The 144,179-nt window shown below is 41.2% G+C and overlaps 1 protein-coding gene and 1 long non-coding RNA gene across 2 annotated transcripts; both read left to right on the top strand.

Annotated features, from left to right (window-relative positions):
- Positions 1-24,959: 24,959 nt before the first annotated feature.
- Positions 24,960-129,702, top strand: LOC143907078 (uncharacterized). The gene is made up of 2 exons (XR_013259712.1): positions 24,960-25,339; positions 129,046-129,702. It is a non-coding gene; the product is annotated as an uncharacterized LOC143907078 (long non-coding RNA).
- On the top strand, positions 77,908-129,702 carry Toll-6 (Toll-like receptor 6). The gene is made up of 3 exons (XM_077423595.1): positions 77,908-82,581; positions 127,072-127,138; positions 127,570-129,702. Exon 1 carries the CDS (start codon positions 78,894-78,896, stop codon positions 82,563-82,565), a length of 3,672 nt encoding a protein of 1,223 aa, XP_077279721.1. The 5' UTR covers positions 77,908-78,893; the 3' UTR covers positions 82,566-82,581; positions 127,072-127,138; positions 127,570-129,702.
- Positions 129,703-144,179: the final 14,477 nt, after the last annotated feature.

Below are 144,179 nucleotides of genomic sequence, written 5' to 3'. Positions count from 1 at the left end.
TGATTCTTACATTCAACTGTGTCTCGTACCTACCAGATGATTCTCTGAACAATCAATAATATAACTGTTCGGCTTGCGAATAAACGGCCATTTTTAGACTTCGGATACATAATGAGAAAAGATCGATCAACGATTGACAAAAAATTCACGTCAATCACCGTCAGAAAGAAGAATTTTTTTCCGTACGTTGAGATATTTCGTTTAAAGGCAAAAAGAGACATATTGATTGACGATATTAAAAAATCGAATTAATTTTATAAAATTGTGTTAGACCTGTACAAAAAAGAAAATTTTCTTAGAAATGTGTCAATGTTTTTAATAAATTAATTTGTCTTAACAGAGATGTATCAATAAAAATCTCTCTCTCTCTCTCTCTCTCTCTCTCTCTCTCTCTCTCTCTCTCTCGTCTCTTCTAGTTAAGTTAAAAGTTAAGTGGAAAAGGAAACGAGAAATTTTCAAAGGCCTGTCGAACATCAGATTCTGGTAATATTTATTTGGACACTCGCAGATAGTCATTCGAAATTCGACGTGTATCGAATGCGCTTCTCCGCGCTCCGTATCTCACGGATATCGCTTCTGAGAATACTCGTCCGGGTTCGGGCAATTTGTCAGCGTTGACGCGGGTTCTCATAATAATAAAAGAGGCCACGCATAAGGCAACGGAGATATGCTCAGAGAGGTAGAGGCAAGGACGGGAGTGACGATCCTCATCTCGACCTACAGCAGGCCTCATTAAATAAGCCCTAGGTTCTAATCACGAAACGTCGCGGTGAACCCCGGGCCGGGAGATAAATTTACAAGACGCTCAGCCGACGAAGCGGCGGGCTTACGAGAGCAAACGCGAGTTGCAGGCTTCGTCGAAAAAGCGCCGCGCGCTTCGTGAATTCGTCCAATCGGTGTACGCGAGTTCGTCGGTTTTATTTTCGCTGTCGAGAAATCCGACGATCTAGGATCTCCGACAGAGCGATTAGTCTGCTTGACGGTAACTCCCGCGATCAGCTTCTCCAACCTCCACGACAAATGAGTCCGCATTCAGAGAGATCCGCAAGAGAAAGAGAGAGAGAGAGAGAGAGAGAGAGAGAGAGAGAGAGACTGGTAGCATTGATACTGCGTTTCAAATATTAACGACCACCTGTGCTACTTTCTTGACTGTGACGCCTGTTTTATTTACTCGCTCGGAATACCTGCTATTTCTCTGCCGTGTGCCCCGAATGTTGAATTATAGATAGAACGGCGCAGATTTTCAACAGGAAAAACATAAATATTGGAGTATATGTGTAGAAAATAATCTTGAGAATGCAAATAAATTATATTAATGCAAATAGTTATTAAATTCTAAGTAAACGCAATAAAAATTTAGAAAGTTGATTTTTATTATAGTATAATTAAAGCCACAAATTATATAATTAATATTTTGTTGTTATTTTTTTTTGAAGATATGAACATACATAGATTGTATGACAAACTTGATAAAATCATATTGCTTAATAAACTATATTGTGTAAGGTCAATGGCACTGGTAAGAAGATCTATATATCTGCATTTCTAGGTATTTTCAATTAATCTCCCAATGAAATTTTTTCAGAACATTGTATACTGATAAATCAAAAGCTTTCAAAAAGAAATGATTGTATAATAAATATAATAATTATTTTAAATAATTTTTTTTTTCGCTTTATCTTTTTTTTTCTTTCTTTTGCGAATTTAATAGAAAGAGTTATTTATACTGCTTAATAATAGGTACTACTACGAAATTTGAAATATGATATGTAATACTCCACGTGTTACCGTAAAAATATTTATGATATATATTGGATTTGCATTTTTATTTCTTGTAGTTTTGCAGAAAAAAAAATCTTTTTGAGTTGGAAAGAGAAATCACAAAATATATGTGTGTGATCTTAGGATATTACTGAATAAATGCAATAAAAAACTGCTTTTCATTAACTTCTTTTGGCTTTAAAACTTTACAAGATTCTTTTATTTGCAAGAATTTTAATTAACAATTAACTTTAAGAAAAATGCTAAAATCTTTGAACTATTTATTATCTATATAATAAATCAAAAGAAACAAAAAATCCTGCTAAAAATAAAAAACTATTATCTTTTTTTAACTATGCTCCATCCCTCTCCTCTAGATTCTACAGTAAGTCGTGATCGTCATATCCATCGACACCATTCCCGTCGCCGAGAGTACAACTCTATTAAACTTTCAAAACTCCACGCGGGTGTCGCGCACAATGACGCGAAGGAACGCGTCGGCTGTGTCAGCAGGCCGCGAAGAATCAGGGTCTCCCTCTCACCATCCACGCCACTCGTTCCAACTAAACTGTCACATACTTTCCGTATGGGATAAGCTTCAAAAATAGCAAGGAACTAACCCTGCGCGGGCAAAATGCGAGAAAATCGGGAAAGAGGCAGATGAGAATGGGAAATAGTGGGGACGCGGGATAGAAAGAAAGGGTAGGAAATGGGGCAACGAAGTATGCGGGACGGGAAAAGATCCGAAGATGGTCTCGGATACCAAGGGACTTGCATGTGAGCGTTAGATGCGCGTGTATGTATTTATTGGTGGCTGGCGGCTTAGTGTTGGTCTCGCCTTGGCTTTCGGTCGTTTATAGCGGCACAAAACACGCGCGTGTACACTAACACAACTTCGAGAGCGTACAATGAGGGCTCTGCACCACCCTTAGCGAAGGGTTGCGCCGGTGCAGGGGTTGCGCGATTTTATCTTCGGCATTCTTCTGCCAAAGGGGTCCGCGACGAGATCTACCTACGTGGCAGCGCGGTTTTTGTGTTTTTCTTCGGGGCCACATATGCACGTATACGCATGAACGTAAATATGTGTTTGTGCATGCATTCACGTACGCGCGCGCATCGCGCACAATGGCGATTCAGCGTCGTTCCACGACCTTTTAAACAAGCGGAGGAAATCTTGAGACGTACCCTCGTCCCCGTCCGTTCCCTGTACGACACGCCAACGTTGGCGAGTTAAGCCCTAATCCCACCCTTCCACTCTATCTTTCTCTCCTCTCTCATTTTTTTGCCTCGCTGTGCCCTTCCGTCTCGTCGTGAACCTATTAACCGCCCTTTTCAATTCCGTCGGCGACATTCTCCTTACGGAGCACAAATATCACCCAAGCGGATCAACGATTAGATCTCATCTGATTAGTCCTGGGAGTACATTGAGGGCTTAAGGGATGTACGCGCGTTCGTTTCCGTGAGTTCTGTCGTGTTGATCCGCGCGCCGAGTCGATGGAGATAACTGGCCAGGTAGCGAGTAGTGTTTATTGTTTGGAAGCAGCGGACAACGAGAGAGACTGCACCGATGCCTATAGGATTACACCTTTAATCGTTTAGACGATTGTACACGCAAAGTAACAAGATGTTCACCCTTTAACCCAATTTTAATCCTTTTCTTGGAAGGACTTTTATTCTTGAAAAGTATTTCAGGGAGATAAATCTGTCGGATTTTCTATATGACAATTTTTTGTATTAACGTATTTAACTAATTCAGACTTAGTGTTCATGGCAATACCGTTCTTCGTTTGTGATGCATAAACAAAAAGTATGAAAGATTCGATATTTATATTTTTTTGTAGATATATCCCAAGCTACAATATTTATATTGTTAAGCACTTTCTATAAATTTAAATAAAATAATTTACGGTAATTTAAAATTTTTTGTTTATAATATATTATCATGTGATAGTGTGAAATGTGTCATCTGCTAAATTTTATCAGATGTTATTGACGCGCCAGCAGATTGTAACCAGCTGCAACCACTTTGCATTCCGATTCTGTGATACCGGAAAGGTTAATATATACATATATGACGTGATATAATCCATAAGAGAGAAAGAGAGAGGGAAAAAGAATATATATGCGTATTTCTGCTAATGAGTATAACGCGTGCGTAACCGCAGTATCATATAAAAAAGCTTTTTCTCTATACGTATATATAAAAGTGCGTCAATATAATTGAATCGGCTTATAAAAAATATAGATTATTGTTGTAAAGTGAGAAAATATTTTGCTTAAAAATTTCTCGCTTATTATACAATACCTGCTTAAAAATTGTTGCCTCTTTTATAACGTATAATTTAAAATATATATAATTGCAATTAACACTGTTCGAATCGCGGGTTTATTTGTGAAAAATTAATTCCAACTGCAGATATTCGTTGGCATCTTTTAGGCAAATTTTGTCAAAAATAACGTACCGCCAACCAAAATGTCCCAAAACCATCAGCAGCCGCGGTCGTTCGTTCATTATTTTTGTGATATTGCGGCACGCGAGCAAAACGCAATACCTTCGGTCATAAACGATAGAGTACACAACATTCAATTCGCGCGAGGTATCCCAAACGATGTATCCCAATTTCCCTACTTCCGCGCTGTGCATTAACACCAGCAGTGGACTAACTAGATTCGCATATCTCAAAATGCATTGCTTGCATGTGTTGTAATTCGATGTGATTAACAGCGCCATGTGTTGGTAACTGTATGAACAAGTCGGCAATATTACCCACCTGGCCGTTTTAATCTCATTCCCTCCCCTCCTCTCTTTCTATCTTTCTCTCCCCCCCCTCTCTCTCTCTCTCGCCATCTACCTCTCCAGTGTAGATATCGTAGATATTGCGATAGCGTGCATACGAAAATTTAATAACAGTCATGCTGATTTCCGGAGAGCCGGCGTTTAAGGCTACCTCGGTATTTACTAGATAATTTGTGCGAATAGGATGTAGTCCAGAAGACCGTACTATATTCTAAATCGTGTTATTCGCAAGTTTTAGCTTAACTTGCGAGCAGGAGATAATTACAGCGCGTCTACTGATATTTACAGCATCAGATTACGCGAGAGGGAAAGCGGAGAATAAATTATTCCATATCGAGATGCAAGGTTTACAAACTAACAGATATCTTTTCTCTTTATCGAATTATTTTTTTTTCACTTTCTAATTTGTTTTCATATTGATTCCCTTCTAACTGGAACACATTTTAAAGTGTTGTATAAATTACTATATTTTATTTACGTATATTTATACAGGCTTACGGCAATCCCACATAAAACAATTTAAATGAATACGTACAGCAGCGTAGAAAAATAATGACACAGTACAGTTACCGTGATAAAACTTCTGTGCGACTCTATTTTCATGTGCATATCCTTTTCATTATATTAATAAAATTACGTTATTTATGTTTCTTGTGTATATGTGTGTGTGTGTGTGTGTGTGTGTGTGTGTGTGTGTGTGTGTGCGCGCGCGCGCGCGCGCGCGCGTGCGTGCGTGCGTGCGTGCGTGCGTGCGTGCGTGCGTGCGTGCGTGCGTGCGTGCGTGCGTGCGTGCGTGCGTGCGTGTGTGTGTGTGTGTGTGTGTGTGTGTGTGTGTGTGTGTGTGTGTGTGTGTGTGTGTGTGTGTGTGTGTGTGTGTGTGTGTGTGAGAAAGATTAATATAAATATATATATTGTAATAAAAAAGTTAGTTTTTGCAAAAATGTCAAAAAATAAATTATAATTAAACAATTTCTTGCAAGATATTAACATATCTAATCAAAACATATACAGAAATATATAAATTGAAAAATATAAATCTAATTACAAATATATACTGGCGAAGAGAATTCATTATTCTGCTAATTACAAATCTTCGCGTTTAATACGAATGTATCGATACATTCGTATAGCTGTAACATAAAATAATCATTATATCTGCTTTTATGTCGTTACTATATAGATTTATGTATAAAATTCTTTCAAATATATTTTTTGCTGTATTATCATACAGCATACAGATATCTTGAATGACGGATTTTTTTTAACAAACATGGATTTCTTTGATATTACACATGATTAAAAGCAGATAGCAATGTGAATGCACCTACATAATGTATAATATAAAAAAAGAAAAAATATATATATATGCCATAGACATGCCACGACAATAGGCCTCGCCGACAGAATATATAGGATTAGCAAATCGCTCTACTTGTGAATCTCGATGAAATGCCATATACATCTATCGTAGTAGAATCAGGGCGGACAATACCTGCCTGCGATATTCCCGATATTTTTGCAGGTGCTCCTTGCGGCAAAGTAAACACCAGCACGGCTCTTAAGAGTACTTAGATCTCGCTTCTCGCAAGTTTCTGCACGTTTCTCGCCCTAGGTACCTATCTACAGAATACTTTCGGGCCAATGTAGATCCTGTTTAACTTTCTTAAGTCTCAAATTATTGTGAGGATTTTGTAACTATCTACGACCAGAATGTTTCTTCGGCTTTGGAACTCTCAAATATTTTTTAACTTTTCATCGCGCGTTACGGTGCGTGGTATAACCAGCGAAAAAGGAAAAAAGCATTTGCCGAGCCGGAGGAAAATTGCAAGCGGAGTCGTGTTGCGCGGGAAATGGCGATTTCGCGAGGATTTGCCTCTGGTGTATATAAGCGCATGACGTAATTCCAAACATATTTACATTAGCTTAACAGCATTCCCACTCTGACCAAGTAGTTTATAAAGTTGTACGACAAGAGATGATTAAATGAAGAGTTTAGAATTTCGGGTGGAAATGAAACAACAATCTATCGTTAGCAGTCGCGGCGTGCATGACAATATAATATAATCAAATTCGAAAATTGAGAATTTGGATTAAAAAAACGCCGCGCGTGTATAAATGACAATACGGTTGATTTATGTTATACGTCACTTTATATAGCAATGGTAGAACTTTAAAAGAGTGTTAAATGACATTAAAAGAAAAACAAAGAGGTTTTATATAGTTAAAAGTGATCTAAACTTCTCATAAAACTGAGATCGAGACATTTCGATAGCTTTGTGTGTATCTCTGTCTTAAATTAATCCATACTTCTATCTATTATGTAGTTTTTACATATTATTTATTTTAATAATTAAAGACATTAATCTAAAGAAGCGCCGGCCGTTAATAGAAAATAATAATTATTTTGATAAAAAGTATTGTATTCTTGCACATCTTGAGCAATTTTATCTTGATAGTACATAGTAATAGAGAAGATAATAAAATATAATCAAAGTAAACAAATTTTTTTGATTAAAGAAAGAAAGAGAGAAAAGGGAGATGGAAAGAGCTAAAGGATGCTGCTATCGGGTCGCGCCTCGTCAGCAATTAGCAAGCGTAATTAATAAATAGGAGAGCGAAACAAGAAAGAGAAAGTGGGGGCGTCGGGTCGTCAGCCGCGCAATTTTCTCGTTAGCCGCAGGGGAGGAACGAGAAGTTACGACGAAGTTAAGCGGTCGGGATCGATCGGCGATTACGATCGCGATCCGCAAAAGATAGCCCGTCGGCGCAACAACGACGGATGCGACGGCGGCATTATGAGCGCACGTTTTGCAGCTTTACGAGCCCGGGCACTTTGTCATCGACCGCGCAGCATTGACGTTTCGCGAAACAAGCCCGTAATAATTTATAAGGAAGCCACGAAGCGATGCGTGCCGCAATCATCTATTCTATGAGAGAGGGATCGAAGAGAGAGAGAGAGAGAGAAAGAGAAAAAGAGAGAGAGAGAAAGAGAGAGAGAGAGAGAGAGAGAGAGAGAGAGAGAGAGAGACCAACAGAAACGTTTACCAATAGCATGTTCCACGGGGCGGTAATGACACCATGAATATGTATATACGCACCGGGGTGGATGAGAGACGGAGAAAGCGAAACAGAGCGGCGCGGCCGTCGTATACGGGGTGTTCCCTTCGTGTTGCCGCACCGAAGAAAGGCAAATAAGACGGATACATCGATGTATCTGTAATGGTGAAGATATTGAAAATCTTGAGGCACGTTTTGCACAGCCAGTTGTTTCCCCGTTAAAACCTTCGAAGCGTGGAACGCAGTATGAGAAATCTAGTATGCGTATCAGATATAATGAACGCACCATTAATCTCATTACGTCACGAATATAGTTTGCGATAACGCCGATTAATCATGACTTCTACATAGCCGTGATTATACGCAAGTCGACATGGAACGAGCAACGCGGTCGGTGTTTCATATTCTCATTTCGCGTTTCTGCGAGCGATCAATTAACACATGTTGGACGAATGAAATGGGACACCGTTTGTGTGAGGGACGGCGGCGGCAGATCAAGAGAGGGCACCGCTCAGACCTTGGCTCCGAAGGACTTAAGCGAGATGACGAGGAAATGGGCGTGTCCTTTCTACACTGTAAAACAAACAAGACCCGTTAATGATGCGAGCTGCTAGTTAGACGAGATCAACGCGGGCCTTTTCTCCTCGTCCCCGCCCTCTCTTCTACCTTCTGTCCCTCCTCCCGCTTTGCATAGGAATTCGTTTCACGTCATTCACGTTGCATTCTTAATACAACGCCGCGGGCGCGGGGTGGTTTTCATCGAAGCTGCTGCCGTCACCGCCGCCGTTGCCGTCGCTCTGCCGCTGCTGCCGTCGCAACCACCGCCGCCGCCGCCATTTCCCCGCCGCATCCGCAACCGTACCACAAGCCGCCTCCTTCGGACCGAGACTCATTTGTTACAGGATAGGGTTTTGAAATTAGACTAGCATACTAATCGTCTCGTCAGAAATAGCTGCCTGTCGCGCTCATCGTATGCGCCGCGTTATCAGTTCGCAATCCTCGGAATCGTGCCGAAAGCCTGGAGCGCTATTGCGATGATTGAAATTCTGATAGCGCCGATTAGGACGTTTGTACGACTGTCTGTTGTGAATTATAGAGATTGCCGCAAACGCCACGAGCAACAGCGTGTAATATTCAGCATAAATTAGAATGAATTAACGTGGATACATGGTGGGAAGGAGGATTGCTTAAAACTTAAAACCTGTCGGGAGTCGCCGTGATACTTATTATGCTTGAACAGTAAAATCCCCGACGGTTGTTGTCGGACGATAAAAATGTCGATAATAGTTATCAGGAAATAAAACTCTCGAGAACTCATTTCCAGAGCAAATTTCTTTCGAGAAAGTAATCCTGGAGTTGAGATTAAAACCATAATCGTGACAGTTTTATTTTCTGAAAACAAAAATCTGTTCTCTCGAAAGCGAAAATCTTCGATGGTTGCAGTGTTGAACAAAGAGTAATATTTAGAGTTAATTTATTCGCAAGCTGCTATGGCTTAAATGATATATTTTGTCTTTCTCTGATGTTTTAATTTTTTCATCCATTAGTTCGTGCTCTTTCGCGTCTCTTCCTTGTACAAGAGATATTGAGTTAGTTTGGTATGAATACATTTTGACGGTCATTAGACCAGTGACGCGCAATGTCGCATGTAACAGAGCGCGTGAAACGACGAACCATATCAATGAGAGCTAATGGAAGCGACTAACAATTCCGAAATAATAGAAACTGGGATAATACCAAAATAACACAAACCGGAATACCTAACGACAATTCGAATATCATACGCTCCGCCTATTATATATTGAAACACGTACATCGCAGCAAGCTAATCGTCTTATTTGTAACAATTCGGACAAGCGGTGGTTTATAAACACAGACGGAAACTGTCGCTGCCTGCGAAATTCTCGCCAAGCGGAACAATTTTCCGATGCTGCGACCGTGCATGGTCGATCAAGATCTCCACGACTCCGCCAGGGTAACGCGGCGCGCGGAATGAGAAAAGCGCGGCGCATGATTGTTGTTGAATATGTAAAGTGGATAACGCGAAACGAGCACGGATCAAGACTCGTCTGTTACGCGGAATACGGTGGGAGGCCGTGAATTTGCAAATTAATCGTCACGTCAGAAATAGCCCGTCTGGTTAATCCTTCGACCGGACAGCGTATCAGCTCCGATCCTCGGAGCCATCTTGCGTCCAAGTTACGGTCGAATTTGCCGCATTAATTTGCAAACGCGATTATTCCATTAGATCCTCCTCAGTAATTACACATCTGGCAGCGAAACTGCCATGTTCTGCATTAGTAATTAGCACTTGGCTCAATACGTTCTATATAAAGGAGGAACACGAGGCGGTAGAACAATCTCCGTAAACGAAATAGAAAATTAGCCGTATATATTGAATTAGCATGCCGGCGAGCGCTATTACGCGCGAGAGCAAGTTTTATAATAACTACTTTGATCATTCTGATCGTGCGCATGTAATTTTAACGGCGAAAGAGACGCAGTTGGCGAACGCAAAGCAATAATTATCGCCCCAGAAGTTCGATGATATTTTACGCGTCGAAAGAGTTATAAGGCAAATAACGTAATATAATGGGAACATGACTCGAATCGGAACTCGTTAGTTACTGAGATCCGCGAAACCAGATTAGCAAACTAATTGTCTTGGCAGAAATCTCCGGTTTTGCCGCTATATTCGCCGAGAATATGTTGGGGTTTGACCTTTCCGCTGAATTTACGGAACAAAGGCCGTAGAGGTGATCGTAATAATCTAAACTATGCGTTTCATTGGCCCCTGTCTTGTAAATTCACCGTTTCGTGCCGGCTCCACGTCGGTCCTAATTACGAGAACGAACCTGGACCGTATAACCGTAATAGACCCTGTGTAACTTGATAAGAAAAACATCATGGAAAAATATTTTCATATGCTCTGCGCGTTTTCTGAAATTAATTCTATATCTATAACATTAGCAGACCTGAGATGTACAAAATCAGATTTTTTTGCAAATTACACAAAGATTATTTAATATGCAAAAGAAGATGGTTACACACTAAATACAAAATAAAAATAGGAACAATGTTTCTGCAATGTTTCTCAAGTACCTAATGTATGTATATAAAGTTAAGTCATAGAGATACGATATACTTTTACGAATTAGTTCTTGTACTTGAATGACTTTGTTTTCTATTACCTATTGTAGTTTTGACAATTGTAGAAATATTTTTCATTTTGTTTGAAAAGATGAATATAAGTAATGTTTAACATTTGAATATAAACGTTAACATAATTGCACAATCTGTCGAAAGTTTTGCTTTTTTATTTATCTAAATTATGTTAATCACACATAAGCCACATAGTTGCAAAGCAAACACTGCATAATAATTCATTATAATAAATTTGTTATAATGAATATGATAAAACTTCATTTTATCACATTTCTGTTCAAACTGTAAGTAGATAATAATTTACTATGTATCCAGGTATGTAAGTTTTACTTATGCATACACTGTTAAATTTTCGTAACGTCAAATTTTGTACTCAGTTTGAGTAATTTTTAATCATTCCTATAGGTCGCCACTGCTCCTACTCAAAATATCGTTAATTTAATTAAAACAATGGCCGCGTTTTTTCAGCAGACACAACTGTTGAGTGTCGTCTTATCAACAGGCTACGTTGATTTGTTGGGTCTAAAAGTAAGAGCCAATCACGTTCGATTGCTACTGAGCGGTTTGTTCCGCTGAATGCGCCTAATGTTAATTTAACTACGGAACTAAAACCAATGGAGTTAAAATAATACTGTTTTGTGTTAAAAAAATAAATTTCCATACACATGGTGGTTAAAAATAACAAAATGAACTCAAGATATTTTTTTAATTTTATTTTTTAATATTTAACAGTGTGACGCAGTTATTGTAATATAATATCATTAAAAGCGTTGATAATAAAATAGAAAGGAGGGAAATTAGAGTAAATAATAATGCAAGAAACTAATTAATATGAAGTACATTCTGATTTTCTGAGTAATTATTTTCTTGTGTCCTGCAGTTTATCGTAGTTTTTCTAATTGTCCCGTAAATGTTTTGCAAATTACATCGCGCGCTAATTTATATTCCTCCTCTTTCCGTTTTCTCATTTAAATCATATGATTTGAAGTTGTTGGTTGAAGTGTACGCAAATGTTCATTATTTTGCGTTACATCCTACATTTGGCAAGAAATATCGATCCTGCAATTTTTTTATTTAGAAGCGTATATGTTATCATAGGCTGACAACCGAGTGACCAAATTCGATGCTAAATGCAGACTATCAATACAGTTTTTAGAGATATAAAGCTATGCGCATCGCGAAACACACGCGATGACGACTACATTGACTATGTTCCACTATTTTTTTCTACATTGCACGTTATCTTTAACAATTCCAGATTTATACAATGCCTCCAAAAAAATTTGTTGCAACTCTGTGCAAACCTTTATTCGGAAAGAGCGCATAGCGTCACATAAAAAAATACCGTATCCCGGAAATATTCGTATTTTTCGCGAAAAATATGTTTATAAAAAAAAACAAGAAAAAAAATTTTCTCGTTTCGAAGGCGCATCATGCATCCGTTCGTTCTCGTTTCTGTCCGATTCGCCTCGTATCGTGCCGCCATTGCACGCGAGATTCTTATAACAATCACGGCGAACTGATGGGCGAACTTTTCCGCACCATAGTCCTAATATGTGTGGGCGAGTAAAGTTCGTCTCTCCAAGGAGCGAAACGATCGAGTAAAAGTGATACTCTGTCTGTAGATTCTATCCCGCTCGCTTTCTCTCCCTCTCTCTTTCTCTTTTTCTCTCTAGACGGGGCGGATGTATAGTGCGATGCCGGCTCTAAACTTTCGACCGGCTCGACGAAAACTTTTTTATCCACTCCGAGAGTCGCCAGACTCGAATTTTTTTACGAGCGCGATCGTCAGGCTATCGTAAAAGTTGCCGGGCCATCGAACTTCCGTTGCGGTGGAGAAGAAGGAGCCACTTCGGGTGCCGGTCGTCGGTCTACGGGCCGTAGCGTAAATAATTTCTGGCTTTCTGGTCAAAACGCGGGGGACAAATCAGTGAAATCCAGCCGCGTGCTTTCATGGGCCTCAGCCTCGCTACCCTTCTCTTTGCCCGTATTATCTACGGGTACGAGATGGTGGCGGTGGCTGGTAAGAGGATCTGAATAATGTATGAAGTACGTTTCATTTTTCTATACCACCCGGCCGCGCGCGATACAAAGTTCCCGTCCCCAAGGACCCAAAACAAGCTGCAATCTCCGGCAGTCGATGCTTTGTAATCCGTGTGATTTATTGTGTGAGATTTCGACTGAAAAGAGAATCGTGGAGCAACCGTGGGGCAAACGTGTGGGGCAAGGAGCTCGATGATATCGCGGACGATAAGAATCGAATTCGACGCAGCGGAGCGTCCCGTTGTCGCCATAATCGCGCCGATGTATCTGGGAGCGCCTCTTGAACGACGCGACGTCGCGATTAATATCGAAAGTTTCGATGTGTGTGTGTGTGCCGAGCGGCGCTCTTGCGTGCTGCAGCTGGATGACCGAAAGTCCCGACTTCCCGGATGGACGCGCGACTCCGCTCCGACGTTTCCAATTCGGGACGAGTAAATCCTCTTTGGAGAAACAGCGAAACGAATTACGGTGCCGGCCGTAATAATATGGTTACAGATAAACGCTTTCAAGTTAAGCGCATTTAGAATTACGTGACTGCTTTGGTCCGGGAAGGAGTGTATATATGCACCACCGGAGCATACTATGTATGCGCTTAGACCGTGTTGTGAAATATTGCGTGCGGGGATGCGAGCAAAATTTCGCGCCGTGTTAACAGGCGCCCCTGTGTTTTCCTAGGGCTGTTTCGGTTTAATGTTTCGTTAGTCGAAGGGTACCGTACGGTACGTGATGCAAATATGCATCGCAACTCTATGGTGAAGCCTATTAATTAAAAAATAATAATAATGCAAACGTAAGAAAAAACGCATTAGTTTCAAATTTCTCGGATAAGTGAAGAATAAGAACAAGTTTTACAATTTATTTCAGAAAATGTAATAAATTTCAAATAGGTACGTAAAATAAAAATGTGACGATCGACGAGCGAAATATAACGATTAACGCTATATGCAACTTTTATGGAAATTTCAGACAGTTACGGTTTACTATCGAGAATAAAGGGACAGTGAAAAATAAATCCCAATATATATTGGCTGTATAGTAAATATTTCTGCGTATATATATTCAGTTTTATATGTGCGACAAACGTGCACGACATATTGAGGGATCGCAGACAACAATGAACGCCGCGACGAAAGGTAGCCGGTCATCGACTAATTGTAAGTCGTAATAATTCCAAATTGCAATAACGCGCGCGCTTCCAATTACACGGTTCTCCCATCTGGCGCGCCGCACGCGAGTGCAGCGAATTGAAATTACGGCGATGACGTTAATTCGGCGTTTAATAAAAGGAAAGTTTCGCTTTAATCCATCCGCGGATGAAGGCCACTTTGTACAGAGTAAAGTAAAGCCGACAGTAATAAACGGATTAGAGAGTATTCGTATAATAGCGGTGGATAAACGGCAGCAATTAAGTGCATGCCGGTGGAAACCATTAAAAACGTATTATTAGAAAAGTGATATAAATGTGTGACGTCACCGCCAAACCGATGCAAGGGAAACATTTATGTTTTATACCTTATTTATGCTGTTGTGTCAATTGTTACAATTAAATAAGAAATAGCAAACTTTTAGCTGATTTACGTAACAACCATACGTATGATAATAATGCTGTAGTAGATATATGATAACAAATCTATAATTTTATTATTTAACAATTTAAAAAAACTGTTGTAAAATCAGCTTTAAATTAGCATTGCAAAATCAATATTAAAATATTAAAGGTTTAATAAGAAGTATCGTTTGATGCAAACGCATTCTTATATTCAAATTAATATAGCATCTTTTCGCATTTTCGCGTTTTGGAGTGAAAGTGAAAGATCTTTCATCAACATTTTGATGATGAAAGATCGTTTTCGAGTGCGAATTGCCGTAATGAAGAAATGAAGACGTAGTAATAAGAGGATCACGAGACGCGCGATACGTCATTCCTCGTAGCTTTTTTGTTCGTATCTCGATCTTTACTTTTTATCTTCCCGTCAAGTAATAAATTTGGCAACAAATTGCGAGAACACAGCTTGGCCTCGGAGGGTCTTCCAGCCAGCGGTGGGATGAGATGAGCCAGTGTTGCTGCGCTTTAACTGGCTCGTAAGCGGGACTTCAGTTTGCCACGATTAATGGCCGAACCCGCACAGGTGACGGCATTAATGGCGGTAAGTGTTCCAAACTTGCTCGATTTTTGTAATTAAATCCCGACGGGAGCGATACGTAACGAAATGTTCGATACATTAATTTTGGTTGGGGTCGCTCACATATCCGCGACATAGTGGACCGTGAAATACCCTGGTACATATTCGCGCTTGATTTCAAACCTTTGGCCGCACGTTGCGTCAAGGGACGCGTAAACAAACGATGGTAATTAATCATGCGCGTGCATGTACGTTTCGAGTCGAAACATCAAACACAATACGTCCACGAGGAGGCAACGAGATAAAAAGCTGCAGAAAATATTAGTCGATTATGGATTTTGATTTCCAATTTCGAGCGGATTAAGAAAAATTCAATTCGATATATGTATTAAGATTGTATATAGAATTGTGGTTAAAATAAAAATATCTGAGCTAAAACCGAAATAGGCAGATAAAATCTACAAAATCTACGTGTCCTTCGATTAATTGTAGAACTGGTTTTCGACGAGATGATCACACACAAGCACACGTTTACATATGAGTACGCTTTGTTTTGTTTTTAGCAAGTAACTATATCTTAAATTATAAAAAAGATCTAGATTTTCAATTGTTGATATTATAAAAACAATTTTAAATTCTCCGTAAGCAACACTCGGATATAACTAAATAAAAGTTATACATCGACTTGCACTTTAAAAGCGGTCGATATCAAATTAAATTCATCGCTACTGTCAAAATAAACAATGAAAACGTGCGGGCAGGCTTGGGGCGCCATCGCGTCGCTAATTACAACGTAAAATGATATCTGAAAGGTACATACAGTTTGGCGAAGTACAACGGTCAGAGTTTATTGCAATTCGACGCACAGCCCGCCAATGTGCCGCGTGCGATTTCGGGTCTGTAATTGTGTATATACCTGATGGTTGATGCTGTGACGGTAAGTCTTGGCTTTAACGCTATTTGCGATAAATTGATAAATTTGCCGATAATTTAATAAACTCCACGTCAATTAGACAGCGATTCGACTCACGACAATAAGAGGCTTAATTTCAAAATAACCGTAAAAGCGTTATACCGACGTATTCGCCGAATACAATTTGGATTTATTTAATCCGGAAACGCGACCGATGGGAAAAATGAGGTACGCGACCGCGAATCGCGACTGCGATGTACCCCGCGTTTGTGTAATCGCGTTTAAACGCAACTTCGCTCCGCCGCTCTTATACTAATCAGTATTATCGATCTGCCTGTCACGCACGCCGCATTATTTATTGCCAATTAGGTATATAACATTGCGCGGCGCTTCCCATTTTCTTGCCGTCTTACGTAATGGCCGAAACGCAATATCCATGAAGATTGGATTCCTAACTCACAAAAGAAACGAGCGAACGAGATCGATGGGAAGACAGTTCGACAAAATGGAGTATCGTTATAATCTGTGGTACTTCGCTTAATCGTTTAACCAATAAAATTGCCGTCCGTATTTTATTCTAGGCTGTTTATAGTTCTTTACAAGTAAATCCTATTCGAGATAGATTTTTCGGATTTCTTGTGGTCGAATTAAATAAACTTGTATACATGTATTATGAGCGATTTTAAATTCTATATATTTATACCAAATTTTTATTCGTTAAATTACAATTAATTTTAAAAAAGTTTATATATTGTATAAGAGAATGTATCATATTTTGCTGTTTCAATATCTTAAATTATTAGTATTTCGTGCGCAGATGCATAGACATTTGAACTTTTGAATCGTTCGTAAATGAATTAATCATTCGCAAAAGTTGCTCACAACTAATAAATTTCGTTCATATAGACAGTTATTGCAGCTCGCTTACGATCTCGCGTGTTATGAAGGGAGAAATTATATAAAGTTGAGAAGTCGAGCTAAGAATGAGACTGTGAGCGAACTCTCATGTCTTTCATTCTTCTCTCTGTTTTTCTTTCTTTGTCTCGCTCTCTCTCTGTGGAAAACTTCGAAAGTCTATAAAGTGAACGTTCGTAATACGAGCGGGATTTATTGTACGAGATACACACAACGCGCATCAGGCATAGAATACGCGTGAGATAATGCACCGAGCGCAAATAAAGCAAACGGGAAATCGAACGGGTCCTCGGAGGATGGCAAAGCACTTTAATTTTACTTGTGATTGGCAGCAATAACTTTTTCTTTCTCTCTTGTGGGAGTAAATGGAAGCTAGATTGAAAAGAGTAAGTAATAAGATAAAAAAAATCGTGCGTAAAATGATCAAGACGCTGCGATATAACGAGTCACCGCATGATCAGAATGTATTATTCTCGGTATTATTATATTGTAACATTCAACGTAACAGATCTAGACTCGATCGCGATTTCATATTCGCGCTTATTTCCCGATGAATCCTGTTATAATTCGCAACAATTATTAGCTCAAATTTGACAGAAAAAACTGACAGAGAAAAAGAGGAGCGACAACAGCTGGCGCAACTCAGAGCGGCGTTAAAACGTTCACGCGCTCGTACGCAACCGGAATTTGAAAATATGCGGCAATAATCAGAACGGCGAGAGACGCATTTTGCGAACGATGAAAAATCGAAGGGGCGACGATCGGTTCTGGTGACCGCCATTTCGTCGCACATTATTGCCGAGAATGCACGAACGTATAAAAGTGTCGGCGTAACTGGCCGGCTGGCTCCACACGTGTTCCCGAGTACCTCATTTGAACTCGTCGACGCACACACGTGCGCAATCGCATGTACGTGCGAAGCTTATTGTTAGACATTTCTGAACCCTAGAATCGAATGACTTTATAGACCATACTTCTATATTAGGATTTCCTCGAGAAGTGCTTTGTTCCTGTGCTACTTTTAGAAATACCTTCTCCTATATGATCGGCGCTCATTGATCATTAGCTTTCGGTCTTTCCTGATAACGACTGATTCATAAGAAGCCAAACTTTAAGAAAAATTAATCTTAAATTTTAACGCAACATAACATACGCGAATTTATCTGCGTTTTACTATCCCTAAGCTCTCATCGGTACATGGTAATTCTTATTAAAATTCTTCGCTCTTCTTTCTCTACTCTTTGTACTTCCCAACGCACGATAATATATAACCTTCTGTTGAAGCCCCCTTTCGGCTTTGTCCTTCCCTTTTCTTTATACAAATTTAATTAAAAAATATATACGCATCACTTCTTAAGCTCCCTTTATTACTGGCCCCCCTTACGATCAGTTCTAAGTTTACATCATTTACTGTTGAACATTCTTTACAGCTAATTGTGACAAGTAATGGTGCAATCATTGGATTATCTGGATATAGTTCTATAAACAGATTTGTTTGTCAAATGCTATAGTTATATATCTTTTATATAATCTTTTCTCCTTTTCTTTTATTCGATATCGGAGAATTAATTTTTTTTTTTTTATAGATGGTCGCGACGGTGACGGCGACGGCGACGGCATCTCTTAAGTCGGATCTAGACCAAACGAATTAATGAACGCGAACAAACACGAACGAGCAACTTGCTTGTACTCCAATAGAGTGTCGTTCGCACTCCTTGAAGCAAGATATTCGTTCATGTTTGTTCGAGTTTATTTGCTTGGCCTAGATCTGGCTTTACATAAACTGCATGTCGTATACCGCCGGCATGCCCCAGCGAATTCTCGCGCGGCGTTCAGAAAAGTTGGAGTTTCGCCATTTAATATACTCTCCCGTGATAAATTTCACCGGCAAAAAGTCTGCGGCGATATATGTATATGCATTGCCTCCCCGCATTAAGTAACGCGAAATTCGCAACGAGAAGAAGAGCGAAATGATGATCGGGCTTGACAGAAGCGAACGTGCTCTTACTCGCACGTGAGTATTCTCGGTTGTCCACCGAGAATATCTAATTTATCCCTCTAATCGTTGACTAATCGGTGAAGTCCCGCGCAATTAAACACTTTTATTAATGATCCGTACGTCCGACGTAGCCTACCGCGCGCCGTTATGACCAAATGTATCCCCCGAGTCCCGATTAACCCCATTTTCATGGACAGAACAGACCCCGAGGGTAGTGCGGAGCCTGGGACAGAGTAGTCTTTTGGGGCCTCTAATAAAATCTACTAAAATCTAGCCGCGCCGAACTATTGTGGAGGAAATGTACGCGATAAATACAAGTGTCACGATAAGTACGACAGTATATAAATCCGTGATTCTGAACGTGACGCAAGTCCGTAATAACAGAAAACCGAGATAGCCCATGAAATATGTTACAATAAACCTGCAGGGTGTATGCGGAAGTGACGTATAAGATCATATAACGTTTTTAGCGCAAAGTTTCTGTTTGAATTCAAAATCGTGCTTGTACTTCAGAAAGAACGTATTTTTATTGGTATATAATATCCGAACAATTTCAATTTTCGGACTTATATATATCGTTTTCGATATCGTATATTTAACTAGTACGTTGCGAAAATAATTTATTTCTGTACTTTCGAAAAATATTTATATTATTATTACTTTTGATAGAATTACTATACGCGAGCGTTACTTCTGCAGTAACTTACGATACGTCCTTCGCGGGATTTTGTAGTAACTTACGATAATTTACTCCGCGTAAACGAGTGATATATCGTAAGTTACTGCAGAAGTAACGCTCGCGTAAACGTATAGTAAATGACAATTAATATAATAGCAATTTAAGAGATAATGGATCTATATATAAAATATAATATTTATTCGTAATATTCATTCGTGGAACGAGAAAGAGAGAAAGATCCATTATCTCAAATGACAGTGAAAAATATTTAACACTCACCGATACGATGCGCAACAGCGGAATTGTAGGCACAAATCTGTAACATACAAATATATTTAAATTATAGTAGCGTTCAAAACGTAATCAATATTTCAAAAAACAATTATTGCGCATATATTGAATTATTTGTCTCCCAAATAAGTATTTAAAAAAACATGGATTATCTAATATAATTTCCGAAAAAAGTCTTTCTCGAATATAAACATTTATAAAATCTGATACAAATAAAATCAAACGATCACAAATTACAGACAGATTGGGGAGAATAAGTACTATAAATACACCAAAATTATTATTAATATTTCACATATTAAACATTTTAAATATTACAAAATAAAATAAAACAAATATTCGTATTGCACATGAATGTGCAAAATCTGTCATAAAATTCGCATATTCGGGAATAAATAAACAATTAGTCAATTAAACAACAAATAACAGACAAATACAATATATGAATTATACTTACCCACAGTTGCTCCGCCTTTGCCCGACGCCTCCCTGGCCTCCTCCTCCTCTCTTTCCCTTCGCAGCTGGACGTCGCTGCTCCTCGTTTCGTTCCTCTGCGGCTCACTCACACAACCGTTACTCGCGAGACGAGGCTAATTATGATCGGTGGGCACTAATTACGGGATACGACGATCGCGCGGCACTTTTCACGGCACTCCCGGCAATAATATCGTACACGGTACCGCGCACTTGATCATATCGCGACGAGACCGCGATCCGCTCAACATGGCGATGGCGACGTGCCTCGCAAATGACGCAAATTACTTGTACCGACGCGACGGAATATCCGAGAGGAAATTCGACAATCGTCGCGACTCGCGCGGCAACTTCACGCGCCACCCGCCGCGACACGACGCTGCACCTGTTGCACCGACTGCACCTTCGCGCTTTATGTCTTTATGTAGCAAATAAATGTACGCTCGCGCTTTAGGTTATTGGCGATGGCTGTCTAGTATTGCGAATAAATATAAGTGAAGAAATACACGAGTAACGAGAGATGCGGAATATTCGAAGATACGATCGTTGCTCCCGTCAATTGTTCAACGAGATTGCGTTCGAATAAATCTCGCCAACGACACACTTTAACGACGTACGAATGTCGGAATTTATGTTACGCGGTTGACAAATATTAGAATACGCCTGAACGCGGGACTAATTTCAGCGTACTTACTGATTAAACGCGTCGCGAGGCCGCTTAGCTCGACATCGATCCATCCCGTACTGCCGACATTTTGCATCTGATCGAAAAATTCGAATTACTCGAAAGAGGGTGATTGGTGATTGGGTGGAATGCTTCGCACTTTGGCTGCGTTCGGAAACTTCACAAAGATAGAACGACACTGGTGTGTACCCGAGTGAAGTTTTCGACGCAGCCACTACATAGATATCGCGCGAGTAAGTAAGCGAGTCAAATTGATCGCCACTGAGACGCCGCCACTGGTTTGTTCGAAAATATATGCGTATAACCGAAATTTAATACCGCCCACGTAATAATTCGGTTCGGTACGAATAAATCACGAAAAATGTATTAATTATTAATGAACGATCGATATATCACGCCTATTTATCACTTGGATTACACGATTCGCGCGTGTCACTCTGCGTTTCCGATCCGAGAATGTCGCACAAAATCGATGAACGGTTCAAATTTAACGAACTTGCCAAGCGCGAGACACACTCGAATCGAAGGCATATTATTGAAGAAACAACGATCACTATGGATTACACGATTCGCGCGTGTCACTCTGCGTTTCCGATCCGAGAATGTCGCACAAAATCGATGAACGGTTCAAATTTAACGAACTTGCCAAGCGCGAGACACACTCGAATCGAAGGCATATTATTGAAGAAACAACGATCACTATGGTATCGCATGTCTCCGTAATACAACGCACAGTTTAGAGTTTTTTCTTTCTTTCTCCCTTATCTCAAATAAAGAGAACAGCCGTTTCTTCGATACGCTTGTGCAGCGCGAGTCGTGAGAATCGGATAATCACGAGCGTTAATTTTTCATAGAGAGTGATATGCGTTTTCTCTCGGTAGTCTCAATACCTAATATCGCGATCCGTGATTGGCGTGATTACGCATCGTGCTCGAGCGACGATTAAGATGGCAGTGCGAGACACGGGCGACGGGCGCCGCGCCGCGACTCTCGGCAATATATGATAGAGTGGGGATGAGTGGGGGAAGATGACTAGGCGCTAGGCACGGTGCGCGTTCAATGTCCCTAGTGTCGCGGCCTACCCCCACTTTATCCCTACCTACTACTCTTGCTGCCGCGGCGCCACCCGCCACTCGCGCCACGCGCCACCGCCACTCGCCACACCACTCTTGCTCGAACTCGAAGCTCGAATTTCGGCGCATCTCGCGCGAATAACAATGTAACGTACGCCGTATCGTAATCGTCGCGCGCCGTGCTGTGTTTACGCAATTAAGGCATCGCTCGCGCGCGCCGAGACTCGAAGCCGGTATATAGGCCGTGTTATTCTCGCCGCATGCCGATGCCGATGTCAACAACGAGCGTTGAGGGTTGCCACTGTCCAGTGTCCACTGTTGCCGAGAATGCCGAGTCGATTCGACACGCGCTACGGCATAGACGCGCGTACACACGTAGAATATTCTCTCCGCGCTCCTTCCGTTTTCCGTTACAAACCGGCCCATCGGCTATCGCGCGCATTTCGCGTCGCGTCTCGTCGACTCTTATTTAGCTCGGATTGATTTCGTGATTCGTTTGTTAAACCGTCTTTCAAAAAAATATATCGCATTTGAGTCTACATCGCGTGCAAATATTATCACGGATCGTTATTTTCGACGGGCGTGCGTTACACTTTTTCATTCGCGCTTCTGTGCCTTCCGCGATACATATATATATATATATATAATATATTTTTTTTTACGGCCTGACATTGATATTTACTGTCGATCGCGTTATTTATTTATGAATATTGTCCCCCGTAACTTCGCGAACACATAGTATTCGCGTAACGAATCGTAGATTAAACATCGATGGGCTTTTATATTCTCGTTCGCTATAGGTAAATCTGCTAGAATAATTTATAATTTAAACGACGTGCCATTACGATATTCATTCCGCGTTATTATTTTTCCACGAGCATTCGGGGTTTTGATCACTCACGATTGATACATTAATAATAAATAAACCGGACGAGTTGAAATTTCCCGCAGCTTGCTTTCGGTTCGCTATTTTGATTTGTCCGAATCGTCCGAATAAAAAATAATGGTGTCCACGTTACGTAATAACATGAAAACAGATTCGTTATACATCCGCGATTTTATTTTCGCGAATCGTGATGATTGTAAAACCGACATACCGAGCATCGTACGTTATATCCACTGACACACGTTACGTAAAACGTTTAATTTAATTATTTACCTGCCGTCGAACTTCACCTAGTTGATTATACTCTGAAAGACAATGGTTATCCTTTTTCTTTCTTCTCGTCTGGAAAACTTTTATACCTCGACGCGTAATCGGTTTATCTCGGCCCGTCAATCCGCACATCGGCCATCGGCCCCTCGTGTCGTCGATACCGCGTTCGGAGCTCCGATCTTATTTACGGTTATTCTCCGACGCGGTCCGATTATTTTAGATACTCCCGCGGAAATGACGGCCCTGAACATCGATGAAACCGTGAAATCATTTGCCGTACACATGCGCTATCCTCTCTGATCCTGACAGAGTCCTCGCCACGCCGGATCGGACACGGCGCGTTTGTACTCATTACGTCCCGCGAAAACGACTCTTTACGGCCCGCCGCGCCGGCCGCCGTAACGCGCGACTTCCGATGCGTGCCTCGCGATGCGTTGCGGGAGTGCGTATTGTTTATCGGATGTTATTCGTTTTACGACCGGTCGAACGGAATAGAGTCGCCCCGCTTCCACCGTACGCCGTACGCCGTCCGTCCCGTTCCGGACGTTCCCACCCCGTCGCCGTCGTCGACGTCGACGACGGCGGTAACCTCGTAACTAACGCACGCGCGCGTACTCATTGCGCCGCGCGATTAAGCCCGGGAAAGAGTCCGAGGATATACCTCTAAAGTAGCAATAAACCGCGTGTGCGGGGCCGTCGGTTGCGCTTTTACGAGCTCTCGTATAAGTAAGCGTCGTCCTCGTCGATGGCCATCGTGTCGCGCGGAAATCTCGTACCCCGCGAAGTCGCCCTACGAAGTCTCGCCGTACGTTAAATCGTCAAATAGAAGATGATTTTCGAAATGAACATGGACGGGGGGAACAGTCCGATTTACGTTCATTTCCGTCAATGCGAATTAATTTTAGGGGCCTATTCTGTTACCGATACCGTTTACGTGCTTTGAGCAGCTCTTTTCCATGGTATATTATATCTGCACAAAGTACGTAATGATGTCGTTAACGTTTACAGAATAGGCCCCTTATAATCTTGATTTAGCTTACTCTTCTCATCTTTTCTTAATTCTAAGAGTTTGAAGATGATAAAAAGTAAGTTTAATCAAAAGATTAACCCTTAAATGACCAGTGGGGTCCAGCGGACTCCAGACCCTTTAGAATGAAATGTTTTCAAATGTTCTCGCCAAAAATGGAGCTCATGCTTCCCGTGCGATGATAGTTGAGTACGTGACCTACCCGTTTGTACACTTAGCGGTACTCAGTTTACTTAATTTTTTATACTATGTTGAACGTGAAATTTTAACAATATTAGCATTTTACACTTTTCTCTAGACCTTGAACAACGTTGAAAAAAATTGTCATAACTAAACATCAAAAAATCACGGAGTAAGGAGACATTTTTCACGCCGGAGTTTTTTAGACCCCTCTCAGTGAACTTACGAGATTCTTGAGAGGTGTGGCATTTAAGGGTCAAAGTCAATTTATATCGGCAGAAACGGATATTAATCAAGCGATATTTCGCTGTAATCAATAATCTAAACAATATTGATATATTTCCTTCGGTGTGTAGCGAATCACGCGTCGTTAAAACCTTGCGTCCGTATACGACGCGCTAGAAATCGCTCTGAGATTGGCCAATCACCTTTAAACAATTCGGCAATTGACCAATGCGATTGGTTAATCCTTTCTCCGTCCGAGATCTCAGGGCGATTTCTAGCATCGTGGACACGGGGCTTAAGAATATTTTCCCGCGTCGTCTCGCGCGGTCCGCGGTCTCGCGACGTGATTGGATCTTGCGACTGATCGACGCTCAGTTCACGTCGGTTCACGTCGAACGTTGCCGCTCGTCGCCAGTGCGGTCGCGATCGCTCCGCGTTCTCGCGTCTTTTTACCCGTTTCGAGTGAATTTCGCGAACGAACGAATACCGGGAGCGACGGATCTTGCGACGGGCGTTCGCCAGGAAGCGTCGGTCGACCCGCTCGATCGACGCGTCCTCGATATTCGCGATCGAGGTCCGTCGCCTCCGCGTTTCGTCGACCGCCCACCGGCCGAATGGAACATTCCACTCGCATACGCGCGACATCGCGATTGTCCGTTCGCCGTTGGCGAGTATCGCGAGAGTGCCGTGGAAAGACTTCGGTGCCTATGTGGAAACTGGAAACGGAGCATCGAGAGGAAACGTCGAGGGACACCGGCCGTCACCGATCGATCGAGGTAATCATCTCCGGCTTGCCTGCGGTACGAACTTTCGGCATAATTGCCGGTGCCCGTGCGTCCGCCATGTTTACCGACGCCGCGGCGTCGCTGGAGCCCGGAGCGTCACGTATAGTATACCTAACAAGCCCGGGAGTGCCGAATGAATCTACGGGCGCGTTAGTGCGATTTCCTTCGAGTGCTCTGCTCCGAAAGCCATAGAATCGCGATTAAACGCGGTTTATGATCGCGATCGATAAACGTTTCCCGTCGGGAGATTTCGCTGGATTTTGCTTTCTGAGTACTTAAGCGCCTCTCGTATCGTCCGCGAGCGAATCCTCGCAACCATTTTAGTGTATCGATCATCAGATCGCACGTGATTTTCCGAGATTTGCAGTCGATGTTGATTACTGGCCGTCGGATCGATATTTGTCGAAGCGACGGGCGTGTCACGTCCTGCGTTGTTTTTTCGTGTTTTATTTATAAACATTATTCCGCGTTATGCAATTTGCAATATGCAATTCCGCGAGTGTTATTTACCAGTGCATCGAGGAAGACCGTGGAAGGACGAGAAGGATCCAGGAACGAGAAAGATCGAGGATAAGGAATCGCCGATGCGCTGACGACGAGAAAAAGGGTAAGTGTGAGATATATTTTTCTCTTTGTATATAAATATTTTATTTCGAAAATAAAAAAATGCAAAAATTACTTGGAAAGTAATTTTTCGCGAATGAAAGTAAAATAAAGATTCTCGCGACAGTGCCTTTTACATTTTATCACGCTAACTGTCGCATTGTTGTATTCGTATTCGCTCGTACACACGGGTATTGATTTATCCGTTTCGGTTACCGTAACATATTCAAGTACTCACGTAATCGCGTTTATTTGCGCGACACGGCTAAACGCAAAACCGCTATAAACGCCATGCGTGATGTATTGATTCGTATACTAATGTTTTTAGTGACGCAATATGCGTGTATATACGCGTGCATCATATACACAACGTAACGTTTGCATCTTTAGCGCAATTATCTGCTCGTCCTAAATCGAATGCCAGAGTTTTCCTTAACTTTTTATTTCCTTTATTGCAGAGAGAAAGTTTAATTTTTAGAAACGTTTGTTTGGTAAACGCAAATTTTCAATACATGGTACAAAAGTAGCGCAATCGTTAAATGCGACGCGTTATTTCTCTCTCTCCCTCTCTCTCTTTCTCTCTACTTTCGTTGCTTCTATTTTTAATTAATTCTTTGAATTTTCCGCCAACCCAAGGTAATCTTTCTAACGGCGTGATCGAAACGCGACGCGCTTATAAGAATACAGATCGTTAAGGAATAATTAAAAATTTAATTGAAAATGGAGGTTTAACGAATTTCTATGCTTGACCATTTTTCTTATTTTTCATCGATGCATTCTTTTTTGATGTTTAATATTACACAATTCGGATAAATTTGTGTGATCTCTAACACGTGTATTAACTTGAATTTTTTATAATAATAATTTCTGCTAATCGAATATATATAGATGTATGCTATTTTAAACAAAATTATTAGACACATCTCTTATTTATAGTATTAAGAGTGGATTATTTCACTCTTGGTTCATATTATCGTGCACGTTTATCATTTACATTTTGCATACGTCTCATTTAACAATATCTATCGAATATTGCGGTTTTATTGCACCTGTTTGTCGGAAGTTTAACGACGTTTGCTGACGTGTTCTCCGCGTACACACGTGCTCTCTTTCGTCGCACATGCCGCCAGTCAACATCCGTCAGAGATGACGATGTTGACAGGCGTCGGGTCTGAATTTAGCTTAACGCTACGCTTCCTGGGTTTTGCCTCGTGACATCTTGCCCGTCAAAATACACACTTCTGGGTGAGACTCTGTGAGATTCTGTGTAAGGCGAGCGTTACCGTTCGCGCTTTGTCCTTTCGACGATTACCATCGCAAACCACAGTAGCACCGTCTCGCCTTTTAGGTTTTACGGCTGACACATTCGTTGTCTACCGGAAGTTTGTATTTCGACGGTTTACGAGCATCCGCACGAAGCAACGTTATATAAACGAAGCCCCACGTACCGATCGCTCCATTGTTAGCTCCTTTCTCGTCGTAATGCAGTCTTTATCTTCTGTGCTCTTTACGCCAAAATAAACACGTAAAGTTCAACAATTAGTAACTTTGTGGAGTTTTCTAATTAGCATCAGAGAAATACGGTGTTAAAATATTTGGAGCGAGTTGGAACATCTATTACTTTATACATTATTTGTGATATATATAAAGAGAAATTGATTCCAAACTCCGACGAAGCATTGAGATATAAACTCTTTTAGAATTGCGCACGTAGTCCTTGCGAAGATAACTGCGCGAAAACGCGCGATTTCGCTTGTTGAACGAGACATGGTGAAAAGAAAGATTAATAAAAGATTTATCGATGACGTGTTATTTTGTTCATGTCTCTCGTAACAAATTCGTAGCATTCGTAGCATTCGTAGCGTTACGACGGTGTGTTCTATATTGGCATTCGGGAGTGTCGATCTTGCTACGTACGCGTTGTCTTCCCTCGAGAAATTTCGTGATCTACGGTGGCGCGAGTTGTTGCTCGTCGGGAATAACGGCAGAGTAGAAAGACGAATGGCCGTGTACGCGTTGCCATTATATCGCCCAGATCCTCTGCGTAAGGTCCGGGATTTTTTAAATTTCCCAGGGGATTAGGAGGTGGGTGGAATCGCCCTTCCTTCCGGTATTGCTCCCGATTGAAGCATTGCTCCGGCTATTGGATATAACGCCGCGCTTGTGCGTGTCCGGAGCGACCGCCGCTATACCATTCGGATATCACTGACTTTCAACTACGGGAGGAACGTAAAACGAGCTCTAACGCGCGCGGCAATAAAGTAGCGGGTCGGCCTGTTTTATGTTTAGCCTTACTTACGGGTATGTAAAAGCGCGTCGAGAGAGAGAGAGAGGGATCCTCCACTCGCTCGAGAAGAGCGTGGCTCCGCTGTCGACCCACTGTCGCTTTCACAAACACGCGCATGGATTTACTTGGCGTGAAACAGCGACGAGAAAGCGAGAGACAGTTCTTGACATTTTATGGAGTGCTCGAGGTGGTAGCTTCTCGCCAAGTTGGCACTTCATTTTCATAAAATATGGGATGCCAGCTATTTTCATGCTTCTTTCGATAGTTCTCGGCGATCCTTCCATAGCTCAAATTGATATGTTTTAACAATACTTCTGACATCTATTTTGAACGAATGTTTAACCTCGCTGCTATCAGTTTGTTACCGTTGCATACGAGAAAGTTATTTTTGTATCACATAAAAAAGTAAACATCAGATAAGAAGTCCAAACTGCGAATCCTGTTACATTATTTTAGACGTTTAGACCGTCGTTTAATAATCGAACAAATAGAAACGAACGGAAAAGAATGTATTATTATTTGTCTCCTGACATAGATTTCGAGTGACAATTAAAATATCGATTGTGCGCAGGTAGAACGTTATTGAAGCTGGCTCTATTATTGTCGCTGCGCGATTCGAACATTGAATTACATTGCAAAATTGATAATAATCCATCTAACATTTATGAATCATACGCAAATTTAAGCGTACTTCATTATTAAGGTGTTTAACGTGCTCGGAATTGGGTAATCGGATTAACAAAGATTAAAGCGGTCATGCATTCAACGAGATAACACTTATCGTACTTATCGCATATTAGTCAAAGCATCGTTTAGAACGTATAGAGTAAAATTGTTTAAACTATGCAAATATTTCGAGTTGAGGTCATCTTTATTCCCTAAATTAAATAATCGAATCGAAGAAACCAACTGTCAGGAATATCTGAATATCCGAATATATTCAGATATTTTCTTTTATTACGCTATTTTGCTCCGTTCTTTCCGCCATTTGTGCCGATGCTCAACTTCGTTTCTATTCGCAACGGTGGTTCTCGCGTAAGTATTGCAAGCCACGAGACATCCAGGTACATTCAAAGAGTTGATAAGAACCGTCGGGCCGGAACGTAAATACACCGGGAATGTCGGCGATAACGCGAACAACGAGACAATTTTTCCCGCGCGCTCCAACGACCAGGCCCGACCGTAATTCGTTTACGCTTAATTCCTCATTGAGCAGGACGAACGTGTTGTTTCGTCGCACCCTCTCAGGCAGCAGGAACACTCCACGTTTCGCGTTCTTCCCGCCTTACTGCACGCGTTTAGAACGGCACCGTGAGCCACGGTACATTTTACGGCTGGCTAGTCAGTAATGCGGTAATTAACATTTCTTTCGTGCACTCTTTCGTTTTCGCCGCCGCTCTAACCAGCTGTGCTCCCTCGCGTGCGGCTGGTTGTCCGTAAACAGGTACACGCTCACGTGTATGCTCGGAAATACGTATATAAAGTAGTCGTATACTCATATGCGTGCGTCGCGGCGCGGCTCAATTTTCATCCCTGTCGACCGATGGAGACCCCCCTCGGACAATGTACCTCCGTCTCTTCCGCCACGTTTAAAAAATAATTACCTACTACCTACTCTGACAGGTCGGTCCATTTCCACACGGGGGTTCCTCGTCATATAATTTTTCGCGTCTAATAACGCAGCGCATTCACAAAAACGGCCTCCGATTAACGTGTTACTTAGTGCCTAGTCGTATTCAGCTTCCCAGCCCAGCCCTCCTACAGCTCTAAAATCGAATTGTATTTATTTCAATCCCTTTAAATATTGAGCACGATATCCAGCCTATTCAGACTTATAATGTATTGGAAGAATAACGCAGAGATTACACCAGAAAATCTTGAACTCTCTTTAAAAATTTGCTTCTTCAAGTTCATACTTTACATTTGTTCCGTACTCAAAATTATAGACATGTACACCTAACTATTCAGCTACTTCGCACCAAGAAAATATATTTCACTTATGTTTTATATACGCGATATCAAACAGAGGCTATAGAAGTCATTAATCGCATCGCTTTTTAAAATCGCGGATTTTAATTTCTGCATATAGCGTTTGTGCATTCGGCCGCTTTGATAAACAATTTTAAAATCCATTCGGCGCGTCGTAAAATCGATTGCCGGCGAATCGGGAATCGCACACATATACGTCGACGCACGGGATATTAAAAAAATCGTTTACGCTACGCGGGAGTTTATTTCAATATCAACGAATCGACGGGGGCTCTCTCCGTCGCTCGATATGAGACACAACGACATGGTGCGATTACAATTCGCTTCACATTACTTCAAAATACACATTACGCTTCGCTTATTGCGTCAAATATTAATTTTGTTTGGACAGTTTTAGTCCGTGACGTGATGCACTGTAAAACGAAATTTTATTGCGCGCATTTTGCGCCCGTTCGCATAACGTAAAATTTATATTCCTCGCTTGCCTCGTTGTGATAGCGACGATAATGCGTTCACTCAGTGATTAAGCCATTCGTCACGAAATTACATTATCGAAATATATGATATTATCGGCAGTGCTACTGTGGTACTGTGTCATACCTGATATTTTTAGCAATTTACTTTCAAAAGTGTTGGAGAAAGGGAAAAAGTAATTATATAAATATCATATATTAAATGAGACAATTTATTCGTCATATTTTATATGTTTTTAAACACCGAAAAGATTTCCGAAAAATCTATAAAAGTGTTCGTCCGCATTAAACATTATTACATTTTCAAGAAAGACCGAATTCTTATTAAAGCACTGAATTTGTTGGATCGTTAAACGATTATTTATTTCAGCTATTCAATGCTTGTTATTTATAACATTATTTTACAAGATATTTGACGATCTACTTACAGAGACGTTTAATATTTAAACTTATAGACTTAACTTTCAAGAATAAAAGCAGACAACAAGACTTAATTTTTTTTAAGTTATTTTAAATAAATTTTTTACTTAACGGAAATTTTTTCACTTTATATTAGAATTAAAAAGTTTTGACAAGTAATGGTTTTTCTTCGAACTTTAGCTGTAGAAAAAATTGATTTTAATTTCATCAAAGATTAATAACTTTTCTTATGATCAACTTTTTTGAGAATTTAAGTAAAAAACTATAAAGAGCTGTATGAATTGAATATGATAAATGGTACACACATATATATATATACATATATATATATATATATATATATATATATATATATATATATATATATAAATTCTCTGTAATATTAAATAAAAAAAATGTATTGCTTTACAAAAAGAAAAAATAAAGCAAACAGTTTTTAATATATTTTTAAGATGTAGGCAAAAATCCTATATATCCTCGATATTATATAGACATGATAAACCGTCTGGATTAATCGATAGAAATTTACGAATTCAACCACGATATGTATGTTCGCGGTTGTATTGGCGACTGCCTTCGTTTCCAATATACTTGGCCATTCTCCGCATCGCACTGTTTTTTTTTTCTTTTTGTATTGGCATATTTTTATTGCTCGCGCCATCCATGGGCATCGGGAATTGAGACGCGATAGAAACGAAAGCACTTTGCATTCGTTGCCGTTGCCGTTGCCGCGCTTCGTGCACATAAAAAGCGTGTTCGATCGCCAATCGAGTCTCTGGTCTGGAAAGGAGAAGTCTCGTAAAGGCACGGCAATAAAAAAAAAAGAATCGCTCGTTCGCGTCCCGAAGGTGAGACTGGAAACTGGCTGCTGATGAAAAAGGGTTCCCGATGCGTTTGCGTTTTCTTTCGCCGACCTATCTTCGAACTCGTTTTTTTTCCTCCTAATATAGCGAAGCCAACTTACTCACTCTCATATACGTGAGTGGTCTTAGGACGACGACTGTTTTCGTCCGCAGTTTATTTCCACGTGTATGCTGTATTAAACGCACGAAGCAGCGAATTCCGGCAGATCTTGTCGCGAGTTCTCGTAACGATTATGGCCCTCCGACCGTGGTACCGACCCGTGCTTTACTTACGGCACGAATTTGCTCCGCGCGTATTCGCTGCGTGCGCGGCATGCACGTACGATACTGTACGTATTGGCCGGCTGTATGCTCACGTACGAGTCACCATGCCGTGCGAAGGGGTATCGCGTATTCTAGACGCGCGGTGTAATGCACTTTCGCGATGCGGCGGCTGTTTCCCGCGCGGCAATGCACTCGACAAACAGCGGCATCCGAGGCTTTCATGTCTGCGTCCCTGGAAACGTGCGATTGCAAAGAAATGCGAATGTCGCGTCGTATACACCACCGCCATGTTACGATCTAACTACTAGCACGATTACTTCTTCGAAAGCAATGAGAATTTGCAGGAGCGTGGAAGCTCCTCCTTCGCTTAGCTATCGAAATCGCGACTGACTACTTAAAGTGAATTAAAAATTTTGATATTTCTTAATTCTCAAATACAAATTTTCCACGAATTAAAAACTTTTTACGTTTAATTGTTAGAACTCTTTTTGAAACGTATCAAGGATTCTCATTCTCTTTCTTTTCATAGATATCTTTGAGAAAGTGTGAAAGCTCATATAAATATTATGTGAATATACTGAATTATATTGAAATTCTGAAAATGGAGTGCTAATTTTGCTGGGGTCATTAATTCGGATAATCTATTTACTACATCGTGGTGCGGCGGCGACCCTGGCAGTTAGAAATATCTCCTGATTCGCGACGTTCTGATAGATATGCACGAAATATCTTCCGTCGAATAACTTCGAACAACGTCGCCTCCCTTCTGCCCACGTTCTTCCCTTGACACTTCATTACCCTGAAATAATTAATTTCTATCTGGGAGTACACGAGATAACCGGCCGTTAAAGTCCGTGACATTCGTAATACGCTCAGTTAACGATATCCATATCGCACGACTAGATCCACCGCGTTTATACGTATTATAAGCTGACGTGAGATGTACAGATCCTCTCTAAATATTTAATTTACCAGTTTTACTCCCGCCAGATACTCTATTCGATGTCATTAAAAATAGATTGACATTATTCAATATTATCGTGCGTTTTTGATGAATTCAGAAAAGAGGATGGCAGAGTAAGAAGTAAAGGTAAGGAGAATGAGGGAGAGAGAAAAATGAATTTATTATTCTACATAAACGAAATATTTTAATAGATGATTTAGAATAGTTTATGTAATATTATATAAAAAGAGAATTAGGAAACACACCAGCTTTGTTCAGTATATCAACTGTTGACTATACTTTAACATCGACAAATACGGAATCATACGGAATCTGCACGTAACAAGCGCGAAATGGACACAGATGTTCAATGCTTTTCGCAATTTCGATCAATCTTGGATGTAATATCAGAATAAACACGGCAACAATAATCGATGCGTAATACCAAAGTTGAACTTAGTTGTTTGCTTCTTTTGTCGCAGAGAAAATTGAAAGAAAACGCGACTCCGTACTTAATGTCGATTAGCCGACTGTGATTTATCGATACACCGCGGCGCACGAAATTGCCGCAAGTTCAAGAAATTTAACGTACTTATCCCGTTCCGTGCGCGTGAATTGCAAGCAACGGCTATTGGATCCCTAGGTAGAAACGAATCGCTAACGACCGTCGCAGCCAATGTTGAAATATTCTGTATTGAGGTTCGATAAAAATTAGATTATAAGTCTTATACTGCTCACGGTAATCCACTCCCGACCGAACTCAGCCGCATAGCTTGCATTTTTTAATAAGACGTCTTATATTCGCGCGACGTTTAGATTTCGTTTATTCTCGAGTTTATTCTGTTGATGTTGACGTCAATCGTAAAATTTATTATGATTTTACAGCTCTATCACATACATTATTCCGAAAACTCGTAAAATCTCACATCATTATTTATCTAATTGTTGTGTTTCTTCGCGTCCAATCTCAAGAAGAATTGACGTTATTAAAAGTCCTGTCACTATCTAAAATATATTTTATAAGATATTCAATATCTTATATCTTCTTTTATATATATATATATATATATATATATATATATATATATATGTATATAAGATATAAGGGCGGCGGTGTGGTCTAGTGGTAGAGCGCCAGACTCGTAATCTGAGGAACCAGGTTCGAGTCCACTAGAGCCATGTAACATGGAAAAGTTTTTTTCCGAAAAACCGCGCCCCTCCGTGCAAGATGCGGAAAAAACTGGGCTCCGTCTTTCGGAAGAGACGTTAAACCGTTGGTCCAAAGGAGGAAACAGTAAGGTAGTGGATGAATTGGAGGTTAGGGTTGGGTACGTCCCATCAAAACGCCCTTTAAGGCCCCTTGGGGTATATAAAGTAAAATTCTTTATCCTTTTTTTTTTATATATAAGATATAAAAATAAAATAATAATAAAAAAAGATGTTTTAAGAAGATATATCGATATCTTCTTAAAACATCTTTTTTTATTTTGAATGTATCGTAGATTTAAGTCTTATTTTTCAGAATATAAAGTAAAAGCCTATAAAAATACCACAGGCAATTTCAAGTGGTCTAGTTCTGTTAAATTGTCACATATAGCGATACGTAAAAAGTACATGAGAAGTCTTTTTAGTGGATATACCGTGCACGTCGTGCAAAGTGTGAAATATTCGCGCAGAGCTTGACAAGATAATATTCAATTTACGTAACAATTTAGGTGCTTGATTCTGATAGATCATTCACCCCAAAACATGTGCTCCCGTCGTCCATCTGCTTGATGATCTCGCCTTGCGTGCTCAATAACCGCGAACGTCGCTTCTCATCGAAACACGCACTTCCTCGTCCTTACACAGGCCGAATGGATGAACGGAATGGACGGATACCCTGTAAATCGCGCGGTTCGCGCAACGTAGGAAGCTACTTAACCCCCCACCACTTCACGAACGTTTATTATCCGGCATAATGATATGGCACTTACGTGCGTGCGGCAGCTTGCGACCGCGATTCAGTCGCTTCAATAGACGCGAATCGGTCGGTTTAAGGAGCGGCGGGAGGGGAGGGGGATTCATGGAGTTCCAGGAGGAACAGAGACGGTGCCCCTTTTGTTCCTCGACGTCTTTGCGACTGGCGACATGTCAAACGGTCCCTCTCACTCTTTATTCTCAGAATATAAACAAAGAGCCGGGTACACAGAGAGCCAGAAGCAAGTATAATGTCCCCTCTGATCTACCATCCCTCCTCCCGCGATTTACGGCGTTCCTCGATCTACATGATCCATCGAGCGTCCTCTTCCTTCTCACAGAACTTCACTTTTCCTCTCTTGCTCCCATACTTTTCACCTTCTCGTCCTTTCTCACTTTCCGTCTTTCATTTCCTTCCTTCGCGCTGCCTCTTTTTCTTCGTCCCTTTCCCGCTCTTTGGGCAGCTTCTTTGCATTGTCAGAGAGCCTTCGGCGAGATCTTAATTCCTCTTTGCCAGCTCCATTCCGGGACTTCTCGAGCGTGAAATCGGCGCTGTGCCGCGCACCCGCGCCCAGCCTGCTTTTCTCATCGAGAAGCCCGCGACAATTCGTAAGAATAAGACCGTGTCCCATTATCGGATCAAGATATTATCATAATTGCCCGGAGCTTTGAGTAACGTCCGTGAGGGACTCTGGCCGAAGTCTTAAAATTAAAGCAAATACGAAATTAAGATTGCAAGATAACGATCGTCTTTCTTTGCGCATTTGTGATTACCTAAATCGCAAAAATATGTGAGACATAACGCCGAAATATATTATGAGAATGAGTAGAATGAGTGAATCTTATGAATAGGACGATACTTCGTGTCAATTTAAAGCAACTTCTTAACACAAATATCAAGATATTGATAATTTTAAATTTTTTAGTAATTAAATTAACTTTGGATGAATTAGATAGCATGATCTTAGAAGTTCATAAAACAAAAACTTTATTGGTTTGATAATCACCATTGGCTCCAATAGAATTTATAACGTCGAAAAATGCAAGCCCACGTTAATTTTGTACCTACTGAATTTCTGTGCAAAAATAAGATACTCATGCATAATACCTCTAGATTTTAGTTTCGTAAGAGTCTTAGCTTAAGAAGATTTTGAGGAAAAAAGGGATAGCAAGTAATAAAGATAACAGGTTTTTTGCGGTGCCATCGAGGAACATCGAATGAAATACGACAGCTAGAGAAGCTAGTATAGATGGAAGTCTAAAACATTTTTGCGGTGGCGTAGGGAACCAAGTCTCCCCTACTCGTGCACGTTCTCCTGTGGATATCCATGATTCTTGGCTTGGGATGAGGGAATTGCTAGCACGAACGTGCAGGAAGTTTAGCGTGATCTATTGGCTGAGTTTTCGTAGCGCGGAAGCGCCGTCGGAATTTAACGAGCCACTCAGAATGAATATTTTGTTCTCGCGGCGGACACGGGTAATGTATATCCGCGTTCGGCTTTCCTCGAATTTGTTGCCAGGTAATGAAATTGATCTCAATGATCCGCAACCGGCATCACGAGCGTATAAATAATCGAAAAGAGCGGACGTCCAATAAATCGTGCTGCCTGCGTGCCCCCCTGCCCCCCACGCGAGCGTTAAGCACCCGCCGGCGATTTCCGTGATGTAGAGCGACTCGCCTTCTAAAATCGAATGTCCCGTTTGCCGCGACATTCGTGTGATTCACCTCGGCACCTCGTCCGACGTTGAGCTCTTATATCATATTATATATGCCCGAGATGATTAAGTAACCTTGCCAGTGTGCACCGCGGATTATCGTGCACATCAAATTAAATTTTCATATCTCGGAAGTTACCGCGCGAGAGCGAGCCTTTATGAGTAATATCCCCGTGATTACGACCGTAATCGTAGGGGGGTGTCGAAATTGAGATATGTCTTAATTTGCACGCCCGAGTCATCGGATCATATGAATAGAATAATCCTCAAAGCACGGTACCAGTATAATCCTTATGAGTTCGCGGCGAACACCGCAAACGCGATCATCCCTCCCCTTCGTATCGTCCACATCGGACGTAAATATTTTGCGCATCAGCCTCGGCCTCGGCCTCGTGCAACGCCATCCCGGATTAACCGCACCCTTACCGAACCTGGCCGAAATTCGACCAGACTGAATTTAATTATTTACTTTTGGCCGCCGAGCGTAATGGCAGACGTCTGGTCTCGACGGCGCGGGTGATGCGATGCCAGACTGGAACCGTGGATCTTTGTTTAATGAATTACCCTTCTCGACGTGGCATTAGATTAAATCCGAAGCAAGTCGATGGACGTCGGGGTGGCTGGGGTAAATTGATACAAACGACACGCTGCCCACGCTCTTTTCCCATCTCTTCCACCGGGTTTCTCTCTCCTCGCCCCTTTTCCTTCGCCTGGCTCACCCTCCCTTATCCGACCACCTCCGGCTTACCGTGATTGGAGAAAAGCAAAGGTGTTCGAAGTTATTTCGCCGTCGTATCTCGCCGATCAAAATGCTGAGAGGTGCGGGAATTAATCTCGAAAGTACCTCTATTCCGTCAAACGTCACCTACTCCGACGCGTCTCTGATAAGTGTGCGTCTTGCAAATTGAAATTGAAGATCAGGAACCCGAGCTCTCGCCCTTTTTTCTCCCCCGAGACCGGTTAAATAAGGCGCGATAAATAAAATATCCGGATATAATGTGGGGAAACTAACGTGAACGGGCACAGCATATGTAAGTTTATACGTATCGTATACATCGTGAAACATATTTAATGAAATATAAATCTGATTTTTCTAAATTATTATTCAGATAATGGTAGTATTATATTTCCGTTTTTAAACATTCAGTGACGCATGGAATTTACAATATTATAATATTTATGTTATTACGTTATTTATTATAAAGCTTACGTTTATAATATATTCTATGTGCTATCTCGTTTCGCGATAATTGTACAATTATGCTATTATAACAAACTGTCGATAACTATTTGATTATTAAATCCAAATAATCCGATATAAATTGGATTGTTTGAATTTGGTAAAATGTCAAAATCAGATAATTTGATTTATAAAAATAAGGTATTATCAGAATTTATTTTCTGTTCATACTGGTACTCGTGTAAAAAGAGAAAGGGCATGTGATAGAAAAATGATGAGTAATCGAAATTCCCGCTTTTTTGTGGCGTAACGTTTCGTTCGATTAGAATTTGTCCAAACCACATAGGACGAATACTTTGCTTTGAGGTACTTTCTTTCCGTTTGCGAACGGTAGGTTTTATGAGATCGATTTATCACGCGCCAATGCATCCGGGAGTCTATCACGGCGGGTGGCAGCAGCGGTAGGGAAACTCGCGGAGCCCGGTTTTTTCGCCGATTCAAAATACCTAATATAAAGTTTTCGCGATTTACGCCGACCGACTTGTTTTTCAGCGCTGTTTATCGCGGAAAACTCCCCGGTCGAATGACGTGCATTTTTCCTGCATATTTTTTTTCTCCCCCCCTCCCCCCCGCGCCTCGTCCGGATCGCGCCGGCGAGCGCGGCGGGAATTGCAGCGTCGTTGCATCGACGTCGGCACTTATTTATTTGCTTCGCGGCTCGTTGGGTTTCGCCTATTTCGCCACGGCAGCTAGTAAATTAATTTTAGACAGCGGGACCAACAAATTTCTTCCGACAGCCAATGAGATGCGGCGAATTACTATGAAGAGGGACGGAGAGAGAGAGAGAAAGACGGAGAGAGCGAGAGCCCGGCGGGGGCCACCTAAGAGATTATCCTAAGAAAACTTTCACGGGAGTTCCTCGTATCCGGCGTTACCCGGGGTTAAACAATCTACAAAATTGAAATAATATGCAGATGTAATTTCGAGTAACTTTATATTGCCCGCCGCGCTGCCCCGGGTCATACCCCTTTCGAGAGTGTCCCAGGGCGGCGCAACTTCAGGAACGATACTCTCTCCATCTTTCCCCTCCCCCTCTCTCTCTCTTCCCCCTTTCTTCTCCAGGTCGCCGAGCAACTGCGACTGCGAATGCAACCAGCGTTACGACGGGGACAAATATTTTTTCAGCACCAGACCTCGGTTATTATATCCCGTCGTCTGGCGAATTAAATTCCCGGTTCCTTTCGATTGAGACGCCTTCGCAGATAAACAAGTTTACCTTCCGGCTGCCTTCGGGCGTGGCTTAAAAGAACGCAGTAAATAAGATATTGGCAAGAGAAATTGAAACGTTGAAATTTGAAGCACAACATAATTCCATAATATCCCGGACGTATTAAGATAAGTTCTGTAACAGGGACAAAATTGGGAAGTATTTGACAAATTTTCGTACGTTCGAATATTTGTGAAAATCCAAGACGAAAATAACCGACCGGAAAGTCGAATTGGAAATGGCTGAATGTTCCCGAATCCTCCATAGATCTGCCAATGTCATGAGACGTCCGGCGTGGGCGCGGTTTGCCGCTATCGACCATCGATCGACTGACCCGCGTGAATTTCAGATTGCCCCTTTTACTTTAGGGTTCATCGTCGCCCATAAATCTTGGTCGTTTCTTCACGCGAATAAAACGGGCGACGTTCGAAATGCAGCGGCGGGAATTATCGCGGCTCACCAGGCGACCGTCTTGCAGACAATTTCTTACTTTGAAGAGAATTCCATTGCGACACGGCGATGGCGACGGCGGCGACGGCGGCGATCGTTATCCGCGAGAATCGTACTTGCTGCGCGCCCTCTAGTTCACGTCTTGCGGATTCTCGCGGCTCGCAAACCGCTCTCACGGCCACGACGCCACCGCGAATTCTTGCTCGTGGCGTCTCCCGCGTGTAGACGAAATCGCGTAATAACGGAAAGAGAGAACGGCGCGCGTGTGTATATCCGCTGCTGAAAATGTCCGGTATGTGGGACTGTATATCGTGTACGGTCTACCGCGACTTCCAAAATGCCATGAATTACTCGGGCACGTGGCGCGGTAGTTACTAGGTAGGCACTCGGACCGCGAGTGAGAAGAAGTATATCGATCCGACGTCATCCATCATGGCTCAGTCTATTAAACCACCGTACCCTATTTTCCTTCTGACCCCTTTTTCGCAATCACTTTACTCGTCCTGCGTAAACCTTTCTCGCCCCTTCATTTTCCCCTTACGCGGCTCCGAAATGCGGAGAGCACTTCGGCGGCTTTGCTTCTCCGTCGCACTCGTTCTCTCTTATCCCATGTTGATGTATCTTTCTTCCGCTGCTGCTGTAGCTGTCGGTTTTATCCCTCCAACTCAACATCACACAAATTTCCTCTCTCTCTCTCTCTCTCTCTCTCTCTCTCTCTCGCTCTCTTCTTCTCTTCATCATGTCGTCTCCATCGCGTCCGACTTGCTCGGCTCCGAGGTTTTCGTCAGCAACGCCCAAACCAAGACAACTCTGACGGATGTGAGACGGCCCTGCTTGAGTTTACACCGAAGCTAATTACGATCCTCTCCCTCGAAGGGTACGAGGAAAGGGCGTCGTGCCTGCCTGCTTGCCTGCCTGCTTGCTTGCTTGCCTGCTTGCCTGCCTGCTCGCCTGTATAAGTCATTTCATGACGGAGACGAGGCCCGGACGCGCGGCACGCCAAGTGGCTCGTTCGCGTGCTAAGCGGAAATAAGATTTCGGTGTAACGCGATTTAACGCTGCTCCATGAATTTTCTCGTAAGCTTGCAACGTAAGGCTGTATTTGTAGCGCTCGGTATTTGTCGCGTCGCAGCGGCAGCTGACCCGCTTCTCTCGTCGTGGATAATATAATTTAAAGCGGCTTCCATTTTAAACGCGACTTGAGCGCATAGATTATGCCACCAGCGCTCGGGCTACGTGTTAAAGTCAATCCTAAATTTAAAGTGGTTTTAAGTTTTCCGTGAGATCCGCGCCGCATTTGGTCACGTCGTTCACACGTACCCGCGTGAATTCAATGACCGGTAATTGCGCTGGTTCCGAGCCGATGTCGAATAGGAGGTAGCACGTTGAAAAATCTGTGCCAGATGGGTATCTATCTTTCAGTATAATAAGTGTAGTAGCACTTGTTACTTGTGCGGCAAAATCTTTTTCATATAAGAGAAAAATGAGGATAGATTTTTAAGAGCGTGAGATATACATCCGAGAGAAACATAATTATTTATGAAGAAAGTTATTCGCAAATTGTTTTATACATGCATACTAGTATTTTAAATTCGTTTCGATAATTTTTGGATGATATAATATCTATTAATATCTGAAGTTAATAACTAAAATAATGAGAATTTATTTTTGTGTTCTTGTATTTATTTTATTTTTTATATTATAAATTGCATTGAAGTAAGTTAATATATAATAATACGTTTGCAATACGCACAAATTAGATTTTTGCTCTAAGAACTATTTTGTTTTTTGCTTGGTATTTTATTTAAAAAGTATTAATACATATATTAATATTTACAAAAGTAAAAAACAAGAATTTACACAGTCGAATAAATTTTGAGAAATACCACAGACGTTATCCATTGATGAAGCTTTGTATCATGTTAACCGTGTTTGGCGACAATAATTACGTACGGTATTGAATGTAATTAGATTACTGCTGCCTCAGTCAGTTGGAGTTACCTGCGTAATAGCAACGGCAGGCGAGAGAGCGCTGGACTTTATCTAACTTCCTCTCTGCGTTCTAAATTGACTGCTAAAGATTAACCCTTTAAGTCCGCCTAACTCTATTCATGTCGTGTTAGATGAACTTCCGAAAATCAATAATGCGCCCACCCCCCTCCTTTTCCCTCACTAGTTTTGCGAGATTGAGAGCAAAGTTCGACCCTCGCGCGACCAATTTACCTGCGCAATATTTTTGTCACTTATTGTACAAAGGTCGTTTACGTCGTTTATTAAGAATTCAACGTAGTTGTTTCCTGGATTAATCAGACGTATTGGTACTAATGATGAGAACAACGCGAGCGCTCAGATGCGAAGGAAATTGCAATAGCAAAACGCAATCCCAAGTAATCGGCTTTGAAGCTCGCGCTTTGTCTTCGGTTCTTTGATCGCAAGAACACGAAGCCTCGTGACTTCGATAAATTCCCGTCAGTACTTCTGCTCAATGAGAAATTGATTAGCTCTCGATAATCTCAATAGAGAAAACGATCATCTCGTTTCTGTCTCGTATTTGCTAATTGCATCTTGAAACTTTTTGACGAAAACATTTCCAAATGCCAGAGTTTAGAACTTCAAAATTCTTGAAAAGTTGAAATTTTTTAGCTACATGTGTTTCGTAGTTAAAATAATTTTAATTATAACAGTCTCTTTGTGTGTTATTATTATTACTACAGAAAAACGAACTTTGATATTGATACTTATTTATGAATTATGAATAAATTACTATAACAATTTGAGAAATAAGTAGCTATAAATTCATGGAAAACGATTTTCGATACACGGAATTTGGTTGTTTATTCGTACCGTTTATTATCAAAATCATCAGATTTTTCTCGATAAACTGATAAACTGAAATGGTAAACTTGTCTAGTATATTGCATTAAATCAGGTCAAATCCGATCGCTGCAAATACATCGTACGACATAAAGCATTTCGTAGTTCGTGCTGCTCTTTCTCGTGTACGTTCGACGTGCGCGCTTCGAAAATAAGAACCGATTTGCCGGTGAGTTTGCGGAAAACATTTTTCCTAGGATGTATGTGTATATAATAGTATATTACACTACAAGGGCCGAAAGTTGAATTCGGCTTCGCCTCGGGGCATCATGACGCGCAGGACCGAGATTTCAACTTTTGGCCCGCGTAGTGTATACGATTCTTCTTCATAGCCGGTCGAAAGTACGTTATTAATTTTACTTTTTTTAACTTTAAATGCTAATAAGCATGTTTTTGATGCCTGCCCCCGACATTTGCGGCACGAGCGAAGCGAGTGCTGCTGGTCGGGGGGGCAGGCATCAAATACATTCCAAGAGTCAAGTTAAAATACACAACCAAATTATTTTCTTCACAGTTTGACAGTGAAGTTTTGTGTTCTATCTGCCACTTTTTATACGTGTCGTAAACAAGATTGTATCGATCAACAGACTTCTTTGGCAACGTATCTGTATTTATTATCAATCGCGCTTCTGCATCAAAATTTCGTATAACTTCTTCCTCGTCTACGGATTCATCAGATGACATATTGACAGAACAATATTGATGACTATTTTAAGGTTAAAGGGCGTTAAGGTTTAAAGTTATAGAGAGCGCGCGTGTACTTTTCACAGGGAGTAAATGTTAAACTTTCGTCCCTGCTATTAGGGACGAAAGTACGTACTTTCGACCGAGGTATGAAGAAAAATATATGTATATATATTTTTTTTTCGGATTGCTCTTACAGCTATTAATCTTATTATTAAAAAGTTACTATTTCACTTATTCAACAATCTCAATTTCCTCGCTCAACGCTATTCCAATTAGATAGAAAAGAAAAACACTGAAGAACAAACTGAAAATGTGGTCTGCGTAGTTAAAAGCGAACTTTCTTCGATATAAAACGATCCAAGCGCCTATTCGGTAATTACTCTTCTTGTTTTATTAATAAACTTAACACTTGCTCGCCTTTCATCGCCGTAATCCGACGCGACGGCTGACCTCGATATAGAGTTTCATGAACAACAGACACTGTCAGAAAGTCAGTAGATCGCGCTACCTACTAAATATCACCGCGCTAATTGGCTCGAGTTCCCGTGGATCGGCTTCTAATTACGCGATAAATGATTTCATGAGCTTCCGACGGAGACATATCGCGATGCTCGATCGATCTTGCATTCCGTGCTGATGACGTCGACGGCCATGTCGACGACATCGATGGCGTCGGTGTTACGATACAGACTGCTAATTTCGAGACAATGGCCCATCGGGAGCCTTTGTTCCGCCGTGAGGTGGAAAAAAAGAGAAAAAGGAGAGGGAGCAGCAACAGCAGCGGTAGCAGCATCAGCGCGCGCCGGCACTCGGCGTGTTTTCGTCTCGCAGACTAATGAGCGGCGTGTCGCGCGGATAACGCGGGGAGCGACTAATCTAATATCGGAGCGAAATTACGCATAAGGGATGCAAATCCCCGCGCCGGTCCGTCTGCTCCCGTCCGTCGGCGCGCGTCCTAATAAACTCCTTTCATTAGAGCCGCCCCACACCGTGCCATACGCCGAATGAACAAACTGTGCAGTCGTAACACTGCCTTGGCGACAGCTGCGGGACGAAGTGGCTGTGCACCGGTAATCTCTCAGCCTCTCGCGGTTTTCTCTCCCTTCGATGTCCTCGTCCGTTTCACCTTGGTCTCTCGCTCTTTTCATCTTCCTCTTCTCGTCCCTCGCTCTTTCTCTTTCGCGCGCGTCTCGCATCTCATCCCTGCACTGTCTATCAAGGTGTCCCTTTCTCGCAGCCATCGACGCATTGGCGTATCATGTGGCTGAAGCTAGCAGCGGGAGCTAGCAGCGGAACGTCCCGCGGACAGGGCCGAATATCATGTGGGTTCCTCAGGGGGTCCGAACGTATCGTAGGTTAATTAATATTAGCCGCTGGGCTTTTCTTAGATATTATTAATTAATGAAGATTAAATTCATCTATATATAAATATTTTTTACAATATTCAAACTGTTTTTTTATCGGTTTGATATAAAAACATGTTTTAATTATTATAGATTATTCGATAAATAATTGTAGAACATAGCAAAGAACGATTTTCTCCAAATTTTTAGGGAATCACGTTCTTGTAGCAACAAAACGATTTAGAAGGTATTTGCAACAATCCGCGGTTCTCCTTAATTGTTATTAATTTTTTATTGATAAATTATTCAGCGGCGACCAATCGCAAAGAACGATTATCTCCAAATTTTTATGGGATCACGTCCTTGTGATAACAAAACGATTTAGAAAGTATTTGCAACAATCCGCGGTTCCCCTTAATTGTTATTAATTTTTTATTGATAAATTATTCAGCGGCGACCAAACGCAAAGAACGATTCTCTCCAAATTTTTATGGGATCACGTCCTTGTGATAACAAAACGATTTAGAAAGTATTTGCAACAATCCGCGGTTCCCCTTAATTGTTATTAATTTTTTATTGATAAATTATTCAGCGGCGACCAAACGCAAAGAACGATTCTCTCCAAATTTTTATGGGATCACGTCCTTGTGATAACAAAACGATTTAGAAAGTATTTGCAACAATCCGCGGTTCCCCTTAATTGTTATTAATTTTTTATTGATAAATTATTCAGCGGCGACCAAACGCAAAGAACGATTCTCTCCAAATTTTTATGGGATCACGTCCTTGTGATAACAAAACGATTTAGAAAGTATTTGCAACAATCCGCGGTTAGCCCTGAATGTTGTTAATTTTTTATTGATAAATTATTCAGCGGCGACCAAACGCAAAGAACGATTCTCTCCAAATTTTTATGGGATCACGTCCTTGTGATAACAAAACGATTTAGAAAGTATTTGCAACAATCCGCGGTTCCCCTTAATTGTTATTAATTTTTTATTGATAAATTATTCAGCGGCGACCAAACGCAAAGAACGATTCTCTCCAAATTTTTATGGGATCACGTCCTTGTGATAACAAAACGATTTAGAAAGTATTTGCAACAATCCGCGGTTCCCCTTAATTGTTATTAATTTTTTATTGATAAATTATTCAGCGGCGACCAAACGCAAAGAACGATTCTCTCCAAATTTTTATGGGATCACGTCCTTGTGATAACAAAACGATTTAGAAAGTATTTGCAACAATCCGCGGTTCCCCTTAATTGTTATTAATTTTTTATTGATAAATTATTCAGCGGCGACCAAACGCAAAGAACGATTCTCTCCAAATTTTTATGGGATCACGTCCTTGTGATAACAAAATGATTTAGAAAGTATTTGCAACAATCCGCGGTTCCCTTTAATTGTTATTAATTTTTTATTGATAAATTATTCAGCGGCGACCAAACGCAAAGAACGATTCTCTCCAAATTTTTATGGGATCACGTCCTTGTGATAACAAAACGATTTAGAAAGTATTTGCAACAATCCGCGGTTCCCCTTAATTGTTATTAATTTTTTATTGATAAATTATTCAGCGGCGACCAAACGCAAAGAACGATTCTCTCCAAATTTTTATGGGATCACGTCCTTGTGATAACAAAACGATTTAGAAAGTATTTGCAACAATCCGCGGTTCCCCTTAATTGTTATTAATTTTTTATTGATAAATTATTCAGCGGCGACCAAACGCAAAGAACGATTCTCTCCAAATTTTTATGGGATCACGTCCTTGTGATAACAAAACGATTTAGAAAGTATTTGCAACAATCCGCGGTTCCCCTTAATTGTTATTAATTTTTTATTGATAAATTATTCAGCGGCGACCAAACGCAAAGAACGATTCTCTCCAAATTTTTATGGGATCACGTCCTTGTGATAACAAAACGATTTAGAAAGTATTTGCAACAATCCGCGGTTCCCCTTAATTGTTATTAATTTTTTATTGATAAATTATTCAGCGGCGACCAAACGCAAAGAACGATTCTCTCCAAATTTTTATGGGATCACGTCCTTGTGATAACAAAACGATTTAGAAAGTATTTGCAACAATCCGCGGTTCCCCTTAATTGTTATTAATTTTTTATTGATAAATTATTCAGCGGCGACCAAACGCAAAGAACGATTCTCTCCAAATTTTTATGGGATCACGTCCTTGTGATAACAAAACGATTTAGAAAGTATTTGCAACAATCCGCGGTTCCCCTTAATTGTTATTAATTTTTTATTGATAAATTATTCAGCGGCGACCAAACGCAAAGAACGATTCTCTCCAAATTTTTATGGGATCACGTCCTTGTGATAACAAAACGATTTAGAAAGTATTTGCAACAATCCGCGGTTCCCCTTAATTGTTATTAATTTTTTATTGATAAATTATTCAGCGGCGACCAAACGCAAAGAACGATTCTCTCCAAATTTTTATGGGATCACGTCCTTGTGATAACAAAACGATTTAGAAAGTATTTGCAACAATCCGCGGTTCCCCTTAATTGTTATTAATTTTTTATTGATAAATTATTCAGCGGCGACCAAACGCAAAGAACGATTCTCTCCAAATTTTTATGGGATCACGTCCTTGTGATAACAAAACGATTTAGAAAGTATTTGCAACAATCCGCGGTTCCCCTTAATTGTTATTAATTTTTTATTGATAAATTATTCAGCGGCGACCAAACGCAAAGAACGATTCTCTCCAAATTTTTATGGGATCACGTCCTTGTGATAACAAAACGATTTAGAAAGTATTTGCAACAATCCGCGGTTCCCCTTAATTGTTATTAATTTTTTATTGATAAATTATTCAGCGGCGACCAAACGCAAAGAACGATTCTCTCCAAATTTTTATGGGATCACGTCCTTGTGATAACAAAACGATTTAGAAAGTATTTGCAACAATCCGCGGTTCCCCTTAATTGTTATTAATTTTTTATTGATAAATTATTCAGCGGCGACCAAACGCAAAGAACGATTCTCTCCAAATTTTTATGGGATCACGTCCTTGTGATAACAAAACGATTTAGAAAGTATTTGCAACAATCCGCGGTTCCCCTTAATTGTTATTAATTTTTTATTGATAAATTATTCAGCGGCGACCAAACGCAAAGAACGATTCTCTCCAAATTTTTATGGGATCACGTCCTTGTGATAACAAAACGATTTAGAAAGTATTTGCAACAATCCGCGGTTCCCCTTAATTGTTATTAATTTTTTATTGATAAATTATTCAGCGGCGACCAAACGCAAAGAACGATTCTCTCCAAATTTTTATGGGATCACGTCCTTGTGATAACAAAACGATTTAGAAAGTATTTGCAACAATCCGCGGTTCCCCTTAATTGTTATTAATTTTTTATTGATAAATTATTCAGCGGCGACCAAACGCAAAGAACGATTCTCTCCAAATTTTTATGGGATCACGTCCTTGTGATAACAAAACGATTTAGAAAGTATTTGCAACAATCCGCGGTTCCCCTTAATTGTTATTAATTTTTTATTGATAAATTATTCAGCGGCGACCAAACGCAAAGAACGATTCTCTCCAAATTTTTATGGGATCACGTCCTTGTGATAACAAAACGATTTAGAAAGTATTTGCAACAATCCGCGGTTCCCCTTAATTGTTATTAATTTTTTATTGATAAATTATTCAGCGGCGACCAAACGCAAAGAACGATTCTCTCCAAATTTTTATGGGATCACGTCCTTGTGATAACAAAACGATTTAGAAAGTATTTGCAACAATCCGCGGTTCCCCTTAATTGTTATTAATTTTTTATTGATAAATTATTCAGCGGCGACCAAACGCAAAGAACGATTCTCTCCAAATTTTTATGGGATCACGTCCTTGTGATAACAAAACGATTTAGAAAGTATTTGCAACAATCCGCGGTTCCCCTTAATTGTTATTAATTTTTTATTGATAAATTATTCAGCGGCGACCAAACGCAAAGAACGATTCTCTCCAAATTTTTATGGGATCACGTCCTTGTGATAACAAAACGATTTAGAAAGTATTTGCAACAATCCGCGGTTCCCCTTAATTGTTATTAATTTTTTATTGATAAATTATTCAGCGGCGACCAAACGCAAAGAACGATTCTCTCCAAATTTTTATGGGATCACGTCCTTGTGATAACAAAACGATTTAGAAAGTATTTGCAACAATCCGCGGTTCCCCTTAATTGTTATTAATTTTTTATTGATAAATTATTCAGCGGCGACCAAACGCAAAGAACGATTCTCTCCAAATTTTTATGGGATCACGTCCTTGTGATAACAAAACGATTTAGAAAGTATTTGCAACAATCCGCGGTTCCCCTTAATTGTTATTAATTTTTTATTGATAAATTATTCAGCGGCGACCAAACGCAAAGAACGATTCTCTCCAAATTTTTATGGGATCACGTCCTTGTGATAACAAAACGATTTAGAAAGTATTTGCAACAATCCGCGGTTCCCCTTAATTGTTATTAATTTTTTATTGATAAATTATTCAGCGGCGACCAAACGCAAAGAACGATTCTCTCCAAATTTTTATGGGATCACGTCCTTGTGATAACAAAACGATTTAGAAAGTATTTGCAACAATCCGCGGTTCCCCTTAATTGTTATTAATTTTTTATTGATAAATTATTCAGCGGCGACCAAACGCAAAGAACGATTCTCTCCAAATTTTTATGGGATCACGTCCTTGTGATAACAAAACGATTTAGAAAGTATTTGCAACAATCCGCGGTTCCCCTTAATTGTTATTAATTTTTTATTGATAAATTATTCAGCGGCGACCAAACGCAAAGAACGATTCTCTCCAAATTTTTATGGGATCACGTCCTTGTGATAACAAAACGATTTAGAAAGTATTTGCAACAATCCGCGGTTCCCCTTAATTGTTATTAATTTTTTATTGATAAATTATTCAGCGGCGACCAAACGCAAAGAACGATTCTCTCCAAATTTTTATGGGATCACGTCCTTGTGATAACAAAACGATTTAGAAAGTATTTGCAACAATCCGCGGTTCCCCTTAATTGTTATTAATTTTTTATTGATAAATTATTCAGCGGCGACCAAACGCAAAGAACGATTCTCTCCAAATTTTTATGGGATCACGTCCTTGTGATAACAAAACGATTTAGAAAGTATTTGCAACAATCCGCGGTTCCCCTTAATTGTTATTAATTTTTTATTGATAAATTATTCAGCGGCGACCAAACGCAAAGAACGATTCTCTCCAAATTTTTATGGGATCACGTCCTTGTGATAACAAAACGATTTAGAAAGTATTTGCAACAATCCGCGGTTCCCCTTAATTGTTATTAATTTTTTATTGATAAATTATTCAGCGGCGACCAAACGCAAAGAACGATTCTCTCCAAATTTTTATGGGATCACGTCCTTGTGATAACAAAACGATTTAGAAAGTATTTGCAACAATCCGCGGTTCCCCTTAATTGTTATTAATTTTTTATTGATAAATTATTCAGCGGCGACCAAACGCAAAGAACGATTCTCTCCAAATTTTTATGGGATCACGTCCTTGTGATAACAAAACGATTTAGAAAGTATTTGCAACAATCCGCGGTTCCCCTTAATTGTTATTAATTTTTTATTGATAAATTATTCAGCGGCGACCAAACGCAAAGAACGATTCTCTCCAAATTTTTATGGGATCACGTCCTTGTGATAACAAAACGATTTAGAAAGTATTTGCAACAATCCGCGGTTCCCCTTAATTGTTATTAATTTTTTATTGATAAATTATTCAGCGGCGACCAAACGCAAAGAACGATTCTCTCCAAATTTTTATGGGATCACGTCCTTGTGATAACAAAACGATTTAGAAAGTATTTGCAACAATCCGCGGTTCCCCTTAATTGTTATTAATTTTTTATTGATAAATTATTCAGCGGCGACCAAACGCAAAGAACGATTCTCTCCAAATTTTTATGGGATCACGTCCTTGTGATAACAAAACGATTTAGAAAGTATTTGCAACAATCCGCGGTTCCCCTTAATTGTTATTAATTTTTTATTGATAAATTATTCAGCGGCGACCAAACGCAAAGAACGATTCTCTCCAAATTTTTATGGGATCACGTCCTTGTGATAACAAAACGATTTAGAAAGTATTTGCAACAATCCGCGGTTCCCCTTAATTGTTATTAATTTTTTATTGATAAATTATTCAGCGGCGACCAAACGCAAAGAACGATTCTCTCCAAATTTTTATGGGATCACGTCCTTGTGATAACAAAACGATTTAGAAAGTATTTGCAACAATCCGCGGTTCCCCTTAATTGTTATTAATTTTTTATTGATAAATTATTCAGCGGCGACCAAACGCAAAGAACGATTCTCTCCAAATTTTTATGGGATCACGTCCTTGTGATAACAAAACGATTTAGAAAGTATTTGCAACAATCCGCGGTTCCCCTTAATTGTTATTAATTTTTTATTGATAAATTATTCAGCGGCGACCAACGCAAAGAACGATTCTCTCCCACTTTTTATGGGATCACGTCCTTGTGATAACAAAACGATTTAGAAAGTATTTGCAACAATCCGCGGTTCCCTTAATGTTATTAATTTTTATTGATAAATTATTCAGCGGCGACCAAACGCAAAGAACGATTCTCTCCAAATTTTTATGGGATCCGTCCTTGTGATAACAAAACGACTTTAGAAAGTATTTGCAACAATCCGCGGTTCCCCTTAATTGTTATTAATTTTTATTGATAAATTATTCAGCGGCGACCAACGCAAAGAACGATTCTCCCAAATTTTTAGGGGATCACGTCCTTGTGACAACTAACGATTTAAAAGGTATTTTGCAACAATGGGATCACGTCCTTGTGACAACAAAACGATTTAGCAAGTATTTGGGACAATCCGCGGTTTCCCTTAATTGTTATTAATTTTTTATTGATAAATTATTCAGCGGCGACTAAACGCAAAGAACGATTCTCTCCAAATTTTTAGGGAATCACGTCCTTGTGACAACAAAACGATTTAAAAGGTATTTGCAACAATCCGCGGTTCCCCTTAATTGTTATTAATTTTTTATTGATAAATTATTCAGCGGCGACCAAACGCAAAGAACAATTCTCTCCAAATTTTTAGGGAATCAAGTTCTTGTAACAACAAAACGATTTAGCAAGTATTTGGAACAATCCGCGGTTCCCCTTAATTGTTATTAATTTTTTATTGATAAATTATTCAGCGGCGACCGATCGCAAAGAACGATTCTCTACAAATTTTTAGGGGATCACATCCTTGTGACAACAAAACGATTTAGAAGGTATTTGCAATAATCCGCGGTTCCCCTTAATTGTTATTAATTTTTTATTGATAAATTATTCAGCGGCGACCAAAAGCAAATAACGATTATCTCCAAATTTTTAGGGGATCACGTCCTCGTGACAACAAAACGATTTAGAAGGTATTTGCAACAATCCGCGGTTCTCCTTAATTGTTATTAATTTTTTATTGATAATTTATTTTCTGACGGTCGATAGCAAAGAACGATTCTCTCCAAATTTTTATGGGATCACGTCTTTGTGATAACAAAACGATATAGAAACTATTTGCAACAATCCGCGGTTTCCCTTAATTGTTATTAATTTTTTATTGATAAATTATTCAGCGGCGACCAAACGCAAAGAACGATTCTCTCCAAATTTTTAGGGGATCACGTCCTTGTGACAACATAACGATTTAGAAGGTATTTGCAACAATCCGCGGTTTTCCTTAATTGTTATTAATTTTTTATTGATAATTTATTTTCTGGCGGTTGATAGCAAAGAACGATCTTTTTGTTATCACAAGGACGTGATCCCATAAAAATTTGGAGAGAATCGTTCTTTGCGTTTGGTCGCCGCTGAATAATTTATCAATAAAAAATTAATAACAATTAAGGGGAACCGCGGATTGTTGCAAATACTTTCTAAATCGTTTTGTTATCACAAGGACGTGATCCCATAAAAATTTGGAGAGAATCGTTCTTTGCGTTTGGTCGCCGCTGAATAATTTATCAATAAAAAATTAATAACAATTAAGGGGAACCGCGGATTGTTGCAAATACTTTCTAAATCGTTTTGTTATCACAAGGACGTGATCCCATAAAAATTTGGAGAGAATCGTTCTTTGCGTTTGGTCGCCGCTGAATAATTTATCAATAAAAAATTAATAACAATTAAAGGGAACCGCGGATTGTTGCAAATATTTTCTAAATCGTTTTGTTATCACAAGGACGTGATCCCATAAAAATTTGGAGAGAATCGTTTTTTGCGTTTGGTCGCCGCTGAATAATTTATCAATAAAAAATTAATAACAATTAAGCCCTACCCGGGGCTCTTGCGATCTCTTTCTAAATCGTTTTGTTATCACAAGAACGTGATCCCATAAAAATTTGGAAAGAATCGTTCTTTGCGTTTGGTCGCCGCTGAATAATTTATCAATAAAAAATTAATAACAATTAAGGGGAACCGCGGATTGTTGCAAATACTTTCTAAATCGTTTTGTTATCACAAGGACGTGATCCCATAAAAATTTGGAGAGAATCGTTTTTTGCGTTTGGTCGCCGCTGAATAATTTATCAATAAAAAATTAATAACAATTAAGGGGAACCGCGGATTGTTGCAAATACTTTCTAAATCGTTTTGTTATCACAAGGACGTGATCCCATAAAAATTTGGAGAGTATCGTTTTTTGCGTTCGGTCGCCGCTGAATAATTTATCAATAAAAAATTAATAACAATTGAGGGGAACCGCGGATTGTTGCAAATACTTTCTAAATCGTTTTGTTATCACAACTTCCCCATCCCAACACACTTTCGATCTAATCGTTCTTTGCGTTTGGTCGCCGCTGAATAATTTATCAATAAAAAATTAATAACAATTAAGGGGAACCGCGGATTGTTGCAAATACCTTCTAAATCGTTTTGATATCACAAGGACGTGATTCCATAAAAATTTGGAGAGAATCGTTCTTTGCGTTTGGTCGCCGCTGAATAATTTATCAATAAAAAATTAATAACAATTAAGGGGAACCGCGGATTGTTGCAAATACTTTCTAAATCGTTTTGTTATCACAAGGACGTAATCCCATAAAAATTTGGAGAGAATCGTTCTTTGCGTTTGGTCGCCGCTGAATAATTTATCAATAAAAAATTAATAACAATTAAGGGGAACCGCGGATTGTCCCAAATACTTGCTGAATCGTTTTGTTGTTACGAGGACGTGAATCCCATAAAAATTTGGAGATAATCGTTCTTTGCGATTGGTCGCCGCTGAATAATTTATCAATAAAAAATTAATAACAATTAAGGAGAACCTCGGATTGTTGCATATACCTTCTAAATCGTTTTGTTGTTACAAGAACGTGATTCCCTAAAAATTTGAAGAAAATCGTTCTTTGCTATGTTCTACAATTATTTATCGAATAATCTATAATAATTAAAACATGTTTTTATATCAAACCGATAAAAAAACAGTTTGAATATTGTAAAAAATATTTATATATAGATGAATTTAATCTTCATTAATTAATAATATCTAAGAAAAGCCCAGCGGCTAATATTAATTAACCTACGATACGTTCGGACCCCCTGAGGAACCCACATGATATTCGGCCCTGTCCGCGGGACGTTCCGCTGCTAGCTCCCGCTGCTAGCTTCAGCCACATTGGCGTATCTCATTCTTCTTTGCTTTCTCTCTCTCTCTCTCTCTCTCTCTCTCTCTCTCTTTTTCACAGGCTTATTTTTTTTCATCCTGAGCTACGCTACTACAAACTTCCGACGTGTCTCCACTATCTCGCTCGCTCTGTTTCTTCTTCGTTTCAGTCAATGATACGGTGTATCTCTCCGTCTTCATTTCTCCCGCGATCTTTATTGCGCTCACGCTCGCGGTCTACGCCGTGAGCTGTAGCCGCGCACGAAATTCCCCGCTCGCTATCTCGCTCTTCACTCGGTCTTCGAGTCGGTGTGCCGGCGACCGAACAAATATCAAATAAATGAGACGGCTGCGCGAAACCTCGACGTTTTAATTACTAGTGTTTAGTCGCGGAACACCGGGAGTCAAGAGCTGCAGCCCTGCCTCGCTTCACTCGTGTCGCTAGTACTCGTTCCTTTCCTCCGTCTCTCTCTCTCTCTCTCTCTCTCTCTCTCTCTCTCTCTCTCTCTCTCTCTCTTCCTTCCTCGGAGAACACTCACCACTGCTAACGCGCTGACGGTATTCTCCTCTCTACCTTTTTCCCTGAACGCCGCCGTAATGCTAACTTTGCTGCACCTCAACACTCGTCGACTTTCGGATGCACGTGTTTTTATTACATGCGCAGTTCATTATATCCATCCCGGAAAACTGACCTCTCGGAATGCGCGCGAAGCGTCAAGCCAAGGTTTCATTCAGCGTTGCGCGCGTGTGTCGGTGTATGCAAGTATACGTACACATTAACATCGCGATTGTATACGGATAACATTTCGTTGGAGATGGTTTAATTGCAAACCCTGAATTTTGCACGCACTCTCGCGAAATACAGCCTGCATCACATTCCATAAATAAAAAAAAAGATCATTTTGGAAAATAGGGCAAATTCAAATGGATCGTACGCGCGCGTTATTTTCATCAAGATTATTTGTCACGCTTCGGAAATATTTTAACGACCAGAGAGAGGATACACATAAGCAAAAAGTATAGAACATAATGAATATTTTTCCACAGTTATAATTTTTTTCACAAATTTGGTATTGATTCTCATTAAAAAAAAATATTTAGTCGAGTGATTTGATCTTCCTCTAAAATTTCTTTAATTTTTTGCATTAAATGTTCCATTACTTTATTTATTTATCTACAACTTAGTTTGCTAATTTCTCTTTAAAAAACATTTTTCACCAAATGCCAACTTTTTTATATTTATTAAATTTTCAATATTAAATATTTGGATGATTTTAACTTTAAATTAAGGTTCTTTTAACGTAAGATCTACAAATCAACTGCAGAGTAGGTTTCATCTTGTTGAAATTAGTGAAATAAATCGCAAACAAAGGAAGGGAATAGTAATTCCGAAACAACCTCTACTCCTAGGTTCATATATCTTTTTTTCGGCTATTGGCATTACAGTGATGTGAATCTGCACAATTTGCGATGGCGAACTTTTACGCTGCGTTGTGCCATGGACATCAGTCATCAGGGAACGACGCGCTTTCTCGCCGGCCAGACTATCATGTGACATTTCGGCATTGATAAACGATAATAACATATTTCAGCGGACTGAATTTTTTCGACGGATTTTAGGTGCGAAGCTCGCGGTTAAAAAGCGCGCGGAGAAAATCACGTCATAAATGCGCGATGAGAACTCGATAATTAAAAAAAACCGTGCATATTTCAATACATGTAGTAACGGGACCGTAAATTTAGCGTGACAGTTTGAAAATGATGTGGACATATATCGGCGAAATTTAGTGATCTGCTATGCTTCATCAGCCACGCGTACATCCAGGAATACATTTTTTCACGTATATAGATTCACACAGCCGCATATATTGCACTTTATTAGAGATTCTTTTTATTTTTCGCGAAGACCGTTCCCTATGTCACGCAATGTAACTTTTCAAATTCCAGCTCTTCGAAGAAAGCTTCCAATAGACGTCGACAGCTTTGCATACAATATTTCGAGTACGTCTAGACTGCAAGTAAACCGCGCGAAAGTACGAGAGAAACTTCTTCCTTATACTTGCTGCTGAGTCGTCACCTGCTGACTTCGATTTGTCGCGGTCGCGAAACAGCACTTAGAAAGAAAAAAAATTCTCAGAAAACGACAAAAATATATTTTTCCTGAGTTGCCAGCGACGAAGATTTTGCGCGAGATAAAAATACGGAAGAAGATCGCGGTTCGGGAAATTGCGAAGAGCGACAGTGACGAAAAATAAAATCCCGTTGCGTTAATTGCAACGATAAGAAAGATAATGCCCAGCTATAATTAGATGTGTCATATCGTGTAGCTCCCGTTACAGCTCGCCGCTCACTCTGCTTGTCACACGCACGAAAGTCATTTCCTTCTTTCGCGAGTATCGATCGTGGTACTCGAGCAAGAGTTGCTTCGCTGCTTCTAATAAATTCCAGACAGAACGGTGGCATTTGCGACGTTATACGAGCAGACGGGGAAAGTTCGCAGACGATAACGTCGATAAGATCTTGCAGTAGACAAAATCCATAATTAAGGCCAGCCAGAAGCTTACAATTATGCGGCTCGGTGCATGGATCTTGGATCCACAGCGAGCTGAAACTACACTGTTCTGTTCCTCGCCGCGTCTGGTATAACGTTGATTCACCTTTGTAAAATTAGTACTCCATTTTCTGAATTCCAATATAATTGTTAGAGTCCTATCTCCTTTCCTCATAGAATCCTAGAATTACTCATATGTTTTATAAAGAAACATTTTTAGCAATTAAATATAAAAAGAAAAATTTGAACATATACATGGGATGCCAATTTTACATTAAAATGGATTATTAACTTTACAAAGGTTATATATAGCAAATCGGAGTCGAATGCGTAAAAGATCGATAAGGGCATGCTGCGTTTTAAATTTAAATTGTTAAATAAAAGGTTACATGAAAGGAACAAACTCACCACTGTAATTAATTCTGTTTCCAGCTATCGAAACAATTTACAGCAACACAAAATAATCAATAAAGCTTGGATATATTTATTTATATATTTAAAAAAGTAAATAATTACGCGTGAAAAACTAAAAAAAAATAAACACTATCTTTTTGTGAGCATTGTGTCTCAGGTAATAGCTAATTAAAATAATTTTATATGGATTCACTACAAAATTATTTCTGGAATAAAATTTTTTTTATACCAGTTCATATATTTTTTGTGCTAAGTACGGATCTAAAGCTCCCACTGAAAAATCTGCCACTAGTAGATAGAATATGAAGCGACCATGGCATAAAACGATATTAAATTGATATAGTGAATTATTTTTATTTGCCCGGCGAAACTTCGCCGCCGAATTAATTCAAATCTATGGTCCCGCACTGCGTGTATTATAAAAGTTTCGAAACGCAAACTTCCTTCTCCTCTCAGCGCCATCGTCGCTGCTGCTGTCGTCGTCGTCGTCGTCGTCGTTGTCGACTCGTTCTGTACGTGCTCGTATATATGCAGAGCCTCATAAAACCGAGAAGGACTTTTTGTATTCATATACGTGACTGCAACTTTTAGCAGGAAGGGTCGAAAAACACGAGTTAAGTATATTCAAGGATTCAGTGTCTCGCGGAACGTTTTTTTCTGGCACGCATTAAAGCGAACCTTTTCAAAATCAAATGAGAAGACGCTCGATTGATCGATTTGATTTATTTGTCGCGAACTATTTGTCATGTCTCTCCTCAGCTCTGTTTCATTTTTTAATTACCGAAGCAGTTTTTCTATTTATGCAACTTTGTATATTTTTATTTAAAATAATTAGAATTTCTCGTCAGAATCGTTACAATCGTTTAATTAAAATTTGCAAGACCATAGCCTGTGGATAAACGATAATCTGCCAAAATTTAGAATTATTGAAGATAATATTAAAACCAAGAATTTACAATTATCAAGTCTAAATTGATGAATTCTCTTTACCGGGTATATAATCGTGCCGAATGTAAATTGTAAACAAAGTATACCCAGTCATGTGTGAATCCATGAAGCCGCGGTGAATTCTTAAGAAAAAAAAAACTCGAAAGTTGTAACTTCATAAAAATTCGAAAACGTCTTTCCTAATTCGTTTTTTTTTTTTTTTTTTTTTTTTTAAGTAATTTTCTTCTTATGTGGTAGGAACCGAGCGCATTAATGTTGATCAAACGTACAACGCTAACCATGCTATATTTTTATGCGATGCGGCATTATTTTTCGCGTAAAGAGACGATGAAAGGGTACGCACGTCGTTCACCATATAAATCAGACTTATTTATCCAGTTACAAATAATATCGTCGAACGATAGGCAGCGGTCCCGGAAATGGAAATATCCAGAGATGATGGTCGCGACCGAACTCATACCTCGCCACGATATCGACTGTTTACGCGCGCGCGCGAGGGTTTAATTCCGTATTTCCGGCGCGGAACTCATACACACACCGACGCACACATCAATACTGGCCGATACGGTGTATATTTGCACGGCGGGGCACTGTTTTTTATTACATAAGCAAACAAAATGTCGTTAAAAAAATTTCGTATGAACGGGATATTTCGATCCGATCGGAGGATATTACTCGGAATCGCAAGCGCTTTGCTCTTGAGAAACTTGGTAAATTAAAAGCTTAACGCATTTAAATTATACATCGTTGTTTTTATTTACTAGCAAACAGTAAGGAAGTCGCATACAAGAGCATAATTAAGGGGAGCCTAGAGTATTTACTTTGTTAATAGTAAATGTCGCGGATTAAATTATTCGCGCCGATCGAATTTTGTATTTACTTTTTCTATCGCAAACGTAGCTCCGTTCTACGTAGTAGAGATAATATTTTCTCGTGCGCCATAAAAGAATAAATTTTATATCCATATAACATTTTCAATTTTAACAAATCTAGTTGCTCGAACTCGCTTGAAAAATTTATATCTTTTTTCTATAAAGCAACTATTTTTCATCTACTCTTTATAATTATAATATAATTGTAATTAACATTGAAATTATATAATTACTTTAAAATTCAATAATTTAGACTCTAATGCACATTTTGCTGACACGAACATTAAATTCTTTTACTTTACGTTTGTATTTTGTTGAAATTGCATGCTTGTACGTGCTATCAGTTTATTATAATCTTATTCTCCACGATTTTAGATTCTTTGTATAAAGGAATTATATTTTAATTATGATTGCTGCAATAAACTATTCTGTTCTATCGTATTCAACTGTGATAATAATTGCAGAAAACATAAATGATATACGGAAAACAAGCGTACAAAGCAATTCCACGAGTATTATTCCGGTAACGATTAAGGTTCGCGGAAAGCAGGAAAAATCAATTTGTTGGTCGCAGCATGCGCATATACGCGGTCTCGTTTCCTTCGAGGACTTCTCGAGTTTTAGAAAAGGCCTGGCCAGGCAACAGCGGCAAAGACCGGCATATTGCGGAAGCTGTCGAGTATTTATCGTACTCGGGGCATTATTTGTGCGTGGAGAGGGGTCCGTTATAGGGACGTCGAGTGCATCGCTAATATTGGCACACCGTGCCGGCGCTTGGCTGAGCACAATTGGAGCATTGTGTAAGTACAGACTGCAGCCTCATCAATTACGCGTTCAATTAGCAGAACTCGAGCGAGCGAGAGGAACCGAATGCAGTCTAGACGTCGCTGTCTCGAAAATCCTTCGCCGCACACGGAAGATCTGGCCGTAAACGGTGGTCTTAACGTTTAATTAATTACCGTCGGGCGCAAGCGGAGCTTTATGATCCTCTTTGCCGCAGAATCGCCTCGTTATCGACGCGTTCACGCGCTCAAAACCCCGGTCACGCACTTATCGGTATTTCCCGGGCCGGAGTAGAACATGGCGTGTACGTGACAAAAGACCATAAGAAACGAGACATTTCTTCATTTCATTACGATCGTATGTGGGAAGGCAAGATCCAATTTCGTTCTTACCGCACGAGTAGTTGTAAATGAGAAATATAAAAAATGCGTAAGCATATTCTTAACAATTTTGTGCCTCTAGTAAAAATGCGGTGCTTTAAAAGAACACCATCGGGATAAAATTCGTAACTACTCCACAAAGATATAATTACTGTTGCAAATTTCTCCCATACAAATTGCTTATTTGAGAGTCTTGGACAAATTATTTCAATTATATAGAGTGCAGAATATATTGCCAATAACAGTTTTGTGCCGATTGCATTATAATACATGAAATCCACGTGTCCACTGTGAGAGTATTAATATAATAAAAGCTTTCTCTCACTCTCTCTCCCTCTCTCCGTATTCCAATTTAACCCAAATCAATATCGGAAAGCAATATATATATATATATATATATATATATATGTAGGTCCAGAGGTATGTTCCGGAACTGTTTACGTTTTTTGAAATGTACAGTCCTGGAATATAACGCATATATATGTAATCAGATTCAAAAAACTGTCCCGAAAAATGCCGTAGGACATCAATTTTTTCCAGGACAGTCCTGGAAACTGCCAAATGTCCCGGAATATACCGATATCAAAAATAAAAGTCCCGGAACATACTTCCAGACCTACATATATATATATATATATATATATATATATATATAATATTATTTCTCCGTCGCGTCCTATATGCACCACTCCAAATATGAAACTATCTCGCCGACTAAAATTCGGGTGCGCATTCATGCATACAATAGAATGATGGAATTCGCCATTTTTTTGCAAGAGTCAAAGCGCTGATTGACAAAATCAAGTCCTATCGGTTTTAACCTTACTGCGGCGAGCGTTAGCGACTGCAATTAATTCGACCGGTGAAATTCCATCGCACGTACAACGAATACTGCCAAGTGCGCCAATTAACGCACGATCGGCGACCCGTGCTCATCAATATCGCTTCGCGAGAATTCCGTCGTGTTTCGAAAACGAATTGTTCCGTCACCGGATCATCATCGTCGCCACCGTCACCGCGCTGCTACCGCCGCTATCCACCATGAAAGTAATCCGAGAATATTAACCGGGGCTATTGGTAACAATATCCCAGGTCCCGCGGTAGTGACTAACTGATCAAACATAGCCTCCGGGTTGGAATGACGGAAAGAGACGGAGAGGGTCTTCCGAGTTTTTCCGTCCCTCGGTAATATCAGCCGTTGACGTATCGCGTGTGCGTGCGCGCGCAAAATCGTCTCCTGCCTCGCCGCGCCGTATCATCGTATGTGTATGTCCTAACTCTCGTATAAGCGTATACGTGCACACAAGCGGCAGAAACGTCTACCTGGTGCACTCGGCGGTCGAGGGAGGATTGCCAATATTGAACGAGTTTCGACGCGTTTATTATCGGGAGAACGAAGCGGGCGAAAGTAATTCTTTTTCGATTTATTGCCACACAGTCGTCGATATCGTAGCCGCCGCGGCATTTAATCGCAATTAGTATCGGCCTGTTGTTTTCTGCCAAGTATATTCGCACGCTGTGCAATATAGACTCGCGTCGCGTGACATATTAATAAGAAAACGTTATAACCTTCTTTTCCCTTAAATAAATTTTCGATATGTTTTGCGTTATTTAAAAATAAGTGATACATACTTTTTACGTATGTCGCAATGCAAGCCTGAAAATATAGTCTTTTGGAATTAATTTGACATCTTCGATCTTGACTTTGAGCACGTTTTGCACAAAGTTTTATAGCATAAGTATTGCTGTAAAAATATTTATGCATTTAAATTTTTTAAAAAGTTTATCGTATGATCTCTATGACATCGATTGACAAAAAGAATATGCTGAATTCATTCTCAAGAATTTCATTTTTATTTTTATTAATAAAAAATGTAACTTTTTATATTTTATTAATAAAAATATAATTTTTCCTAGATATTTCTTATTCTAAACTATTCCACAGAATATCCGTAGCTCATGCATCAAGAGCTTCGACAGATCGTAAATATTTCGTAAATTTTTCCTTTATCTCAGTTCTTTCTTATCTCGTGGTTCTTACTTTAAAACAAAAAAGGCGTTAAAATCTAAAATTTTTAACGCCTTGACAGTGCTGCGATTATCTCTTTTCTTAAGTCTGTCTATAGAAGAGGAAGGGAAGAAACGTTCTTGGATAGGATTTTCTTAAAGGGGTGAATGAACGGCAATAAAGAGACCTACTAAAAGCTTATTTAGGACCCTGCTAAGAGTTAGAAAAACATATAATAATGTATGTATATAGGGATCTGCTAAAAGCTAGAGAATATATAAATATATAGATACAGTAGACGTATAAATGTGTGCTTATATAAACAGCATCGAGTGATCTAAGAGACTCATAAGAAGAATTTATAGAGACGTCTTAAGAGCTAGAGAAATATAAATATATAAATCTAATTTATTCTGCATGATACAAGTTTTCTGAAATTTATAAGTATTAGCATTTTCTTAAAACATATTAATTATAAGTAAATTAATTTCAAATGTGTGAAACATAACTATAAATAGAGGGATGCAAAAAACAAAAATTATATTTATATAAAAGTTTAAAAAAGTCTAAATATTATATAAAGATTATTGCAAAGTAAGAAATACAGAACTAATTTGTTTAGAGATTTGTATCGGTTATCTTTGAAAATTTGATTATCTTTGTTATAACATTTCGGTAGATACCGTTGCAAAATTGCGATTGACTGCAATTTTACGTTCTAATTTTTTAATAATTGTTATGAGACAAATATTCGGTTGCAAATTATATTCGAAAACATTGTTGACATTAGAAAGAACGAAAGAAACGAAAGGTTTTATAGTGTCGTTGATATTTCACTTCGGCCAACGTTTTATTGTCTTCTTCGAGATCATAGATACCAAGAGAGAGAAACTTTCTGACCTGCTACCCTTTGTATAGTGCGAGGGTCCTGCAAAAAATGCATTCTAAGATACCGCCGTGGCGCTGTTCCATCGGAATCTGGATTATAGGTTTGTATCTTTGTGTTGCTGCAACGTTCGCATACAGAAAATAGCCGCGGCAATAAAGGTACGCAGCAAAAAAAGTGCCAACGATGCGCGGTGCTGTGTACATTATCTATAGTGACATTTTTTTCGTTGTATTATCGAAAATCGATGAATTTATTATTAGTTTATTATAACTCCGAAACGGAAAAATTCTCCGCGCAATAATTCCATCTTCGCAAAAATGGCGTATTAATATGGCGTACGTAATTTTTCACAAATTTTATATTTACAAGCTGTTTATTTTCGTTTGCGCGATGCTTATTACTTCTGCAGATGCGGAGAGGATTTGCTGTTTTTCGCGCTCTTGCTGAACAAAATGCAAATTTTCGAGAACATAGTATTATTTAGATTTTTACATCTCAACCACGACAGGCAGAAAAAAATGTGAAAAATCCTATTTGAAATTTAAAAACGTCAACGTTTTCTCACATGTTATATTCGACTAAAATCTCTTACGCGCTGCAAAAATTTATTTTTAACAGTTTTTTTTATCTCTAATTCTACGCCTTTTTTAAAATAATATACGTAAGTTAACATTGCAGCATTCACACTATAACGTGGGTGGTGAGTGAATTACAAAATACACCGTGTGAAATAAAAAAAATGCACAAGTTCTCTAATTACTCTCTCATTTAAATAAGTGTCAAACTGTGTAAATTTTTTTTATAATCCAAATCCAAAAATACTTTTATCATTATGGACCAAGATTACTGTTGGAACAGCGAGAAATGCAAAATAGATCAAAACGAGGTTGTTTTACTCGCGTATATAATTTAAATAATAGATAATCTCTGCTCGCGAGAGAATGTGCCGAGTCCGTCGGTCGGCGTCGTTCGGAAATACGAATGGCGTAATAACGGCGCGACGACATTTCCGACGGAGTCTCTTTCGTCGGTGTGTTATTTCGAAAAGATAGCGAACTTAGCGTTTTCCGCGAGCGAGAGACCCCTTAATATGACAATCATTCTCGAGGCCAGCTGACGCGCGACAAATTCTCGGCACGAAGAAGAACGAGAAAAAAGCACGGATTAAACGAGGTCGAGGGCATTTCTCTCGAGCGCGAGCTTACGGCCACAAATCCCTCCGGCGACGCTAAACATTATTTCAAACGACGGTCGGCGTTCTACTCTTCCGGCGCATCTTGACGGTTCAGCGAGCGAGGTAAGCGCTCCGTTGTGCTCATTGCTCTTTAAATTCATAGGGAGGACAGTGGAAGTTTTCTCTCTCTTTCTCTCTCTCTGTCCCTCTCTCTCTCTCTCTCTCTCTCTCTCTCTCTCTCTCTCTCTCTCTCTCTCTCGCTCGCTCGCTTTCTTAGTCGGTGCGCGACGCTCAAAGCATCATGTCAGAGCTGATTCCGCGATCCGAAATCGTCCTCCGCAGAACACAAGTTGGCCCGCACACTCGCCGAACCCTCAACACGGAGAATTAGTCCTGACCGTACTTGAGCGAGGGCCAACAACAAGTGGTTGCGTCTAGTTAACTCGCGGAGTCGTTGTCGGAGACAGTTCGGAAAGACATCCGCTGTCAGTGAAACAACACGGACGGCGCGTTGAGCAACGGCCGGCAACAATAAACGGCCCGGGATTTAGAGTATCGACTCTGAGTGTGTCTCGAACCCGAAACAGATGTACACTTCGCGTCTCTCTCCCGCGTCTGCGAGACGGAACCGACAGAATAAATCTCTCTTTCTCTCCATCTCCGGCAGAGTTTACGAATTGTAATATCAATATCTGTTCACCTGTTGCCGTGCGCGACCCAATTGCCGGTTGGCTGGCGTGTATTCGCTCGGCGCATTTATTCTGACTTAATGGAGCGCGAGCTGTGCTTCGCGGCCGTGACGATACGCTAGGGAGTAAGAAAGCGGCTGAATCGTTCGGTTGCGAAAGCCCTTTGGTGGTATTAATGCATAATTGAATCCGCTAATCGATACGTATTACGCGTTCCCTTTACAGAACCGCATGCATTGAGTTGTGATTGAAGAGAGTTTAGAGACTATAGATCTGTCGAAATAGTCGAATACCTATGCATGTTTGAAAAGCAGTCGCGAATTGGGTAAAATACGTTTTACCGAAACAACTATTAGGGTGTTGAAATACATTTAACACATTTCGCATTTGTTTTTATCTAAAAAGTGTTTCAGTATTATATATTATGAAAATTATCTTTTGTCGTTAGATATAAAGTGTAATAATATTCGCAAATTCATGTAGAGTAATTTAACGGAAGAACTTCAATTCTTAAACACTATAATTTCCTGTTGGAAGTGGCGGAGCGAAAAATACGCTCCATATTTCGTCTTACCGTCTCTATGCGCATATTCCGCATTAACTCGCGGACATGAACACGCATAATTCTCTCAAAATGTGGCGCCTACAAGTTGTCCTCACTCGTGACGGTAGAGAAAGGGTCAGGAAGGAAGTTGATAATTTTACGCGAGTGAAAAGCTGCGAGACAGTCGCGTGCGTTGGGAGATGATTTATGCGTATTAAGAATTACAATTTTAAAATCGCGCAATCTTGTTGGTAATGCGTTGTAAAATTCGTCGGAGACATGCATTTGTCAAACGTTTGCCATTACTCCAGTTCCATTGCTACGTTATAAACAGGAGACGTGGTAAAGTAAAAGCTTTTACAAGTTATTCGCCGAAATACACATATAAACGCACTGGCGCAATCGCGAGCTCTCGTTAAAACGTCAGTGTTAATTAACGGTTAAGAAAACCAGTTTGCAGGCCTGGATCGCATTCATTGGCTCGTTAATAAACCAACTCGCGCAGTAAATAATATTCGATTTCTCGGCATTCGCTCGGACGAGCCGAGCTTATCGGCTTGGAAACATGTCGCATCGGTCGCCGTCAGGAGTTAAATCTTGGCGAGAATTTTATTTCCGAGATCCCCTCGAGTTCGAGCCGCGACGCGCGAGACTCCATTAAGAGCACGGGGAAAAACGCGGGACCGATTGTTCCTTTCGGTCGAGTGAAAAATTTTATCTCCTCTTTCTAGGCGCCCCTTCGAAAGGGGGGGGGCGAAATCTCCTTAAAACGAGGCAATCTTCGCGATCCGCCGTGAAATTACACGGAGGTTTCGTAATGAACATTTTACTGTGCATCTAGACGAGATCGTCCCTCACTGGCCTACAGTCCGCATTAAGTTTATCGCACTTCTTCGTTATATATCTCGCATAGTTGTCAGGGTAAAATGCCGATGGGCAATCCAACGGAAGATACGTTAACATGTACAGTCTGATGGTGCTCGTAGATTCACTGAACGATTTGTTACGTCGTGAATAACACTCGGTCCATTGTGAGGTGCTCAACCAGCAAAATGTAGAGATAGGTCTTGGCGGTGCCATAAAGTCATTTGTGCGTTACCGTCCCCTCTCCCCTTCCCTTTCCGCTGCAAAACTGCGGACGGCACTTTGAAAGGGAAATTCGACCGGAGCGACGTCGGCAAGAAGTCTGGTGAGACACGCTGACTTAGCTGTTACGTAATTTTCCCGAAAAGCACTCAAAGAAGACTGGCAGTGGATCGTTTAATTAATCGCGGTCTAAGGAAGCTCATCGTTCGAAACGACAAGTTGTGATCGTCACTTTTCGCCTAATTCTTGGGTGATTAGCGATTATCGTGATAAACGCGATGCTCGAAAAACGACTACACACACGTTGAAAAAACACAATCTCGATTAAATGTCGTTTACCGTTTGCGTCATTTGCATTGGGCTTATCGAAAAGGCACGCTTAATCGGCTGACAATGGTGTGATACATTTTGCTTCTGTCAAACGAGATAATGCGGCAGCTGTTGAAAACGAATCATTTTAATCGCGGACGGCGCCGATAACACAAAGACAAGTATTTTTATACAAATATATTCAATTGATGGATTCATTTCTGCCGATTTGTTACGGGCATAGGCAAAATTCGTCATTAACCCAGTGAGTGTTCGTGTCACGTAACGTAGGTATGTTGCTTTAAACTGAAATAGTAAATATCAATATTCCAGAACCACAGGCTGTCTTTTCAACGGCAGTTACCAGGACGACAAATTAAAAAAAATTGCGGTTGTTTTAATAGCTTGATACCGATTATTATTTAACTATTCAATATTAATAATTAAATTTTTGGATAACAAAAAATATTCTGATTAATTTTAACGGAGTTTTATGTTAATCAAGATTTGATTCATTACTTGATTATCAAAAGGTATGATAAATATTAATCTACAAATTTTAACTGAGAAAAAATCGCATTCTGTTACAAATAAAAATTTGTGAAAGAATCTGTGTGATTAAAATTTGTGATTAGTATTTTTAATTGTTATTAGAAAATCTTTATATAATAAATAGTCATACCGCATGCGCAATAACTACTTGTGTCGAAATATTTCACTTTATACATATATTCTAAAATGGTATATTTCTAAATAATAACTTAATAACCTTTGTTTAGACAAACAGCTAGTCTAGCTAATTTCCTTTTTCTGGCATTAAGATATTTAATATGCAAGGGAAACTCGAAGGACAAAATTGTACTCTAGAAAATTGGATATGAGAGTAAATAAACATTTGTAAAACGATATTTCATACGATCGTAAGAAAATGTCTTATTTATCCCGAGAAAATGCTCGTAGGATATTTATGCGTTAGACAATTTCATTTTACGAATTTGGATCCATTCTAAGTGCCTTTTGTTTTTCTGTGCAACCGGCAGCGCATCTCCTTTCGTTGAGATGGATTTATTTGCATTCGTCGATATTATCGGAATTCGCGTGATCGGTTTTCCCGTCGGTCTCACATTTCGCTCGTTTCGTATTACATTTCTTCGCGAAAGAAGCTCCTTTTCCCCAAAGGGAAATCAATAATTCCGATACGCTTGCCTTGTGTTTACGCCTATGCGCGCACAAACGTGTATTCTCAGCTTCTGCAGATAGTGCCGAGTCATCCTGTTGCGAGTTCGGGAATGGAGCATGTCATTGGCTCTCCGTCGATCCATTATGGTCGCTCGTAAAAAAGAATGGACTGATAATACGCTAGATAATCTATCTACTCGGTTCCTTTATAGCAAAGAATAATAGTGCTTGATAATAGGAAATCGATTTACTGCGTAGCTGAAGGTACCGCCTTATTCTTCGCGTTTATATAGACAAACCGAAGTATTACAAGAATCTTGATTACTCCGGTTAACGTTACAAAGGCATTTTTTATTTATTGGAGAATCTGATTCACCGAATGATTTGGTACGTAATTATCCTTTTAATAATTTTTCATTTGCACTTATATTTAACAAACGCGAAATGTTTAACATAATTTTGAGGTATGCTTGATACACCAGACATCAGATCATACAAATTAATATTATATGAAGTGTATATAAAATGCAGCGTGTAAACTTTTTCGAAATATGTGCGCATAGCAAGCCGTCTGTCTACAAGCGTCATATACACGTAGTTTAACTTCTTTCCATATTTAATATCTTCGCGAGCTTTTTTTTTTTTTTTTTTTACGAGAATGCTATTTGTTTTTTTCTTAAGCGCTGTTGTGTCGCTAAGGATACCCTCTTTTTTACATTTTCAAATGTAGAAAAGCCTTGCCTTCATTGCTGCATGCGCAGCTAATTTTATCCTCGCGGGACGGTTTATTGTTTGTCCCGCGAAGTAGTTCTTTCAAAGACAAACATTAAGCGAGCTTTTCGAAAACTTAATGAAACTTTGCTACGTGCGCCGCCAATATCGATTTATTTTCAGCGAAAGCTGTAAGATTTAGCAAGTATCGAATTGTGTAACAAAACCTCTTATCGTAAAAACTATATGAAATACCTTATTTTTCTCGCAATAGGTATATATATATATTTTTTTACATCGTATATAAAACTTTACTAATGAGAGACAGATGCAAGAATTTTAGAATATTTATTTATCATAAGTTCCATGCTATTACTCATGAGTCAAATTATAGATGCCTCGTATCGACATCTGGGTATCCAAATGTCAATACATTGTCACTTCAATGTGCAATTCATGTGGCTGAGATCATGTTCGAAGATACTACATAAATCTGGCATATTGCTTTACGTCGTAGTCAACGACGGTATTGTAATATAACTTATGTAATATAACCCTGAATGTCTTGCGGCTCAAATCCCTTTAATCTTTGCAAATATGTAATCGCGAATGCTGCAAAATATGTTTCAGGTTCATTACAATATTCAGATATTATTATAGTATTATTACAGATTGATCGAAAAAATTTAATTCACATTCTGGTTACCCCTTGAGTAATTCCAGTTCAAACTCTTATGCTTTTTAGTATTTTTATATTTGCGTAATGTGTGATGGGAATTTTTTACTCCAAATATTTTAACTTAAATTGTTCACATAATATGTCCAGGCAAATATTTATATATAGAGTACATCTTTGGTGTGCGCATACCGCTTCAGTACGGAAAATTGTCGCGACATGTAATAAATCACGCGAGTAATTGCCTCAATTCGGCAGCTTTCGATATTCACCGCTCACCACGGGATGTTGATAAGAACGTTAAAAACTCGGGATGATCAATCTTCCGAGGTAAATAATAATGGAAGCTCATTGATTCACGTCCTGCCGGATAGAGGCGCAACATCGTTCAACCAGCGTTCGCATTGAAAAGCGATTTGAATATTCAAGCCGAACACGCTCGACCGACCGACATGCGAATCTCCGACAGTTAAAAGCCGGAGTCATCGGCGAAATCGGCGTTTTTTCGCCATCGACGATAATTAATAGGACTTTATTGTCTCTTATTTCTTTTTCTTCCTCGCAATCCGCGCCGCGTGGCTCCCGATTTTATTGTCGACTCCTGAATGGTCGGGTAGATCGAAATATTCAGGCCGCCCGACACAATGTGACACGATTATACACAAAGAGCGACAAGCTCCGCTTCGTTTTCTCGCGTTTATAGCGCTTACTGCCGTTTCTTCCGCCCCAGGATACGCTCCACGATGTCGCTGATCCTTATTGTCGTGCCGGGCACAATCACAATTGAAAGAACTCAGAACGGTGAATGTCCACCGATATCAAGTTTCCGGTTAAATGTCGTTCAGGTTCTGCCGGTGCAACTTGAAAGGGATCTCCACCGCATTGAAACCGGACCACGTACGTACGGTCTATACTTGCATTCGCGACGTTGGGCTCTCTATACGTCAAATTAACGATCTAGAATGACTGCTACGACGAAAAAAAGTCGTCTTCCAACGGAGTTTAAGTCGGAGTTCGATCCGCGCGCATCGCTGCGCATCTCTGAATTGTTAGAAAGATTGGCCGAAGAGAACGTTTACTTCAAGCAAAAGACGCAATATAGAGTTTTTATTGAAAACTGTATTTACAAAACGCAATTTTTTTAAATCCTATTATAATATATGTATAATATCTCTTTGTAGATATATTAATCGATATATCATCTCAAACTTTTCCAATGCTGTAATTAGGAAATGTATAAGTAAGATTACAGCATGTAATGCTGTAAGTAGAAAATATATCTTATAATATGCTTTTTACATCTTTAATATCAAAAAATTTGGACTTATATAATACGAAATTATATGATTTTTTGAATACCAAATTTTATGTTATTGCTATTCTTATAGTACAAAATCTTTTGCAAAACAATCTGATCAAAACGCGCATAGATATTAATGTTGTTTTTCATAATTTTTACAAAAACATTTAATTGCATTTATGCGTTTTAAAAATATCTAACTTGAAAATATCTCTTTTTCAATATATAACAAGAAGAAAAATAAAATAGATGTAATTCGATAAAGATTGCTTTAATTAGCGTGAAATACGCGTCTCTGAGTGTATTTATGTTGGAAAAGAAAACTCGGACGAGAGCTGCATCACACGAAGGAATCGATTTAAATGGGACGAATGTACGACCGAGCAAAGTATTTAGATAGTTGGAATTCGGTGTAGGGATGCGCGGTTCTAACAAGAAGAGCGTCATTCTCAGAATTGATCTGAATTGCAATGATCGAATCGTGGTAAAAAATTGCTACGCGTGGTTCGACCTCTTAAAGATGTATTTTTTTTTACAAGACAGTTTAACAAGGTGCTCTTTTTATTTGCTGTATTATAAGAAACAAGCGATCCGATCAGTAATGTTATACATTACCTCCACGTAATGATATAAGGTTTTACCTTGATAACATAAAATTTCTCCAATTTTTCCTAAGTAACTTTTTTCTCACGCGTTATTATCAACGAAATTTAAAATTGTTACGGTAGTGAGAAACTTTGTTGAAACAATGCGAAATATAAGGAACATTCTTTTACATGATACTCCAATTGGTGGATCAAAACGAACACTTATTGCGTTTGCTGTGCTGTTTAACGAAGCACATAAAAATTTCTATAATGCTAATAAGATTTACGGGGGCCAAACTTAAATAGCTATTTGCCACCGCGACCCTCGTCGACGAGAAGTTCACCAGAAACTCGCGGATATGAGGTCATAGTCGGCACGCGGGCAAATTGTGCCGTAGCAACAATGCAATTTTCGCGGATTCGTTTAAAGCGGGATCAAAGTTCCGTGCACCGTTGAACCGTTCCATTCCGGCGGACCCGGAACGACGCGCAGATCGGTGTCTACGCCGATGAGTGGCATTGCGGTTCTAGACTTTGTTCGACGTTGATGGTCAATCTCCTTAAGAAGAACTCCCAGACTCCTCCGGAGGGAAGCGCCTGTCTCATTTGCGGCATCCGGCAGTTCGTTTCTCTCCTCCCGTTCCTCGCGGATAATACCGGTCGAAATACGGTCGTTTGAAAGTGTTGGCCGCAGCAGTTTCTTTTCGCATGTGCACGCGCGCGGTACCGAGCATCGCGCGCGCGAAATTGCACGTTTAAGTTTCGTTCTCTTCGTCTCTTTTTTTCTCTCTCTTTCTTTTTCTCTCTCTCTTTCTCTCTCTCTCTCTCTCTCTCTCTCTCTCTCTCTCTCTCTCTTTCTTTTTCTCTCTCTCTTTTTCTTGCAAATTAAAAAAATAGTGTTAATGATATTACGTCGCGGTCGCGCATTGCCTTCGCGTCCCATATTTGCCGTTCCTTTCTCGATTCTTTTCTTTGAGAAATGGCGATGTTTCTTCGCCTGCGGGACGCCGCGCCCGCCGATTTACATATTGAAACAGCAAATGCTCGAGTACGCTTTAATAACGCGTCGCGACGGCTCGACTTATTCAAAAGTAAAAGTCGCGGCACGGTACGATCGCTGAGAGCCGTTCTGTAAATTCCGATACTTTATTGTACCGAGCGGAGCTTTCAATTCTCCTTTACTGCTCGCCCTTTCCGGGAGAGTCTACGATGCGTCACGAATTTTCGATAAATTGTAAACACCACCATCGGGCGTTCTCCGTTATTGAAAGACAGTCGCGAACTGATTGCCGATTGCTTTCGTATCAGTGATTTCTCCCATGGGGTTTGCTTAGAGACTTATTACTGCGTCACTAAAATCTGCCGCTCTCATAAAATTTTACGACATGCAAAACTAATGATGGTGGATATCTCATAAAATTAACTATTAAAGAGAACCGTAAATCTTTACTAATTTTTAATCGAAAAATCGTGAATTATTGTATTTATTAGGAATGTAGAAACAAATTATTATGATTCGAGAAACAATAAATATATAAGATACCTCAAGAATGTGTTTGTACTTTGTAAAAGAAACTCTTTGACTAATTTTGAGTGAATTGAGTGGACGTTTTTCCTACCTTCCATTACTCAATATTAAACACCTTTGTTACTTAAATTAAAATTAAATTAAGTCTTAAATTAGGATTCTGCAAAGTCCGCTTGAAATTAACTATAGAAGATTGAAATTTTATTATTTATATTCAATCTTGAGTTAATCTCAAAGTGATTGTAGTTTATGAAAAACTTTGTTTATTATTGTTTATTCTGTAACATCTTATTTTGAAGAGATCTCGACTTCAAATTAATCAAAAAATTTCTCTAATATATAATTTATATTACACAAATTTAATCCAGGAGCGGTCCGGGAACCTTATTTTTTACATAAACGGTTACCTGGGTGTTAGGATGTTTTTACACTTTAATTAAAAATCATGATTATTACTTATATTACATATTGCATATTTTTCATTGTTCTATAATTTATTAATATTTGAGGAGTACGTATATAGATTTATTCAATATTTTCTGAAAGAAAAAGTAAGGAGAAACCAAAAAATATTAAAAAATGAAAGAAGTACGTTAAAGTTACAGTTACGCAAGCTTCATTTTTTTGACACTGGGGTATAAGAATCACCCCAGGTGACCGTTCCCAGGTTAATTGTAGTCATGTTCAATGGCACACGATACCAAGAAATATCTAACAATAAATAAATTTTTAACGCCGTTGTGTCATCGAGAAACTGTAAACATATATGGTACAGTAAACGTATGGTAGCAACGTGTCATCGTACTAACAACGGATTCGTTCTATGTATTTTCCGTTCGCATTGGCAGTGATAGACTTGTTTGGCAAACGGACGCGAATCTATTTTGCACGAGACTTCGACATGCCGTGGCCACCCGGCGCGCCTGATGTGTAACACACGGCAAAAAAATCCGATATAAATCGAATCACCGTAAAGCATACTATTGTTTGACATAGTATATGTTGTGCACGGTGCCAGTGCATCGAACAATACTCGGTAAAATCTGACGGCGAGTGCATGGCTAAAAATGATTCGCGAAACCATTCGCCGGCTATTTTTACGCTCTCCATCAGCTGCGCGTGCGGTCTCTTGAAAATCGCGAAATGGGATGTGTTCGAAAAAAACAATATAAGATGGTAAAAAATAAACCTGGCCCGGCGAGAGTTACACAGTTAATTCATAATGTACAGAAAGAACGCTCAAAACAACGCTAGTGAAGCTTCCGACTCGTGAAAGAGAAACAGAGAGAGTTGGTCGCAAGATTCTTTTAAATTCGCCGTTGTTCACTCTAGCGTGCTTCGCACAAAGAAGCCGCGTTTCGCCCACGGATCGCCAGGAATTAGAAGAATTTGATAGGACGAGATAGCTCGAAAATTAAAAGCGGGACCCACGTCGGCATTCATTGTGCGCGTGAAGTCAGGCGTTCCGTTAATTAGACATAATAGAACATTCACAGCGAGATTTCACGCGCATATTTATACGGATGGCTTTGCTTGAGGTATTTCAGAAGTCGCGAGAGAGTACCGCGCGGAAGAGACTGGCCAGTTTCCTTTGACCCCACGGTCGTTTTAATTCTCTCCCCCCCGGCAATTAATCCCTCTTGCTCGATTAAACTCTTATTCTAGGTTTAATTAAAACTTCTTTTTCCCCGCCATTTCCAGGCGCTATTCCGGACGATAAGATTGCGCATCGGTGACGCGCGCGACTCGCCTCTTACATGGAAACTAAATCTGCCACTAATTGATTTTCGAATCGGATAAGAAAGTTCTTAACGCGAAGCGGCAAGGTAGAATTATTTTTGAATATTTTTGCAACTAAATGTGTGTATGCTGAGAAACTTACATTGTATTATCGCAAAACAAAATAGAAGTAACATTCGGAATAAATCATGAAATATATCTCACGTTTAAACTGCTGCTATTGTAAAGTATAACATCGATTGATGTTCAAGTCTTTCAGGTTTTAATTTTGATATATATTTTATAATTTTACCGGTTTTCTCGAAAGAAAATGGAACTATTTAATCTCGATTTGTTCGACAACTAGATATTTCGCGTTGTTTCATTTGAAGATACAGCGTGTAGCGCAACCGACAAGCGTTTTTAATACTGCGAGTCTGTTCTAACATTAGTTGATAACGAAGCAGACGTGTGCTGAGAAATAACAGGTTCGTTTCTAGAAGGCACCCGAGTAAGACTGCGTATATCTTTGCCCGGAGGAAAACTCGTTGGATATCTACGGTGCCTATTATTGGAGCTATAACGATCCACGATCGCCGTTATAACGATTTTAATTAAATGTGACTCCCAGGAGAACCCTTGCGTAATTGAGTGACAAATTAATTGCAATTCGAGGAAGCGTTTGATCTTTTTCCGACGCGACATTAATGCCTATATACGTACGCGAAATAAGTCGTGTTTGTGCTGACAAATGTAATCGCTTTGTTATTACTTATTATGAACGTTTGCACTGGCCACAAAAGTAAGGTATATCTATAACTTTGCTAAAAGAAGAGTCTAAATATTTTACGATTATTTCCACACACACTTATGACTAATAAGTTTTATTTGAATAAGAAAGGTGTGTTTAATTTTCGAATTTACTTATCGTAACTTCTTGAGACTATAAATAGAGTCTTATCATGATCGATCATGATCGACGTTATCTTTGTATTACGTTTATTAGAAATTTAATTTGTAGAGGCATCTCGTTTTAATGAAGAAAATTAATTCTGAAATAGAGAAAATTATATTTTGTTTTTTGAACTTTCGAATGCCGTTTTCTACGGACGAATCGTAATTCATTCTTTTAGCGTAAGGAATTGGAGTATAAAATATCGTTAGATGGATTAAATATTATCCTTGCTTTTGAGTCACATTTTGCTCATTATAAAAGACGAATTTACCACGCGACTAATAACTCACAATTTTCCGGAAGGAACCTACCGGAAGATACGGCAAGTCTCTTTTATTGCCTATGCATCAATTAAGCGGGTGATCCGTCTTTCGTATCGTGCTACAAACATCCGATACGGAACGAGAGGGGACACGGTGGAGGGGTGGGGGAGAGGGAGGATGGGGTCCGACGCTTATTTCCCGTCGAAGTTCCCGATTAAGTGACACTTAATATGAATTAATGCCCGCTTCCTCGAGGGCGAGAACGGAGCGCAGGCAGGCCGACGGGACAGAGGGCCGAGGCGGAGCGAGGCAAAGCGAGGCGCGCGAATATATTCTGCGAAGTCGAAACCGCAACGCGACCCGCGCGACCGTAGCCACCAAGTTACAAACTATTTCGAGTTCCCATCGATCAAGTCGAAAGTCGCTTGTCGGCCGAACGAGCATGAATCAGCGAGGCTTATTGAGCATCAGACGTATCTGGAGCTCTCTCGATCTGCCGCGATCTGCGGATCGAGAGAGTACCATGGCGGAGAAAGCGGGCGAACGTTGTTTGTCGGTTTCCGGAGCGGGGGCGGGGGGTACGGGATACGAAATGGAAGGGAATGAGAAAGAGACCGAAAGAGAGGGAGAAAAAGAAAGAGAGTAGTGCTGGTTCGGCGGCCACTTAAAAATTGATCGAAACCTTTTTACGACCGGTGGTCGATGCCAGGGTGGATGCTCCGAATATCGTGGGTCCAGAAGAAACGCGTCTCCACGGCACGAGGAGAAGGAAAAGACCGGTTCGCGGTTCTTCGTGTAAGTTCGGCAATCGAGTCGCAAAGTCGTGCACATGCCGGTTACTCGTCCTTCTCTCCGTCTCTCTCGATCGTTCGCCAACATCCCTGTGTGCCATCTTTCGACGCTGTAGCGGCAGCCGGGATGAGTATGCGTTGCGTATGCGTGGAGACGAGCGCGCTACGTGCTCGCGTTCTCCGCCCTCTCATAGAATAGTTTTATGAACAGACGAAGACTCTCCTCTCCTCGGATGAGATCTCGAGCGAGATAGAGAAACGCCTGGCAAAGACGGCGCAAGACGCCGCTGTCCCTTCGCCGTCGTCGAGGATCGTCCACGACGACTCACGTAACGCTCGAGCTAGTTTCGGACGTGCATTCAGTTCACGTCTTTTGTCTACTGTCGCTTTGCGTTTCGCTTGGACATTCGAGAAAGGCCGGATATGTACAGAAGCTAGTTTTGGCATTCTGGCCATACCAAATGGCTTGCATTGTAGAACAACACGTCGCATCCTTAAAATACATTTAGAAATCTTGTAACACAATTGTTTAATTATCTAATTACTATAGACAGATAGAATTTTAGATTTATAGAAACGCATCGATTATTTATGCACGTGAGTACATTAAAGCGCACGTGAATAGGATCTCCTTACTTTTTCGATACTTACTCGCGTATCGGTGATAGCGCATTCATCGATATCTTCCTTTTTCGACGCCGGGCACGGCACGGATATCGATATTTTTTGTCGGCTCTAATAACGAGTAAAGTGTCGATGCTTTTTTCCGATACCGTGTCTCTGGTCTCGCCCTGTGCAGGACCGACCGGGAGAACGGCGAGAAGATACAGACAGGTTGCGTGCAATGTCCGCTCGTTTCTTCTCTCTTCTCTATCCGCTCGTCGCACATCGCACGTCCGTACGTCGATCGCGTGTAATGGTAACGCGGCGTACGCCCGTGTGCGTGCGTTACACCGTAGGGCGCGCGTATACGCGCAAGAAAGACGCTGCGCTTCGCGTACGAAACGCAGGACGTCCTCGTCCTACCCCGAGGTCCTGCGGTAGGCGCGTGCTCACTCCACTTGGGTGCCGCCGCTCGTCGCCGCTATGTGTGAGTGCTGCCGCCACCGGTCTCGGTGGGGGTAGAAACGATTGGTGGACGCTGCGTCGAGTTAGATGCCGAGGACTGAGGAGATCTCGCTCGTCAGTCGTGCGGTGGCCGTCGTACCGAGTGTTACGGTCTCCGTCGTCGTAGGGAGACGATCTCTACTCCGATCTCTATCCTTCTATCTGCTCATCGCGTCGTCTTCGTTACCCGCGGATCGCTTGGGTCGCGAAATCGTCGTTTTCTCTTATCGTTCCTTCTTTCCCCCGTCGACAGCTCTCTCATTTTCTGGAATCTCGGGGCCTGACTAATTTTTCAATGGGCCCTGATCGAGAAACGGAGCGCTTTTATCTCGAAACCGACATCGAGGAAGTAATGTAATGTGCGGGATCTTGTAATGGCACATCTCGGGACGCGATTCGAGAAGTTTGTACGAGACGTCAATGTCGCGCGGATAACAGGGCACGTCCCCCTCGTCCAAATGCGGGATGTCGTAGCGAGACGCGACATCAGTTTGTCAGCGAACCACCGTAAGCGGATAACATTCTGATACAGGGTTGATGCCTGTTAAGCGACTTGGACGTGACGTGGCTCGGTAATCACTGTCGATCGTTCTGAAGAACTGAGTCCGAGTCGAATGCGGAATTTAGAGAAGATCGCGAACAATAGAATAGCTTATCTTTGCCTGTAAGGAAACGTATATTATACGGAGCACCCGTGCCGCGTCGAACAAGTCACCGACGCTTTAAATCAAGTGATGTCATAGTGTAAACAATCTTGGATATAATTTGAAGTGTCACTACGTGATAATAGTTGCAATTTCGAGATCACGCTGACGAACCGACTATTGTTGATTTATTGTGGGCATTCGACGTCCGTAAACGCTCACCGCTAATCGGATCGGAGTGAATCTTGTTGAGCGACGGAGCGAGTGGTTTTAGTGACACGTCTCGACCAGGCTTGCATGAATAGACGCGCAGTGGGCAATAACCGGTAACGTGACGCGGTGTCGCGGCGTGTGATGATTAGGAGACAGAGAACCGGTACCAAGCGCAGGCAACGAGTTCACTAAAGATGCGTGGGCTCGTCGGTCGGCACGAAGGTCCCGGGAGAAGATCGCTGTCGCTGTCATTGGCCTATTACTGCCTGCTCGTGCCAGTGTACCACGTGCTCGCCGTGACCAGCGAGCTACCGCCGAGGCTCGATTTGCCCGACTATTGTTCGTGGGATTCGCGCCAGGATGGCGCGCTCACCTGCGTGCATCGTTACACGGGCAACGACTCGCTCAAGACGAACTTTTCTCAGGCCACGAGCGAGTACGTGACCTCCATGAACATCGTCTGCGAGGACTCCGATCTGGAAGACGACAGTGGCGTACTCAGCGTGGACAGCTTCCTTCACCTATGGCGGCTGCGGTCGTTGAAACTAACTGGATGCAAGTTGGTGCATTGGCCGGCCAAGTTACTCAGCAGTCTACGCGATCTCCGTAATCTGACCGTTAGAACGCTGAACAAGCACAAGACTAACTACAATCTGGAGTTGGAAAAGGGCGCTTTCGACAATATGCCGCAGATCGAAAAACTTGATCTATCATGGAACAACATCTGGCAAATACCACATCCCCTGTTCTGTTCCTTATCAAACTTGGTAACTTTGAACATCTCGTGGAATTTGCTGAAGGATATCACGGAACTCGGATTTCAAGATGTCAGTGAAGAGAAAGTATCCGAGAAGCATCCGAGACGTCAACTAGAATCTACGTCGGCCCGTCCCCCGTGTTCCCTGGACGTGCAGTCATTGGACATGTCGAACAATCAAATCTCCGTACTGCCAATCAACGGATTCTCATCGTTGAAACGTCTCAGAGTATTGAATTTGTCCAGCAACGCGATCTCCATGGTAGCAGACGAGGCTCTGCACGGACTCAGGTCCCTCGAGAGCCTCGACCTATCTGGGAACAAAATCGTCGCTTTGCCGGCGGCGTTGTTCCGAGATTCGACCAAGTCGTTGAAGGAGCTGATATTGCAAAACAACTCTATCAGTGCGCTGCCGGGTTTAGTGACCGATATGAATCAACTAGTCACCCTCGACTTGTCAAGAAACGTCTTGACTAGCATGTGGTTGAACGCGGAGACATTTTCCGGATTGATACGCCTCGTACTCCTGAATCTATCGTACAATCGGATTAGCAGGCTCGATCCGGCAATCTTCAAAGACCTCTATACTTTGCAGATTTTAAATCTTCAATTCAACGAGATAGCAACGATATCAGCGGACACTTTCTCGCCGATGAGCAATCTACACACCCTAGAATTAGCTCACAATCGTTTGACTTATCTTGATGCTTACTCCCTGAACGGATTATTCGCGCTGTCGCTGCTGGCCTTGGACTCCAACTTGCTCGAGGGAATTCATCCGGACGCCTTTCGGAACTGCTCAAGCATGCAAGATTTAAACCTGTCCGGCAACAATCTCGACAGCATACCGGTGGCGCTAAAAGACATGAGGATATTGCGGACCCTCGATCTGGGCGAGAACCAGATCAGATGTCTGAATAAGCCCGGTTTCCGAGGAATGTCAAGTCTGTATGGACTAAGAATGATCGGCAACGAGATCACTAACATCACGCAAGAGGATCTCGTGGAATTGCCGGCGCTACAGATCTTAAATCTGGCCAGGAACAGAATCGAATTCGTGGAGGACGGTGCGTTCGCTGCCAATCCGGCGCTTCAAGCGATTCGACTCGACTCAAATTTGTTGCAGGATATGTCCGGCATTTTTGCAAGCGCGCCCGGTCTTTTGTATCTGAACATGTCTGACAACATGATCACGCAGTTTGATTACAGCTATCTGCCTGAGAAATTACAGTGGATGGATCTACATAAAAATCTTATTACGGATCTTGGCGTCGCGCCACGGAATATGAGATTGCAGACGCTCGATATGTCGTTTAACCGGCTAACAAGGATACATTCTCGATCGATCCCGGATTCCATCGAGCTACTGTTCGTCAACAATAATTTGATATCTGCCGTGGAGCCGCAAACATTCTTCGCCAAGACGAATCTCACTCGAGTGGATCTCTATGCGAATCTGATCGTCAAGATGAACCTCTCGGCGTTCCAACTTACTCCGGTGCCATCTAACAGACAACTTCCGGCGTTCTACATTGGCGGAAATCCCTTTATATGCGACTGCACCACGGAGTGGTTGCAGAGGATCAATTCGCTTACGCTGAGACAGCATCCAAGGGTGATGGATCTCGAGTCCGTTTACTGTAGATTACCTTACGATCGTCACAAGTCGTTTATACCGCTGTTGGAAGCCAAATCCTCGCAATTCTTATGCACTTACAAGGCGCACTGCTTCGCTCTCTGCCATTGCTGCGACTTCGACGCTTGCGACTGCGAGATGACATGCCCGACGAACTGCACGTGTTATCACGATCAATCCTGGTCGGCGAATGTCGTCGACTGTTCCAGCTCGGGCTATAAAACTTTGCCGGGTCGATTACCGATGGATGCGACGGAGGTTTATCTCGACGGGAACAATTTTGGGGAACTGAATTCTCATTCGTTCATTGGCCGGAAGAATTTGCAGATTCTTTACGCGAACGATAGCAACATCATCGCGATCCGCAATCACACTTTTAGTGGTTTGAAGCGGCTGCTTGTGCTACATTTGGAAAACAACAAGATAAACGTGCTTAACGGCGTGGAACTGATGCCATTGGAAAATTTGAAGGAGCTGTATCTGCAGAATAATCTGTTGACGTATATCGATAACGGTACATTCTTGCCACTGCGTCAGCTAGAGGTCTTGCGTCTGGAGAACAATCGACTCGGCACTTTCGCCCTCTGGCAACTGGGCCAGAATCCATATCTAGTCGACATCGGTTTGTCCAGTAATCCGTGGAACTGCGAGTGCTCGTATTTAGATCGCGTACGGGAGTGGATGTCCCGTAACCGGGCGAAAATCAACGACTGGCGTAGCGTCACCTGTTCTCTCGGTGTGCCCATAACTCTCCCAGCGAACGGATCGGTCATAAATTGCGCTGCATTAACGGGCACGACTTCCGTCGTCGAGGCGCATCCGCTCGAGGCTTATCTGCCGTTGCTGCTCGCCACAGTCGTGCTGATTTTCGCAGCAGTGGCTCTGGTGTGCGGAGCAATCAGACATCGTCGTACTCTGAGAACCTGGGCCGCCAGCAGATGCGGTCTGCGGGCGTGCTACAAGACCGCAGCCTTCGAGGATCAGGAGAAACCGTTCGACGCCTACATCTCCTATTCTGCGGTCGACGAGGCCTTCGTCTCGACGATTCTCGTGCCGGGTCTTGAAACTTCGTATAGGCTGTGCTTACATTATCGAGATCTCGGTGCCGGCAGCAACGTCGCCGACGCCGTAGCCGAAGCAGCCGACTCATCGAGGCGCACTATTCTCGTATTGTCGAAGAACTTTCTGCACGGCGAGTGGTCCAGGTTCGAATTCAAGGCGGCCCTGAGGGACGCTCTCAAGGGAAAGGGCCGTTCGGTAATTTTGCTTCTGGTGGGCGGTGTGTGCCCACGGGATCTCGACGCTGATCTTAAAAAGAGAATCTCGTCGCACACCGTGCTGGTATGGGGGGACAAGTTGTTCTGGCAGAAGCTGAGGTTCGCCATGCCGGACGTGTCTCCCGTTCCCGTTTTAGAGAGACCCCTGCCGTTGCCGCCGCCGCCGCCACCTCCGATGCATCATCAATGGACGTAGAGCTGCCGTTATTTAGGTGAGAGAGAAAAAAATATATGTTCTGTCGTTTTTAGAGTAGTATATGCGCTAGTGTCCGTCATGTAACAGCGTCTTTTTCATAAATTTGTACTACGCGTTTATATTCATATACTAGAAAAAAAACAGTACCCCGAAAAGTTTTATAATATTAAACTTCGTACGCTTAATTTATGAAACAAGATTTTATCAAGATTTGATAAAGAACAGACTCGATATTACAAATTTAGAAATGGTTTTACAATAATTTCGAATTGATCTTCTACATAGTATACATATCTGATGAATATTTACATATGAATATCTATTGCATCGTCCAGCAGATTTCTTCGAAATATCCGATAGTGCAATTATTGTTTATTACTGTACGAAAGAACTTTTATACAAAAGTTATGATGTTATGTGATATATAGAAATGGAATATTGAATAACATTCATTTGAATGAGGTAATCTGGGAGAAAAATAAATATAACATAATGCTTGAAATGCATTATGCCATATTTTCTCTTGGACGGTTTTTCTAAACGAACAATAATTTATTCACAATTATTATATATTTGTGATCGAATATATGATATTCGTAATTGTGAATTTTTTTATATTTTTATATCTTTTAGCTACTGCAATTCTCGAATTCGCATACAATAAATTATACCATATCGTTTAGATACACGAATTTCTGATAACATGACAGCAAGTATTATCTTCCTGAAGTATAATCTTTCTCGATGAAAGATCGTGTACATAACGCGCCTTTGTGTCCCAAAATGGGAGTAACGTTGCTTCCGGTTGCTGAATACTTACGATAGAAAGTTGGCTAAGTACAAAGTCGTTCGTCGTTAACCCAATAGAATTCATAATCGATGTTCGCGTGCCCATAAAAGCGCCGAGCGCGCGGTACGTATATAATGGTAACGGTTCAAATTATATATAATTCCTAAACGACAGGCTAACGAGGCGGTAGTCGTGCCATTGAACGCGCTTCTAGGCGACCTGTAGCCCATTTAACGGCGACACATTTCACGCTATTGTGATCGGGGGCATGAATGAGGTCATCTTTCGGCGTTCGGTTTTGCACGAACATATGGGTCGACGAGAAATATACGAAAAGTCGCATTAAATCCGTCGTTACATGTCCGCCAGCGGCCAGCGAATTAGGAAAGTCCATCAATCGTCCGGACCATTTGTGCTCTCATAACTATTCTCACTCAATTAGCGATTAAGTTCGCTTTGTTCGAATCCTGTCCCCTGCCAGAAGCACAGGAGACCGTAAACCCGCAATCGTTTACTCTTAAATGTCGATTCCGCAATCAATCTGACGAAAAGTTCTGCATGTTGAACGATTGACGCAATTATAATGAATTTATTTGAATTTTCACACACTATTAATATAAATAGATCAATAACAATTGCAATAACATTATATAATGGATTTATTTAATTATAATTTACTTTTGATAATGTTGTTTTATCGGCCTCTAAATTATATGTGGTACTAGTAATAAAATTGCGGAATTATTTATATTCAAGGAAATTGTATAATGTGATTTTAAGATAACATCATAAAAGTATAATGCAATAAACTTTGTCTTCGTATAGCCAGAATTGCTAGATTAGGATATAAGAGAAACTCTTGTTAAGTTTTGCTGTCCTTCTCGAATACTTTAACTCAGGACCATCATATTCGTAAGAAATAATATCAGCAAGTTGGGGACACAATATTAATTTTGACACAGTTAAAGAAAAGATCGCATTGTGTGCATATATTTTTAGGCTCCGAAAATGTTCGAAGTCTAAAAATATAAAGTTAAAAGGCGTGAGCACAAGTCCAAAATATTAGGTTTCATATTTATAGAAAACGTTGGAAAACAAAACATCTTGCTCATTTATTATTGTCAGCTTTTCTATAAACGCTATTACTATAAAACGTTGCGTTGATAAGCGTTGCGAAATTGTGCAACGTGCAATAGTGTTAGTCATCAGAATTTACAGTTACAAAAATAGAGATGTAGCAAATATACGTAGGTACGTTATTGTATTTATTATTTTGCTTTATAAATTTGCTACAATAATGAACAGTATTACAACAGCAAATAGTAAATACAACCAGTAACAACAAATAGTAAAACATTTGCTAGAGTTAAAACTGGAATTTATCTATATATATATATATATATATATATATATATATATATAATAAAAATATATGAAGTTAAATAAATAAATTAACTCATTAAGTCTTAGGAGATTCTACATGCGTTCTTGTTTCAAATCCTTATAGCTCGGATTCTAATCAAAATTTTTAGACTACAATTGGTATTTGGATAAAAAGAGTTGTTCTTTCCGAGAATCTAGTCGACGGTGGGGTGTGATATCTGGAAAAAAAAGACAAATTTGAAAGTGCAGGAAAAATGTAAATGACCCCTGCTTTTTTACTGACAAATGTTCAAATAATTTTGTCTTTTTGAATAGAGTTTTTGTTATTATTATATAGGTACTAGAATAAATTGATATAGGTATTCATTTTATTTGAGTCATTTATAACAAAAATTTTACTTAAAAAAGTAGAGTAGGAATCATTTACTAGTTAAATATTTGTCAGTAAAAGGGCAGCGATCACTTATGCTTTTTTTTACCTTCACTTTTTTAACATATCTTTTTCTTTTCAGATATCTTACATATTCCATTGTTGACTAGATTTTTGGAAAGAGAAACTTTTTTTCTTTAAATGCCAATTGTCTAAAAATTTTGAACAGGATCCGAGTTACAAGGATTTAAAAGAAAAAGCGCATAGAGACCTCTTAGGACTAAATGGGTTAAAAAACTTTCACTATTAAATCTACTTAAATATTTTTTTTTCAATATTTTTGTAACAAAGGCTTTTGTCTTTATCATAAATGACAAAAATCTCTCTTTTTCGCTTTATTTAAGTTAATGATAATTAAATTATATTTTATTCTTTTTGTGTTTTCACGTATTCTCTGAAAGGAAATTTTAACCGCAATTATTTAGTGGTAATAATGTAATAATTGTCTAAAATAACTCATTATTGCACATTTAACAGCAATTTTATTTCGCATTCTGTTCTCCCGCATGGGGAAATGACGAGCAATTTCGTGATCCGCCTATTTGTCCGCCCGACTCGTGCCTTTGTAATCACCAGCCGAATAGAATTATCTCTGTCACGCAGATCGGCAACGTGGAAAAGGGAGGCCGAATGCGACGGACGTTACATTAATGCCAGCGCGACGCGCGGGAAAATTAGGAAAGTCAATTGATCGTCCGATTCCCCGCAATCCCGCAACAATGCCTTTCTCCCCTGACCACAGACTGCCAGACAGGCTCTCGATTTTCTTTGTATCAGGTGACCGACCATTCGCCGCGTTAACTTTCCGCGACACGCTTCAGTTTCAGCTGTTACCCGAGAGCTTCGCGCGAAATGGTTTTCATGGCTCGAAAGGGCGAGCTTGAAAATACGAGAGGGGCTGGGGAGAGAAGTCCGGAAGGGCCCTTTTTACCCCATAAACTTTCAGGTTTAGACCAGGCGCCTGCGTGGTCGACGCCTCCATTAAAAGCTAAGCCGCCGATAAGCCGCATCGATATCAGCTCTTTTACTCTCTTCCTCTCTTTTTCTCTCTTTCTTTCCCTCCCAACGGGATTACGTAAAGAAGTTATTTAGCCGGAACACGGAAATGCTTATTGTCACGTTAGCTCGCGAGTGCAGCGGCCCGTCTATTCTCACAATAGTGTGCCGTAGCCGTTCTTTCTGCCGGATAGACCGCAAATGGATGCGATTTGCAAAATCTCGAGACATACTTGCGCGGAGAAGTCGAACGGAGAATCTCACGTTTTTTTATCGTGATTTATCGCGTCCTAGACGCCTATACCGTTAAAGTCGGGATTTCGTTGTCAGTTTTCGGTTTCGAGTATGATGTATACGACGTCGCGGCTGGAAACAACTTTTTATCGATTGAGCTATCACATGGTAGTCCGTAACGAGCGTTTAAGCACCCGTCGCGCGGCAATTCGACGTTCGTTGCGCCATCGTCGTCGACTTCAGCCCCTTTTCTCGACTTCGGATGGAAACTTACGGCCATGTAGAATAGGACTCGTTAAGGGTAGTTTCTCGCGTATTTTCGGTGATGGAATTTCCGAACGTTCGCGACCTTTTCCCCCTTCCCGTGCGATCCTTCGGGGAAACCATTTAACTGCTCGTCGCGCGATAACGTCATCGCAAAGGCAGGGCCACGGAACTTTTCAATCTTCGTAGAGAAAAAAGCGCCAGGCGGTCGCAAAGTAAAACGCCTTAATAGAACTCCCGTCGACGGAAGAGCGTACTCGAATTGTCTACGAAAGAGCAGGTAGAATCTTCGATCGTAGGTATACCTGCCTGCGCCATTCGTTCTTGTACTTGACAAGGGCGCGCCCGAGTCCAGAAGACAAATGGGTTGGCTGTCGACCTTGCATACTCTCTTGGAGAAAAACGAACAAGAAATTGAAAAGTGATTTGTATACTAATTCGTTTCTCGCACGCACGTTGGTGGGCGAGCATATATTTTGGTGTTCTAGGCGTACCTTCGGCGCGAGATGGCCGTTCATTACGCTCTCCATACACGCCACGTCTTAGTCATATTAGGGAAACAAGTGTAGCTGAAATATGCTCTCAACTTCAACCTAAGCGCGTGTCTCCTAATGGGATCTCGTTTAAAATCGTGGGAACGAGACAGGAATGTTCCGAATAATTTTGGATCAGATTGTATCATGAATCTAATATAAGAAAAAACATATACATATTTCAATATAGCACATGTTAAGCCATCTTATTTAGATCGGCGCCTAGAAAAACCGAAAAAGCTACATGTCGTGGCTAATGTCTGCGCGCTGACTTCGCGTTGATTTTTGCCAACAGCACGATCTCCACGCTTCGTTACATGCCTTATCCGAAATAGCGCTCGCATACGTAATCTAATGGACTACGTGTCTAAAAGTCATGCATCGTGAAAGGAAATAAGAGTGACGGCGGGTCTGTTCGAGTAGTTGAGCGCGCGAGTTTTTCGTACGTGCGATGCGAGTAAATAAGCGTGAGCTAGACCTGCAGACCGGTAATCGATGCTCAGGAATTCCTGCGAGAAAATGTATCGCGAGAGACGAGATCTAACGATGGGAATGGCCAACCATCCGGGGATGCCAAGTTTCTTAATTATTAGTTTCATAATTACGCCCGAGTTAATTGTAATATCGCGAGCTCGGTGTATATATATATTTTTTTTTCTTCGTCTGGATCGATTACTTATTATTCGTGCGCGTCTGAAAGCATCGCGCCTCCAAATTAATTACAGTAGATGCTACGTCTTTAGTATATCTTCGCTCATTATAATTTTCTACACGTTGTACAAACTACGCGATAAACTTTATGGCATGCACGCTATTACGAGGAAGATTATATCTGAGCGTCAATTATGAACGCGTTGAGAAAGAGTTTCAGCGTTAATCAAAATGTGAAGATCACAGCAGCTTACACCAAACAGACGAAATCGAAAAAAAATTGATTAATGGAACGAGATAGAGGATTCTAAAAACAGAATAGTAATAAGCCATACTGCTGAGATTAGCGAAAATTCTGTATCAACGAAATTAAAATGGAGTATCAAATTATCTCACGGTTCTACTTCGAGTTATTCTGTATTAACATTTCTTGGCCTTAAACCAAAAATATTTTTAATTTATTCACGTTATATTATTGTTCATCTGTCTCATTATTTTCATACATCATGTTGTTAACCAGATTCATTAATATTACAGCTAAATGGGTTATCAATGAAAATCTATTATGATAATTGTCATCCATTTCCATTAGCCTCTACATTATTAACTTGCTTAAATTGATTAAATTTCAACATAAAGAATTAAAAATAGAATTTCTAATAATTGTGTCAAATACAACATCTGTCCTTATTGAATTTTTCCGTTTACACAAATGCTTGATAATAGCAGATTATCTTAGCATGATGTAAACTACTAAAAATTTGTAATTCTTTTGTAACTCAATGCTTTTAGTTAAAATTGCGTGTACTTTTGTTTTATCTATGCATACAAAAATTGAAGTATATAGCCTAAATATCTAAAATACTTTCAACTATCTTCAGCGTTTAGTGCCCAACTAGCAATTTTAAAAATTGATTTTATAAGTTAATCAAAAACTCTAGATTTAATTTAATTTAAAGAAATTTATATTTATTAATTTAATTTAATGTAAAAGAGATATGTACTGTTTTTAATGACATTTATTTGATTATCTTTTAGAAGCAACTGAATTGATATAGATAAAAAAATAATAAGTGTCAATCGATATTGTAAAATCAGAAGGTATTGGCAAAATTCATCTCATTGCAGACTGTTCGTTCACGCGTGTGTACGCGACTCGCAAAAGAATCGATTCTCACAGACACAGAAGGTCGTGCAGGCGTATACTGACATCTCAGAGTGTGAGTCAATGATCCGGAAGACTCGTTCCCGGTGATTCTCGAAAGAGCGACTGACGAGGGACGACGAGGGTTTTCGCGTATCGACGCGAGTACGGTATTACATTTCCGAGATTGGCATATCGCTCGCCAATACACCGCGGGTGCATTGTCCATCGTTGTTGTCGTTGTCATCGTCGTACCCGGCAAAATGCACCTCCGAAGCGTCCCCGAGCCCTCTTGCCCTTTCATTGTCGGTTCGACGCGCGGTGTTTTACGGCGAGCTTCCCCGTTCTTCCGCCAATGCATTCCGAATTGTACGCCCCGCCGTCGTATACCTTCGGGAGGTCCTATTCTCTCTTCGGCTGTTCGCCATTGTGCCCGCTTTTAGTGCGGGCTGCCGTCGGAAGCCGGTGGAAATGTAACTCGTGATGCCCGCGCACGAAACGAGTCAAATAAGCCGGCGACGAGTGCACCTTCTTCACAATACCCGGGAAAACTCCCGAGAGCGTCCAACGTTGACATTTCAAGCGAACGGGGCCGCTCGTAAAAGTATAGTACGCAGTCGGAAGATCGGTTTCGGCTTTCCCATTCGGTGACAGACGAAACGCGTTATCGACATTCAACGTTATCGGCATGCAATGTTACCGGCGGATTAACCATCACTGTGCGGAATGGAGAAGTAATGATCAAGTTCGTGAGACTGATATGCGAGTATTTCAATCTATAATATCGCGAATAATGTATCATTCTGTATCAGATACATTTATAACTAATTAAGAAATCTCTAAAGTTTCGTTTTTTAATTATGACTATTATATGACAGATTATTATGCATCAGATGTAACTTCTTACTTCCAAGTAGAAGTTTAAATTAGTATTATACTAGATTAACTTATTTCGTCTCTAGAATCTTATCTTGTTACATAGTTCAGAAACTACAGATATCTCGACGTTTTATTTAAGGAAAGAGCGATTCTAATTTAGTCGAGAAATCTGTTAAAGATAAAATCGGAAATTTCAAAATAGTTTGCACATCGCGTCTAAGGAATTTAAAAGAGAAGGCTTAGAAAGAAGCTGGAAATTCACGGCTGTAATGTTTTCAAAATGAGATGCGTGACGGATTCGTTCGTTCCGGAGACGGTGACGTGGCGCGCGAAGTTATGCGGTTTTATGACGACGGCTCGCTATACGGTTGCTTCTTAGAATCTTCACTAATCTTATCGAGTGCTGCCGGTATGCCCATAAAACACCTGCATCCGCGCGACATTTGAGGAGGTCGCGGAACGCTTTTATAGTGCTTTTAGCTCGACTTGTATACTCGCGGCACTGTCATCGTCACTTCGCGGCTTTTCTCTCAAGCCCGCCGGCGCGCGCGACGCGGAAGAACAGCGGGACAGCTTCCCAGTAAAGCCGTTAAACGACTTATCTGTCGGTGTATTTGGTCAATTTGGAGAGCATCTTTTCCCTTTAGCACCCTACGATTTTCTATACGGTCGCGAATACCACCACGCCCCGGTATATAGCCTTTATCCGAGTTCCCCCCCGCGTCTCACTTAAGCACCACTCCGACTTTTAATTCGTGCTGCTTTTCATCTTATCGCGCGACGCTTCTCTCCCTCCTTTTTATTAGCGTTTCTGACTCGCCCTTTGCGTTCTTCGAGGCTCTTTCCCTTGTACAATGGAAAACGGGCGACAGCTCGCGCGGCACGACGATGCGACTCGAGGGGAGTGCTCTTGAAAAATTTACGCGGCCCTCCTTAGACACTCCGCGCGATTTGTATACTTTATTTCGAGCCCCTTCAGCTTTTGCTCAGCCACGGCTCGCGAATCTTAATAGCAAAATATTTGTCGTATTAATGGATTCTTCTTGTACGGCGCTGAAATCCGTATTACCGATATATTTATACTCGTAAAGATACGCATGAATGTATAATGGCGCTCCTCACGCGATTACACGCGATCGATGCGGCGCGGAATGGAGCGGTTATGGATATAAATGCCGGCACCATAATATATGGTTACATTGACTACCTTTTTCTCTCTCGGTGTACTTACGAGCCACTCAGTGGTATATCAACGGATATAACGTTTGGCTGCGTTTTCCCCTCGCGAGTCGTCGCCGACTTAGTGCCGAAGGAACCGATGTGACTCACCGCAAGGGACCAGGCGAATTTTCGGTGGATTCATAGCCACGCATAAATCGATACGCTTCCACCATAAGGTACTGGGCGGCGGCATACGGGAGAGAACGATATATATATATATATATATATATATATATATATATATATATATATATATATATATATATAATTCTTTTTTGTACGCTACCTCACGTACGCGTCCCGCGAAAGCCGATTCCCCCGTACGTGATTTACAAATTTACGAGTTAGAGTTAATTTGCAATTTACGCGTTGCGGATCCGTGCCGGTTACAGCGCGCGAGGCAACGCGGTAACAAATATCGGAGTTAATTCGCTCTCGATTCTGCAATAAACGAAGTTAGCGCGCGAGCATGCCGGCGATACTCGGGCGAGAGGCCGGCCTTAACGCGAATACCGAGCGAGAAAAGGGTTTCGTATGTTATGAATGAAAACAACGCGCGGAGCTGCGCGCCACATGTATATATACTTATACTACATACATACATACTGTTTTATTTCTAAAAGACTAGAATACTTTGCTGCGCCGCTGGCAAAATGAATCCCTTTCAGATGTCTTGTCCGCTTTTTGAGCGTCGCCAAAAAAGTATCTCGATTTTCACCAAGGAAATATTTATAACTCGCGTATAATACAGTATACAACTATTTTCATACCTTAAAAAGAGAACTTTTTAAGATGCGATTTCTTGATACTGAGCTTTATTTCGAATAAGAAATATAAGGGAGCAATAATAAATTCCTTTCAACTTCGACACACAAGATTCTCAATTAACACATTCAACTGGTTATGTTATTCAGTTTTTATTTTACTCAAAACGTACAATTTAAAATAATAGCTAATTTGTCTCTGGCCACGTTATTATATAAACGTGCAATGACATAATCTTAATATCTCTGAAATTTCATACGCGAAAGTTTTCGCAAGCAGCGCAACGAACTTGACTACGTAGTTTCAAGAGTTAATAAAGAGCTATAAATAATATCTATTATCGCGAACGTTTTAGCGCGATTCGAAGGGCGCACGCAGGTTCGTTCACCCGCGGTTTTCCAAAGTGCTTACGCAGGTGACGCGAAACGCAATGCGACGATTTTCTGCTGCGCTGCCACCGCCGTGTAATTAACACAACTGTAATGCCGCAACGTTGCGGCCGAAGTTTCAGAAATGTAGAAGGCGGGTCAAGTCTATTACGGCGCGCACAGCCGGCAATGGCAGACTAATTACTGAAGCTGCGAGCGGCTGACGCACGCGTTGCAACGTCGTCATCGTCGTCGTCATCGTCGTCGTCGTCGTCGTCGTCGTCGTCGTCGTCGTTGGTTAGGCAAATGCCGCGCTGTGTCGGGATTATTACATATCTTCTTTAGTTTTAAGTAGGGCACACGTCTTTCCGCGATGTCAGGTCCGTGATCCAGAATTCCGACCGCAGAAAGGACGGATGTTTGGGTGACGGGCAGTGGTGCGCGACATTAAGAAGAGGTGTAGTTTCGTACAAAATCATAACGGAGCGCACCGATGGAAATTCAGTCGAGCTGTACTAACAGCAGCTGCAACGCGCCGAAGAGAATTCCGAAACGCAATCAATTTATCAGCAGCGGGTGCGCGAACGTGACCAGACTTAAGCATATGGCCGCGATTTAACGATGTCGGGACCGGGGAAAGGGATCCATGACTACTCTTAGCGCCGGGAGATTATGCGTTCACGCTGATCCTGGAATATATTTTCCACGTCCGACACAAAGCTGCGAGAACGAGAGAGAGAGAGAGAGAGAGAGAGAGAGAGAGAGAGAGAGAGAGAGAGAGAGAGAGAGAGAGAGAGAACGCGCGTGTGAAAGAGAGGAATGCCCCCAATTATGCACCGCACCAGCGACGAATTTGTTACGGCGCGCATTGTTAGCCGAACGTAACAATGAGGGACGTCGCACCTCCCTCCGCCGGCCACGTTCGATGGGGGTGGAAATTTTCGAATTACCCGACGTATCCCCATCCCTCCCATCGGGCTTGCGTCGGCTTTCACATCGGTTAGTCCCGTCCGAGCTTCGGCGATCAAATTTTCTGTATCGGTGATTTCACGATTTCAGAGGAGCGCGTGACTTACGGCGTAACGAGTCACATGCGCATTTAAAAGTCAACGCGTTTTTTTTCTTTGTGTATCGATACAAAAGTCTGATTTACAGTATAAAATAGGATAGACTGGAATTTTGGTTGGTATATTTTTGGAGTAAAAATTCTCCTAGTACATACAAATTCACAAAAAAAAACACGTATATTAATAATAAATTGAAAGATAATACATATAATAAATGACGATAAAGTTAGATATATAAAGATATATAAAAAAATGTAGTTTAAAATTGAACATTGTAATTATTTTATCGTCTTAGATTAGTTTTTGTTCATATTTATTTAGGAAAATATTTTTCCATTTTAAATGTGAAAGAAAGTTAAAATAAACTTCCACTTGATAATTTTCCTCTTATTCGCAATTTTCATAATTAATAGTAATTAAAAAATTACAAGAATGCCGATGTCGTGATGGCTGAAAAAACTATGAAAGAAACTTATGAAAATGTCAGGTAGTTTACCGTTCTAACGCTGAACAATCAAGCTGCTTGGAGAACGGCTTAGAAGTTACGAATAGGCTAATATTCGTGCGAAAGGATTCAATTGTATCGGATCCTGGCCACATTGTGAAATTGGTTTGAAAAGGGACAAATTTTTCGAGGACACTTCGCAATCATCGTATCTAGGACGGAAGACGGGTGGATTCTTTTCAAAGAAACTTCGGGATTCGCTCGGCAGAGCGGCCTCCACGTCGCTCGTTCTCATACCGGCTTCCTCCTTAACGTTCTCTTGTTATTTCAATTGCCGTCTCTCTTACCTGTCACCGTAGCGTTAGTCTGGCCGAGATGCCTGAAAAGAGCAAGCGGGAAGCGGAGAATTTTCTGCGTCCATTGAAAGTAAGATAAGCGTGAGCGGGATCGGATGCCTCCGGGGGGTGGAACCTCGACAAGGAAGAGCGAAAGAGAGACAGTGTGAGAGAGAGAGAGAGAAAGAGTCCGTCGTTCTCTTGCATGGTTTTCTCTTCTTGGGAATCCGCAAAATGGAGCGCGGTGCCTATCATAACATTCTCGTTTTACGGTAACAATGCAGAAGTAACAAGACATTCGCCGAAGGACATCGAGCGTGAAAAAATAACGCGAGCGGATGATTCGCGACGGAACGCTGGCGGACAGGAAAAACAGCCGTATAATTTTGCGGTCTGCACGGGGAGAGCTACATGAGCGGTGGAATAATTTTATATAATATTACCGAATGTTTTCAGAATTTTTCTATGCTGGAGCTCGGCCGTGTCATACCAAAGCAAGAAATTTTCTATTTCGAGTTTCATTCGTTTTGCTTAAGTATATATATAAAAGGAAACGCGCAAAATATACAAGACTGCTCTTTCCAAAAATTACTAGCCTACATTTCCGCACGTCTCTCACGCGAGAATACAAATGACTCCCCAGGCATAAAAATGTAGCGTACTTTTAGAGAAATAGAATTTTTACATATCCCATTTCCCATAATTTTTCCATGAAAATATCTTTGTTGTCTTGTTAGAAATTTGTAAAGTAGCATATAGCGGTCTGCGCTGTAGTTCTTTTTATTCTCGCTACTGCAACGTACCTATTCAACACGAATAGCATAAGATAGGGACAAAACACAAAGCATTTGACCGGTCTGTGCTAGAAAGGAAAAAAAAGTTATATCGCAAAATAGCCATTTTCCCGGATATAATCTAAAAATGCGGGAAATGTTTCGAAGGTATTTACGGGCGCAGAGGCAGACCGGGAAAAATTGCGACAGAAACGAAAAGTCGAAACACGATATCCTCGCGATGGAACGAGTCATCATTAGGGTCTTTGAGCCCGCGGACGAAATTACGCTCGGATCTCCGTATGATCTGCGCTTTATTATATCCACTATGTAATTTTCATTCCATCCGTTCCACTTTGGACTGCATGCGTGCCTTCGGTCCGTTAGATGCTTTTTAACATGCATTTCCCGCGGCATTTTCTTCTCGATGTTTTTCTTCTACGCTGCTTTACGCATAGTCTTTGTTTTAGTATTCCCAGTTAATTGAATTGATACTCGATGTAAATGTCTAGTTTTAAACAAGGAGGACGAAGAAATGGAGAGAATATATCGAGCAATATATTTAAATGCAGATAATATGTTCGAAAATATTTCGCTAGTAGTAATAATATTAAAAGGAAATAAAACTATAGTGGACGAGAGCGAATAAATTTGCAACGAAATTAAACGATTACGGAAGAGTGATGGAGAACTACGCGGATGGAGAGCTTCTCGATATTTCTTTTCTAGTTCGATAGTCCAGGCATGTAGCCGTAACGGAATTCTTAAGTACAAATTTAAGGAGCCTCAATGGTTCGCGCCGCGAACGAATAAAACCGTGGAAAGTTTCGATTGATTTTTCAAGCTGAATTCACAAGCACTCATAATCCAAAGTTTCGAGGGTTTTCAAGAGAGGAGGAAGTGCGAAGCGAAATGAGATCCCGTGACGGAGATAGCCGCGTGGTGGGAACCGCGTGGAAACAAAACTAATGTCGTTAACGTAAATTTTAAAGAAAATAGAGGGGAAACTCTATTTCTCTTATGGGTCCGCTTTAATTAATAACTGAGTATATATTTGCGCGTTCGTTTGTACAAAGAGCTTGTACGCCGAGGAATAACATTTCACGTCTAATGTATTTACTCTCTCGCTTTAGAGTATATTTACATTTATGGAAAATAAGTGTTCCGTATGCAAATCCTCTTTGCTTAAGGATGAATACGCTTGTCGTTCGATACTTTCAAGAAATTAAAATTAAACAATCATCTGATTTTTTTATTGGAAACGATTAGAAATAAAAACTGGAAATATTTCGATATTTACCCATGCAGTAACCCGCGGTAATGTTCAGAACTAGACGCGTTCTGATCATTTGTTTCACTTTCGCGAATGTAAGTCAAGGGCCAATATATGGCAATGGGATGATAAATAGATTAAATTGGAACATTTAATGAGTACGAAATTCATCAATTGATCGCCGTAGAATCTTGTAGATTAATCTTTATTGAATAACAACTGTTTCAAGCGAGTCTCGAGATCCGTTCCGAGGCAAGCTCTTGCACGATATTTACGCGGAAATGGCGTCGTCGTCGTCGTCGCTAGCAATTGCCTTCCACATTTTCATTCTCCCTTTGACATTAATTCCCGTGCTCAGGGAAATTAATTGGCGTTACACCGCGGGATATGCATGCCGAGTGCCGCCGTAATTAATAAGGCACAGTAACGGCATAGAAAACGAGCTAGTGGAAACCGGCTTGGCGGCGGATGATTAGCCCGGAGGAAATCACGGTGCGATATAGCTCAAGATCTCGCGAAACAACGATCCGTCGTACTGGTTTTTGCCCGGTTTTGTCGCGCCGCGCCGCGCCGCGCCGCGCCGTTCTTTTTATTGTGGGTCGGCGCAACGAGAACCGTGCGTTCTGCGGAGAAGGAGAGAGAGAGGATGAAGAAGAGGAAGAGAGAAAAAAAGAGTGGGACGGGGTGAAAGACGGGGAACAGAAGCGGACGGACAACGAGGCATTGTTCGCCTCGCATGAGATTGGTGAAACAAGGATTACTTTACATGATGGTGTAGTGGTCGCGGGCATTAGGCAGGTGTTACGAGACAGTCTCGTAATCTCGTAACAGAGTTTCGCCCGGCGCAATAATCGTTAGAACCGCGCATAATTGCGACCATCGCACGCGCAGTTTGCATAGCATTTCGTTACGGAAAATCTCTCTGATTTTATGATCGCCGTCCGCGATGCTGCGCACGGTAGCGTAAAAATAGTTCGCGGTCCAGTGGAACTCGATTCTCGCGATTCTCTTATTTGGTAAGAGACGCAGGGTGAGCAGTCTCGTCAGAACGAAATTTTTGCGCCCTCGGCGCCGCATTTGTTCAGTTCATTGGTGTCCATCGGTGAAGCCGCGATTGTATAGGTGGTCTAAGTTTGCTCGTGTAATCGCCTTGTTCGCGGTATCATTCTCCGTTCTCGCCGCCCACGCGGCCGAACTTTGCCATACACGGACGCCATAAAGCCACGTGTAATTGTGCAAACGCGTTGGCGGTATAATTGAAACAGGAGCCGGAACAGCGAGGCGGAAACAAACGCATCTCGACAGTTATTCGATTATTCGTGCGAAAAAATCGTAAATGCGCTAATTAACTTCGAAAGCATTACGTTACGTATGCGCGCATGAGCTTGAAAAAACGTATAATCTTAACTTTACAACGGTATTTTTGTAGCTTCCCTGGCATTTGCGCGGATACTGTGAGATATTTATTGCCGAGCTATAAAAAATCTTTCTACATATAAAGGACCGGTATTGACCTGTATTTTTTGTTATTTATAAAAATGATATTTATTCTAAAGATGGGAAAACTAATGGGAAAACGAATGAAATGTTAAAAAGAAGAATTTTATAAACAGAATAATAAATTTATTTTGCCAGTGAATAGAATAATTAAAGTAATTTAAATCGACCGTAACTGGCAATATATAACGTCTTTACCGATATGAACATTGAAAAACTGTGAGCCAACTTGGTTTGTCGGATTTCACGGAAGAATTTTATGTTTTATTATTTTCACATTTCTCGCTTATTTGAGCAATGCTTTATTTTGCTTTAAATACTTTACGAAAACTAAAACGGGTGTATCTAAAATTAAGATTTAAAATAATTGGTATTGAGAGTACAAGGAAGTTATAATAATGTAAAAGAAGGAAATTTTATTTATTTAAATATATGATACTTAAAACTAAAAAACAACACATATTCATATATACATATGCATCGTATCTTCCTATGTTTCATGAAATTTATCTACAGCATTTATCGTGACATCAATCGAGTATACTCGTCATCGAGATACATGAAAATAGCTCTTTGTAAAATGGAATCCGATGCTTTCAATTGTGCGTAAATAATGGCGCCACTCATTAATGCGACAAACTCGCGCCATTATACACGAAACGCGAAGCGTAACACGGTCAAAAATGAGCGATAATGAAGCTCGGCTTTAAACGTACTCGACGAAAACTCGATTATACCGGTGCATAAATTCGCCGCGTCGGTTAAATTCGCGAGTACGCGCACATTAAAAAGTGGCTGAAATCGGAGGATTTATCTTCGCATTGAGATTCGACTGAACTTATAAAAAGGAAGGGTCAATTTTCCCGAGTATATATCTGAGAAGGTGAGTGTGGCCAATCTCTCATTTCCAACCTTTCGAAAGTAACGCGTACCGTAACGTGTTTGCCATCGACCCTGCGCTATCAGAGCGTATGTACATCGGTCGGGCGAATGACATCTCTTTGCTTTTTTTCCCTTCCTTGTTGCATCGACCGTCGAGGTTGTCCCGTGGCAGCAATATTTCGCGCGCATGATTGGACAAAAAGCAGCCTCGAGTGGTCTCGGGGAGTGGAAGCGGAGAGAGCGGGTGCATGCCGCGCGAAGAGGATCGGAGGGAGGGCAGATGCTCACTCCGCAGCCTCACGCCCCGATACAATGGGGCTAGATGTACGGGGAAAATAATGGCAGTAAACCTATGGACCGACTCAATAGGGTTCCATATACCTTTCTCCTTCTTTCCTCGCCGCTGCGCTCCATCGAGATATCTCTCTTTTTTTTCGCTTTCCTCTTGTTCACCCACTCGTTTGGTCCTGCTCTTCCTTCGCCCTGTCTGTCTCTCTGTTTACGCCAAGAGAAATCCGAAATCGCTATATAATAGTATACGATCTGCACTTTGCGATTTTTCCAGCAAACATTTATGCAGCTTTCGACAGACATAAAGTGATGCGGTAACACGTATAAAGAGCCGCAAGGGTCTTTTGCACATTATTCGACTGCTATTGTATTAATTTATTTATTTCAAATCTTTGTAGCGCTCATTTTTGTTATCAACATTTTCTTTCACCTTTCACTTAATAATTTTCACGTGAAGTTAATGGCAATTGAAAATATAGGATCTTAAGTGATAACCCGCAAATAAGTATAAGATGAAAATACCGTTTAATTTATGTTGGCTTGATGATACTCTTTAGCCGATTATTTACTGATGTATTGTATCTATCCTGCTATAAAATCAAGCTCTACTATTATTATTTGCTCTCACCGCTCCGCCGTACATCGACCGTTTTTACCTCGTGCGTCATCAGCAAAAGCTACAAAAGTTGCACGGATGTAACAGATATCCACCTTCCTCGTCAAAGCGTCTCACCTTTCCTCGGATCTCTTTCAGTCCCGTACCTTTCCCCATGCCCTCCTTTCCCCTCTCGTATTGTCTTTTTCTTCCCATCTATCTCGCTCGCTCTCGCTCGTCGTCTCGCTCGTCGTACTGTCTGCCAGGTCAGGAGAAGGCATACGCCCGGCATTGTGCTGATCCTGAGTTACGTCGCAGCGGCAATTGTGTCAAGTTTACGGTCGAGCGCTATTCCATTGACTGCGGCGTATGTATCTAATGCGTGTCGCGGCATGTGTGAGCGGCGACTCACTTAGAAAGGTAGAGTAGGGAAGGCGGCAGAGACGCCGAGAATGCAACGTGGTTCGCATCAAAGGAGGAATTACTGGGAACTAGTTTTCTATGGCCTATGTGCCGGCTTTCTTAGGTGAGGTAAGGTCAGAAGGATGATTCCATTATAAGTTTCGCCGGCTCATCGGGCTCTTTCTCCCCTCCTTTTTTCTCTCTCGCTCTGTCTCTCGTCCAACGCTCTCTTTCCCGTCTTTTTCTCTCGTTTCCGTATCGCCGTCCGTCCGTTTGGCCGGCACGTCGGGCACGTCGGCTCCTACAAATTGCTGCGGCCATCGCACTCGGTAGCGCTTATTCCATCAGCGGTATGATTCATCTTTTTCCGGGGTATAATGTATTCCGCGTTTCCAGCCCTTCCGCTCTCGCTCCGCGTTTTATTTTCTCCGCCTTTCTGTCTTCCCGTTACATCTCTCGCCTTTCCTCCCCCCTTTCTTTTCTTTCCGTCGCACGTCGCACCCCACGTCCTTCTCCGGCGTATCCTCACGCGCATGTATAACGACGAAATTTTAGCTGTCACGCCCGTATTTCCCGTCGCCCATTAATTAACAGCTATCTTGCGTTCGTTCGTTCGTTTGACATCCGGCGCCGGCAGCTCGCGACATTGCCGGGCAAAGAGTTGCCCGTCATGCACGAGACAACTCGAGATCGCGTGAGTTCCCTCGCATATCAAATGAAACCGGGATTGTCGGCATCTTTGTGCACATCTGGTTTGCTGAATCGCAAGTTAATTCACCAGTTGTCATGCAACTTTTCAACGCGGGAATTAATACATTCGTGATCACATGTCGGTGGCAGGATCCACAACTTGTCGGATAGATTAAGGGAGCCTATAGGAGATTGGTATACGTTTGATTTTCGGTATCAGAACTCGTTATATCCGAAAAATTTCGATATAGCGAAAATTTCTGATGGCTCATAGCTTGCAGTGGCAAAAATCACATAGCGGATCATTTACCTTGTGTTTATCGATAAATCGAGCGCAAAATGGATAACTGATGGTTGGATTTTCGTGACGGTTATATATTTTTATATTTTATATACCAAAATTGAACAAACAAAAAAAAAAAGATTTGTTTACTTAACAGTGTCTACCATTCGCGCCACTGCATTGTTTGTTTATTTTTTTCTGAACCAAGTATAATAAATAAACTGCATGCATTATTTTTAATTTAATATATGACTGACGTATAATTTTCGTTTTAAAACGCATAAAAAAGATATTGATTTTATATTTTCTGATTCTACGAAACTTAACACTTTGAGTGCCAAGCGTTGAAGTTAATAAATCTAATATTATGTTAATATTTTACTGCTTTTTCAATGTCTTAATATGTCTTAATCTTAAATATTTAGTAAAATTATTCTTAATCGGGTGAATAAGACCGTCGCTCACAAATGACATGACATTCAAAGTGTTAATGGGGACAATCCGAGTTATGAAATAACTCAATGCAATCTTTCTAAATACTTAACGCAATTATTCGTAAGATTACATTGCACCCAATAAATCTGGTGAAATAAATTTTGAGAAAAACTGCAACTTCGAAGCTCTTAATTGCAAATTTTTTATTTGAGGTTCCTATTAATAGTTCCTCATGAAAGAAACGTTACGTGAGAGTTTGCGACATCATGGCAATCGCAGTTTCTTCTGGTTCGGCTTCTATTATCTGTGGTTGCGCCATCCAGAAACGGCGCGACGTCTGATACATCCTATACATAGATACCGGCGGTTATAGATGGCCGTGCGATTCTCGGGCAACAAATATTCGAGTATCTCTTTTCCTCCGAGGAAACGCGCCCAGGGGTCCAGACGGGACGTGACCAAGATAACGAAACGGGGAGGAGGCCACGTTCTATTCCACTGGCTTCGCGTGGTGAAGTCGACGCCGCCCGGCATTTTAGTGGCGCCGAAATCTTGAGACCACCGCGCATCTCAAACTTTCCGGTGTGCCCTACGTAGTATAGCGACCGATGTGGCGTGGTACCGGAGGATCCGTACCGACGGTAACGTTTTCTCGTTCGAGTATATCTTCCTTTTATACGGCGCGATACGCCGCACGTGGTGCACATCGAGCATCGCCCGCCAAGAAATATTTATTAGACCATCCTCGCGCTGAATTCTTACGAGCTCGACGACGCGGCTTTCACACGAGGCGTAAGCGTAAACGTAAAAAGTATCCCGATGCACCGTGAAATTACGCACACGCCACGATATAAGATGAAAATTATATGATCGCACCTATAAATTGCCGACTGCGAGATACCGTAAAATGGAATTAGCTAGAACTTTGCGTTGGTATAAAAAATGTTTCAACGTAATATCAAGGAAATTAATTAATAAAGGTTTTAGTGTAAATATTGAAAAAGCTATGAAACATTTTCTTTTATATAAATAAAATAATAAAAAGAAACTTTTATTTATTATGACGTAAAATTACATGCTACATGCAATTACATTAGCAACGTAGAAACCGCATGCTTAATAATGCAATAACCTAATGGACACGTTATCATTCGCTCTGTATATTTAATTACACATAATTTGTATACGTAAAAAATTATTATATTTATTTTTAGTTCTGTTATGGATATCCACTATCCGTACGCTTATATTATGTTCTACAGAACAATATGGTGACTCATTCGAGGTATCTCGCTGGTCCAGACTCCAGACACCCACGCGCCATACTTATGCTCTTATGTAAATTTGTATGCGATGGGCTTTTACGCTCAGCATCCGCGGTACAGTTTTTTTCCTTCCGTCGCTTCCATGGCGACGCATTAAATCGATGAGGGATTGCAACGTTTTTGTCGTGCTTATTTCACGTCATTATTTATACGTTTGTTCTTGTACCGCGTGTAATTTCCGCACGTGAGCGGGAAAGTCTGGAAGGAAAAATCGATTAACGCGCGGCTGGGATCGTGCCAAATTTTAAGACGTACGGCGCGCATATTCTGAATCTAATATTTCGAATCCAGGTATCGAGTACCTACTTAATTTTCGCGCCGAGAGCAATGTAAATTCGATTTATAAAACGATAAGTATTAGATTTGAGAGGGGCACAAGAGGAATTTAAAATATTCCATAATTCGCAGCAGATTAATGTAAATGTGAAGTTTGAAATATTTATATCGACGCAGACACATAATTGATAGCCAACTGTGATACAAAACTTAAATCTGGATCGATGTTTTTACTTTTTCGCACCTCAACCTTTCGCTTGGCGCGCATTCGCATCAGACATATACCTATCACAAATGACCAATACTTGAAATAGCACAACTGCTTTTTAATGGAAATATCTCAAACTTGCTGCGCAATCTATTCCTACCCGTTCCCTCTATTTTGTCAGCTCGCTCCCCAAAGTTACTGGTAGATATTGGTTTGAGCGCCATCGCTGTTACATCGTGCGGTCCGATGCGGGAGAAACCGCGCACGAAACTGCGGCACGGCATTTATCTAGCTAACCGAGCCGTGTCTGTCGCCTGGAATTGCGATTCGTGTCCCATTGTACTTAAACAGTCCGAAATGTCGCCGGTCGATTTAATTTCGGGATACGGCAACTATTTCCATTTACGAGATTTATGTTTACCGCCTCCGCGCCCCATCGCGCGCTGCCTCGCGCAATTGCTTGTTCGCGGAAAATATCCGCGTCGGGAAATTTTACGACGCTCTATTACGCGACGAGAGAGCCGATTTACTAATGTTTATTAACTTTCCGGAGGGAACGCGACAGGCGAAAATTCTCTTACACTCGCGAACTTCGGAGCGACTTAGAAATTGCCTTTGCAGTCACGGTGTTCCAGATAAAACAGGACGGAGACAATTCTCCGCCCTCCGGCAGGATAATGCTAAACACCTCCAAAGTGCAGTTCGACGTTTCGTCCATTAGGCACAGTGCCTTAGAATTCAGGAACGTCAATCTTCAAAATCTGAAAAGAGTATTTATTGAATTAAAATTAAAATAGAAAAGAAAAAATTGCCGCGATTAATTGATGTCATTAACTCAAATTATTAGCAACACTCACAGTTACACAACGACAAGACAATTTTGCAACTATTTTTAGATCGACAAATACTCAAAACTTCTCGTTGGCATTTAGCACTATATCACCGTGTTATTTCGCATACAGATTAACATAGTGGTCATTCACGCTGAAGACTTGCTCGATATGTTTCCATGCATGATTTCATTTCGTTGATTCCCACGTGAATCTGCCGTTGCTACTTCGGCCGTTTGCGTTGCAATGTCGAGGAATTTCCGCGCGTCGTGGAACGACCGAATGCGACGATTATGCGACGACCGGGAATACAAATATCTTTATGAATTTAAAATAGCTCTCGTAAATTTTTCGCGGGAGGATACAGTACGGATGTGTCGGCGGTCGTCGCGGGCTATATGTCTCCCCTCTTTGCGCTTCCACCGACTCGTCGGGAAATTTATTCGTCGGCGGTCCATCACCATCCGAACAATAACGAGTAAGGGGTAAGTCTCTAGATACGAACCCCGATCCATGTATTGCCCCTCTTGATGTATTACTTCAAGTAAATGAAGTATTCGTACGTGGCACTAGAAACAGACACGTTTTCTCGTAATGGCATATTCAGATTGTCAGGAGAAGGGAGCGTATCGCGCTCGAAAAGTGCCGCTTAAATTTAATATTGACAATAAATTCTTATAAGCAGTTTATTAATAATTTGCAGTCGTCATATAACACATTTTTGCATCTATTTCTTACGACACGCTTATCTCATGTTTCATACTTGCCGTATTCATACTTGTAACGTACGTTTATATTTGATTCTTTATTTGATTATAACTGAAACTACAAATGATCTTTCTATTTTATTATTTATTATAATAAAATAACCAATTTAAAACTGATAAGTTATGGTAAATATACTTGACTACATATATCTGTAATTTTATTCGTTTTGTCATATTTGAAACTGCTGCAGCGAAGAAATAAAAAAGGGTCGTATTTGGCGCATATCTTAATCTATAAATTCACTGCCACGACATAACTTTCCAAAGAGAGATCGATTTTCCATCAAGCGTTAGTATCGGAACGTTTACAACGCCGTTTGCATCACCGTTCCGTCAACATTCTGATAACTTTATTGCGTTTTTGTGCAGCATTTTTATAAAGTCTTATTATGTCATTGCGAGTCAGTGCGGCCGGTCGAAGAGAAGGAGTCTATCGTAGAAAAATTCGTCACGTGCGAATTACGTCGTGCGCTTCAAAAAGGCATAAAGCTACGCGCGGGGGCTTTTAAAGTCGTCAGCGCGAATAGGCGGCCGGCCCGCCCTATATATGCCGGCAGTGGCACGTGTCTGACCATTGAAATCGGGAAATCATAATCGCGAAAAGTTTTTAATGCGACCGCCATCTGGTCCACGAAGCGCCAACGGCATTGTGTTCGTTGGGGAGGCTGCGACGGGCGCGCCGGCGAGATGAGTGATAACCACTCGGCGACGAAGAAAACTACTAAATTCCTGCCGCCCCGCCCCCGCTGGTTCTCACGCCCGAGAACGTCGCCGATCCTGACGATGGGGGCCGCGGAGTTAGCCGGTTCTTCGGAAATGTTTAAGCGCGATGTGAGAGAGGGAGACGGGACCGACTCGAGAGGAGAGGAAGGCGCATGCCGCTGCTGCTGGTAGTGGTTTGCGAGTGTTCCCGAGCGTCGTATAACGCCGGCCGAGGGAGCAGCAGGTGTTCGTTGCCACGGGTCCCTCTCTCGACGAACGCCGTGCACACAGCTTGCCCGGCAATTTCTTTCGCCTTCGCCTCACGACCCCCGAAAATGATTGGTCGCACCTTGCATCGGCTATGCAGTTTTTACTGCGCCGTGTGCGCCGTCCGAGCTTCCGCGCCCGGACCCGCGCAGAAGCTAATAATTTCGGGATCCGGGTCGAGCTGAGCGAGAGGGCGAGAGACGGACACGTTGGGTTGGGAGACGCTCGAGTCCTTTCGTGGAAGAGAGAGTGCGTGTTCACGGCCGCGGACCCGTGCGCACGATCGGCGTCCATTATATAGAAAGGCCATCTCTTCTCGTAAAAGGTGAGAGAGTAGATAATAACGACGGGGAGAATCTTGCCTTTTAACGGGGAGATGATAATGAGCGGTTACGAGTTTCTCGATCGGGCGGTAATTACGTTTATGCCGTTGTCCGAATTAACGTCCCACCGTTTTTTTCTTTTTTTTTTTTAGATTACGCCCGTGTTTTGCGCCTCATTGTCGTAACATTGTTGCTTCGCGCTCTGCATTTTGCCTGCATATAATTAAACGACTCCGGTCGTCTTCGACATTTATTTTACGTAATCCGCCTCTGGACAATGCTTTTACTGCCTGTACGCAGTTGTAAGAGGCCGTGACAGCAAGAAAATAGAATCAAAGAGCGAATCGAATTTTAAATTGAAAACTCCGCTCATTGAATTACCTGGAAGTATCGCTTCGGGGCAGGTCTCTTATCTCCACCAGTATTATTTTCTTGAGACGCTAGTTGTTAACTATAATTCAGTTCATCGTCCAATCTTGTTTACTCGTTATTGCAACGTTAAGTATTCGTAAAGGAAGATAATTAAAAGTCAGCATCTTAGAAACACACAAACAATTAATTTTAAAGCAGATTAACCGCAGTTTATACGTTTCGGTTAAAGCATCAATGTGTCTAAAGTGTCAGCAAAGAAAAAAATACCTTGAATTGCGCTTTGAGAAAAGATGTAAAAAAATACCTTAAAATCTTGACATGAGGAGAAAAGTATGGGGTAGAACGCTCGTATGTAGGTTTAATAAAGTCGTAACGTTTGCAGAGTCGTACGGGGCGGCGGTTTAATGGAATTGCGATGACGCCAGTTATAGAGGCGAGCCGCATGCGGCAAACACGCGCGCGCGATTCATCACGGGACGCTGCATGTTTTATGCGACCGAATGTCGGACGACACACCCCGACGTACCGATTAAATCATCGTTTCTGCCTCTGGCCCACTGGCCCACAATTCGCCATTGTTTGTACGTGGCTGGGCACCCTCTCGCTCGGCAGGTACGCGTTTCCGCCAAACGTACGCCAAATTTATGGAATATGAAAGGAGTGATTCCGCCGCAGATTATCGAATGCCCGGCGGCGTCTCGCGCGAGAAAACGCGCGGGACGAAATCGTTCGGCTCTCGAATTCTCCCCGGGTTACGAGAGAGAGAGAGAGAAAGAGAGCTTTTTAGCCCTTCGATACTCGTCATGCATCATTGAAACGCTATCGCGCGGAATTGATTCGGTTTTCGATATGATTTCTTGTCATCATGCGTAAGTAAATGTCTCCGAATTGGAATTCACGGAATTATTTCCCTGCGGTGCTTGACAATGGTTCAACAAAATAGAGTTTGCTTTTGATTTACGTATTAAAAGAATATGTATATATAGAGACTGTTCCGTGATAAGACATTCATAATTCAACTTGCTCCGGAATTATTCCGAGCCGGAAAGTTTCAATAGATAACGAGATCTAATTTGTGACGCTTGCTCAATTAAAGAGGTTTGAGGTTTAATTGACAATCATGCGACGGTGGCCTTATTATACATTTGAAAATATAAAACGACTTGGTTTATAAATAATATTTTTATTTATTAGAATTGTTTAAACATTTTAAAAGTTACAAATTTATTCACGCTCAGTTGGACTTTTCTTAAAATAGCTTTTGCCAACATGTAATTGAGATACGATCGTTTCATCCCAGAACAGACTATGTAAACAACAATGTAATAAAATCGAAAACGAATTCACAAGCTTCGTTAACCGTTCAGTCGGGGGAAATCCATATGTCGCAATCTCGATGTTCGCGGTGTCCTTATCCACGCGATGCACTTAAAAGATTTTCGTCCTTGTCTTTGGCGCAAGAAGGTCTTGGATGGCGTAATTGCAATTGGACAAACAACGTCAGAAGTCTCCTTTCTGCTTCGATCTTCCCTTCCCCGCTTTGGTTCTCTAACCCTCCTCGACGCGTTTTTCGCTCTCTTTTTCCCGCGTCTCTCTACCTTTCTATCTCCATCTATCCTTTTATCTGTCTCCCTCTCCTTCCCTATTTCACTATCTCACTCTATCTCAGCCGTTCCATTTCGCGGTGTCGTTGCATCAACCGGAATCTGATCGTAAAGGTCAAAACGACTGTCTCTGATTGATTTACCCACGGTCAATACACGGTGAAGAATTGTTATCGATTCCGTTTCTTCTTCCACTTCGCCTTCTTTTCCTCCTCTCTCCTCTTTCTCTCTCTTTCTGTGCCTCTCTTTCTCACTCTCTCTTATCCCGAACATCCAATTCCGTATCCAATGGAGAGCTTTTCCGGCGAACAGTACTTATTCCTTAGCGCTATCGTTCAACCTGGAATAACCCCTCCGGTCGTTCTGGATTGCTGCGAACGTTCCTTCTTCCTTCGATCGTACATTAACCGTTTGCGCTCTCCCGCGCGCGAAACGCGATCCAACTTCTTCCCTTGGCTCCGCCAAGACCGCCCCCGTGTCGCTTGTCGTTCTCCCGTTCCTCCAGCTCCCCTATCGCGACGGGAAGAGTCGTTAAGTTCGGGGACTACTTGGCCGGGATCTCGCGACTCTCGGATCATCTCAACCCATTTCCGAATGTCCGTATATTTCCGCCCGGTTGGCCTCTTGTTTCCGCGAGTGTTCTCTCGATAACGGTGTATGCGCGCGCGCGCGCGCGCGAGAGAGAGAGAGAGAGAGAGAGAGAGAGAGAGAGAGAGAGAGAGAGAGAGAGATTGCGGTAAAATATTACGGGACCGACGGTTTTATGAGCCACGTCAGAAAGGGATAAACTGCGACTGTTCCGTCATTTCGGGTTCTCCATCCGCTGTTATCTGCCACCTATTATCTACTCTCCCTTTATCTCTTTCTCTGTCTCTCTCTTTCTCTTTCTACCTTACAGTTGCACCATTGTCGTATGGAAACGTATGACCGTGTGCATTCGGCCGTCCGGCTGGTTGCGTCGCGTGATTTGTGACTCTCGTCGAAGAGAAAGTTACGCGCACGATGCACGCGAGGAACCTGTCTGTTTACGCGTTTTGTCCGCGGCGTGGACGAAGAGCAATTTCGTTTGACGTCGTACGGACTTCGCTACGAATGGATCGTCGACAATTTCGGTAGCGTCGAACGAGTTCGCCGCGCCGCGAGTTCCGCGGAGTGGAAGCGAAAAATAACGTGCCCAGAGGGTCCAGACACAATAAAATACAGCACCGGTTCGGACTGCGTCCCTCCCAACTTTTGAATACGTCGAAATAAACGATTTCCCTTCCGTGACTTCTGGACAAAAAAATCTCTCCCTCGAAAGATATCGTCAATTTTGCCTAATGCCATTATATGTTCAACATTTCGACTGTTTATATATTAACCCTATTCAAATTTTAAATAAGAGCGAACGCTAATTCGGATCTCTCTGTGACTCAATTGTGCATTTTATGAATCTAATTGTAAGTAAAGTGGCGAATGAAAAGAATAAAGTATAATATTGATATAAGCAGTCAATAATAACAACAAAGAAATAAACGAGACGCGCGTTCCGTTTATCCGCGGAGAAATATAAAGAATCATTTTGATATTACATGATTGATTACAAATAAAATGTGAAGACCATGAAGAAATATCCGTTCAAACGAATGTCTGCATTGTGTATCGATATACTGTTTACTGTGGGATGGAAAGTTATATTTATTCTTTCTTCCTTATATTCGTTTTCTCTATCGAGCCAACGGTTATCTTCCACTCGTGGTACGTGCATGCATCTCATTTATCATCGTGTAACTTTCTGCAGGAAATACTTTTGTTACGCTATTACTTTATTTTCTATCGATCTTTGTTATTTTCCTAAAGTATTCGCACCTTTTTTTTATTGAAGCCGTCCTCAGTTAAGAATGAATGCATACTTTTTTGAATTTCTCGACTGTAATGCCGATGATGAACATGTTTCTGCATTCTCGGACGACCAATTTTCACCCATCGTCAGGAGTAGTAATTATTTCCTCGGGCTCTCGAATGGAGGAAATGGCGTACCGCGAAAACTTTTCAGCCCCCTACGTAGGGGGGTCTGAAGTTACTCTCCGAACTTTTGCATAATGCCGAACCGAAAAGCGCACGTGTGTGTACGTGCTGGCGATCGCGAGGCGTGTAAGTTCACACGAGCGTACGTGCGTAAGGGGCGTAGAGGGGCCCGGCGCTTAAGCGCACTTTCCAAGTAGTTGCCGAAATGCAATTGTGCGCGGCGGAACGTGGCCGCGATAACGGAAATCGTGACATACGCCATTTTCTCTTGGTACAATATAGACTGGGGAACAATGGGTACCATTTTATCTATCGAATTTAGGCAGTTCGAGGGCGTCCGCACATAGCGACGAGCGCCTCTGCCAGCGCCAGCGTAACGAATGTTCCTGTACTCTCTGTTTAATCGAGCACGTTTCGCGATGTAGATTCCGCAGGCGAACAAATTAAACGAACTCCTTCAGTCAGACTAGTCAAATTTAAGCGCGGCGCACGACTAACATCTTGACGTGTGATTTCGTTTGCGCGTGAACGAGCAAACTACTCAAAAGGAAGTCTCGATCTCTCGGGAGGGGAAAAAAGAGGATCGAACTAAACGAGCTAAGATTTGAAGTTTCTGATTACTTCGTAAGCTTCAATTCAACTTGGGCCATTACGAATTACGTTATGCGTTCCTGAACCCTTTCGGGGTCGCGTGGTCGGAAAAATGCTGCCGCAAAGCGTATCGAGCACAGCGAAGAAATTCCAAGACTGCCATTTAAGGAGGAATTAAACGCGACGAATATTGTTTTTATTCGGACTTGTCGCCAGCCTCGGTCGATCCAATTACCCGGCTAATCCCGCAAAAAAAGTCCGCGCAGATTTCACACGGCGACGGAACCACCGCCGCTAGTTCTCCGCGCGTACTTGGCTAAAACTTTGGAGAAAACCCGAAATCCGCGAATGGGGCTGCAACCCCGATCACTATTTAAATTCAACTGCGCGAACTATGTTAATTTGACAGAGAGGAAGAGAGCACAGCGGGAGCGAGAAAGAGATTGAGAGAGGGTCAGACGTGAGGAGGATAGCGAGAGAGGTAGCTGTGTCAGGTGAAGCGGAAAATCTAGTAACAGTTTTCAGGGGCGGATCCAAAGCTTTATCCGGTAGAGTTGAAGCGAGTTTGGGAAGGAGGGTTAGGTGGCGAGCAAGAACAAAGCTGCGGAAAAAGGGAAAGTAAAGGGCGCTTGAAAAAATTTATCGAGTGCAGCACTTAACTGCAGGCACGCTTTAAACCAACTCGCGAGATTGTCGGAGACCTTTCTCGATAAGTTTATTTGCCAATGAGATTCCTGATTCCGTGCAAATTGTTTTTTATCGGAGATGAAATTTGGTTTTTAAAATTTATCCTACTACGCAAAATTTTGAGCTCTAAATGTATTTAATTATATATAAAAAAATATATGTCTAAAAATGTTAAGTACTAGGCATTTTTATAATTATTATATATATATACATATATTAATTACATATATATGCTACTAATAGCATACGCGCAAAAAATTATATTCTTATATAGCAAATGCATGATGTAAATAATGTCTTGTACTAAATTGATGTTTTTTTCATTATGATCAAACTGTATAATTATTTGTTCAATTATTTTTGTTAATAAGAAAATGATAGATACACTATATCTGTAAAAACATTTCGACGCAATCTTTGTCGGTGATTTCAATCTAAAAATATATCTCCAATTTATAAAGTTTCAGCTGATATAGAAAATAATGAATGTTTAAAATCAGGTTAGAGAAATTTGATGATAAATATATTACTTTTATTTTTTTACAAAAAGATGAATATTATTGTCGCATCTTGTTTATATGTTAACGTTAGCGTTAACGTTTTCTCCAGTAAGAAAACTTGTATTATAACCTCGTATAAAATAAACACATAAAACAGTGTAAAATGTTAAACACCTTTGTAACGCGTTGTTTCCGAAACATGGCAGACCGAGAATGGCGAGAAGAATGGTGTACGTGTATTATACAATTCTTTCATAGCGTGCGTAGTGTTTCCTCTGGAGTCGTAAAATTCAGTATTAAAATAGTTCAGCCCGGATAATCTTTGAATGAAGGGACGACCGTAAAAGAAAAAAAGCGGGATAAATTATCAAACAGTACGTACGAAAGAATTAAAGATCGGCGCGGCGTGGCGCGTTTCACGATCCGCGTGTATGTGCGAGCGCAAAAGTTAAAAACACAAAGGAGAAATATAGCCGGCGGAGAGAAAGGAGCAAAATGCCGTAGATTACGTTCTTCTAATACATAATTTCGCAGTGTTTCGCGGAGACCGGGCTCGTTACTCTTTTTTTCCCCCCGCAGTCGCGCCGGAGAAAATAGGAGCGGGGAAAATGTGAAAGAGCCGCGCCATCCATCCCGCTTCCGGCGACGACGCCGTACATACAGGCGTGGAGCTGTGTCACTGGCCCTACCGACAAATCCCGAGCTCGTTTGCACGAAATGACTCTTACATCGTTGTCAGCCCGGGATGGCTCAATCCGGATCACTGAGCGTGGCCGCAGGATCGGAGCGACGAAACACACGAGCTTCATACGTTCCTGCGTATATCGCCGTGTTTATCCGAAATTTAATTTTCAGTCGCAGTATGTGTACACTGCCGCAGGAATGTATATCCAATTTTGCGCGGTATCGTGTATATTACAGTTTGCAGTTACGTAGTAAATAGTTTATAATCGTATAGCTTATGACGATTATTATTAGCTGGTCAGGATTTACCAACGAAAATATATGCATATCTGAATAATGAAACAAAATTAATAACATCAACAGTTTTTTTTTTTAACTGATTTTACTTTAATGAAATATTTGTTGTTTCGTTTTGAAGTAGGGAGATTTAGAGTCGAACATTGAGAACTATTAGAAACTGTCGCCAGAGAATTGCATTTTACAATTACTATACATAATTACAACATTATTATTCGTTATCTCATCGCGAAGGCAACATGGTTGATCAAATACAAGTACAGATATCGCTCGAACATTTCAGTCACCGCTCGTTTTAACTTCAGTTCTCACTTTTTCCAAATTTTTGACGTTATGTCGCATGTCGCGCCGAAAATGGAGAGCGTTACGTGACGCAAAAAGAACGCGCTTATTATTGCTTTCCGGCCGTTGCGCCCTGCTCCCGCATATCTGACGAAAATGTTTTTCAATTCTCGCTCGTATACACAACTTGGTGCCGCGAACGAATGTGAACTTTATATATCTCTCCCTTCTTCCCCTCCTCCCTCCCTGCGCGACGCTGTTTGCGAAAGAATCAACTTTATCCCGCTATTTCCATAGGACTGCATGCGAAAATGTCAACTTTATATTGCTACCATTGCCATATTATACACGCGATATCAGTACATCTCACTTCCCGGTCGGTGGCTGCGGGATCGAGCGCGCGTTCGCGCTGACCGCGGCCGCGAAGCCGATCAAACGGCAAATCGCGCGATATCGAAAGAGCTTTTGCACGTCGCGTATTTCCTCGGTCGGAAAGCTGCACACGTCGCATAAAAATCGGTAACCTACACACAATGCGCGGAGAACTCGCGTCGCAACCCCAGAATCTAGTCCACCATTGTTCGGTCCAAATCATCTCGTCGCTCCAAAATCCGCTACATTTTTCAATCAAGCTATTTCACTCGTTAACACCGACATATGCGGAGCTTACATGTGATTATTTTCTCAATAATAACCATTTAATTATGAAAGCTCTAATTACACGATGTTACGTTATATAATCTCCCTCGGGGGGCCCTCTGTGAGAGATGAAATTAATAAATCCCCTCGATTATTCCCGAATTGAATTCTTTTGATTGTTTCGCTAATCAAGCTGTTTTCGTTAACTTGAATCATAACAATTACATAAACTCGAAATCATTTTTCTGCATCGGTGAACAATCGTAATACAGCCATTGTGCGCTATTCCATGAATGCGCGAAGTTTTGTATAAGAATATCTAGATTTTCAAAGTTGGCAAAGTTTCTCGTGAAACAGAATGGTAATTCTGCTACCTTTTATTGTAACTGTTATTTGTTCAACGGCTATGAAACTGCGTTTTTGTAAACAGTTATTTGCCATTCCTTAACTACTTGATTAAATGCCGCACGCACCATCTCGCTATATTTTATAGCGCGAAAGGATATAAATGTTAATTACAAAAAATTTAGAAAAGTTTATCAATATTTTCAACTGCCCATGCATAAATGTGACATCCAGCATTATTCTTGTTCATCGTTTTTTCACGCCTGCTTTATGTAATAAACAAGGAATGAAAAATATTAGCGAGAACAAGCTCAGGCATTAATTATAAAGTTAATTAACGAGAAGAACACATTTTGAGGTTTGTCTTAAAAACAATTTATAATTGATATGTCGGTTTTGATATATTGCGGCGTGTCATCCGATATAGTCAATTACTATATGCTGATCAATCATTGTACCTGTTACCCTATTCGGGCTTTGTCGGCTTTACGGGCATCACTCCCTGATGTCGCGCTAAAGTACGATTTATAAATAATGTACAACTCATTAGCGAATGATTAATAGAACTTGAACGAAGAACATGTCGATCACGAGTTGTATACGTATACTGGCGAGCATTTCATCTCGCGACGACGCATCAAAAATAGGCGAACAGTGCGTCGTAAGTTTGACAGCTGGTTGTGAAAGCAAATGAAAATTGAAATGCCATCGTCACACAGCGCGAGAACGATCGTCCGAGTGAGGCGGAGCGCCGCGCCGCGCCGCTCGTTAGCGCTCTGCCTTCGTGGAATGTGCGAGAGATTTTAATGATCGAGCCTATCGCAAGGAAGTCGAAACACGCGGGGCTCTAACTGCGTGGCGGATCCGCGCACGTATCTCGTTGTACCTTCATTAGCGGAAATTCGCCTCCGGAATGCGAGAGAGAAAAAAAAGAACGGCGAGAACGGGCGTGTCGAGTTACTCGGTTGGAAGAGAAATCGCTAATCGAAACTAGGGATATACGGGGAAAGTATTGAACTTCGCTAATTGCTTCCTTCGGACATGGCGAATTTGTTACTCGATTCTGCTGTAATATTTCTATTCATTCCTACCTACACACTGATATATATCATACAAATGTAAAAAAGCTGTTATATATTTTTAAAACTCTAGGCTAGATCTAGCAAAAACTTTTCAGCAACACGTACTTACAAATGATTCGTAATTATATTAATTATTTTATAGCGGTTTATTTTTAACCGAAAAAATTAATAATGAAATTTTCATACTTTATCTAAATAACACTCTATCATCATATTCATTATACTTTTTTACTTATTTATCTATTTAATGTAAACACTAGTGATGCGCTCTTTTTTTGATGATGGCAATGAGTGATGATGAACATCGCTGCCGTTTTCTCTCGATGCTCTCTCTATCTTTAATCCAAACGACGTTTGACCGGCGACAAGCCTAATTGTTCGCTGAGCATGAAAAGCGCTATTGTGCTCGCGCTAGTAAACCCGAAACGCGTCCGGATCGGCGTAAACATCGAATCGAAAATGGCGGGGAGGACAATTGGCGCAGGGACATCGATTCTATGCGTCATTCGACATCAAAGAGCACCTCGCCGACCGAAGGGCCGAAATTTACATAGCGCGTTCCCCCCCCCTCTCATCTACTTGGCTACTAACTACTTGTCTGCTCGTCTATTCGGGTACTCGTATAACGCATTTAAAAATTATTTGTACGAGAGTCCGGCGTTCAATGACATCTATTGTGCGCTTTTCACATTCTTTCTCTAAAATATTCCCTTTCTCTCGCTTTCTCTCTTCCTCTCTTTTCGAAAGCTTTGTGAGTTCGACATTCGTCTTTCGCTTTTGGGGCGGGAATAGCGCTCGGGGTAACCGGTGTCCTTAAAACATGTACCTTTGTAAGGGCACTTTTGTTAATGGACGTCGCGTTCGGTTCGCAAACTGCTATCGTATCGCCCTTAATGGACTTTATCTATTCAACGGCACAAGTATTAATAACACTGCGGTCATGGGGTCCCTGTAAGCGATACTTTGAATATGGATAGGGTTACGTTTGTTTTGCTATATGAAGGCGAGCGGTGTATGTACAAGTGGTCATATGTACAAGTTAATACTATACGCACCATCAACTGGAGGGGTGATCGTTCCGATAGATTGAACTCCGCAATCTAACGCTCAACAAGCTTCACAATTCCAATTTCTACGGAAATATTAGTTATTTACCTTAGGTAACTTACATTATATAATTGAAAAAAAAAATCTCTTTAACGAGAAGAGTTAGAAATGAACGTTAATGTGTTTCTTTAATTATCTCCGGATTCTGCATGCGAGATTTATGTGGTACTGAACAGTATTTAAAAAACGTGTCGCGGGTTTATGGGTTTAATTATCAAACCTGATTTTTGCCGTCGCATCGCACAATTCGTGCATTCGTTTATTTATTGCATTTTCGATACGGGCATTCGTATGCGTATCGCGCATCACGTAATGCATTCATCGTTGAAAACTTGCGGTACGGAATGTATCCGTGGGCGAGCGAAAAATACATGCGCGCATGTGAACGTGAACCTGCTCGTTTACACGAGAAAGATGCACTATTGTGCTCGGTCGGACGGCTCAACTTGTATCCGTATCCGCTTAAATGACAAATGGAAGCGTACAGAATGCGTATCGGGTACACCGTTTTACCGAGTCTCGAAGCTCGATCGGTATCTGTAACCGAAATTAGAACGTATTTCAGGCAACGATATTCCGTCTCTTCCCTCGTCGTCGATTTCTGTATTTATTTTCGTTCCGAATTACGCTCTCCAAATCTCCCAATTCAGAAAACAGCACGCCGATTTAATATACAACACTGCACAAAATGGAAAACAGTATCTTTCCCGAGTAGTTAATCGGAAGAGGGAGGGGCCGTTTATACATTTAAAACGTTTGTTTCGTTGCTTTTTTACATGTGTATAGATTTTTGTTAATTTGGAACTGCCTTTGTCGATACGTGTACATACCATATAGATATATAAAGAACGCTTTCTCGCGAGAGATAAACGTGGTGTCTTTTAGAAACACAGCATCCGTAATCGGATTATTTTGTTCTAATTGCAAGTAGAATTAATATCGGTCGTTAATCCCTTTGAAACTTCATATCGGATCATTTTCTAGTTGCCATCGCAAATGAGAGATAATTTATCGTTAAAGTGCATTTATCTAAATTCGAACATCGCACTATAAATTATTCCTCAACATTTTCTCTTTCTCTTTCTCCTTCTCTCTCTGTCTTTATCCCAAGATGTTATCTCGATATCTTGGGGGGATATTTTCCGGCGCGGATAAAGTCGTTCAAGCGCATACCGTCGTCGCCCGTATCTGAAATAATGATGTTCCGAAGGAAAATCATCGAATTCTAATGCATCCACGATCGAACGACAAATCCGAACACGCCTGATCTCGTTCACGCTAAACAGTCTTTTACGTTGCGTCCAACGATATAGCGGGAATCGCATCGGAAATAGCGGCACGAAATGGCCAGAATCAAAATTGGCATCATCTCGTAACATCATTACCTTTCAGAGAATGCTATTACGCGAACCAATTTCAAAGTCCAATGATGCGTTATGCGACCGTGTCTCTTTTCTCCTTACCCGTTTCCAATTCTTCCACCCCTTCATTTCCTTATTTAAGATTACTCCAAAAACAATCATACTTCGATTACATAGAATACATTTTATCGATTAAAAATCAATATAATTATTTTTTTCATTAGATTAATCGATTGTCATGGCGATTATTTTAAAACGCAAAATATTCATGTCCACTTCTATCATTTTATGTTTATTCAAGATAAATCAAGTTTTTACGTTAAAAAAAAAACACAAATTTAGCTGTATGACAAATATAATATATTTTTTTGTAACAAACTTACACTTGAAACACAATCACGTAAAAAAAAAACAACAGGAATATCATTATCTTAAAAATTAAAATATAATGTCTATTATAATCGAGATAATTAATCGAGTCATATTTTGTTATAACCGATTAATAGATACAATTGTTCTTCATGAATTGGCCAGCGACGACTCCGTTTTCATCTGTCCCATTCCTCCTTGCCTTTTCTACCGCTCCCGTTGACCACGACGGACGGCAAAATTGTCCCTTTCGTTCTATTCGATCTGCAACGTCCAATCGACAATCTTTTTGTCGTCAGCGAAACGAATTCAGTTCGTTGTTGCGGCGCACATCTCTGGCGATTTCCATTCCACTATTTTCTTCCGTTTTCCCGCCTTCTCTCTCTCTCGCCCAGCTCGCTTTGTCCGCTTGCCGGCTGCGCGTTAGCCAGGCCAATTTTGCGATTAAGCAATCTGACGCTCGAACGGCGATAGTAATGACGGTGAAAAAAGGGGTGAGGAGAAAGGGAGGAAGATCGAACCGGTTCGCGCGCAAATTACGACTAATTTAAAGCGTTTCGTCTCTTATGCACGCGGAAGAGGAAAGGTTTCGCGGCGAATCGCGTTTATCACACAATGCTCTCCATGCATCGAGCGTGCGTTTTTCGCGCGGCGTTATTTATTATTGAAAGTTGGTTCGTCCGTTCGCGCGATGAAATCCGTCTCCCGACGTTTGGCGTTTGTTTCCCGTGGAAAATTGTGTTTACGTATCGCGTTATAGGTACTGGATCATGCTGTTCTCGTCGATCGAAATGTCCATAGTCCTGAAGCGATGCCGGATGCCCGTTGGATCGATTCGCTGAATAAACAGTGTCTCCCGTGCGACAAAAGCGAAACCATCGATCTGATTTAATGACGCGAGAGGCTTACCTGAAGTATATCGTTTTTCCGAATAAGTGCCCTTTATAACATTTCTTTATTCCGCCCCGATTGGTCGACTAGCTTACAATTATCCTCTATACAACTTTGCAATGTATTCATGACCTACTAAAGTTACGCATCGAAATCTGTATCTGAGTATTCTAGACAATCCATCTCGATTTGGTACATTTTTTAAGTATATTAAAAGAATTAAAAAAAATAATTTGAATTTGAACATAGTTTAATAATTTTCGAAGAAATATGAAAAATTCATGTATGGTATATCTCGGACCTCTGTTGGCATTTCTCTTTTAACATCATATAGAATAAATTAAGAAGTGCCTGGCGTTCCAAAATGTCGAAGCATCATGGTTTTTCAATAATAAGTATTTGGATATTAAAAACAAGTTATGCTTTAGGGAATTGCGATTAAATAGCAAAAGTTACGTTCAGATTTTAATTTATTTTTGTCTTAACAGAATTTTAACTCGAGGATTAGGAAGATTTTATTAATTTAAAATTGAAAATTAAAAAATAAATAGTATAAGAGAGAAAGTAAATGTACGATCAAATTGTCATTAAAGAAATACAGAAGTGACTGTAGTTTTTGATTATCATAAATGTACGATAATAATTATCACTGACCGAAAATGCTAACAATAAGTATAATACTATATACGAGTACTACTTATGATTTTTGTCGCGATCAATACTTTTTACTAATGTCAGTGTCCATATAGCGATTATGATAGAGTAAATAGACGGTATCAGGAAACGTTCCGGACTTTCCGAAGGCTTTTCCCCGCGCGACAACAACTTTTCGCGATGCTGAAAGCCGAGATCCAAGTTTCCTCCTCTTCGCGTTTCCGCGTATACCTACTTTCGTGCCGCCGAAGCCGAAGCCTGTGAGAGGAAAGTCGACTTGGTTTTAAATACAGCGACGAAATAACCGTATACAGCACCGTGTCGCGCTTGTTGCCGTCGCGTCATGATGCAAGGGAAAACTGAGAACGACTCCCGAGCCGAGCTGAGCGAGCGAGCGAGCTTTCCGTAGACTTTTCGACTTGGCTACGGCGGCAACGAGGAACCTTCAATTTTAATGAAGCAAGCGCGGATGAGAGGGAGAAAGAGCCTAGGAAGTATACGAGGGAGAGTAAAGGCGGCGCCGTGGCCCTCTCGGGCTGAAGAAAGTTTCACCCCGGATTGCTCCCTGAAATCCTACCGGGGGCGGGGACACATTTCAGAGTCGCTCTGAATATTCGACCCGAAGTTTCGCCCGAAAATATACGCAACGACCGCCCCCGGAGCGTGCCCGGCGCTCGCGCGAAAGAACCGGAATAATACGAAGAGCGACTATCGAGAGCCCGCTATCAATTCGACCGGTGCGAGCCCTATCCGGTTATAGAAACGGCATACACGAACGAATAGTATTACGTCGCGTCGCGTTGGTATAATAACAGCGACGTGGGGATGATAATAACGCGCTGCGCGTGAATTTTGTAGAATAATCCGGTCGGATAATAACGGGCGCCGATCTCTCGCGCGACGAGTTCAATCGTCGAATCACGATTCGGTTATAATCACGGCAGCGCGATGTGTTGCCTTTAGATATTCGAACGAGATGTCGCCCGTTTTAATTCGCGCTATGATTTCACGGTGCCATCGTGTGTGGCTGAAACGCGTGTTGCTAGAAATGGGATCAGCTTTATTATAGGGACTGTGTGTAGGAATTTAAAATTATATATTGATTCCATGTTATTACATGAAGTGTCCAAGAGAAAGAAAAGAAACGGATACAGATTGCTATCTTCTTCGATTCGGACCTATTCATTAAAAACTGAAGGAAAAATATCAAACTGGAATATTTATAAATGTAAGATATGTAAGCACGTTCCAAAATTCTCGAAGCTTAATTTTAATGACAGACTGTTCGGTTAATTGAAAATTAATCTAATAGAAGCTTCAAGCTGCTACATCATAAATTGAGATGAGTTTAATTAAAGTTTACATATATAAACTTAGTCCTTTTAACTTAAGTCCTTACCTAAAGTCAAAATGTTCTGAATTATTATCTCGCAAAGAAGCCTATAATTCACACACTAATTTAATAGGAATACCTACAAATATAGGAAAAACTTTAATTTTCCAATTTGGTGTAATAAAATATTGTTACATTTCACGGTAATCGTCCTGTCGGTCTTACAAAACCAGAACGATTAATCGAGAGATTTCCGGGGCATAACATAATTCGCCGAAAGATCACCTTGAGAAATCTGATTCGAGAGTTCTTTTAGCACCGATGGACACGGCGGATAAGAATATATCGGGGATTTATGGCGAGCGAGCGAATGTGCGCGCTACGAACGCGCCCCGCCGCGCCAGCGAAAAGTCCAGATTTTCGTCCGATACTTCTTCACAGCGCGTATATACGCCTATTCCACCGGGGTCGGTCGGTCGGTCGGTCTTAATTAACACACTCGCGTTATATCCTCCCTTGGGCTGAATGGTTGAAACAAAGGATAGTGCCGCTTTGTTCCTCCCATCGACGGAGGCTCTTTCGCACGGTCGCTCAGCCCGTAGGATAGGGCGTGTCCGCTCGCATAAGCGCTCCCTTCGGAACCAGTTTCACTTGTTTGTAAACACACGGGAGGATTTCCATTCACCCGGAGGAATTCCGCCTCAAGACCACGTCGTCGTCGTGCTTCGCCCTCGGTCCATTTCATTACTTCTCGACGCGAACCCGGATCGCCATTGTCGCTCGCCAGAAAGTTCCGCGCCGCCCCGAATCGCCAATATGGTCGTTGCCCGTGCTCCTTTCTCTCTTTCTTTTTCTTTTTCTCTCTCCCTCTGTTCCTCTCGTTTCTCCGCTTTTCTGCTTAAAAATTAAACAATCGCCGTGTCGCCGAACTCGCGCGTGGTGAGCGAAGGCGAGCGGACAAGGCGTCTCTCGGAAGCGAGTAAAACCACGAGCTGCAAATTGACTCGTAACGCTTACAGGAAATCCGCCGGCCTCTTCTCTCATCGTGCTCGCCTTCGACGAACCGAACACGTCGTCTCGCCGGTACCATCGGTCGTGCGCAAGGATATAATTTCATTTTCCGCTCTTTGAACGCTTTGTTTTGCGGATTATTCACGCCTCCGTTGGTTCACGCTCGGAGATTCCTTCCCGAGGAAAGGCCTGTTCTGCAGCCTTTCGCATTATAGCCCCCCATTGACTCCCGAAACGATCCCGACGATGGCGTAAAGTGAGCGGATTTAGAAATTGCAAGAGCGGAACATGTTTTAACCACCGACGCTCTTCTCTAAAAAAAGAAACATTAAGTAAACAGTTACAATGATCGAGAACTCGAATGAACATAATATTTATTGTCTTTTAATTTTTTAGAAAAAATTAAGTCGGTAATTAATAGTTTTTTTTATTTTCTAAAATGTCTAACAACGATAACAACGTTATGCATTATTTCAGAAGAAAAAATACAAATTCTTAACTATAAAGTACGAATCGTCAATTATTGTTATTATAAATTAGACAAGTATAAGCGGGATATGAAAGATCGATCGAGAGATTCGCTCAGATGAGAAACGTGGATGGATAACATAAAGTACAATCTGTTCGACAATTGCGTTTCCCACAAATAGACATCTCACGCACACCCCGCCGGGGTTTATTGCTGGACGAGATCTTCTGTCCGCGTACAGTACAATTTAAGTTATCCCGAGTTCTCGCGTTCTCCCAAGTAACGCGGCGCCGGTCCTAGAAAACACAAAGGGGTGTCCATTTGCCATCTGATAATAATTGGAAAAGTTATCGTTGGGATGGAGTTTTGCCCGCAACTAACATTTTCCCTCGAAACTATTCCGGCCGATGTAAAATGGAGAAACTTTTGCATCAAGGAATAACTTCCGCCGCTTTTGAATGATATTACTTCTTTCCGCCCGCAAATTCCCAGGAAGTGCCTCCACGCGGCTTCTTGGAGGGACTTAAACGCGCCCAGTGATTTGTCTGGGCGGGAAGGGGAGAGAGAGAGAGAGAGAGAGAGCCTTCTCCACTGCCGTCATGTATACCGAAGCGCGTTACCTCTTGAGAAGGGAAACTTGTTCGTGAAATATAGAATATTTAATCTGTCGGATGGTGGGTTCCGCTCGGCGGTTTCGTTCCGAAACTGTATCTTGAGGTTGCCGGTTGCGAGTAGCTTTGATAGCGCTGCCGCGCCTCGAGGACTAAGGTGCTTTTAGAGAGCGGAACCACGGATCCCCAAAGTGTTAAATGATAACAATCGCTGAGCGAATTCGAGGATCACAGAAAGATGGCGAGACATTCGGTTCTTCTCGCGGAGTCGCATTAAGCTCGATCTGCGATAAAGACTTCGCGAGCGTCCGCAGAGCGGGATTTATATATCCTGGAAATTGCAATTTTAATTTTAATGCTGAATTCTTTCGCGAATTCTCGGGCAATTTTTTTTTAGAGAAGATTGCAAAATATCATCAGTTTTTTAATACTCAACATTAAATGGTTTTTGGTTAAAATTCCAAATTAAAAGGGCTGTATTAAAGGAAACTTATAATTCAGTATAAATAAAAAATAAGACTTTATTATTTAATATTTAATTGCATCTCAAAATTTCGTTGAAAATTCTTTATTATTTAGACTCAATGTTCGTATTTTAACTGAGGAAAAAATTATCCAAGCACATCCTATTATTATCTTTATTACATAATTATGCAAGAAAATATAACTATATACGATCACAAGCATATATAAATAGCAATTATCGAGAGTCATCTATTATGAACGGAGAGGAAAAATAAGAGTAGCAACAGTGCAAATTTAAATTTAATTTTTCCTCACCGAAGGGAATCTGAATAAATTCGCAGTTTGCAGCTAAAGTTGATAGCAGTAAAATAAACTGCTCGCAAGCCCGTCGTCCGTGCCTTTTTAGTAGAATATATGGTGACGATCACGTAATCCTGCCTTGAGACAAGTAAGGATGAAAAATAAAAATGTTCTCGTGAATGTGCCAAAACGATGACTATGTAACTTTTTTCAACGTAAAGCAATGACGTTTGATTGTCTGAAATTCACGTGAGATTTGAAAGGCTGAAATGCTGAAAATTGAGAAAGTTTTACTGATGATCGCGTGATTGACTCTGGAGACAGATGTGTGCCATCGACAGAACGCGGATCACTTGCGGAGCCCAAACAACTTGCAGGGTGTGCTTTGATATTTTATAGAAAGTTGAATTTTCCTTCAATCTTTCCCTCAATCCAGCAAATCTTTCAACGAAAAGAAAATTTGATAGAAATTCTTCGCTCTGCATGGATACATTCGCAAAATATATGTTATTATTCTGCACTAATAAAAGAAATTCTGTGTCTTTATCATTAGTTTGTGGTTAATTAAGATTTAAAAAAGAGCGAGCGGACGACCGTTCTTAAAGTCGCCGTTAATTTTCGATACATTTGCGGCAACGGAAAATCGACAGATACGCCGAAGCTTATATGCGCCGCGCACGGCGCATCGCGAATCCGACGCTTTCATTACCCAGCCAAATTGAATTTCGCGAGAATTGTGTTACTTTGTCACCTCGCGGCTCCGCTATTTCCATTTTGGTCAACTATCCGCGAATATAATGCCGTAGCAGTACCCTCGAATGTACGGTTCGTTTATTGCTACTTGGACGTTGACTTTTGGCAAGAAGAGAACGAGATAGCAGCGATGTGTGAACGATTTGCTCGTGAAAAGAAGAAAAACAGGGACATACATGCGTGTTGTGTTCGTATAAAATAGCATTTGACATCTCTTTTACTGTTGCTGCGTTTGCGAAGACTCCAAATGCAATAAATAATTCTTCAAAAAAGATAAAACGTAACTACAAATAGATATCGTATTCGCATTGCCATGGATTCTTCTGAATTTTACAAATATTGTAACTGTTTTCTAGAACATTTTCTATTTGACATACCTATCGTTTGTATTTTAAAATATCAGTTTTAACGTATATTTGAGAACAATATAAAAATGATACGTTTTTCAAATTAAATTTACTCAACAACAAACAATATTCGTCTTTATAACAAGCACACCGAAGAGATTTTATTAAAAGGTGATTTTTGTAGAGAGACAAAACTCCTTTAACACATGTTGGACATTCATAGATCGCTTTTGAAATTATCATTTCTCGTAACAAACCACTCCTCATTGTTTCGCGGTAAAAAAAAAACAACGTTTACGTCATTTTCAGAAAACGACGAATAAAAGAGCGTTTCAATCACACCCCTCCCTAACGGGGTTCGCGGCGCGTCCGCATCCCGACGTGTTAAATAATCGTCGCGTCGTCGGTCGCCGATTGTGATCGCGGGATCGCGTTATTACTTTCAATCGGCGTAATCCGGAGCGCCAATCGCGGCCGCATTGTGCCGGGGCACGCACTGACGAGTTGACGCGTCATTTACGGAAATTGTAAACGCTATGAAATTCTCGCGGATGTCCCGCGGAGCCCCGCGCTGATCGACGCGGAGGAGGATTAACGATCGACGAGCGATCGACATCGGGGTGCGTCGCGTCGCGCGTCGCCCCGGTCACTCGAAACCGTCGACAGCGCAGGGGGATCCAATCAGACCTTGGTATTCCGGCTGTGTCCTGCCGCCGTTATTGTTGCCGAGCTGCACTCGGTCAAGAGTGATTTTTCGCAATCAATAACTTGGCTGTTTACGCACCGCTTCCTGTGCAGCGCCGCTCTCTTCGCTGACCCCGCGGGCACGGCGGTGTAATTACATTTGCACCGCGTGACGCGGCGCCGCAAAGCTTTCAGAATTCTCCTGACGGAATTTCATCGATCCGCCCGCCCGTTGCGTTGGTGCGATCGCGCGTGATAGAGGCGACCAGCGATCGGTCGCTGGCACGTCTATAAACAGGCCAGACGCTAGACGAAAGACAGCTCACAGCGCGACGTGACCGACTATTTGTTGCTTCTTTGAACGTTTAATTAAACTCGCGCGCGGATATGCAAGCAAATTTCTCTTATTTCATTCGATCCTCCTCAGCCACGCCGGCAAACAGAAATGAGTATCGCCTCTGTAATAATTCTTTCTCTCTCGGTGCCGCGCGGTATTACCCAGACGTGCTTTATATACAAAAAGCTGTACACATCAATCTGATTTTCAGCGTCTAAAGATTTACCTGGGTGCGAAATTACTTTGTTTGCGAAACTGTAACATATAACATCTTTTTAATTATGCTCACAATTTTGCAATATATTACAGGTTTACAGAATATTTAAAATAAAATTATTATCAAGAGATATAATAATTATTTAAGCAAAAAAAAAACAGGTTTTATATCGATACTTTTCATATTTTTATACTTGTTGAATTTATATTATGTTTGCACTAATATTCCGGAAATAAAGTTTGATGACTTTTAATGACTTTGTACAAAACTATGCGTATGTACTCATGTTCTAGTTAGAAAGTTATTAATTATTATTATCATATTGCAATAAAAGCATTGTATCTCTCTATTAAAGCTGCAATTGTTATTTAATGTTCTACGTTTTTTTCTTAAATACTTTTTTCCTAAATTTAGAATTATTTTTAAATTATTGTTATTATATTTTAAAATTGATTGGACGAAGACTTATAATTTAGATAAACGCACAACTTTAACGATACTTTGACGACGATCACTTTCTATTCATGATTAGAAGTACGTTTGGAGAGGCATCTCCAACTTTTTGAAAATCGAGATTTTGTCCACCTAAGCACAACTACACGTCACGCCGCTGTGCCGCTCGACACGTTCACCGAAGCGTAACACAGTTCGAGCCAGCAGAATTTCAAAACGGCGGACATTTCCGCGGCGATGTCTAGCGCCGCTGCGGCCGTGACACTGCACAAATGTGTGGCATCGGTTTTTCGTGCGTAACTCTCTCGCCGCACTCCGCGTCGCGCGAAAGAATCTCTCTGATGCGACGCGACGTGTCGGGGGCGCAAAAAGGAAATGCATTTTGACACGGAGCACAACCAAGCGGAAGTTTAAATGCATTTCTAAAACCACGGAGAAACTTTCAGCATCGCGTCGCCCGCGCCGTCGCGCGTCGTGAGGAAAAATTAAAAAATATAACTTGTTAAAACTACCCGGTAGCGGGAAAAAGTTTAATCCTGTATTTAAAAGAGTCTACCAAGAATAGAACGTTTTTCGCAAAACGCAACACCCCAATTCTCTAATTCTCTGCTTATTTTTATCATGCGCTAGACTTTTACCTCATGTACCGTATCTTCTTTCACGTTTCCATTTAAAAAAAAATGGATATTGAAATCTTTTTACATTTAACTTGTGATCCTTTTTGTTTCAGATGTTTCCAAAAGTATTATTATTGAATCACGTTACGCAAGGAGTAATCGGAAATTGCAGTAAGGAAGGTAAGCTGTTATTTAATAGGCAATTGCAATATAAATATCTGAAAATTGTGGAAACACACATATTTTTCGAAATATAAATATACGTGATCGCAGTAATAATCAGCTTTGGCACTGTAATCGTATGCTCCAGCTACGCAAATAAAGTAATATAGTGTACATTTACAGCGATTATAGATAATGATTGATCGCTCGCTTATTGAAATTCACATTACAATAATAAACCGCTCTATTATTATCATTTATTTATTAACGCAATATATTATTGTTAATGAATAATTCTTTCTGCGTGATCGATAATTGTATCACATATTGCGCGCGGCATCAAAGCGATTTCGATTATTCGTTTTGTTAAAGCGCATCTTGCCTATAATGGAAAGTGCTTAATGGGAAACCTTCTCGCGTAACTCGCATCCTCTGTTTTTCTGTTCCAGGACTCCTGACTGCCGCGACTTTTCTCTCTACTTATTATCAGAAGCATTTCTTACTATTGCAATGTAACCCGTAACACGGTGTCCGAATAAAATAAGCGGTTATTCGTATTTTTGAGAATCGTGATAGCTTCGTAGTGAGCAAATGTAATTAGCGCGAGAGAAGAAAAAAAAAAGAAAATTGGAGCATATTACCTGTAACTCGTATTGCAACGAAGTAACGTTTTTTCCTCTTTCTACTCGATGCTAGTTTAATCGACGATAATCGATTTATTAAAGTTCTTCGGTAATTCTCTTGTTTAGTCAAAAGCGGAGATCGATGTACATAGCGAGAGTTTTGTATATTTGTAAAATAGATAGGGCATTTTATTATAAATATACATATATATATATACATAAATATACATAAACAATAAAGTTATTTATATATATTTTAATCACAAAAGGTAAGCGTACTTCTTTTTCTCATCCTGGCACACTCGCGCGATACAACTTCGCCTATCGCCGTCGTCCGCGTCTCATTGTTCCGTTTAAGCGGCGGGGCGGACTGGTCCGACCGGTAGATTGCGACGCTTAATCTAAAATTCTATCAGCCGTTGTGTGTATAATGTATATTCATTTGTACAAAGTTGCGCGAGAGCATTAATATCATTAACGCCGGCGAAAGGCCGATTCGTTTGTTCGAATGGGCCGAGCCCTCCGCCCCGCGAACGCCCCTGCAACGGCAACGGCAACGGCAAGTCGGCAAAAGTCCGGCGAAGTCGGCGCCAAAAGCATTAAATATTATTACATCCGGCATTACGTTTGCCGCTACAGTTGCTGCTACGGCGCGCGTCGATGATTAATTAGGGATACTCTCCGCGTAGCGTGACGTCGAGTAATATGTGCGCATTGTAATAATAATAACTCAGTACGAGAGGCATAAATTCGCGGATGGGTTAATTAGTACAAATTACTGCGGTATCAATTCTCGCCTGCTGTTATATCGCAAGCGGTCCGGCGCGGCGCGCGATGGCGTACGTGCGCGCGGACCGATGAATTAATTCCGTTAAGTCATGTCTTGCGACGCGACAAATTGTAGAGCTCGTCGAACGAAATCGAGACTATGTGTAAATATTAATTTTCTGTTGTATCGATGTATCATAATTGTATTAAAAGCTAATGTCCCCTTTGTAAATGTTGCCGCCTGTCGAGGCGGCAGCAATTAACGGTGATTACTTGCGTTTCGCAATAAAAAGAAGGCTAAAGTGACAACGATGGCGTCCTTAACTCACCCAGAAACGAATACTTTACCCGGGAGAAATTTTTAATTGTGCTTTCCCTAACTTTGTGTTTATTACGAAACTCCCGGTATTGAAACGTCAACGTTATTTCTTCCATATACAGCGATGTCTGCTTTGTAATAAAATTAAATACAAAGAAAACTTGTTTACTTTATATATACGTATTATATATATATTTCACTGTTTTATTTTTCAGATTTCACGTGTTATTAAATCGTTGGGAGACACCAAAGGCGTTAACAGATTTTAGATTAAGAGATACGTAAAACGACATTCGTCTGAGAGCTACGGCCGTGACGTTTTCCGGCTCGGAATATTCCTCGCAGCGCACTTTTGTACGTGAGCTTTCTACAACACATCATAAAGAGGAATTCTTCGCACAGTTTTATTACGCGACTTGACGGGAAGCTGCTCATATACCTGAAAAAGCAGTTTCGTATTTTTGTAATTATTTGGACCCGAGAAATTGTAGAGCCGAGGAGCGGCTGGCAGCGTAATAATATCCCACGAAGAAACTTAATATCTTTGATCTCTCTGCTATCGACAGCTTCAACCGATGTCAAGTAGGTATCTTTTTTTGGCAAATCTCTTTTAAAGACCAGCGCGAAATAGAGCGCAATTAAATCTTTTAATCGAAACAATGCATATAATGGCTATAATTTATACTTTTGGAGTGTAAATTTGTGAAATTCTCCAACAAATTTGAAATCTCTCAACCTTTGGAATAATAACGGAGTTTTTTAAATTGAATTTTGTGCGTGTGTAGTTTTAGTCACAAGTATAAATTGATCATAATGACTATATTTAAAACTTGAAAAAAAAAAAAAAAAACAGAAACGAAAAAAAAAAGAAATTTGTATTGTCAAGATGAAGGTAGACCTACATTAAAAGGAACAATTTCTATCGTCGACTTATATAAAACGAGCCATGCGAATCGCTTTCGTGATGTCCGCGAATGAATGCAATGCGAGATCGATCGCGATACAATGGCGACAGATCGTTTCTTCGTGCAAAGCTCACCTTCCGGATCTCGATCTTCGTCTCTTTCTCTCTCTCTCTCCCGCCCCACTTTTGGTTGCCATTTGTGTCGTGCAACGGAGTGCACTGGTTCTGACAGCACTTCAGTCCCCTGCTTTCGCTTTGTCCGCCGCTCCGCTTCGACAATGAGACTCGGCTTCGCGATATGAATGAATCCTTCCCAAGCCCCGGGTACATCCCCTTCGGGCTGGAAGTGCTGCAGGTCCCCTCCCCACGCACATCCGATTCCCGGCGTACGTACCGGGAATACCGCCCAGAGCACTGCCAGAGCACCCGCTCATATTTCCTCCAATAAAGTCAAACGTTCTCGGGCATGACCCCTTCGGGCGGATCAACCGGCGATTCGTCCATATCAACACCTCAGGCGCCTCTCGAACGGTACGTACATGCGTCTCACCCGAAAGCGATATTTCGAGAGTGTGCGAAACTGCTTCGGGATTATTCTCATAGTATCATTAAGCGATCTCTCACCGCGATTAAATATATTAGAAGATGTTATTTTGCGTTATAGAAATTCTCTATATATTTTACCTTTAAGCTTAAACCTGGTACATTTTGTCGACTTTGGAATCGCGACTTTCTAAAATCTTTGCGATTTTATCTCTTGCAATTTTGTAATACTAGACGGTGGGGAATAATTTAATAACGCTCTCGAGTACTTGGCAAATAAAAAACGAGAACGATTACGAGAGAGACTGATGATCGTATTATAAACGGCGTAAATTTATGTAACATGATAAATCGGCGCGCGTTTTCAAAAATAATATAGATACGTACTTGAAACGGGAAGTAGACACGAACAAAAAAGACTTTTTTCGAAAGAGCGCACCTGTATAAAAATTGCAGGTTTATTTATACCTATCTAATGGATTCTATCGAGCTCTCCCGGAGTTTTTTCAGATGCGCTTTAACGTTCACGTCAATTTTGTTATTTGCCCGATCCATTAGCGCTCAACGTCACGCACATGTGACGCTCAATTTTTCGCCAATTGCGATATTTTCATCCCGCGTTGCTTCCAAATTTTCGCCCGTATGCTTTTGCTTCTCGCGAGACCTCAGACGAAACGTACGCGCGCGCGACACGAACTATATTAACACCGCATAAAACCGGGAGAATCGCGGTGAAATTTATGTGGTTATTTGTCCCCCGGGTGGCTGTTACGTGCGTCAAGGCGAACGGACTATACCAGTGGTCTATATATCTTCCCTTTGGAAGGTTGCTTTCTTTTCCCCCCTCCGCGTTTGGCATCAAGCCCCAACGAAAAAGGGCTCTCGCAGAGGGCTAGGTCGCCGTCTGGCCAGAGCCTGAAAATGGTACCAGATAATAAGGCGACCATTTTTTCTTATTTCCCGAGTAAAGCACGAGAATACTGATTTATTTCGCGGCACGCGCAGAAGTCGCCGGAGCGCTGTGAAAGTATATTCCATTTCCTCGACGTCGCGGCCGTCGCTCGAGATACCAGGCCAGATATGGCGGGTACAGGGGGGTGGGGGGCATTCTCGTCTCGCGCTCGCGCCCGCCTGACGTTGATGCTCATTTAATGATAATGTCGACTATCGCTTTTCCCCTTTCTTTCCCCTCCCCCGCAGACCCCGCTCCCCTCCGCGTCGGAAATACTTTTCTCGATCGGAAGATCGAGGCTCTCGATATCTACCGCTTACGTCTGCGTCTTTCTTGTTTGTTCCATCTCTGCTATATCTGCCGATCGCCGCCGCGTTCGCAGTATTTTCAGATGCATGATGAACGAGCTTTCATTATCATTACGTCCGCGCGGATAACTCAATCTGATCGATCGCCATATCTCATCCCGATCTCACGTCGATCCTGCGGCTGTTATTAACCGCTGACGCAACAAGAACGCGCTAGGCGACTTTACGGCTATTAAAAGTTGCGGGAGAGACTAATTAAGACGCGGGCAATCATTATGCGGTATAAAGAACGGTCGAGATTAATTGCTCAAGTTCCGCGCTTGCATGAGGCGAGATGCGTCGACGAGCGCGCTCTCTCTTTCGTTGCCCCCGAGTACGGTGCAATAATAGTGTAAATTGCGACGTAATGAATGCAACCTGACAGAAAGTAACGAAGCTCGTCGTCGGCCACTTCTTTATTCCGCTTGTGACATGATCTATACGGCAAACGGAGACGGTAGCGTACAGCTGGTATGCACGGATGCGTGTGAGAGGTGCCGTGCGAGCGTTAAAGCGGGTACGCTTTATCTTCCTTGTCTTCGTACTCTCGCAAATTAATTAATTAATCCCATCGTGTAAAGGTATTTACGCGCCACAGATCGCAACTTTTTAATTTTGACACAATTTTTTTCTGCCACGTCACGTAATGAAAGATAATATTGTTTTTCACAAACAGCACAAAATTCAGCTTTGTTATTGAAAAAAAAAACGCTGGGTTTTCGTTAAATTAAATAACGTGTCTTTCTCCCGCAATAACTTGTGATAAGTGAACCTGTTTTTTAGCCGTCTCTAATCCGGGAATCGCAATTAAATATCGTTACAATCTGGTTAGCTGCGTGATAAATTTGTTTTACGACGGTGAAGCAAAGTCCCCGCAGTTAATTTGTATTTGGGAACAGGACGGGCGTTAGAATTCGGGTCTACGGTGAAACGCAAATAATTATTTACGACAATCACTAGCGCAAACTCCGCGCTTCATTGGCAGACCGGGAACGAGGGGATATTGAATTATTTAGCAGGATTAATGTACCTACTCGTAGTCGTCGTTACCCCGCTCGAGTTACCGTGTGACGTAGGCGCGAGGTACAGGAGATAGGTTTTCAGGTAAATCCGCGAGCCGGATCCAAGGTGGTACAACACGTTCGACGTTGCTGGAGAGAGGTCCGCGTTCCGCAGCGCTTCTCCCGCAATCTGCTTAGACGTGTGCGCGGCATAATGTAGAAACCGGCTGTGCGGTTTAACGTAAGTAAAGCGATTGGAGCGAAAGAAAGTAATGAGAATAATTGTTCCCTCGTTAGGAACGATATTCTTGCGCGACGTTCGCTGAGAATCGTAACTGCATTTCGTGATTGGATACATAGATTTCAACCGAAATGTAAGATTAAGCATTTCGAGTGAAGAGAAAAAGATATAAATATGAAAAACTGGTAATATAGACACGATTGCGACGTCTCTCTGATAAAAATTTCTCATTTTCTTTTCCATTCTTTTTCCTCGTCTCGTAGACACCGCGCGTACGCGAGCATGCGGATGGGCGCAACACGTAACGCGGCAACCCGCGTATGTTTCGCAGTTCAAGGCGTGAAGAATGTCGAAAATAATTGAGCTCGCGTCGACTCTACTCTCGGTAATTGTTGCGCTCGCAGTTGTAGCCGTGAGCGTGCGAGTTGCCCGGCAGTTGCCGACCGACAACTGCCGCATAAAAGCAAGCAACAGTGCCGCGTGCAAGAGGAAAAATAAAGCAAGGAATTGCAGGGACGCGGCGCGGCACGTACCTTTCTTGAAGAGCGAGAGAATGCGAGGGAATGCTAAGGAGCGCACGCGGAGCCGGAGTAACCGAAAGTTTGTCACTTTGTGTGTCGGGGGAGAAAAATACTTTCATCAATACTTGCGCGAGTACCCCGCTTCCTTGCTACGTTCTGCATTAACATCATTCCTGCGAGTGCAATTCGCTGCGCGTGCAACTCGATCTTTCTCTCTTTTACGTAATGTATTTGAGATGCCTCGTCATTCGATATTATTCTTTAAAAAAAGCATCAGTTTTTATCCTACAATTACTTTTGTAAAGTATTATTTTTGACAGAATAATTTCGCGCTCTTTAATGATTTATATTTCTCTCGCCAAAATTCGAATGAATACATAATTAAAATATATCGAAAATAATATACAATTGAATTATATATTACACAAATAATTAGATATATATAATTAATGACGTATTAATGGGTGAGTTAATTTTAATAATTGAAAAAATTAATTTGTATCTATATAGCTCTCAGATTATATATTTATTTTTATTATACTCCAAATTAAATTTTTTATTTATCTGTATCTGTAATATACAATGTAAGAGCTCGCGGCATTTCAATCATAACTATTCTTGTCTTTTTAGGACACGATCGGAACGCAAAGCGCAAATTGGATCACAATTTACATGATTTTCTCGATTCGATTTAAGTTAGCTCTTTGAGTTCGATTCATTCGAAGCATTGAGTTCGAAGCATTTGTAACGTTGATATATTGTGCGAGACAATCGCTAACAAAGACAAGCTCATCAAATTATGTTTTATTTTGCAATATGTGTGACCGTTGTCAATAGCGACCGGTTAAAAAGTTACAATTGAATCACAGTTTAAATTGCGGCAAAGCTGGCGCACGCGAAAGCAACGTGCGCCGTTTAACAATTTCCCGACATTCGGCGGCTATTGTTAACTTTTTACACGCGGTATTGCGCTATTATTTAGCGAGTTTGGAATAGCCGCAAGTCATAAAATGGAACACTTTGCTATAGCTCCGTGAAACGTATGCGATAACCGTTTTACTTAAAATGCGTACGAGCAGACTATTTTTTTTAGCAGTTTATATATATATAAATTCCGTCTGCGTAATTCAAAATTGTTGCGCCGAATAATTTTAACGTCGGATCGACACACATTTAAAAATTACTCTTGTTATGATTCTATTGAAATGATAAATATTGGAATACTTGTCGCGAGATGCCCAACCAATCCTGCCGTCGCAATGTCATAAAAATTTCATATATTTTGACACAGAAGTTTTTTCTCAAACCAACGCGCGGATTTTTATCAACATTTACCGTTCCTCGTGCAATAACGCGGCGGTCGTCACAACGTTATCTCCGGGAACGCCGTGATTCCTCCAGAACGACGGTGTAAGTACTAACTATAAGTATCCGTGATAAGTGACTGCTGCATTCTAGACGGCGCGGCGGCATGGAAGTACCGGAAGTACACCGCCTTTGGCGGAAGAAGAATGCATACTGCGAATTGCCCAAGTTACAATCTAGTATTAGCGACTTTCGCGTATACACAGAAAGAAGACGTTTAAGCCACCTCTCTCTCTCTATCTCTCGCCGCAATTCTGTATTATCTTTAATATTTTCTACACGGCGCCACATAATGTCAGACAGCTCTTTGTACGCCCGCTCGTCGGATCCGTCGAGAAAATGATCTCTTCTCCACGACGACGTATGTCGTCAAAGCGTATTCCATCGGACTTGTTACCAGTACCCTTTGTGCAATAGCCGGCATTAAATATTATTTATACGCTTCCTTTTTCTCTCGATAATAACGCCGAAAATATTATCAGACTATATGATTTAGTTCGATGATATACAAGTTAGTGTGCGATGTGAAAACGTGCTGAAATATATCTTTTATGAGATTAACGAACTTGTTTTGTTCTACACAATCGACGTGTTACACAATCGTTATATAGCGCCAACACGATATCGGATTGCTATCTGAGACTATCGAACATATTACACAGAACGACTCTTTGATTTTGTTATGTGTATACCGCGATTCGAGCGCAACTACAATTTCCTATCTATACGTGTGCACGCTTGATGCACCCGCAACGATGATCGACCAGACGTGCCATTATTTGACAGGAAATACTGAAGTTCGTCAGTTTGTCAGTACGAGGGAGAAGGGACGTATAGTCTCTCTCTATCTCTGTATCAAAGTATCGTTAAACAACTCTGTTAGCTCTTTGCTATACGCGTACAAATCTCGATCGCTGCGTTTGCATACTTTCCGTGTATCGTTACGAATAGCAATTTCGCCTTATCTTCAACGCTGCCTCCGCCGGAACACGTCGCGCGCATCTCGAAAACCTGCCTTCGTCAATATTCCCGTGGAATTCCGCGAATCAATAACGGTCCACGTAATGGAATATGTATGCTATCGACGATATACATTTGACGATTATATAATCATCTCTCGGACAATACGCGCACCATTACATGGTACGCGGAACGGCTTCAATGCGATCGTTAATTGCTTCGCTCAAAGTGCCGATAGATTTTCCGTAACGGTGAGACGCTTTATAATAGCGAACCGCGACGAAATACGAAACGGTAACTTATAACAGAAATCTAGCCATTGAAAAATTAAGGATCATATTTGGCGTTTATATATTGTAAGTATTTGCTACTCAAATTTTCGCGATATTATGCCGTTTTTCACAATATCGAAGTCGCATAATTTATGGCATAATGTAATTTATACTCGTGCGATAGTATCTATATAAAGTGTTACAATATATGTATTAGAGTTTCTTCACCTTTAAATTTTATAAACGTACGAAGATAAACAATACAGTTTGATTTCCAGACATTTGCATATATTTTTCAAGCGAAAGCTTCTCAAGATTACGTAGTCCTTCCTAGAAATGCACTATAGCCACCTTGCTTTATTTTTTGACCCAGTTTATATACTTTCGTAGTCTTCATAGCAATAAAAGCTTCTGCATGAGGAAGTACAGGATCTCTGAAATCTGTTCCGGCACTCGAGAAGAGATTCACATTCCTCTCTGCCTTTTTTTCTCTGTACATTCATAATAAGAGATATGAGAAGTGTGCTCGACGCTGGCTGTATGATTGATTAAGCAGCCAATGTGTATTCATATTTATGACGTGATGTTACCTGAATTTCGGAGAAGTATAACCGTGATCTTTACACGATTTTTTTTTTACACAATTTATATTATTTTATCGAAGTGTCTTCGGATCAGTAATATTTCAAGAATTTGGAACATCTTGATTCGTTACGTATGCGTACACGTGTTCATGGGAATCATGATAGCGTATGTTATTCAAATGTCTGTTTTACATACGATAATGGAATCGGTTCTGGAAAATTTTGTGGGAGGTTCCTGAATCTTTTCGCGGTAATTTTGCTTACGATTTCGTTATTACGGAAACATTGCTGCACATAGAAACGTTGAAAGTATATTTAAAAAAAAAACCCGCTATACTGTCATGTTATTCACGGAGAGCCTCGTTATCATTCAGCAAATCTGGATACGTATATACGTGCAGAATCTTTTTCGTTATATACATTTGAATGATCCTCTTGAATAAGACAGCGAGTGTATATAATATGCGAACGCTCGCCGACTTTGTAGCGATGGTCAAATTCTTGCGGATGATTCACAGAGGGAAGATATTCTTAGTATGCTCCATTTAATGTGGAGGACCGCAAACGCCACGGAAATAAAATATGTGATATCCGTAAGAGTATGCGCAAGATTGAAGAGCGCGAGACCGGAATATCAAAATTTTGCCGGTTCGTCGAGGAAGAAAAATGCCTGGTATCGCTGCGACCGTGCATGACTCTTATATACAGTTGTACATCAGTTTCAAAGTATACAGAGTCAGTTTTCTTTCTCAGTCCCGTACCGTGGCAGAGTCGAGCTATCGCGCATTTCTGACTATCTCGTTTAGGACGACGAGGACATTCTTGCGGAAAGTTTATAGCATCTTTAATTTGATTTGCTGGAACTGTTATAGGCAAGCAAGCGAAACGCATCTTTCAGCTATTATTTTTCGGAAAGAGCTCTAATATTATAGATTTATTATTTCTCGGGCGATATTTTTACGTTTATACTTGTTACAGTTATTTATATATTACTCGTTTTTTTTTTACGTTTATATTTTGTTTTATGTAATTTATTGACGTTCTGTGTGACTCACCAGAGATATAGTTAATCGCCTTTGATATGTATTTCAAAATGAGACGCATCAATATTAATAGGTTAATCACCAGTGATTATTAGTATAACAACGTGTAACATATTAATGACTTCTTGTCATTTATACGATTGAATATGCGGCGAAGAAAAATTAAAATCAGGAAATCTTTCCTATCTTAAATTTAAGCTGGGCTTAACTCTTGAATTTAATTCAATATAATGACCGAAATATTTCATTTCAAATATTTGCAATGATAGGATAGTCTTGCTCTAAGTTAAAAAAAAAAAAAAAAAAGACATTTACTTTGTGTTTATCAATCAAAAAATTTGTCTGCAATCCTCCGTATTCCCGAGTCTGAAATATTCATGTCTCATCTACAAAATGTCGACCTCCTGCGTCTTACGTATTCACGAAGAACAAGGTACCGGCGAATGTACACCGAGGGGAGGAAGAATAATACGAATGCCAAATGTTCGTCAGTATACCGTGGATGGAGTATACCTGATATACTATCGTGGTAACGTTGCTCTCACGACGTCCTATAGCGTGATCTTTAAAGCTACTGTTGCTGCTACCGCGCTGCCGCTGCAGTCGCTGCTCCGCTCTGCATAAGACATTTGAATTGTTATGTGCATATTCTACGTGTATCTCCGTAACGCTCGAGACGTTCCAAAGCAATGCCACGCATATGAGTGATGTTTGCCTCACGCCGGATGTGTTACGCGCATTATGAGAACATCTCGGGGGCATTTCGAGAATCGACAAGGGTTTATTATCTGCGTATCGTCTCCCGCCGTTATTAGCGCATGAAACTTGACGAATGCGGTATTTTCTCTTTAAATTTCTATCACTTTCGTATACAATAGTCACAGCTTAAATTCGTAATTTTCGTTCGCTCGACAAGTAAGTAGGTCGAATGCTGAATAAACGGAACAAAGTCGATCTCAATTAACAGGTTGACCTTTTCTTGGAAAAACGTTCCCGTCCTTTGTTACAGCTTTTAAATATTTAATATTGAGCATCTTGGTAATTACGCTAACTAGAATGTACGAAGGATATTCCTCCCGATCTGTTCTTGAATAAATTTCACGGCGTGAAAAATTAACTCGGTTGGGGTAATTGCTGCTTGGTACATACCGCGATGTGTGTGCGTACACCGTATCTCTTGATAGTAGCGGTAAAGCCTTTGTTGCTCGTTATGAACCCCCCATGCATGCTTTCCCCCGATACCCTTTATCCTCTAAACGAGGTTCCTGTCGCCAAAGGTACATGCATTCCGGGTCAAGTCTTGTTGCTTTCGTGCTTTCCACTAACTTCGAGGCAACAATGCCCGCGGCCGATATAGGTATAAGGTGCATGCAAAAATACGACGGGGGCGAATTAGAATTGCGCTCCAGTTACATACATTTGTCCCGCGATGTTCTCCTTTCCGTGAAACATTCTTTCGCTAGTTTATCCTTTCCGAGAATCGCATTTCCGCGACAACAGAAGAGTGTTATCTGAGAACCGCGATTCTTAATTTAAAAGCAAATAAAAACTGCGTTAAAATATACAGAAGGAAATATTCCAGATTAGTCGCGCGTAAAAGATTCGTAGACTCGTAATCATAAATTGTGGCAGAGACGTTTTAAATACATTACGAATATTAATAGAGCATTTAATTGTTCGTGATGATAAAATTATTATTATTCGATGTCGGTGTACCTAACGTTATCGAAATCGTTAGAAATCAGGTGTTATGATAACGTACACGATTACGAGATGCATTAGCATCCAAATCACCTTGATATTCAATATTTCCAGCATCTGCACAAGAGGTACCATAAATCCGCGCCTCCGAAGCTCACACTTGGGCACGTTAAATTACACAAAGTGTAATTAAATTTTATCGCCGCCGCCGTGAATTATGTTGTAATCGTTTTCCGATACCCCGCGCGCAGCCGCGCGCGCGTAACCGTGTGATGATACACTGGAAATATTCCCAAATATTATTCTAATATCGAAACAGACCAATCCGGTAAATCGACATTGTGCAACGAAGCTGTAGCTTGCAGCCGCGAGTCCGTTGCGAATTTATGTCAAGTGCACACATTATTATTTCCGCACGCATGTTTGTTTCGCAACAAAATATGCAACGAAATACGTCTATCAGTTGATTAGCATAATTTTCAATGGAAAAGTATCGTAGAATAGCGCATAAACATACATATATAACTTTCTCTCATATTATTATGGCGAAGAGAAATGTTATGGCGTTACGGTTGAAGAGAGATCCCAGTTCCATATCAAATGGAATAGCGCCATAAACGCTATACCAATTTCGTAAGCTTCTACCGTGCCGCGACTCTCTTTCCTCCACGTACAACTGCGGTCCAACGCGCACGGTCCTCCGATCATTACATAGGAATATCGCTCGGCCGAGTAGCCCCAATCAGGAGGCTAATCGCAAAACCAGTTCAGCGAGTCTGGCGCGCGCGAATGCAACCTTTGTGCATCCACCGAACCGCGCCTAAACTTCCACCGCACTTTCACTTCCTTCGGATATATGTAGCGCACGAACGTGCCTTTGTTTTGACGATTATCATCTGTAATACGCGTCTGTACATTGTTCAGAGTGATCTTAATACGTGCCGTAAAACATTTACATAATTTATTTCCAAAGTAATATGCATATCTAAATATATTTTTCAAACAACGTACATATTTCAAGTGCGGTTATAAACTCACGTGTATACACTGTTAAACATTAAAGGATGAAATTTAAACCAATACCTGTTAAATAACATTTTGTTATTTTAACTCTATTGATTTAGTTAAATTAACATTGTTTCGGTTGAATTAACTATATATTGAGTAGGAGCAGCGGCGACCTATATAGAAATGATTAAAAATAATTCAAATTGAGTATAATTTAACACTACAGTGAATTTAACAGTGTAAATATGAGAAAAAAATTCAGAACAATAAGCGACTTATTTAGAAAACGATAGGAAGCGATCCGTTTTAATAGGAAGCGATCTATATAACTAAGTTCACGATAAAGTTTATGATATAATGCAATGCTCGTTAAATATCTTAACGCAGATTGCACTTTTCCATCCGGCACGCTGGCGGATTCGAACGTTTCGCACGATTAAAACGAATTAAAAAATAATAACCGCGCGGACGTGCGAAATTAGCGCGGACGTCCGAGAGGTAAGCTCAATTCGTAGTTGTTTCCACCCACGTATTTTTTATCATTACGTCATGCCGGCGTCCGTGGGATTAATTAAATGAATAAAAAGCGTGTATTTACATGACGCGGCACCGGCCGGGCCAAAGTTCGCGCGCGCGGACAGAGTGCGATATTGTAACCGAGCGGAACTATTTCTACGACTGTCAAGCTGTCAGGACCGCCGCAGAAGTTCTCCCAGAATTTAATGTCCCACGTGTTCGTAACGATCCGAATACCTGCCGGCAGTGCCTGATGCCTGCCTGCCTGCCCGCTCGCTCGCTCGCTCGCCTGCTTCGTACGTTCTGTCGCGGAATTTAATACAGTAACGTGCGTGTAATTTAGACCCGCGGCGTCCAGTATACTGCAAATACATTGCAACGCAACGCAACGCAACGCAACGCTATGCGCAAACGGCAACGGGTATCGCCCGCCTGGAATTCGGCGGGCAAATTATATCGGTAGAACGTAATGCTAGCCCATCAGCATTCGTTCTGCCCCGACACGGGCCTCAGACGATCATTTCCCATTCGCCTCTCGCCATTCGGCTCCCGGACCGATCGGGAAGCGCTGCGCGAGGCGGGGAAGGCGGGGGGAAATAAATAGGCACGTAGGCGGGATCCGATCGCGCGTTGCGGAAACTCGCGTCAGCAGGTGGCATTCTCGCACGACATTATACCAGGCGGGGATGGTGGAGGAAAAAAACGGGCGGGGTGTTTTTCACCGTGGGGACGAGAGAGAGAGAGAGAGAGAGAGAGAGAGAGAGAGAGAGAGAGAGAGAGAGAGAGAGAGAGAGAGAGAAAGAGAGAGAAGGTGGGCGCGATATAGGGAAAATACTTCCGTACGCAAATACCAGCGTTTAATACGCCGAAGAGAGATAATACGGGCGGGATACGCGCCGATCGTGCGTGCATTTTTTCCCCCCGCGACCGCGTGCTGGGATTAATTCGATTTCCCCATCGCGTTTAATAAATTCACCTCCACGGGAAATATATATCATTGTTTCTAGCGCGATTGCGGTTTCTATCGGTAATTACCGCGCGTTCAAACGCGGGAGTGCGCGGTCCCGGCTGGCGATATTCGCCTTTTTCTACGCGTTTTCCGGATTCTTTTGAGATCGCGAAATTATTCGCAAAAATACCGCTCTCCGGTACGACACCGATGCTTAATTACACGCGCACAAGGAGAACGATTTAATCTGCCGTAACAATAGGATAATTACGGCAACATAAAGGATTCGCTGAAAGCAATCCGTGAAATTATCATCGTTAACGATATGGGCGAATAATAAAATATTATTTCGACGTCTCGCCAGGCCTTAGTGCCTTATAGTTTCCGGGAGTGGATAGATGAACGCATGGGAGTTGCGACTAGAACAATAACTCCGTGAAAGAGTCTAGTTTAATGAGACAATATACGATAGGATATCTCGCGACAGCTGGTAATATTTTTTATGGCGGCCTACGATATACGCGGGTTTCGCCACGCATATAGTCGAAGGCACGAGTCACGCTATATGTTGAGGATGATTCAGTAATATGTCTGGATATATACAGGGTGTCCTGCAATAACGTTTATAGTATTTTCGTTTATGTATTTTCTTAGTTTTCAACGGTTTTATATTGCATTTTTGTGCTAATAAATAATCTACAAATATTAAAATAAAATAAGTTGTACATGTATGAACCAGTAGGCCACATTTTGCATCTTCAAATATACAAACATATTTACAGTTCATACAAATATTAAATTTTTTAGCAAACATTATGTAAATTACTCTTTCTAGTCTTTATTCGAATTTTTCGACCTCGGAGAGTTTATCTTCCGCGATATACAGCAAAGCCAGAGTATGGAGAAGCCGGAATATCTTGTATACACGGCATCGCTTGTCCTCGAAACATTGCAGTAATGATTATTTACGAAGGCAGGCGGTGGAGGCGAGAGTAATTACGAGGGCGTAGTTGGCGCCCGAACTACTTCGGCTTCGGCGAGATAAGCGCGCCGTTAACATCCAGAACGATACACCGGGCCGAACAGGAAGGAAGTGTGAGGACGCGTGCGATCGAAACTCTCGAAGGTGGCTGCGCGATTTCTGCGCAAAATGGGGAATCTTAGACCGAAGGGCGTAAACGATGGCGAAGAAAGAAACGTGGAAGAGAAATAATATCTTCTCAAGTTGTCGGATCGCACGCATCGGGTTGATGAGCGGAACGCGCGAACGCTGAAGGAAAATAATAGTCTTACTTTGGGGCGTGAGTTGGCGTATCGTTGGGGCGGATATCCTCGGAGAGTCGCTTGAGGATAACGCCGTTGATGTATATGCTCGGATTACGTTATTTTTCTCGGCTCGTCGGAAGCAACGAGCCGAGAGTTGCAACGGAGAATGACGGTCGAGATAATTTGAGATTCGGACACGTTCGCAAATTTCATTATTTTTTCGTCGTTTATACAATGGCTACGGTATTCAGGAGAGTTACAGGAAAGCCTACTGGAGAAATGTGTGTCATTGACCAAAAGATGAATAGAATTAGAAAGAAAAATAATTATATAATAAAAATATATTCTGCTTTGTGTGTGTGTAGACAATTAAAGAAAAAATGAATAAACGTTCCCCCAGGCTGGATGGTAAAATATAAAAAAAGTGTTAAATAATGCTAAGTAAATCTCGTCGTAGGCTTCTGGACGTTGTGACCGCGCGTCTAAACCTTTCAATTATTCGGACAAACAAATCGATAACTCGTTCTGGATACGTGTATATCCTATTATTTTCGAGTGTTCGACGCCGGTATTTGTCGCGAGATTTTTGCGTGCAATCGATTCGCAGCGGAAAATTCTGTTTTTCACAATTCGCGCGAATATCGCTTTAAAAAAAAATCACGCGTGCCACGCAAGCCGACCTGCAAGCGTAAACGGCGTCGCCGGTCCGTTTGCGAAATGTCAGCCGTCAACTTATATGCTCGCGCAAATTCGCGGCGTCAGAATCGGTTATTAAAAATCGGTGATTCGGAGATTGGCTCCTATCGCGAACAGCGCGACAATGTGCAAAATCGCTCTCGCGCCACGAATGATTTAATTTGTTCACGGCGACAGTCTCCCCGTTGTTTTTCGTTGCTCAATGACGGAGGGAGATGGGGGCGCCGGTATATATGTATTTGCCGCGTCTCCCGCAATAATTAACGGAGATCGTTGTGCAGGACCTACGAACACAGTGAACCGATTGTACATTGCGATGGCGGTGATGGGTGCGGGAGGAAGGGGTACGGGGCAGTCAGGCTTCAACATTCGCGTTTGCCAAGCATATACGGGACACTGATTCGTGAAACTCGGCAGATGCGAAGGGGGCGATGACCAGGGGATTGACCAGGGGCATAATTGACATGTTCAGATAGTGTG

This window comes from Temnothorax americanus, unplaced genomic scaffold (genome assembly GCF_048541705.1).
Source record: "Temnothorax americanus isolate GAGA-0224 unplaced genomic scaffold, ASM4854170v1 Scaffold8, whole genome shotgun sequence".
NCBI lineage: Eukaryota > Metazoa > Arthropoda > Insecta > Hymenoptera > Formicidae > Temnothorax > Temnothorax americanus.
This window is presented reverse-complemented; position numbering and strand designations above follow the sequence as displayed.

Excerpts from the sequence above, each read along its gene's own strand:
- Toll-6 (XM_077423595.1), top strand. The coding sequence starts at position 78,894 with ATGCGTGGGCTCGTCGGTCGGCACGAAGGTCCCGGGAGAAGATCGCTG.